This window comes from Palaemon carinicauda, chromosome 7 (assembly GCF_036898095.1).
Source record: "Palaemon carinicauda isolate YSFRI2023 chromosome 7, ASM3689809v2, whole genome shotgun sequence".
Taxonomy (NCBI): domain Eukaryota; kingdom Metazoa; phylum Arthropoda; class Malacostraca; order Decapoda; family Palaemonidae; genus Palaemon; species Palaemon carinicauda.
Window position 1 is genome coordinate 155730530 of NC_090731.1, and position 144179 is coordinate 155874708.

At 43.9% G+C, this 144179-nt stretch overlaps 2 protein-coding genes across 2 annotated transcripts; one reads left to right on the plus strand and one right to left on the minus strand.

The window, feature by feature from the left end:
• The first annotated feature begins 10045 nt into the window (after nucleotides 1-10045).
• On the plus strand, nucleotides 10046-79307 carry Las (lipoyl synthase, mitochondrial). Its single transcript, XM_068377035.1, has 9 exons — nucleotides 10046-10203; nucleotides 15311-15421; nucleotides 15667-15792; nucleotides 24462-24578; nucleotides 48130-48286; nucleotides 50054-50111; nucleotides 53406-53564; nucleotides 61438-61553; nucleotides 78659-79307. Exons 1-9 carry the CDS (start codon nucleotides 10117-10119, stop codon nucleotides 78898-78900), a joined length of 1173 nt encoding a protein of 390 aa, XP_068233136.1. The 5' UTR covers nucleotides 10046-10116; the 3' UTR covers nucleotides 78901-79307.
• A 6038-nt stretch (nucleotides 79308-85345) lies between these two features.
• On the minus strand, nucleotides 85346-143667 carry LOC137644088 (protein phosphatase 1H). The gene is made up of 10 exons (XM_068377034.1): nucleotides 143481-143667; nucleotides 137163-137533; nucleotides 133313-133455; nucleotides 132573-133113; nucleotides 131833-131983; nucleotides 131205-131401; nucleotides 124800-124982; nucleotides 107497-107604; nucleotides 97057-97220; nucleotides 85346-87035 (listed from the first exon to the last, which is right to left on the minus strand). Exons 2-10 carry the CDS (start codon nucleotides 137322-137324, stop codon nucleotides 86642-86644), a joined length of 2043 nt encoding a protein of 680 aa, XP_068233135.1. The 5' UTR covers nucleotides 137325-137533; nucleotides 143481-143667; the 3' UTR covers nucleotides 85346-86641.
• Between the last annotated feature and the right edge of the window lie 512 nt (nucleotides 143668-144179).

Genomic DNA, 144179 nt, shown 5'->3' on the forward strand with positions numbered 1-144179 from the left:
CAGGACAATGCCGTAGAGATTGACCATATATCGTATGATCAAAGCCCAAGCCTCCTCTACACCCAAGCTAGGACCAGGGAGGGCCAGCCGATCAAAGCCCAAGCCTCCTCTACAACCAAGCTAGGACCAGGGAGGGCCAGGCAATGGCTGCTGATGACTCAGCAGATAGACTTATATGCTCCCCCACAACCCGGCCCCCTCCCTACCTCACAAGGATGGTAAGGTTGCGAACACTAAAGGAACCAACGAGTCTGAGCGGGACTCGAACCCCCGTCTGGTGATCACTAGGCAGAGACATTACCAATCATGCCACAACAACCCTTTACTTTACTTTAAGGGCTGCTTTTCTGGTCCTATATTGCAGGGGTATCCTACTCTCTCCAGGACCTTTGCATTCCTTTTATCGTATTCCCAGACATTCAGAATATCATACCGCATATTGCTCGTTTACTGTCAAATCCACATTATCGAAGTACTTGTACTGTTTAAAAAAACTGTAATTTTAATCGGAAATTCTCCGTAAAAATATACTATTCTCAGCCGTATTTCAGTAAAATACAGGCAACCGGAATTTTTACCCTACTTTGTTATCCTCTTTTTACAGGCTGGTGACCGTAATATCACTCCTTTGCGTCAATATATCCATTTCTAAAACGGTAAAAATCCTGGAATAAATGTTGCCAACCATTTATCGTGTTTTAATGCAAATTTTTAACAGTGTAGAAAACCAGTGGAAGGAAGACACGACACTCGACGTGCATTTATAGAATTCTCAATTGAAATACCAACCTCCAATCTCTTCAGGGAAACAAGGCATTTGTGGGAAAGGCCTTGAAGTAGACCATGAAACTCACAGACCAGCAATGCCTTTTTTCCGATTCTTTATTCGTTTGCACTAGGACACTTCACACCCCTGTAGGCAACAATGGTTAGGATGGAGTCCTCCCTCGGAGGAAGAGTTAAAAAAAAACATTCATAAAGGCATCTATGATCTTAAAAACAAAGAAATGCTAATAAATTACAAAAACTAAAATAAGTTGATAAAATCATCCTTATGGTGTTGATATTTTTAACATTTCTGTGCCCTACAAAAACTTAACATTTTTAGTGATTTTAGATATTTTTTTTCAAATTCTGTTAGAATTTTTTTTTTTTTAAATGATAATTTAATTCATATAGTTTCTTTATTGTTGTGTATTATCCTTCTTGCACTGTTAGATATAATTCTAAAGATTTTACCAATTAACGTGTACAAATATGTTAGTGTCATTGATGTTTGACCCTGATAAAAAACATAGTTCCCAAAAGCTTGGTGATCTTGATAAATATAGTTCAAATGCTGAAGTTTCTACTTTCGTTAGCTTAGCTAATAATAATAATAATAATAATAATAATAATAATAATAATAATAATAATAATGTATATATATATATATATATATATATATATATATATATATATATATATATATATATATATATATATAAAGAGAGAGAGAGAGAGAAGAGAGAGAGAGAGAGAGAGAGAGAGAGAGAGAGAGAGAGAGAGAGAGAAAAAAAAAATTGTGCACATACACACAAATATATATATATATATATATATATATATATATATATATATATATATATATATATATATATATATATATAAATATTGTATATATATACAAAGATATATATACTGTATATATATGTATATATATGAATATATATATAAATATATACATACATACATACATACATATACATATATATAAAGGCAACACTCCTGTGTGTTTTGGAAAATCAAGGAAGAGCTATTTCCAGCTATTACCAAACTTGGAGGGACGTGACTGGAGCTCTTATTATGCTTTCAGCGAAAGCGTGTTTGGGCTAAATCGAGCATGCGAGACTTGAAATCCCGAATCACCCAAATGTTATTTTGGGAAATCTTCGTCTCTTCCCTAACCCCCCTTTTTGTAGCACCCCCTTTCTAGCCATTTACTTTTTTTCGTACACTGTTAAAAATTTGCATAAGAAACGGTAAAAATCCTGGAATAAATGTTGCCAGGCATTTACCGTTTTAAAAACAAATATATTGACGTAAAGGAGTGATATTACGGTCACCAACCCGTAAAAGATAATAAAAAAAGTAGGGTAAGATTACGGTCCCCTATATTTTCCTGAAATACGGCTAAGAACAGTATGATTTTACGGAGAATTTCCGATTAAAATTACGGTTTTTTAACAGTGTAAGATTTTTTTTTCTAATTATTAGGATATTTAGAATAATTCACTAAAATCGTAATTATGTAAACTGCCATTACAGATTTTAAGTGGAGCGAAAACAATTCTTCGCAGAGGCAATTGTGTATTCATAGCACATATCATCAGTATATTAACTGACACAATTCCTCCCTATGAGAGTCACTTAGTTGCCCCTGAGAGCAAAATAAACAAATGATATGCATTTAGAGGGTCCAGACAGGACAGAGGTTTCTGCATGAGGTTCCATATCTGTTATGTATTTTGTACTGTAATACTACATGTAATACTAAATACTATACACAAGGAAGCCAGACTGGGGTTTATAATGAAATGCGATCAAGGATTTAATATCCGATACTTATTTAAAACAATTGTTTATAATTTTGTTGGCAGTAGATGAAGTGAAGATAAACAATAACAATTCTAGAGACAGAAAGAATTGAGGATCAAAATCAAAATTGATAAAGAAGATAAAAAAGATATCCGCTAAAGAAAAGGGATGAAAATAGAAGGTAAGAAGAAACCAAGCTAATTTTGTTCTTATCTTTCTTCCTCGCCATCTGAATCATTCCTTAAAGAAGCCAGACCCTTTTTTAAAGCTGGTGAGTTATGAGTCTTTTTATGGCAAGAAATTACTAGATTGATTTAAAGGGGGATGGGCTCTAAGGTGGGCCAAGGCAGTGACACTTCTTGCCCCAATGGAGAGATCCCTGGCGATTGTTTGTACCTTTGGACATCAGGAACATTTCAGAAGGATACTTTATCTTGGAACATTTCAGAAGGATATTTTATCTTGGAACATTTCAGAAGGATACTTTATCTTGGAACATTTCAGAAGGATATTTTATCTTGGAACATTTCAGAAGGATACTTTATCTTGGAACATTTCAGAAGGATACTTTATCTTGGAACATTTCAGAAGGATATTTTATCTTGGAACATTTCAGAAGGATACTTTATCTTGGAACATTTCAGAAGGATACTTTATCTTGGAACATTTCAGAAGGATACTTTATCTTCAAAGCAGTTGTAACTATTTAAGTTTCTCTTAATTTTATTTAATGTTTTAAAGCTTTAAAGGCCGCTCATGAATAGCAGAGGCAAGGGAGAGGGACAATGCCCTAACTAGCAGGAAAAAGCCTTAGAGACTGACCATATACACATATGATCAGTGGCCAAGTCCCCTCTCCAGGGAGAGCCAGGCAATGGCTGCTGATGACTCAGCAGGTAGACCTGTAGGCTCCCCCAAGGCCCCCATCCTTGCCTCACAAGGATGGTGAGGTTGCAGACACTACAAGAAAATGTCGAGCTTGAGCGTGACTCGAACCCCAGTCTGGCTGATCACCAGGCAGGGATAATTTTGTTTTATTCTTTTCGACTTCTGATAGGTACAGAAAAAAAGGATAAATGAAAATAATTATTCGTTCTTAAGCACTCGGTCAATTACCTCGGTAAGGAAATTTAAAAATAAGAAAATCTCGAAACTTATATTCGCATCATGCTCCAAATCATTATTTCCAATAATATTTTACCCTTAATCATTAATATGCAAGTAACACTCCAAGAAAATATCATGAAAACCTGTCTATATTATCTGACATAGCCTGTTTTTAGTTATACTGACAAATAGCAAAAGGAGTTGAAGTGAAAAAAAAAATTATCAATGAGGTGATTAAGCATGGTTAGTGAAGCTTGCCAGTTGTTTTCCCTGTTACAGGTTGTGGTGGCCTATTGGAAACGTCCCTGTATGACATTCTGCTGGACGGGAGGTCGAGTCCCGCTCAAACTCGATAGTTTCTTGTAGTGTCTGAAACCTCACCATCCTTGTGATATCAGCAACCATTTCCTGCCCCTCTCTGGTCCTAGCTTGGGTGGAGAAGGGGCTTGGGCGCTGGTCATATAGTCTGCCTCTACCATTCATGAGCGACCTTTAAACCTTACATTGCCTCTCACCAATACAGTTTTTATGTTAATTATTTCACCTGACGAAAAATGTGAACCATGTTTTTGATGATGCAAAGTTTTGTGGCGATATTGGTAAAAATGTACTTCTTTCTGCCTCTCTTTCAATAGGATTTATGTCAGGATGCCAGAAAACATCAAATCAATCAATCAATCAATAGAATTTTCCCAACATACTTTTGGCATCTAGCTGCACCCAATTTTTATCCATTAACTCCACTTGTGCTCCCGCTGCTCTTCATTTATCTGGCTAACCAACCTCATTTAAGCTATTCTTCAGAGTAAAACAGCGAGGTTTCTCCCCAAATTTCACCTCACCACTGCATGGTCTTCCCATCTCCCACCTGGGGCTCTATGTCCAAAATTGTACAAATGAAATAAAGTCTATAGATCTTGATTTAGATGAACACTCAAACATTCGTTCCATCTTAATGAGTCACTGAAATTTTCGAACCGTTGATTGACATAAGATCGTGTAATGACCCGTCATAGTATTATTATTATTATTATTATTATTATTATTATTATTATTATTATTATTATTATTATTATTATTATTACTGTTGTTGTTATTGTTATTGTTATTATTATTATTATTATTATTATTATTATTATTATTATTATTATTATTATTAGCCAAGCTACAACTCTGGTTGCAAAAGTAGAATACTACAAGTCCAATGGCTCCAACAGGGAAACCAACCCAGTGAAAAAAGGAAATACTGTAAGGGAATAGCAAATAAACTACCGTATAAATAAGTAATAAATAAAATAAGAAGTATTTTAAGATCAGTAACAACGCTAAAATAGGTCAGTCATATATAAAATATAAAACGAGAATTATGTCAACAAGCTTAGATAGTAGCTTTAATAAAATACACACACACACACAAAAAAAAAAAAAACGATAATCATACTTTCTTCGAAAGGTTAACATAAGTATTTTGGCCAATAGTTTTTCGTTAAAATCTGTTAGCTTTCAAACTATTAAAGAAATTCTAGTAAATTTCTCTTGCCCTTGATTTATAAAACCCTTTAGTATATTTCGTTAACCTCAGTCGCAACCTGGAGATAAGAAGAACTATTGTAGCAATAGTTAGGAGTTCGGAACTGGTCCAGGAGTGACTGCAGGAAAAGGTTAAGTGAACTGAAGTAGAGGAAAGTGTAGCAAATCCACTTATTGTTATATATAAAAAAACTTCTATGATTTGTTTGATAACTTTTGTACGACTCACAATGAATAAAAACCTACTAAAAATTAGTAAAATAAGTAAGTCTGCTTGCGATACGTCTCCATTACTTGTGGTGGTCTGTTGGTAACGTTTTTGCCTGGTGATCGCCAGACTGGGATTCGAGGCCCACTCAAACTTGTTAGTTCCTTTGGTCGCTGCAACCTCATCATCCTTGTGAGCTAAGGAGGGAGGGTTTGGGGGAGCCTATAGGTCTACCGACTGAGTCATCAGCAGCCATTGCCTGTCCCTTCCTGGTCCTAGTTTGGGTGTAGGGGAGGCTTGGGCGCTGGTCATATATATGTATGGTCAGTCTCTAGAGCATTGTCCTGCTTGCTAGGGCAATGTCACTATTCCTTGCATCTGCCATTCATGAGTGGCCATTAAACGTTTAAACACGTGTATAGAGAGCTCAGGACAGTTTACGTTTAATCACATGTATAGAGAGCTCGGGACAGTTTACGTTTAAACACAGGTTTTAAACGTTTAGACACATGTGTAGAGAGCTCGGGACAGTTTACCTTTAGTACAGGTGTAAAGAAAAAAAAAAGTGTGTGACTAACGAGCAAGTGACTCTTCCATTTCCCTTTTACAAGTTGAGCACTTGACAGAACTGCGGGATAATTAGGAGTGGTGGGCTTGGGAGTCTCGTCTTCATCAAGACAGGTGAAGCATCAACTTGTCATTTCGTGAGGAGGCAAACGCTCTCTACAATTATTTCTCTCTCCTCTTTCATCTTGAGGTCACACACACACACACACACACACACACACACACACACATATATATATATATATATATATATATATATATATATATATATATATATATATATATATATATATATATGGGGAACAAATTAAAAAAGTCATTTTAAACAATTTTCCGAGTCTGGATTTTAAACTTATTTTTAAGAATCCCCTGACAGTGGGATCCATGTTTAGAATTAAGGATTCTCTCCCCGATCTAATGCGTTCTTCAGTGGTCTATATGTTTACTTGTCCGAGATGTAATCTCGGAAATTATGTGGGTTCCACAAAAAGATTGCTGAAAGTTCGTATAGATGCGCATCGGGGAGTGAGTCATAGAACTGGATGTGGGCTCAAAACCAAAGAATTCTCAACCATCAGAGAACATGCAAGTAAATGCAAGACCAACATTGCATATAAAAACTTTGAAATCATTGCTCAAGCGCCAAATAACTCCTCTCTACTAGTATTAGAGTCTTTAATCATTAAAGAAAAGGCTCCTAAACTAAACAGCCAATTATCCTCTGTCCCCCTCCACATCGCTTAAGCTGGCAAATTTAGAATTTTCTTTCTGAGTACTGTCCTTCAGATAGTCACTCAGTTCTCTAGTCTGTTCCAGACAGGTTGGTCTCCTTAGACAATTTTGATTCTTGTATATTTAATTTTAAGATACTTTTCTCTTAGTTATTTTTTTATCTCCATATTTTACTTGTAACTGTGTTTATAATTTCAATTTTAATTCTGACTGTCTTTTATTGTATTTTATATATTTTTACTGAGTTTTGCTTATAATGTTTTATATGTCCATTTTAGCCTTGATAATGGGATCAGTCCTGAAACGTCGGCACCAATAAATTGAAAGATGTTGTCCAGACTCTTCGTCCTCCTTTTTATTTTATCTATGAAGCTCGCCAGGAGCAACGACCTACCTCAATATATATATATATATATATATATATATATATATATATATATATATATATATATATATATATATGTATATATATATATATATATATATATATATATATATATATATATATATATATATATATGGATACTTTTTGAATACAGCTTTCTAATGTAAAGGCTTACCCCTGAAAACCCAAAGAAGATAAGAAAAAATTAGAATTCTTGTACGAATCACATTGACGCCCCAAAGGCAATCGGCTTTTATGTACATTATATATATATATATATATATATATATATATATGTGTGTGTGTGTGTGTGTGTGTGTGTGTGTGTGTGGGAGTGTGTGTGTGTGTGTGTGTGTGTGGGAGTGTGTGTGTGTGTGTGTGTGTGTGTTAAAAGAAAGAGCGTATGTACGTACATAGAAAAAAGTATCATTTCGTAAAGAAATAATGTAAACATTAACTAGACCAGACACTAATTGTTTACCAGACAATTTTTAAATCAGGAGTAACACTTCGCTCATCAGCAATCTTTGTAGAATATAACATTCAGTTTTCCCTGTTTGAAAATATCAAAACCCACAAAATATACGTATAGAAATCCACACAAAATATATGTTACTTATTTAAATACTAGTGTACCCGAGCGTAAAAAAATTACCTCTAGATATTTGGATATGCACGCTCACGCACACACAGATTCAACCCTTCTTACCACCTCCCATTTTCCTAACTACAACCCACTGGTTCGGCAATTTGTTGGAGAATGTGGATCCCGAGTGTACCTCTCGGGGTACTCCCTCTTATCGGGGTATGACTACTCTCTCACATGAGTGTGACAGGAAATATGTATATTATATATATTCAGACGCGTTGCTCTGTATTATATAGAGGAGATTTATTCATAGCTTCAGTTATTTGTTAACTATGGGTGAGAGTTCATATCGCTTATATGTTTTGCAAAAATAACCTCCTTAATAAATTTCAAAGATAAACCAATTTTATTTCATGGTTCCTTTACGCCCAAAAGTGGGCGGAGTCACTCAGCCTTCTGGACTGGCTCACTGTCAAGTCAAGACCAGTTCTTGACATGAGTATCAGTTTGGGCGCCCCAAAAATGTTAGTGTCTGTGACGATTGCTAACGATGTACTTCGATGGTGATTGATTATTTATTAATACTAGCTAAGCTACAGCCCTAATTGGAAAATCCAGATGCTATACGCCCAAGGGCTCCAACAGGGAAAGATAGCCCAATGAGGCAAGGAAACAAGGAAATAAATAAACCACAAGAGAAGTAATAAATAATCAAAATAATATATTTTAAGAACAGTAACAACATTAAATGAGGTCTTTCATACATAAACTATAAAAACTAAAAAAAAAAAAAAAAAAGGAATAGAAATAAGATGGAACAGCATGCCCGAGTTTAGCTTACAGGCATTTTAGGGAGTTTGTAAAACTATGTGTAGTCAGATCAAAGTCTAGTTAATTTATATATATATATATATATATATATATATATATATATATATATATATATATATATATATACATATATAAATACATATGTATATATATATATATATATATATATATATATATATATATATATATATATATATATATATATATATATATATATAGTGTGTGTGTGTCTACTGCGGCAGCTTACTTTTTTTACCTTTTGCTTAACCTTAACCTTGACCTTTGACGTTAACATGTATTAATAGGCATGTATTTTCATACACTCAAATAGGAACCAAGTTTGAAGTCTCTGTGACAACGATGTCCAAACTTATGGCTGATTACGTAAATTGGACATTTTGCTTGCCCGTGACCTTGACTTTCCAAAATTTAATAATTTCCAGTTTTTTTTTTCTTTTTTTTTTACGAAACAATTAGTCCCAGCAAGTTTCATTACTCTACGGTTAGAATTTTGGTCAGGAAGCTGTTCGGAAACAAACACACACACACAAGCACGCGCACATAAACAAACACACACACACAAGCACGCGCACACAAACAAACACACACAAGCACGCGCACACAAACAAACAGGTGCGAAAACATAATCTCTTTTCAACTTCGTTGGCAGAGGTAACAAACTGAGATGAGACCAGAGTCTTGACTCAGCAGCTGACAGTAGATCAGCCAGGAGAACAATACCAGAAACAAGCTAGAATGAAAAAAGTAAAACGTTTCATTAAAAATTTTAAGAGGCTTTCTAATTAGGCAATTTGTGTACAATTGAAGAAACATATGGAATGTGTTTCTCAAAAGAGAATTTGCAATCAACAGTCACACCTAAAATTTAAAAGGACTATTTTGTATGTATATCACTGGAAATTCTTTTAAAGATATGTAGAGTCTACACAATAATTGTGTCTAAATTACATTTTTTTCTCTCTCTCTTCCTCTTTCGAAAAATTGGTTACAAATTCTGGTCAACACAACTATCTGTCATCACGTTTCTTTTAATCAGTTTGGTTCTACTCCTCCAGACATCCCAATTACAGGCTATTTCAATGAGGTTTTGCATGCCAACGGTACTACAATCACACGCACACACAATCAAAAGAGGTTTCTCTTTAAGTCAAATCCCTTGCAGCATCCAAATTAAACTTATGTTTACTCTCAACTAAATATACATATTTATAAATAACTGCTCGTTAGTTAAACATGAAAATATAACCTGGTTTTCATATATTCGTGTAATTTTCTCTTTGCAGCAAGACGCATACTCTCCTGCATCCGAAATCGTGGATAGATAAACCAAATATAATAAAAAATTATACAATAACTATACAAGGAAACCGGTTATTTTAACCAGTTTGATTAGGAGAAAATACGAAAATATAACCAGGTTTTCATATATTCGTGTATCTTTCTCTTTGCAAGACGCATTCGTCAAATTATCGTGTGAGAGGCAATACTTACTGCGAAATCTACCTTCTGAAATTATGGAATGACTCGAGACTTCTAATTCTATCAAGCTGAACCACGAAAACCAAAACAATGTCGTCTACGCGAATACTTCAGTTTCAATCTAAGTCAAGTTTATATTTTGGTGGTTTGTTAAGGAGTTCGGCACTAACATATAACGTAAGTTTATTAACTCATTACACATATTAGCTAAATTTTAATGGTTATCGGTCGTAACCTGACTTATACATCCCTTTCTATTCCAATCTTGTTACGTATTTCAAGATGACGTAACTGTGACATTGAAGACATATGGTTTCACACCTCATGCTAATATGACCAAATATCCTTATTTACACATTTTTGGGGAGCCTTTGTAGTTGATTGGAAGGCACTGGGTGTAAATTTTAAAAGTTTTAATTGGAAAACATTTATAAGGAAACAAACATATTGACTCTACCTAGCCTAAGGTTCCCCACCGAACCTAAGGGGTAATATTTCGGTAAAATCCCACCTAGCCATTACTGCTAGCTAGTACATACTGGCTTGAAATATCTCTTTCTTCGTGAGCAAAGCAAGCTCAGGGGTGAGCCAAAACCATTAGATTATCAAAATATTACCAAAATCTAATGGTTTTTGCTCTGCTGTTCACTCCCTAAAAAGATAAACAGCAAGCTCCTATGCACTGGCAAATAGTAATTGCTGGGTGGGACTCTACCCGGTAAATGTCCAGGAGAAGGCAAAAAACGACCAGATTGGTGTTGCACATCGCATAGAAACATGAGGAAATGAATAAAAAAGAAACTAAGACTTACTCTTACACACAAAATTTAAGCATAAGCCTCCTACTACAATTATGGGGGACCCCAGTGGGAAGCAGGGTTTTTTGGTGGGGGGAGGAGGAGAAAAGTGATTTTCAGGGCACTACCGAACCTAATACAACCACCTAACCTACCCTAGGGCCCTGTACCCATACCTAGGCCTAGCAGGGGGGGGGGGGGGGGCCTCTGCCCTCTCTGTGACCCCCCATAAGGCCACAGTGATTTTTGGGGCACTACTGAACCTAATAGTACAACCACCTAACCTAGAGCCCTGTACCCCTACCTTGGCCTAGTCTGGGGTGGGGGGGGGCCCTCCGCCCTCATTGCGACACCCCCCCCCCCTCTAAAGCTTACCTTAAACTGTTGGTTGATAAAGATGTTCTGCTGCTTTGAGGAAAACGTGAAGCCGTTGCGAATGTTCCTTGACATGCAACTTAAAGTAGGAAGTGGCCAGATACCCGAGGAAGTGTTGTTTTCTCCTACCAAATTTAGGCACTAAATTCTTCACGTCCCGCCACTTCCTCTCCACAGTATTGGTATGAGCCTGTGTCTGGGGATCAACAAAGTGAAGGCTTTGGTTAACAGTCAAATGCTTGAAACCTTCCTCTGCCAGACAGTCATATGCTCGCCAACAGTCAGAAATCATGGTTGTGCCTGGCTCGATCCTCTCCTTAATCACCGAGAGCAGGGTGTCACGATCCCAGGTTTCCACGGGAACCAGGAAAAACTTGTGATTTGCGGCAAATACCACCAAATACCCACTGGCCGTCTATTACTCGGCCAACGTTATATTTCCGTTTGCCGAATTGTGACTCGTCAATTTCCACTATACAATTGTTGCCGCCAATTTTCTTACTGCGCCGAAATACCCAATTAATTACCACTTCCCTGCAAAATGACGACCAATCGCATACAGTACCCTTATTTAATTTTAATTCAGAAATGGCTACTTCGTAGCAAAACCATTTTGAACCCACAAAACTATAAATTTCAAATTAGTTTCAATGTCCAGTTTCACTTTTGAAAACCAGGTACCCACAAACAAAGACACTTTATAAGAACAACGCTTACGTCTACGTCCTTTCGTAATGTAAGATTTATCACACCTAAAACTATGTTTCTTATAATCTACCCTTCACACTTCATGACAATGTGGACAATTATTATTTTGTAAAATTAAATTGTGTCTCTGGCACAAATCTACTAGTTTTTTAATATTCCCCGAATAAGCTAAAACAAAATCACTGTAACTTAGGAAACAGTCAGGACAAGAAGCTGGAATTTCAACTTCTTGTGCAATATGAGATGACGTGCTTGCTACGCCTCCATGTCTAAGAACGAAATGAAATGCCTGGGTAAGGTAATGTATTGTCGCTCTGGGCTTATAGCATCTTGCTTTTCCAACTAGGGTTGTAGCTTGGATAGTAATAATAATAATAATAATAATAATTGGCCAAACGTGTAAGACGTCATAGTGGACTAGTTTGTCTGCGGATTATAGTAGTTACAGGGCTCATTTGAGTTAAAATCAAGGCACAGTCAACAATAACAACAGACTTAGAAAAATTCTGGGAGGAAGACAAGAGTAGCGTGAGTTTGATCGTCGATATTTCGACTTATTGAATTTCACTAAATTATCTCACTCATATACCACTATTTACATACATTCCTACACATTCTAGTAAAATTACATTGAATATCACTGATATCTTCATGCGGCCCTCTCCTAGACATTATCCCTCTAGGTACCGAAATGATATCACCTAAGGATCCCCATCTAACCTAACCTCACCCAACCTAGGAACTATATCCTATCCTAAGGTTCCCCACCTAACCTCACCCAACCTGGGAAACATATCTAAGCCTAAGGTACCCCACCTAACCTCACCCAACTTTGGAATTATATCCTTACCTAAGGTTCCCCACCTAATCTAACCTCACCCAACGTAGGAACTATATCCTATCCTAAGGTTCCCCACCTAACCTAACCTAATCTTACCCAACCTAGGAACTATATCCTAACATAAATTCCCCACCTAACCTAACCTCACCCTACTTTTAGGAACTATATCTTAACCTAAGGTTCCCCACCTAACCTAATCTCAACCAGCTTAGGAACTATATCCTAACCTAAGGTTCCCCACCTAACCTAACCTAATCTCACCCAACCTAGGAACTATATCCTAACCTAAGGTTCCCCATCTAACCTAACCTAATCTCACCCAACCTAGGAACTATATCTTAACATAAGGTTCTCACCTAACCTCACCTCACTCAACCTAGGAACTATATACTTACCTATCAGGGGCTAGGCCTCGCTGCGACACCCTCCTTAGACCACCTTATAATTAGCATACCCCAAGACTAAGTCTCAACCGTGTGTTTTCTTCCCAACCAGCTTCACTCTTAGTAAGGTAACACAAAATCATAATATCTCATAAATCATAAAACTAGCTTCATAATATTTCATACAGATAAGCAACAATTCCCCCATAACAAATATTGGTTTGACAAGTAATAAGAAAGTTTATGCGTGGCCCAACCAATTACATACACTACGTGTTTTGTTCTTTCCAATCACAGGAATATCAAACTTGTTTAAAACACATGAAGATATATCTATAAAAATACTGTATAGGGATATCAAATATATATTTATTGCCTAGTTACAGTAGCCCGAAGGGTTGAGAGACTTTATGCAAACCACATAGGCCTAATCTTATTCTGTTTCTCATACCCATAGCCTAGTGGTAGTCTGTTAAAGTTTATGAATTGTAGATTTAGTATTTGAGTATGGTATGTCTTTACCTGGGCACCAGTCAAATGTTCCTTTACTATACTATGAGTTACTGTGGGAAAATGAGGGAACGGAGGGGTGAAGATACTCCATGACGAGTAGGGACTTGGTGTCCTATGGTGGGTTAGTTAAGAACATAGGTCTTGATGTTTGTTAATGGCAACACATGGGTAAATATTTACCGTTACTGGCCCTAGATTGCGTAAATATTAACTGTTCAATCAGACAAGGCTAGCCTTGGCTTTTTGCTAGAGCCTGGAAGCTCCCAGAAACTGTTGTTTCTAACTCAAGTTGATCCATGATAGTATAGTCGTTAAGTGTATCAAGTAACATTATATAAGAGCTCCACATTCAGTTTTCTAGACTGTACCTTAAAAATAAAATATGTAGACCAGGCCAAGTGGTAATTTACGTACAGTAGTACGTTTTAACGTATGATGGAAACCCCTTAAAACCACAAATACGATTATTTTAGTTGTTAAAGCACACTCCCCCCAAAGTTCAACCATAATGAGGGACTGCCATAGTGGAAACACCAGGGAGGATTGGGTCATGGCGTACCCTATGAAAAATTAGTGATAGGTTGAGATATGCCATGCCTGACTAGGGCTTTCATAACCTAACCTAATTTAAGGTACCATTAGTTATGATCTCTATTTGCTTGCTCACATACATAGTTGCTCTTAGTGCCTCCCATAATCTTCCCAGACCTTAAATGTTGCTCATAGTTTCCCTCTACTGTATGGTGCTCTATCAATGTTGTATGTGGGTGCTTGCGAGTAATGGTGTATCCAACGATTCCTGATGGATATGAACGTCAAATTTGTCAATTCTAATGTAGAATTATTATAATGTTATTTCTTGCATCAATTTAGATGTCAGGATGCCAGATAACACTAAATTAATCAATCAACCTTACATAAATTCACTCACTCCTTGAGTAGACATGTTAAAGAAATAGCCATATTCAAAGCCATCACACTTGCTTTCATTTTTTCTTGAAGTAGTTTTGAATTATTTCAGAATTAAGTTTGTCACATTCCAAAAAGATTGTAAGTTCTATCACCATGTATATGTAACATTTAAGGGAAAATAATCCCAACAATTTTAAAGCGCTTGCATGGCTGCTTCTAGTTCTTATTAAACCTTCACCTAAATACTGTACAGTCATGTTTGTGATGAAACTTCTAAAATAAGAAAGGAGAGATGCTTGAAATTTGAAAACTCAGTACAGGTCTTTTTGCGCTGTGTTCTTTGGGCCTTACTTTCAAGGGGACGATGATAGTGTGGTTCGTCTACCTTGAGTACGAGTTTTTTTTCTTCTTTTTTCTTTTGTTTTAACCAAAATTTTGTCCATATCCCATGAGGAAAAGTTCTGGCAGGGTTGCCATTGTTGCCATTTGTCCATTGACTTAATTGTGTTCAATTTTGCCATGCCAAAAGATTAAGTTGTTCCTTGTTACCTCATTTTTTTTTTTAATTATACAATAATTGATAATATTGTTTGTATAAACAATCTGACAAGCTTTTTGTTAAAAAATTGAATTTTCAATGTAAAAAGTAATGCTGTTATTTTAAGGTAGTTATTCAACATTATAGTCTTATATATGTAACATCTAGATTTATAACAGTGTTTTCATCTATTGATGCCTTTCTTTTTTTTTTAAAGGTCCCACCTTTATTTAAGAAGTCGCTCTGTAGACATGCAAGTACCATTCATGATGAAAAGAAGAAAAAGATTACAGAAGGTCCTTCTCTTGAAGATTTTATAACAGGAGAGGTAAATGTATTTTGTATTTTAAGTATGCCTGGATCATTCCCTATTTGCTTGATGAATATTTAAAAAGAAATTCAGGAACTTTGACTTGGAAGCAGGTTGAGTGTTTCTTAATAAGATGAACAGTATTTTCTTGTATAAAATGCCATAAGTATATAATATTCTTGTATAAAGTAACTTGGTGATGAGAAGGTAATTATTTAGGACTAGTTGCAGTTAGAAATACAGTATACCAAAAATTTCTGTAGGTAACCAAAGACATGACATGGTCCGACTACGAGGGTAAATTAAAACGTGAAGCTGGTGAAAGGGAACGACTCAGATTACCCCCTTGGCTCAAGCGGGAGATTCCCATAGGCAAAAACTACAGCAAGGTAAGAAGACTATTTTTCTGCATGGAACATATTAGTTTTTTAAGGTATGAAGATACTTAAAATAATGGGTTGTTGATATTACTTTACAATTCTTTCTCTCATGTTTTTTTTAGTGGGAATTATTTAGAAATGTTTGCTATATGTACTGTACTCTATATAGTTTTTAAATAAAATACAAATCTGTTACACTACTAACGTACCTTTCTTCTTTACCTCAGGCAAGTAGGGTTTTACTGAGTCTCAAGGACCTCCTTTCTTTTATAACTTTTGTAGCTGGGAGAGATAATTTCTTTCTTGTCTCCTTTCTTAAGGCCTTTCTGCTTGATTTCATTCTTAATTTTGCTCTTCATCGATGCTATTTAACCCCTAATTTTATGGGACCTTGTACCAGTCCTTGACTTGCTACTTCTATATCTACTTTTCTGAGCAATTGTTTTCCTTTCCTAATCACGTGCTCTAACTATCTTCAACTGTGTTTTTATCCTCTGAACACCATTTGTTTTCACTTCATCAGTTTTAATATGATCATTTTGTTCTCCAGCTGTAGACCTTTGTATTTTGGAGTTACACTTATTCAAAATCTTATTTTGATTTTAAGTGGTCTTTTGTAATGTGTAAAATAGTACACCCCTTATCCACCATAAATTTTTTCTATTTGCGGATGAAACATGTTAACAACAGTTTGGCAATCTCTTTCTACATGACCCAGGCTGTTACTGCTTTTTATTTTGACTGTCATCACAATACCTTCATCATGGTTCAGTACAGTATATCCTTAAGTTAGGAGAAGTGTACTACCTTTTATAAAGCTTTTCCCACCAAAAAAAATAATCCTTATTTTGCTGTCATGAACATAACTTATGACACCACATGTTACACCTCTTCCCAGCATCTGTGCAGCCATTTTGTCTACTGCACTTGTGTATTCTTTTAGACACTGATTGGGAGTGCCTGCAGCTTCTTCCAGAAAGGAGCCCTTATGAGGCACCAAACATGGTGCTTTTAGGAACGATGGCAGTGGGAAGAAAAGTTTTTATGAATAGAACTTACCTGGCAGTTATATATATATAGCTGAGTCTCCGACTGCGGCAGAATTTAATCGAAAATCGCGGCAACCGCCTTGTGGTGGTTGTGTGGTTAGATGGTTAACAACCCTTACAGGGTGGTACTTGGAATCATTGCCGTTTTCTGTTCCTCAGATTATCTCTGCCGGCCGGATCGACAACATCGTTGGTCCGCCTTTCAGAGTTTTTTCGGATCGCTTTCCCTTCATCGCCTTTTTGGACTTCGTTTTTGGTGAAGTACACTGTGTTGGGATTTGGCAATCGTGTTGTTTTTGTTTTTTTGTCTTTTTTCCTTTATTATCATGAGTGAGAAAATTCATTATCGTGTTTGTGCGAATGATATTTGCAAAGTGAGGTTGCCGAAAGTTTCGGTTGACCCTCACACTATCTGTATGAGTTGCAGGGGGTTTGAATGTGCTTTAGATAATAAGTGCAAGGAATGCGAGTTTTTAAGTGATGATAATTGGTTAGCTATGAAGCGCTATGTGCGCAAACTTGAGATTGATAGAGTTAGAAGAGCTAAATCAAAGTCAAAGTCTGCTAGTGAGCCTAGCTTAGATTTATCTATTGACCCTTTGCTTGTAACCCCCTTTGGAAGGTATTCCTTCCCCAAATGTAGTGACTCCTGCCCCTTCTACAGGATCTGTGCCTACGGATGACCCTGGGTATGCTAAATTAGCTGCTGAATTGGAGGCCATTAAAGCACAGTTGGAGGCCTTTAAAGGTAAGGGTGTAGGTGAAATTAGTGCTTGTGAAAGTGCAGTGGAGGTGGCGACTGATCGAATCTGTCATACCCCTAGGTCTAGACCTCTACCAAGCTCCCAGGACCAAGGGAGAAGGTACGTCGAAAGCCGAAAGGGGGTGAGAGGTGCTTATCCTCGGTCAGTCGTCGCCTCAGACAGTCCTGTTGCGATCTCCCAGGCTGCTCTTGACCGCCGTAGGAAAGGCATGTCGGATACATTTGTGTCTTCGCCTGATCGTTCTCCCAGACGTAATTGGCGTTACGAATCAAGACCAATGAAGAGAGGGTGGAACCGGGACGTGCAGTCTCGCTCTCCCTCTCCCGGTTCGAGTAGCCGAGACCCTGATCCTTCGGAAGACGATTTCGATGTTGTTCCTGTTTAAAAGGGCGAAACAGAGAGTCCTTAGCCCAGTTAATCCTGCTAGACTCCCTACTTCTTCTGCCAGCGCTCCCAGTCAAGCCGTACGACAACTGCCGTCTTCGGCACCGCGAGAGCCAGCGGAGGTTGCTAAAGCTTTCATGGTTGTCATGCAGGAACAACTTTCATCGTTAGTTAAAGCTTTCAGCCACCCTTCTCAGTCCGTCAGACGTAAGGACGTCCCTTTGCCTGTTAAGAGATCTTGTTCTAAGAGAGATTTTAGTATCTCTCCCAAGAAACCTCTGCGCACTTCGTCGGCCGTACGACAACGCACACCCTCTTCATCGGCTCGCTGCCAGGAATTTCCTTCCCCCATCTCCCGGCGCCAGGACGATACTGCCTCTCGTTCTCGGCGCCGTGACGATTCCGTTTCTCTTTCGAAACGCCAGGACGTTACTGCCTCGTTTCTTAGGAAACAGGATGAATGCAGTCTGCATTTTCAAGGCGAAGACATCCTGCATCTTGAGGACGCTTCCGTTTCTCGTCATCGTGACAATACTGCCTCTCGTCATCGTGACGATACCGCTTCTCGTCATCGTGATGATACCGCTTCTTGCCGACTGGATGTTAGCGGCGCTCGGCGCCAGGATTCAAACAGCTCTCGCTGCCAGACTGCTGGCAGCCCAACTCTTCGGGATGTTATCCTTGAGCAGGACCTCGAAGATATTTCGGAAGAGGAAGAAAAACCTACCGACTCTTCTAGTGATTACAAGGTTCTTTCTCGCTCTCTTTTGGAACTTTATGGGGAGGAATTTCAACCTTAGGCCCCTCGTTTTCCTCAGTCTCAATTTACCAGGAAGAAAGCTACTAAGTCTTCGGCCTTCATCAAAATGAAACTTTCAATTTCGGCCAGGAAAGCTCTCGCTAAAGTGGATGATTGGATGAAGGAACGGAGACAAGCTGTCAAGACCACCTTTTCTTTTCCACCGTCTCGGCTTGCTTCCAAGGCCGGTATGTGGTATGAGATAGGGGAACCTTTGGGGTTAGGAGTGCCTGCCTCCTCCCAAGGTGACTTCTTGGCTCTTGCGGACTCGGCAAGAAGGCATGCTTTAAACTCTGCCAAGGTGATGTGGTCCATGTTGGAGCTTGATCACCTCGTCAAGGGAATTTTCAGGGTTTTCGAGGTTTTCAGCTTCCTGGACTGGTCTCTCGGGACTCTGGCCAGGAAGTCTGAACTCCTGGAGGACACGAAGGACCTGACGAGTATCATGTCCTGCATGGACAAAGCTCTAAGGGATGGAGCTAATGAATTGGCTTCCCTTTTCTCAGCAGGGGGTCTTAAAGAAGAGGGCCCTTTTGTGCTCCTTCACCTCTAGATCTGTGACTGTTGCCCAGAAGTCGGAGCTACTTTACGCCCCTTTTTCATGTCATCTTTTTCCTGAAGCTCTGGTCAGAGATATCTCCCTTTCTCTGGCTCAGAAGGCTACTCAGGACCTTTTGTCTCGGTCGGCTAGAAAGACCTTACCTGTTGCTCCTGCTCCTCTGAAGAAGGAGGAGAAGAAGTTTCAACAGCCCTTTCGGGGCAGGATCTCCTCGAGAGCGGATTTTAGTGGGAGAAGACAAGAGTCAGGGCCAAGGACCAGCAGGGGTGTGTTTAGGCCCCGGTCCAAAAAATGAGATGGAAGTCCTCCAGACACCAGTAGGGGCAAGACTGTCTCGTTTTTGGCAGTCTTGGAAAAGGAGAGGGGCGGACACCTGGTCCCTCTCAGTCGTCAAGGAAGGTTACAAGATCCCCTTTTTAAAGAAACCACCTCTCTCAGACTCTCCCCTAGCCTTAGTGGCTCAGTACACCGACGCGGGGAAACGAGAGGCTCTTCTGGAGCTAGTCGACCAGATGTTGGTCAAGGGAGCAATAGAGCCAGTTCAAGACCTCGCCTCCCCAGGCTTTTACAATCGCCTGTTTCTGGTTCCCAAGAACTCGGGTGGATGGAGACCAGTCCTAGATGTCAGCTCTCTGAACGCCTTCGTGGAGGAAACAAAGTTCTCCATGGAGACGACTCAGTCAGTGCTGGCTGCAGTTCGTCCAGGAGACTGGATGGTTTCTCTCGACCTGCAGGACGCTTATTTTCTCGTCCCCATTCATCCGTCTTCGAGGAGATATCTGAGGTTTGTGTTCCAGGGCAAGTGCTTCCAGTTCAGGGCACTTTGCTTCGGTCTCAGCACAGCTCCCCAAGTTTTCACCAGACTAATGGTGAATGTGGCAGGCTGGTTACACCAAGAGGGGATAAGGGTCTCCTTCTATCTAGACGACTGGCTGATCCGGTCACAGTCGAAAGAGAAATGTCTGGAGGACCTAATGAAGACTTATACGATGACTCAGGACCTGGGACTCATCGTCAACTGGGGGAAGTCTCAGACCGAGCCGAATCAGACTATTCTCTATTTGGGGATAGTTCTGAATTCAGTTCTTTTTCAGGCTTCTCCCTCCCAGGAGAGGCAGACCAGGTGCCTGGACAAAGTCAAAGACTTTTTGAGGAAGCAGGAATGCTCAGCGAAGGAGTGGATGAGTCTGCTGGGAACTCTATCCTCCCTGGAGCAGTTTGTCCCTATGGGGAGACTGCACCTAAGACCTCTGCAACACTTCCTCGCAAAGGTTTGGAACAGAAAGATCCAGGAGGACACTTTTTCTTTTCCCATTCCGACAGAGATCAAGGATCTTTTAATGTGGTGGCTGGACCCAGCTCTGTTGGGAAAAGGGATCTCCTTGTTCAAGAAGAACCCCGACCTAATGTTATTCTCAGACGCGTCCGAGTCAGGCTGGGGAGCAACACTAGGGAACAAAGAGGTCTCAGGTATTTGGGAAGGGAGTCAGGTCAGTTGGCATATCAACAGGAAGGAATTGATGGCCATTTTGTTAGGGCTCAAGGCCTTCAAAACCTCGGTGTCGGGAAAGACTGTGGAGATCAATTCCGACAACACCACAGCTCTCGCGTACATAAGGAAGCAAGGGGGAACTCACTCCCTCTCTCTGTTCTCAACTGCGAGAGAGCTTCTCCTTTGGGCGAACGAGAACGAGACCCAGCTGTTGACAAGGTTTGTTCAAGGGCAGAGAAACATCAGGGCGGACATGCTCAGCAGGAGGGGACAAGTCCTTCCTACAGAGTGGACTCTCAACCCGCGTGTCTGTCGGAGCCTCTGGAAGTTGTGGGGCAGACCGGTAATAGACCTTTTCGCCTCCGGTCTAAACAAGAGGATCCCCAACTACTGCTCCCTAGTCCCGGACGAGGAAGCTGTTGCAGTGGACGCCTTCTTGATTGATTGGACGGGGCTGGACATGTATGCCTTTCCCCCGTTCAAGATCATCAATCTGGTTGTCAGGAAATTTGCTCTCCTCGATTCGGGACGAATGATCCTAGTGGCTCCATTCTGGCCTGCGAGGGAATGGTTCACCGAAGTGGTAGGGTTACTGATGGACTTTCCAAGAAGACTCCCGGCAAGTCCAGATCTTCTCAGACAACCCCACTTCGAGAGATTTCACCAAAACCCCCTCGCTCTCAATCTGACTGCCTTCAGACTGTTGAGAAGCTCGTTAGATCTCGAGGCTTTTTGGCACAAGCGGCGAAAGCTATTGCCAGGGCAAGGAGGATCTCTTCACAAAGAGTCTACCAGTCAAAGTGGGAGACCTTTAGAGCTTGGTGCAGGAGGCGCAAGGTTTCCTCGTCTTCTACCTCTCTAAGCCAGATTGCAGACTTTCTTTTGTACCTCAGGCAGGATGCTAAGCTGGCTGTATCTACCATTAAAGGATACAGGAGCATGCTCTCAACCGTCTTTAGGCATAGAGGCTTAGAGTTATCTCAGAATAAGGACTTGCAGGACCTCATTAGGTCTTTTGAGACAACGAAGCAGGTGCACTTAAGACCCCCTTCTTGGAACCTGGATGTGGTGCTTAAGTTTTTGTGCTCCAGGAAGTTTGAGCCTATCTTGCAAGCTTCTCTGCGAGATGTGACTAAGAAAACCCTCTTCCTTTTGTCTCTAGCGACTGCCAGGAGGATCAGCGAGGTCCAGGCAATCGAGAAGCGTTTAGGCTTCACCCTAAATGGAGCGGTTTGTGCCTTGAGGTTCAACTTTCTCGCCAAGAATGAGAACCCTTCGAAACCCTGGCCTAGGACTTTAGAAGGCCCTAACCTCACGAATCTAGTGGGTCAGGAACAGGAAAGCCTCCTCTGCCCGGTTAGGGCTCTCAAGGCTTATTTGGCCCACACTAAGAGCGTGAGGGTTGCTTCCAACTCCTTATGGTGTTCAGTGAAGGATCCTCAAAAACCCCTGTCAAAGAACGCTTTGTCCTTTTTCCTGAGGGAAACTATTAGGGAAGCCCACCTCTTTTGTGAGGAAGAAAACTTAGCCCTGTTAAAAGTACGGGCTCACAAAGTAAGGGCCATTGCTGCTTTGCTGGCATACTGGAAAAATATATCAGTTAAGCAGATCATGGACGCAACGTTCTGGAGGAGCAACTCTGTCTTCGCTTCTCATTACCTCAGAGAGGTAAGAGTGGACTATGACAAGTGTTATACCTTGGGCCCATACGTAGCTGCGGCTTCTGTATTAGGCAAAGGAGTTACTACCCCCACTCAACCTTAGTTTATGTACTTGTACAGTATATGGGTTTGTGGTTTTTATGGTTGTCTGAGGTCCTCGTCTTGTGGTACGGTTCCCTCAGTCCAGATAGATAGTTTATATCTATTTCTGCAAGGTTAGATGGTTAGCTTTAGTAAGGTTGCAGGTTTTTATTATATGGGAAGGTAGTTTTCTGAAGTCTAGTCAAGTTGTTGGTCCTACCCCTTTGACAGACTCGATTGAGTTGTTTGCAGCGTAGCAGGTCTACTCCTGGCTGAACACTCCTAAGGGAAAGCGACTCTAGAGGCAGTTACCTTTGAAGTCAGCTACCTTAGCAGGTAAGGAATCAAGGTGTTTGTTCTCCTACAACTCTTTTGTTGTTTCCCCAACTATGTTTTTCTGTCTGTTTCCCTCCTCCAAATGTGTGAATCAGCTATATATATATAACTGCCAGGTAAGTTCTATTCATAAAAATGGAGTTTTTATAATAAAACAAAGTTTTATGAATACTTACCTGGCAGTTATATATATATTTTTAAGCCCCCCCACCTCCCCTCAGGAGACAGGTCGGGGAAAGATAATCTGAGGAACAGAAAACGGGAATGATTCCAAGTACCACCCTGTAAGGGTTGTTAACCATCTAACCACACAACCACCACAAGGAGGTTGCCGCTATTTTCGATTAAATTCTGCCGCAGTCGGAGACTCAGCTATATATATATATATATATATATATATATATATATATATATATATATATATATATATGTATATATATATATATATATATATATACATATATATATATATATATATATATATATATATATATATATATATATATATATAACTGCCAGGTAAGTATTCATAAAACTTTGTTTTATCATAAAAACTCCATTTCTTTACTGGTCACCATTAGGGTTTTTACAAGATTAAGATGATTTTCAGTCCTATGTTCAATATTTTGGTCTTTCATCTTATGAAAAAAAAATTGTACAATATCTTGCTATAACTTTCGTTCGGAATGATGTTTTGTGCCAGTGAAATGGCTTATCCATGAAAGTTGGGCATACTCTCATCCTCAATACAGTTATGACGCCATATAACTTATGATCAATCAATGAGCATTCTCTTGATTTTGAGAGGAGACTCCCTATATTTAACACCTGGTCATCTGTATAAAACAGCTGCCCGAGGGGTTAGCAAATGGGAGCATCTGTTCTCCAGAGCTCATTTTTAGTTAGGTAGTGTCATCTCTACAAGTTTTGTATATAAACAAACTTAATCTGCCTAACTTGTCTTGACATGATATTCTTTAGGTCAGCAGTTTACAGTATAGTATTTGTTTCATATTTAGTGATAAGCATTCTCTATTGGAAAATTCTGGGTTGGAAGATATTCAGAATTCTTTGAATTAACATTGTTTGTATGTGGTGTATGATAAGATAACAATAAATATGTCTGTATTCAATAACAGAATGATACTATAAAAACTTGAAAGTACAGTTTTATTTATGCCACTCCAAAAAAGTATTATTGCAGTACATGTATTTTCCTTTATTTACCTGAAACCTCTTAGAATATGTAGCTTAGAGTACACTCTTCAAAAGAATACTTCAGATTCTGTATACTATATTCTAATTCTGGTGTTTTTGTTTAGATGTATTTTCATTTATTTAAGTTTGGTATTTCTACTTGAATATCTTGAAGGCAAATGAGATGATGGGGCTTTATTGAAAGAAAAAAAATATTTATTAGATTAATGTTATTCCGTTGGTACTGTATTCGTCATTAAAATGTACTGAAATGTATTATGGTACCTGAATATTATATCTACTATATTTTTAGGCCTTGTTAAATTTTATTTTATGAATTTGATCACTTATTTCAGTTGAAGGAGGATCTTCGAGGTCTTAACCTCCATACAGTTTGTGAAGAAGCACGCTGCCCAAACATTGGAGAGTGTTGGGGTGGCAATGAAGACAATGTAGCAACTGCTACAATAATGGTATGTTAAAATTCTTCAATGTAATGTATCAATTATTTTCTATATCTATAAGAGTCATACATACTGTACATTACTGATATAACATATGGATAGTTTATGGTTTACTACTTTGTACACTTAAAAGAAGCCTATTCACTGCACTTTATTTAGAACATAAAAATCCTAAAACTAGCAGAAGTAATACATACATACATTTAAATCTGTCTAGCAAACAAAAGGGCTCTAAATAACAGGAATTTATAAATCGTGCTGACAGGTTGGACCATCTGCTTTTGGAGGATTCAACAAATAGTATGAAGTGTCGCCAAGCCGATATTGTTTACCATAGAGCACCATAGGTTGCATTGCTATTCATATCATATTAGGGGATAAGGCAATATGACTGAGGAAGAGTGGAAATTATTCTAATTCTTTAATGTTAGTGGTCGAAAAGGGAATGCTTCGACAGGGAAGCAAGGTGAACTCCTGGTAAGTATTGAAGTGATAAATCTTATTAATAAAATTCCATTTGTTCCCACATGAATGCAAACCTTCGTCCTATAATAGGAGTATGATTTCAGCAAAACTGGATACGTGTTAAAACGTGATGGCCGTAATTACTGCTGGGTGGTGGGGCTCCCACCCGACTGGCTACTGAGCCATCTGATAGTACGGACATACGACGTACTTCTGGGACCCTCAACTGGCTATTTGAACTTGAGCTTCTTCTTTTAGGTAATTATGTTAGAAGATCATCATCAGTAAGGGATATTTAGAAGGAAGAACGGATTTGCAATGGTTTTCTGATAACTACATGTTTGACAGTTTCTTGTGCAAACTTGCCGATATCCACATTCTTGTCTATATTAGACAGCATTTCTGTTTATTCCTTCGCTTGTGTAGCCTTGTGACGACAACGTATTCCTAAGTAGTTGGTAATCCTTAGAAATTGATGTGAACCATCAGGGGAAAAAGGATTTATGGCCACTGAGTGTGAAGAAGAATTCAATGTCTTCCCATTCCCAGAAAGGGGCTAAGGATTTATCACTTGGCTGTGCCCTCTCTTCATGCAGTTACTGTGAGTTCTTATCTGTTGGAGCATTGTCATCAGCCAAGACGACACTTAGGAGAACTTCAAGTTCCTCCTGCACTTTTACCTTCGGTTTCATGTTGTCAGTCTGAATAGATAGGCTCCATCCATCTTTTTTCCCCTTTAGGGACAAAGAGGTCCAAAGACCGATCGATAAAAGTAGCGTACGTGTGACTCCTACTGTTTCTCTCCCCATGGTCATGGAGAGACAGTACTGCTCCAAGAGTTCCCTTGATGCAATGCAGGAGACTCCTGTGCTAACTTTTTCATCAGTTCGCACTCTCTCCCTCACCTGTTTGCATAACCTTCAGAGAGTGCATCTTTGTAGTCTAGTGAGGCCATAGAATTAAGAGTTCTGATTTCACAAGCATACCACAGAGATACCTAAAGACTTCACTAGATCACCTCGTGGTATCCCCATGGATAGGTTCTGGAAACTTATCATGTGCTGGATACCCATGTATATGTTCTGGGAACATATCGTGCTCTGGATTCATGCATACTAGATCCTCTTTCACTGGTTCCTCAAGAGCGAGAATTCAATACATGCACCAGATCACTACCTGCACATGATATTCTTTATGAGATCATACTACACTCCAAGACTAGACAACAAGGAAGACATCCAGGAAGACCAATTGATAGGAGTCCCCCTCCTGGATGATATTTCTCACTTTCAGGTGAGAAAGAGAGAAGCAGTGCATGCTAAGAATTGTCCCATTGTGAACAAACATTGGTACACAGCACTTTTTCAACAATATGTTCTTGCTTCGTTTACAAGGTGATAGGGTACGTATTCTCCCCTGTATGTAGATAACCCATTTTTCATAATTTCCATACATACCTGCCACAGATATAGGTTTTCCTTGATTGTCGACCAGTTTCTGCTCGTAATCTAGCCTAACACCGGTCGCATCTTCATGCCCAGGTCGTTAGAAGGTTGACGGGAGTCATCACTTTTGCTTCTGTACAGGATGCAAGTGCTTTGATATTTCATGGGATAATAAACCAGCCAGATTGGTTATAGGGATTTCCTCTCTCCTAAGGATACATCTCCTATAAAAGGAAGGTGGTTTGTATTCATGTAGGAACAAATCACAGATTTTTAAAGTAATTTGTATTTTCATATCTATACAAACCTTGGTCTTTAAAGTAACGCTTCTTGAATCAACCACCCCGCAAATCATACATTAAGGTTAAAAGTGGCTGCTCAATTTTCTGTTCGGTGGACGAGGCTTATCTGCCACCCGGCAGTAACTACCACACCTTGTTATAAATTCAACACTCGTATCTAGCTTTGCTGATAGCACATTCTTATTAGAAAGACACAGGTTTGTACATTATAGTTAGGAAAAATACAAATTACAATACGTTGAAAATTATATATCCTGTATTTGTGGTAGATTGCCTTTGATTAAAGATCTTAATGCAGAATATTCAAACAAACTGTCAAAAACCATGCCAAAATACTGTATAAGATGTCTAAAACAACTAAATGAGACCACAATTAGTATGAGGAACTAATTGAAGGTCGAACATAACAAAGAGATCAGAAGGTAGCGACACCAAAATGGCCGCCAATATACCCGTAAGGGAAGGCATCATGCAAAGCGGCTGAGACTAAAAACAAACAGGATTATAAAATTAACGTGTGTCGCTACCCAGATTAATCAAAACAGGCAATTATAATATTGAACTTGGGAGCAGGGATCTCCAAAACGTCCTACATCTTTAAAAACACCGAAACACAAAGCTACGAAAACAACACGTCTGAATCCCACTGGTGCTAGATAAGGAATGAGGGTAGAAGTGTGTTAGTCGTAGTAGAGGGCAGTAGTTGGATGTAGAACGGCACCTCGTAGTATCGGGGGATATTGAGGAAGAAGAGGACTAATTGGTAAGGGACCTCTGGTAGTGGTTCTAACACGCCCCAGTTACTATACCGACACTCTTTTAGAGTGAGCGAGCTGGGTTTATTCCTGGCATTCCATGCAACTTTTTCTCTGGTATTTTTAGCAGTATTTGTACATTAGAAATGGTGCTTTAAGGAGCATTTCGCGGAGCGACACAGATCAAGCCCAGAAATAGATTTTTCCTTCGTCAAAATCACTTTTATATCAATGACTTATAAGCTTTCACCTTTGCACTATGTATTCAATTCAATGCAGTGGCAAATGTAAGTTCATGGAAGGCTACTGTATACATTTTTTGCATTGAAGGCTTAAGGTGCAGCAATTTATGTATTCATGTTCTCTTTTCTAATCTTGCATGTATACTATCAGACTATACTTAGTCCTTTAATGTTTAAGTAAGTACTTTTTCTGTAAATCAAAACAGTATTTATTAGTAGATGTAAAAAGAAAACTAACAACTACAGTACATGTATCTGGATTTTGGATGGGGCTCTTTTGAGATTATAGGGGCTCCAGCTCAAATCCAGATTTGTTCCGTAACCGAAATACAAACCACGCTATTTACAAAGGGTTACCTTTTAGCATAGCTGAAATGGCGAGCCATTAGAATTTAACGAGGGTGTATTACCCCCGCGCTAGTTAGCGGGGGGGTAGGGGAGTGGTAGCTAGCTACCCCTCCTCCCCCTCACACACAGGTGAATACTCACTTTCACTTTTGGCTCGGACTGTGACAGACGTCTCTGTCTTGGTCCTCTCTTGGCAGCCATTGTTTGTTTGTCTTTACTTAATCGCTTACTTTTCATTTACTCAATATGTATGTAAACATGTTTTCATGTTTGTATATATATTTGAGTATAGAAATAAGTAAGTTTCCTTTTCAGATTTGTGTGTGTAGTGTACGATATCTACGTGGAGTCCTGCGGCAGTTAGGCCACCACGGCGTAATTTTATGGGTGGCGATCGAGTTTGACTTATGTCTTTCTCTCTCTCTCTCTCTTGAGGTCGTTCACCCTTTTACTACGTTTTACTACGCCCTTGTAGCTTCCTTTCCGTGTGGGGGGTTGCTACGCCGTACGTTTGTCTCAATTAGTTATGAATCTAATTGTAGTTGTTTTTTGTAGAACGATTCCTTTCGGGGTTTTCGTTCTTTCTTTAGTGTTCATTCTTTTTTTTAAATTACATTATTACATAGTTACATAATTATAATTGTTATAATTCTGTTTTGGTTACAGCTCTCCTTCCGTGAGTGTAAGTGGTTGTGAGGGCACGTGCCTGTTGTGTAATTCTTGTTCCTTTCCCTCGGGATTCCTCTTCGGAGCCTTCCCGGGGGAATGAATGTGTACTAATATTATTTGTTTTATTTTTTTACAGTTACCGATCTAGTTCGTTTCTGTAATATGGCAACGGTATGAGCTGTCTGGTTGAGTCCTGGGGATTCGGCTGTTGCTGCCTCCCCCCTTGTTTTTTCGTCAGGGGCGTGTCTCCTTCTACTGGAAGTACTCCCGTGTCGACGGACAGCTCTCCAGTTCATTTTAGAACTCTCAGGAGGCTTGCCTCCTTGGGCGGGTAACTTTCCTTCCGAGGGAAGTTTTTCCTGTCCAGGCTTGAGATTTTCCCCTTTTGGGGGGTTCTTCTCTTGCCTTTTTTTTCGTGCGACCATGCTCTTGGTGCTGAGCGGTCGCACCTGCAGTTTCGCTCAAGGGGCTGGGCAACTGCAGGAGCTCCTCTTCGGAGGATTGCTCCTTTTAGGTCACTGGCTGACCAGTCTCTTCCACGTAGTGTTTCTCTTTCGTTCGCGAGAGAGTACACTCATAGAGACTCCTCTTCGGAGGTTTCTTCTGTTGCGGTTGCTGTTGGCCTCCCTCGCCGTAGGCCCACCGTCTGCCTCGTCGTAAGGGCCTCTCATCTCCCTATAAGGGTGCTTGAGGCGCCTTTTTGGATCTCCGTTTGCAGCCTACAACTCCTTTTTCTCGATCTTCCGCCTTGGTGCAGATGGACAGCAGTCTGATCTCGTCTTCCGACGGGCAACGGTCTTCCCGACGGACAACGGTCTTCCCGACGGACAGCGGTCTTCCGACGGACATCAGTCTCCCGGCGGACAACGATCCCTTCGGGGCAAAGGGTTGCCCCCACGGGGATTCTTCCCTTGCGTGTCAGGGTTTCCCTGCGCGCCCTTCTGCTGTGTTCTCTCCTGCTCCTGCTCAGTGTTAACACACAGGCGCTCTTCTGCTCATCAGCGCTCTCCTGTTTGTCAGCGCTTTCAAGATGATCATCCCTGCTGTTCCTGTTGGTTCCTGTTACGCGCCCACGTTCGCCCTCACGATCTAGAACTTCGGTTCAGGTCGGGGTCAAGGACTCTTCTTCTATGCACAGGCTTCCATGCGTAGCCTTCTGCTCGTCAGCGATCATCAGCTCGCCAGCGATCACCTGTCTCTCGGCGATCTCCGGATCGCCCGCGTGTGTTACAGCCGGCACGCCAACGTTCTCCAACACTTCTGAAGGAACATGGTTCGCCAGCTACTAGCTCACCTGCGCATGCTGATCGCCATCGCGCGACCCTCAACTGCGGATGCTGATCGCCATCGCGCGACCCTCAACTGCGGATGCTGATCGCCATCGCGCAACCCTCAACTGCGGATGCTGATCGCCATCGCGCGACCCTCAACTGCGGATGCTGATCGCCATCGCGCGACCCTCAACTGCGGATGCTGATCGCCATCGCGCGACCCTCAACTGCGGATGCTGATCGCCATCGCGCGACCCTCAACTGCGGATGCTGATCGCCATCGCGCGACCCTCAACTGCGGATGCTGATCGCCATCGCGCGACCCTCAACTGCGGATGCTGATCGCCATCGCGCGACCCTCAACTGCGGATGCTGATCGCCATCGCGCGACCCTCAACTGCGGATGCTGATCGCCATCGCGCGACCCTCAACTGCGGATGCTGATCGCCATCGCGCGACCCTCAACTGCGGATGCTGATCGCCATCGCGCGACCCTCAACTGCGGATGCTGATCGCCATCGCGCGACCCTCAACTGTATGTAGATAACCCATTTTTCATAATTTCCATACATACCTGCCACAGATATAGGTTTTCCTTGATTGTCGACCAGTTTCTGCTCGTAATCTAGCCTAACACCTGTCGCATCTTCATGCCCAGGTCGTTAGAAGGTTGACGGGAGTCATCACTTTTGCTTCTGTACAGGATGCAAGTGCTTTGATATTTCATGGGATAATAAACCAGCCAGATTGGTTATAGGGATTTCCTCTCTCCTAAGGATACATCTCCTATAAAAGGAAGGTGGTTTGTATTCATGTAGGAACAAATCACAGATTTTTAAAGTAATTTGTATTTTCATATCTATACAAACCTTGGTCTTTAAAGTAACGCTTCTTGAATCAACCACCCCGCAAATCATACATTAAGGTTAAAAGTGGCTGCTCAATTTTCTGTTCGGTGGATGAGGCTTATCTGCCACCCGGCAGTAACTACCACACCTTGTTATAAATTCAACACTCGTATCTAGCTTTGCTGATAGCACATTCTTATTAGAAAGACACAGGTTTGTACATTATAGTTAGGAAAAATACAAATTACAATACGTTGAAAATTATATATCCTGTATTTGTGGTAGATTGCCTTTGATTAAAGATCTTAATGCAGAATATTCAAACAAACTGTCAAAAACCATGCCAAAATACTGTATAAGATGTCTAAAACAACTAAATGAGACCACAATTAGTATGAGGAACTAATTGAAGGTCGAACATAACAAAGAGATCAGAAGGTAGCGACACCAAAATGGCCGCCAATATACCCGTAAGGGAAGGCATCATGCAAAGCGGCTGAGACTAAAAACAAACAGGATTATAAAATTAACGTGTGTCGCTACCCAGATTAATCAAAACAGGCAATTATAATATTCAACTTGGGAGCAGGGATCTCCAAAACGTCCTACATCTTTAAAAACACCGAAACACAAAGCTACGAAAACAACACGTCCGAATCCCACTGGTGCTAGATAAGGAATGAGGGTAGAAGTGTGTTAGTCGTAGTAGAGGGCAGTAGTTGGATGTAGAATGGCACCTCGTAGTATCGGGGGATATTGAGGAAGAAGAGGACTAATTGGTAAGGGACCTCTGGTAGTGGTTCTAACACGCCCCAGTTACTATACCGACACTCTTTTAGAGTGAGCGAGCTGGGTTTATTCCTGGCATTCCATGCAACTTTTTCTCTGGTATTTTTAGCAGTATTTGTACCTTAGAAATGGTGCTTTAAGGAGCATTTCGCGGAGCGACACAGATCAAGCCCAGAAATAGATTTTTCCTTCGTCAAAATCACTTTTATATCAATGACTTATAAGCTTTCACCTTTGCACTATGTATTCAATTCAATGCAGTGGCAAATGTAAGTTCATGGAAGGCTACTGTATACATTTTTTGCATTGAAGGCTTAAGGTGCAGCAATTTATGTATTCATGTTCTCTTTTCTAATCTTGCATGTATACTATCAGACTATACTTAGTCCTTTAATGTTTAAGTAAGGGATTTTGACGTAGGAAAAATCTATTTCTGGGCGAGGGACCTGTGCCGCCCAGTGAATAAGCTCCATTTAGCACTTATTCTTAGGTAATTTACTGCTAAATATACCAGAGAAAAAATGTAAAGGAGTGCTAGGTTAACTAGCTCGCTCACCTATTGGTGTCGGTATAAAATTGGGCGTATAATCCAGAGGTCCCGCACTATTTAGATTCATCCACGACAGAAACCCCAATAGAGGAGAGCTGTTCAACCTCACTCAGTACTACTAACAATGCATCCGCTCAGAACCCAACTCCTTAGCACCCAAAGTTTGGGGACTCCAAGGGAGAGGAGCTGGGAGGGTTCACTGGGCGGCACAGGTCCCTCGCCCAGAAATAGATTTTTCCTACGTCAAAATCCCTTTTCTGGGCTCGAACCTGTGCCGCCCAGTGAATCTATACAAGAGAAAATGTCACCAAACTTGCAAAATAAAGGAAAAAACATAAGCGTAAGGGAAATACAGGATGCTTTTAATCAGAGATGAGTACCAAAAAACAATTATAAGGGTATCTTAAATATGAACATAAATCCAATAAGGTAGGTATAATAATGCCGTGAGTGATAATATATACAGATACTCAGGAGTATAACAATTTACAAATATAATAACAGTATTCAGGTGCGAGACCAACGAATACAATAGGGTATAAATGAGGCAGGTAAGAGGGAGAGATAAAGAGACAAGGCATTAACCTGTGAGTTACCTGGGAGTAACTACGCTCCCTGCGGCTACTGTAGAAAATTTTAGGGCTTCCAAATGTTTAAGGTAGTGTTTCTTGAACACTGACAGTGATTTCCACCCTGTATACCTGGAAAGGTCTGTAAAATTCATGTGGTGAAAGAAGTTCACCGAGGTAGCAACCGCCCTGATATCATGTGCAAGAGGAAAAGAGTCAGGGTTAGCTTGTTTAATAAAATACAAAATTTGTTGCCTGATCCCTTTAATAGTAATGGTACCGCCTTGTTCTCTAACGAATAGAGGCCCCGAGGAGTTAGAGGAGGTCCGGGATAAATAAGACCTAAGAGTAGTAACAGGGCACAGAGACGGATCTTGCGTGAGGGGAACAATTTTCCAGGAGGACCATCTGTTTTGAGGGTCTTCGTTCTTAGCCAAAAAGAATTTGTTAGGAGAAAGAAGGACCTCTCCCGAAGGCAGGAAGTCAATATGACCCGGGTCTCTCGACAAGGCTGCCAATTCAGAAATTCTTGCCCCGGAAGCCAAGCTCACCAGGAAAAGTGTTTTCCTGAGAAGGGGAATGTAATCACAAGAACTGTTAATGGTATCAGAAGCCAATTTGAGTACGTCATTAAGGAACCAGGTCACCGGGGTAGGACGAGTAACCGGTTTCAGTCTGGCACAAGCTTTCGGAATTGAAGCTAACAAAGAGTCGGTTAAGTCTATGTTAAAACCCACTAGGAAGATCTTTTTCAGAGCCGATTTAATAGTGGTGATAGTATTGGCTGCCAGACCTGATTCTAATAAAGATCTAAAGAAAGTGACTGTAAGGTTCAAGTTCATACAGTTCACGTCTGAGTCTATTAAAAATTTTGCCAACTTTTTAACTGCAGAGTCATACTGGCGGATGGTGGAATCCCGTTTATCCGATTCTAGGAACAAGGTGTTTTGAGGATCAATATTGGCACCATGCATAGCCGCAAACTTCATAAAGTCCATAAAGTTAGGGCGCTCTGAATGTTTGAGAAAGCGTACACAACGCGTGTTTGTACTATCTGAGACAGAACCGGATTGGGTATCGGGTGAGGGTATAGTCTCAACTCTCGCAGGAGAGGATACCAGTTGCTCTTGGGCCAGTTGGGTGCGACCAAGGCTACTTGTCCCTTGAAGGATCTCAGTTTGTCTAGAACTTTCAGCAAAAGATTCACCGGGGGAAAGAGATAAATCTTTTCCCAGGTGTCCCAATTCTGTGACATGGCGTCTGTGGCGTAAGCCTGAGGGTCTAGATTGGGAGCCACATATACTCTCAATTTGTGGTTGGATTCCGTGGCGAAGAGGTCCACTTGGAGACCGGGAACCTGAGAGAGAATCCACCGAAATGACTTTAGATCGAGTGACCATTCCGATTCTAGAGGGGAGGTCCGGGACAGGGCGTCTGCCACTACATTCCGGACTCCCGCCAGGTGGACAGCTGAAAGATGCCAACGGTTCAAGGCTGCTAGGGAGAATATGGCTACTAGAACATGGTTCAGAGGCCCTGACTTTGACCCGCCTCTGTTGAGGCAGCGGACCACCACTTCGCTGTCGAGGACCAGACGAAGGTGTTGTTTCTTGGGAAGAGCGAGACGTTTCAGGGTTAGAAGAACTGCCATGGCCTCTAGCACATTGATGTGAAATTGGCGGAACAAGGGAGTCCAAAGACCTTGAACTTTCTTGAGCTGAGAATAGCCGCCCCAACCTGATAAGGATGCGTCCGTGTGAATGATTAATTTCGGAGGCGGAAATCGAAGGGGAACTGACTTTGACAGACTGTTTGCTCTTGTCCAAGGAAGAAGTCTTTCCCGTAGAATGGGAGGAAGGCGGTCTTTCCTGTCCCGGAGCTTCCGGTTCGCCCTCGAACGCCAGACACGATTGATATCTTTCAATTTTGCCTTCAGAAGAAGATCCGTCACTGAGGCAAACTGAAGGGACCCCAGAATCTTCTCTTGGAGTCGTCTGGAACTTACTTTGTCTTTGAGAAAGCGTTTGTTGTTCCTTGCAATCTCTAACCTCTTGGGTCTGGGAAGACACAGAGTATGAGATATAAGATCCCATTGCAGGCCGAGCCATTGGAACTTCGATTTTGGAAGAAGACGGGACTTCTTGAAGTTGATCTGGAAGCCTAGAGATTGAAGATAATGGATGACTTTGTGAGTGGCTTTTAGGCAATTTTGGGAGGTGTCTGACCAAATGAGCCAGTCGTCCAGATAGGCTACTACTTGAATCCCTTGATTCCTGAGTTCCTGAACAGCTACTTCTGCTAACTTTGTGAAGATCCTTGGGGCGATGTTGAGCCCGAAAGGCATCACCTTGAAGGAGTAACTTTTGTCCCCTAAGCGAAAGCCTAGGTACGGACGGAAGTGTCTCGCTATCGGGACGTGATAATAGGCGTCTGTAAGATCGATAGAGGTGGTGACGGCCCCACGGGGAAGTAAGGTCCACACCTGCGAGACGGTAAGCATTCGAAACTTGTCGCATTGAATGGACAAGTTGAGAAGGGATAGGTCTAGAATCACTCTTCTCTTGTCCGAATCCTTCTTCGGGACACTGAACAGCCGACCTTGAAACTTCAGGTGTTTCGTTTCTTGTATGGCGTTCTTTTGTAAAAGATCCTGGACAAATTCGACCAGGTCCGGAGTGGAATGTTGACGAAATTTGTTCGGAGGAGGAGGTCCTTGAATCCAACTCCACCCCAGTCCCTTGGAGATGATACTGAACGCCCAGGGACTGAACCTCCATTTGTTGCGGAAGGCATAGAGCCTCCCCCCTACCTGCTGCACCTCAGTATTGGTTTGAGGAGTTGCCTCCACGTCCGCCTCGGAAATTCTTTCCTCTGCGAAAGGCTCTTCCCCTGCCTTTGTTCTGGTTAGAACCACGGTGGTAGCCTCTACCTCTACCATAACTCTGGGAAGAGCTACGAGCCTCGTAAGACTGGTTAAAGGCAGGAGAAGTGGAGGAGGCACCAGAAAGCTGGCTCTTAGGGAGCAGAACGGTGACATAGTCATCCGAAGGAGCCTGAGAGGTGGAAGGCTGTGCAGGGACAACAGGAGATGGGGGAAGAGGCAGCCGGAAGTTGGACGAACCCCTCTGCTGTTGCCTGAACTGGGTGGAGGTATATGGACGAAGCTTCTTCCTACCCCGGGCTTGATAATTTGCGGGGTCATATTTGCGTTTCGGGGTCAAACCCCAACGGGCTTTAAGGCTCTGATTAACTCTAGTGGCCTCCACCAAGACTTCCTCTACGAGATCCTCGGGGAAGAGATTTGAACCCCAACAGGAGGACCGGATGAGCTTATTAGGTTCATGCCTAATCGTCGCCTCAGCTAGGACATGCTTGCGACATCTGCGTTTAGCAGTAGCGAAGTCATACAGGTCATAATATAAAGACTGTAATGTAGCCTTGTTGAGAGACTTAAAAATACTCTCCGTATCGTAAGTCAAGGCTATCGACTCCGTGGATGTGGCCAAGTTTAGAGTACGGCCCACACGTAGGCGGGAATCATAATCCTGTTTAATGAGGGATTCCGGGAGACGGGGAAGCCTCTCACTAAACAAAACTGAGGCACAGTCTGCTGCTAGCTTGCCAGAGGTAAAGGTGGTATGGACGTTGTCCCAACACTCAATGCCTGAAGGAAGAAGGAGGGAGATTGGATCCACCTCTCGGATGGGAGGCAAGGGCTTCTCCTCCAGAGCATATTGGAAGGCAAGCTCTGCCACCTTATTGACGCATGGAGTCAAGGTGTTCTTGTCCATTAAGAACATCGTAAAAGAGCTTTTATAAGGCGTCAGTATGGTGTTAGTGCAGCCGATGTCGTTCAAAAATCTGGCCCAAACAGATTGGGCTTGCTCTTTAGGGAAGATGACCGTCTCTTTGGGGACCTTGTCTAACCGAACTAAAGCTTCCTCGGTAAGCCTGGCATAACCATGAAATGGAAATGCCAGACCAGGAGGAAAGAATTCAAAGTCCTCTAGAGGACGAGTGCCAAGGCCCTCCAAAGTCAACATTCCGTCTGAGAACGGGGAATGAAGAGCCATACGCCAAGGGTTGTTCTTGGCAAACGGCGGGAGCTTAGAGGCATCCGGGATGAGAGAGCTTTGGACTCTCTCCGGAGCTCCTTGCTCTAAAGCCCCAAGTCTCTGACCGATGTTAGAGAACATCGTGTCCATCTTAGAGTGCATCTCCGAAACCAACTTTGCCTGCATCTCCGACACGATGCGAAGCATGGCTGATTCGGAAAGGCCCGGGCTAGCAGCAGGAGGGGCGGAATGAACTCCCGGGTCATGAGACTTAGAGGAGGAACCAGAGGCCTTTGATGACAGGTCTGTACCTTGTTTAGAGCTATGGGAAGTCTTGTGGGGCTTGCGAGCTTTGGGTAAGGTTCTTGATGTAGACTTATCCTTAGGGGGGACCGGGTATGATCGTTGAGACGAATCACGGTCCCCAGAAAATCCATGAAAAGAAGAGCGATCAGAAGAAGAAGAAAGAGCGGGGCTGAGGATAGGAATCTCAGCGCCGGAAACACTTGCCTCACTTACCACCCTACCTGTATCCGGCTCGTCTAGTAACATTGGTTCGACGTCCAGGTTCATGGAGGCAATATTGTCCTCCAGACCTCCGGGGGCGTCCGATGGATCTTGCTCTGGGTCGATGAGACCCGTTATGGTGGCATCAATGTGGGCAATGATGGGAGCTGCCACATGCCTAGCCACAGCGGCTGAAGACTTAGCGTTGGGGTAAACCATGGAGCAGTAGTCCTCAGATAGGACGTACGGCCGCTTAGACTTCGCATTCCTGGCAAAACCACCAACCCACACCTTCAGTGTGGCCCGAGCCGCAGACTTTTGCTCCGGGGATGCCTGAAATAATAGTGGGAATTATAAAAGGGAAGACTCCCAATGGTCCTTCAAGACCATAGAGATCTTACTAATAGTAAAATAAGAAGGCAACATAGCCAACGGGACTCACCGAGTCAGATCCAAGGGTAGTGATGAGGTCGAAGCAAATCACACAGTTATCCGGGTGCCATACCACAACGTCTTCCAGTTGAACCCCACAAGGGGCATGAGATCGGCAGACGGAGTGGCCACAAGGCTGGTGCATAACAGCTGCACAGGCCGGCGTCAGACAATGCACCATCTATAAAAAGAATAGTATATGAGAAACTGTAATTCCCTTAAGTAGGGGCGGGTCCGGAGGACCCGGGCCTAACAAAGGTCTAACACAAGATTAGAGCTTAACTGTAATATTCTTAAGTAGGGGCGGGTCCGGAGGACCCGGGCCTAACATAGATCTAATACAAGACTAGAGCTTAACTGTAATATTCTTAAGTAGGGGCGGGTCCGAAGGACCCGGGCCTAACAAAGGTCTAACACAAGGTTAGAGCTTAACTGTAATATTCTTAAGTAGGGGCGGGTCCGGAGGACCCGGGCCTAACATAGATCTAATACAAGATTAGAGCTTAACTGTAATATTCTTAAGTAGGGGCGGGTCCGGAGGACCCGGGCCTAACATAGATCTAATACAAGATTAGAGCTTAACTGTAATATTCTTAAGTAGGGGCGAGTCCGGAGGACCCGGGCCTAACATAGGTCTAACACAAGATTAGAGCTTAACTGTAATATTCTTAAGTAGGGGCGGGTCCGGAGGACCCGGGCCTAAACATAAGTCTAACTTAAACTAAAGTATAGCAATCCATTCCGGTCGAGCCGGGAGCATAAAAAAGGATGCAATAACAAGGAATTAAGACACATGGTGTCTGATTTCCTGGGGCGGGGTAGGCCCCGGGCCGGGAAATAAAAGTATATCCAAAACCATTTCATATAGGGACTCCGGGGTAGTGATCTGTCATATATAATCATCATATATAATCATAGGAAATGTTATAAAATAATAGGGGGGGCGGAACTGTAGCTAAGAACCGCCAACCGAACCCAGAGGGTTTCGTATAACATAAGCCAGAATGAAAAGTGAATATAAAATAGGATGCCCCGGGATCCAACTCTGTTGACCGGTGGCCAACCAGACTAGACAGAGACGAACCCGCCGGGACACCCGGAGGACAAAGTCCATAAACACTGAACTACCCCCTCTAAAAGGAGGGAAGGCAACGGTCCCCTAGTGGAGGGGGAAGAAGCCTAGCCGCCCACCTAGCGAGAGGGGGAGCGTGGGGGAGGATCACGTGATACGAGGCAGCAGGGCTACCAACTGACGATCCCCAACCAGACAGATCAAACGGAGTAATAGCACAAATATTCATTATAATAATAATAGCGTTAAAAATTATATAAATAAACACATAGAAATTTTTTGGGCAAGGCATGCAACATAATAATTAAATCACAAAAGACACACCTGATGGCTTAAAAATAACATTGCCGCCTAGCAACGAAGGTTGGCAGCCATAACGATACGTAAATGATATCGGCCCTAAAATTGAACCACGAGGATTCTAAACGCTAAATAATGAATATTCACAATAACAAATAATATTTAATAATACACATAGTAACAACGCGAGTGAAACTAAAAGCTCTCAAAAACAGGAGTACCAACTGTAGTGAAATCAAGCAAGATCGATATGACGAAGAGAATAAACTCCTATAATATAAATATTAAACGATCTAGGTTGCTCAAAACACAGTAAAACCAAGCTTGGTACTTAACTTAGACGGTGTCTCCTGAGAAACCGACGAAGATGCCATAATCCAATGGAAAATAATCCAAAACGAGAGCACAACAAAAATGCGGGTTACTGCACAAGGCGTGCTAAAAGGAGTTGAGTTCTGAGCGGATGCATTGTTAGTAGTACCGAGTGAGGTTGAACGGCTCTCCTCTATTGGGGTTTCTGTCGTGGATGAATCTAAATAGTGCGGGACCTCTGGATTATACGCCCAATTTTATACCGACACCAATAGGTGAGCGAGCTAGTTAACCTAGCACTCCTTTACATTTTTTCTCTGGTATATTTAGCAGTAAATTACCTAAGAATAAGTGCTAAATGGAGCTTATTCACTGGGCGGCACAGGTTCGAGCCCAGAAAAGTACTTTTTTCTGTAAATCAAAACAGTATTTATTAGTAGATGTAAAAAGAAAACTAACAACTACAGTACATGTACTGTATCTGGATTTTGGATGGGGCTCTTTTGAGATTATAGGGGCTCCAGCTCAAATCCAGATTTGTTCCGTAACCGAAATACAAACCACGCTATTTACAAAGGGTTACCTTTTAGCATAGCTGAAATGGCGAGCCATTAGAATTTAACGAGGGTGTATTACCCCCGCGCTAGTTAGCGGGGGGGGTAGGGGAGTGGTAGCTAGCTACCCCTCCTCCCCCTCACACACAGGTGAATACTCACTTTCACTTTTGGCTCGGACTGTGACAGACGTCTCTGTCTTGGTCCTCTCTTGGCAGCCATTGTTTGTTTGTCTTTACTTAATCGCTTACTTTTCATTTACTCAATATGTATGTAAACATGTTTTCATGTTTGTATATATATTTGAGTATAGAAATAAGTAAGTTTCCTTTTCAGATTTGTGTGTGTAGTGTACGATATCTACGTGGAGTCCTGCGGCAGTTAGGCCACCACGGCGTAATTTTATGGGTGGCGATCGAGTTTGACTTATGTCTTTCTCTCTCTCTCTCTCTTGAGGTCGTTCACCCTTTTACTACGTTTTACTACGCCCTTGTAGCTTCCTTTCCGTGTGGGGGGTTGCTACGCCGTACGTTTGTCTCAATTAGTTATGAATCTAATTGTAGTTGTTTTTTGTAGAACGATTCCTTTCGGGGTTTTCGTTCTTTCTTTAGTGTTCATTCTTTTTTTTAAATTACATTATTACATAGTTACATAATTATAATTGTTATAATTCTGTTTTGGTTACAGCTCTCCTTCCGTGAGTGTAAGTGGTTGTGAGGGCACGTGCCTGTTGTGTAATTCTTGTTCCTTTCCCTCGGGATTCCTCTTCGGAGCCTTCCCGGGGGAATGAATGTGTACTAATATTATTTGTTTTATTTTTTTACAGTTACCGATCTAGTTCGTTTCTGTAATATGGCAACGGTATGAGCTGTCTGGTTGAGTCCTGGGGATTCGGCTGTTGCTGCCTCCCCCCTTGTTTTTTCGTCAGGGGCGTGTCTCCTTCTACTCGAAGTACTCCCGTGTCGACGGACAGCTCTCCAGTTCATTTTAGAACTCTCAGGAGGCTTGCCTCCTTGGGCGGGTAACTTTCCTTCTGAGGGAAGTTTTTCCTGTCCAGGCTTGAGTTTTTCCCCTTTTGGGGGGTTCTTCTCTTGCCTTTTTTTTCGTGCGACCATGCTCTTGGTGCTGAGCGGTCGCACCTGCAGTTTCGCTCAAGGGGCTGGGCAACTGCAGGAGCTCCTCTTCGGAGGATTGCTCCTTTTAGGTCACTGGCTGACCAGTCTCTTCCACGTAGTGTTTCTCTTTCGTTCGCGAGAGAGTACACTCATAGAGACTCCTCTTCGGAGGTTTCTTCTGTTGCGGTTGCTGTTGGCCTCCCTCGCCGTAGGCCCACCGTCTGCCTCGTCGTAAGGGCCTCTCATCTCCCTATAAGGGTGCTTGAGGCGCCTTTTTGGATCTCCGTTTGCAGCCTACAACTCCTTTTTCTCGATCTTCCGCCTTGGTGCAGATGGACAGCAGTCTGATCTCGTCTTCCGACGGGCAACGGTCTTCCCGACGGACAACGGTCTTCCCGACGGACAGCGGTCTTCCGACGGACATCAGTCTCCCGGCGGACAACGATCCCTTCGGGGCAAAGGGTTGCCCCCACGGGGGTTCTTCCCTTGCGTGTCAGGGTTTCCCTGCGCGCCCTTCTGCTGTGTTCTCTCCTGCTCCTGCTCAGTGTTAACACACAGGCGCTCTTCTGCTCATCAGCGCTCTCCTGTTTGTCAGCGCTTTCAAGATGATCATCCCTGCTGTTCCTGTTGGTTCCTGTTACGCGCCCACGTTCGCCCTCACGATATAGAACTTCGGTTCAGGTCGGGGTCAAGGACTCTTCTTCTATGCACAGGCTTCCATGCGTAGCCTTCTGCTCGTCAGCGATCATCAGCTCGCCAGCGATCACCTGTCTCTCGGCAATCTCCGGATCGCCCGCGTGTTACAGCCGGCACGCCAACGTTCTCCAACACTTCTGAAGGAACATGGTTCGCCAGCTACTAGCTCACCTGCGCATGCTGATCGCCATCGCGCGACCCTCAACTGCGGATGCTGATTGCCATCGCGCGACCCTCAACTGCGGATGCTGATCGCCATCGCGCGACCCTCAACTGCGGATGCTGATCGCCATCGCGCGACCCTCAACTGCGGATGCTGATCGCCATCGCGCGACCCTCAACTGCGGATGCTGATCGCCATCGCGCGACCCTCAACTGCGGATGCTGATCGCCATCGCGCGACCCTCAACTGCGGATGCTGATCGCCATCGCGCGACCCTCAACTGCGGATGCTGATCGCCATCGCGCGACCCTCAACTGCGGATGCTGATCGCCATCGCAGATGCTGCTCGCCATCGCGGGACCGCCCACCTGCGCATGCTGATCGCCATCGCGCGACCCTGGCATGCTGATCACCATCGCGCGACCCTGGCATGCTGATCACCATCGCGCGACCCTGGCATGCTGATCACCATCGCGCGACCCTGGCATGCTGATCACCATCGCGCGACCCTGCGCATACTGATCACCAGGCGCATGCTGATCACCATCGCACGATCGCCCTCCTGCACATGCTGCTCGCGATCGCTCACCTTCGCATACTGCTCGCCAACGCACGATCGCTCACCTGCGCATGCTGCTCGACCATCGCGTCGGCATAACACAACGTGCCATCGCCAACCTGCACGTTAGCGCTCACCAGCTCACCACCGATCGCTTGTTGATCCATATCGCCAGCGGTCTTCCTCGCCCACGCGGCAGCGCGTTTCCTCGCCATCGCGCTAACGCTTGCGTTCGCCGCCTCGGACTCGCTCTCATCCACCTGCCCACCCTCACGACCGCTCGCCCGCGCGACCGCTCGCCCGCGCGACCGCTCGCCCGCGCGACCGCTCGCCCGCGCGACCGCTCGCCCGCGCGACCGCTCGCCCGCGCGACCGCTCGCCCACACGCCCACGTGCCTGCACGTCTACGCTCATGCGCGTCCGCGCCCATGCTCTCCAATGTTCGCCCACGCGCGAACCAACGGTTTTTCCATCGCGCGGACAGATGGTGTTCCGTCGCGCGAACCTACAGTGTTTCTTCGCACAAACGTCGGCTTATTTCTTGCAGTATCCATTGCTCGCCCTTCCTACCACGCTCGCCCTCCTTCTGCGCTCCTTCGCTCACCTTCGTTTGCGTTACCAAGCATGGGCGCTTCCACGTTCGCCCACGCGAAAATCTTTGAATTTCCGTCGCGCGAGCTCCAGGGCAATTGCAACCACGATTCCCAATGGGGTTTTTCGCAGCCTGGCGAGTTCTTCTGGAGCGTATTTCCAGAACACGGCCTCACCCCGTAAACGCAGAGCATGGCACTTGCAAGAATAGGAGAAACTTAAGGGAGATCTGAGCAACACTCCTCTTTCCTGAACCTGGGTTAGCCCTTCCCCGTCATTCCCTGGAAGGATTTTTGGCGGGGGGGCTTTCCGTTCGAGATTTCTCCATCGGACAAGGGGTGACTGCTTACCTCTTCCTCTGGGAGCTTACCAGGTTCTTTCCCTCCTCGGTTACAGCCCGAGGTTTGGTTCAAGGAAGATCAGGGGTACTTTCCTCCTCTCGAGCTCAGGCACCTTGGCCTTTCGTCGTTAAGTATCTAACTTGTGGACAAGCTCGATGTTGTACCATCTGGACGCGCTGACTGAGGGCTTCCTTCGGGTGTCTCATCTGTGGAGGTCGACGACCTCAGACACCCTTCCATCCTTGAGAAGAGTTTGTTTGTGCCCAAGGACAGAAACTTAGACAGCTGCTGTGCGGAGGAAATCGACTTCCGGTTTCACTCCTCCAAGGTGCTTTCTTCCAGACTCTGCAGGGCTCCAGCGCCCTTTTCTTTCAACCACGTCGGCCTAAGTTATCGGCTACGACAACTGGGACAAGGTGTCCAATTGCAGTTTCCTCCTGTCAGGAACAGATGGCACGGGAGACTCCCCCGGGGGGCCATAGTCCTAAAAGGAGTTCACGAACTCTAGGATTGCAGGTTTTTCGCGGGAAGGATGCTTAAGGTTACTCATCCGAATGACAGCTTCCCGATGCCCATTCCCGCACAATCTCTGTGATTAGCCAAGGATATCGCGCCTGCCGTCTCTGTCAGCGAATTCAGTGTCTCTGAACCTCTATGCCATAGCGTCAGCAGAGTTGCCCGGTTGGGCAGAATGATCTATACCTTAGGCGAAGGTCTTCCTTAGGATCATCGACGGCTTCACCCCCGGCCCCCACAGTCGATCCTTTCTTGTAAGGAAGGATCTGAGAGGGGATGTCCGTAGTCGACCTCTCAGCCCTGATCAAGTTTGTCGAACAAACTTCGGCCAGCGTAGACCAGCAGAATCGATCAGACTGGTAACGAGGCGACAGGACTCCTTAAACCCTGGATCGGAAGGACGGGTACTTTCAGTTTCCATTCCATCCATCTTCCAGGGTGCTCGTCGAATTCAGCCTAGACTGCAAGTATTCCTGCTTATGATGCAGTGTGGCTATCCCGCCGTGGCATAGCAGGTTTGTTTCCCCAGAGAACTCTCCCTGCCCTCCTCTTGGCCGCTCAGGTGCAGGCTTCCGCCTCCTCTGCTGTTTGGAGGGCCGGTCAACTCCGGTAGGCTCGGGTTCGACCTTCTTCAGCACCGGGACAAGCTTCCGGATGCTTACCATGAGTGTGGGCTCATGGTATTTTGCTTGGAGCCTTCTCTTCCTCTGCCTCAACATCTGGAGTATCTGGCCATGATATTGAGTCAACGGCCTTACCACGTTGGAAACCGCGCTTCTCGTCCGTCCAGCGAGGTTATGCAACGTCGATACTTGGATGGGTGACCACCTGGGGACGCCAGATTCTGTTACCACATCCTCCGAGCCTTCCTTTCGGTTGACTGTGGCAAAACTGAGGAGAGTCGCAGTACCTGTTCTCAGTCAAGCAGAGCTTTCAGCCCTACCTTGGAACGTTTCCTAGTTCTCCTTTCTTCATTGACCCGTCTATAGTCCGAACGGTCGCCTCAGGATAAGTTCCATGTGGGGCGATCCAAGTTCCGGTGGCTTCAGGCAATGTTTAACCGGACTCCCTGGCCCTATGGGACCAGCGGAACTATTAGACCTGCAATGGGTGTTGACCTATGGAGCCTCTTGATGGTAGTGGATATTCTCGTCCTTTCCCCACATTCTTGATGCGGTTCTCGGACTCGTCAAAGGAATGGGGGGGGGGGGGGCATGTTCCGGTCCAGGCCTATGGTCAAGACCTGAAGGATACCTCTCCATCATTCAGGCAGGCTTAGGGGCCTTAGTCTGGCCCCTCTACAGATCCTACAGCTCCTGCCGAGTCGCCCCGTGCCCGTCGACTTCATGATTCTGGCGTATTCTAACCAGCAGGGGACGCATTTTCACACCTTCACATCTTGCAGTAGAGATACCGGGATGATTGAGATTCTCTCAATACCACCATCGGCTCTCTCGTTCCAGGCAGGGGAATGTTCTCTCAGACTATCCGAGCAGAGCCTCGTAGAGAGAGTGTACCTGAGGGTCTTTGACCTTGGGTAACCAGCAAGTGCTGGTCTGGGGGACCTGATCGCGACAGCTTGGACCCTCAAGCTTCCGCTATTTTTCCCCCCAGTCTCAGACCCCGAGACTCTGGCAAGATGCATTCCGGTGATGGTGGGACAACTTCGACGCCTGCGTCTTCCCTCCTTTTTGTCTGTGGACAATGGGTCTCAACAAGACCAGGTTGTCTGTTAACCTTTCAATGGGAGAGCTCCACTGGGACTATGCGCAGAACGGTTTCTGGACCCTCTGCTTCCCCTGACGGAACTCCCGGGAGAGCTTCTCCCACGGCGCAAACTACTCAAGCATCCACACTGCGACATCTCTCCCGAACCGGGGCGTCGCTTCGGCTTCATGCCTGGAGACACTACGCTTCCTCCTCAAGAGGAGACAACCCGCTACAGTCGCGGTACGGAGGTCGCGTCATCTGCGATAGTCATCCACAGGGGTCTCCCAGGCAAAGTGAAGAGTCTAAGGTGGTTGGTGCCGTGGGAGATATACCTCTTCCCTTGAGGCCTCTTCTCCAGCAATAACGGTCTTATTGCCTTTCGGCGGGAGGAAACTCCTTTCCGCTCTCGGCAATGAAGCCTGTCGCTCAGCCTTTCCCTGACCTTCAGGCTTAAAGGAATAACTTTTTCCTGCCCGCTGGATCTATCCTCGCTCATGCGAAGCTACGATCGTCCCTGCCCTAGTCGGAGGAAGACCTCCAACTTGGAGCATGGCTCGGACTTTTAGTCCTTTAAGAGATCTTCTCAAGACCCTTTACGACAGGCCTCGGATTGTATTCCGCCTTGGGTCTCCTGCTCACTCTGGCCACGGCCAGTGTGTAAGCAATCTTCTTGGTCTCTTACGACTCCCCCCTTTCTAAGGAAGAGGGGAAGGCAACATTCAGGCTCGCTCCTGAGTTGTTGGCTAGACTCAGAATCTGGGGGTCCCGGCCCTTCGGTCCGATTCATTCAAGATTTCGAGTCTCCATTCTGTATCTGATGTCCCAAGACCTTCTCTTTCTAGCCAGTAAAGGAATCGAGAGGTTAGCGCTGGGAACAGCTGCAGTTTGTCCTCAGTTGCAGCCGATTTGGGAGCACAAGGAGGACATGGGGGGAGAGTCACCAGTATACCTCTTCAGCCCAGACTCAAGGACATTCATCTCGACCTGTCTCCAGACCCTCCCCCGTCACGTCACCCTACAGCACGATGTTGGATACATCGCAACGTCCCTCGCCTTCGAGTAATACTACTCTGTGACGCAGGTGCTACAAGCTGGAGTCTGGAAGCGTCTAATGACCTTATCAGCCCGCTTCCTGCAGGGCGTGACCCACAGGAGTCTCGATACGTTTTCTATCGCTCTGTGGTGGCTACACAACAGCTGGTCTAACCTCAGGCTCCTTTTTGGACAGGTAGCAGAAGGTTGAGGGCATTGTTATCAGGTTTTAGTCTGCATGAATGAAAGAAGTATGTCTGGCCCTTACTTCTTTCTTCATCATCCCCTCTACGGGGAAGCAGCATCCTGGTCTCTGCATAGCTGACCTCGAACCTCTGCAGGTAAACCATGCTTCCTTGTGTTCCGAGTATTGAGTCAATACTGTCGCGTCCCCCATACCCTGACGAGGTGGTATTGGGAACGTCCTAACCCAGAGTTCCTTCTGGAACTCCAGGTCAACTGCCTAGGACGGGTCACACTTCTTCCTTCACACACAAGCTTACGTAGGCCACATGGTTCCTTGCGGAGCAAGGAACTTGTGAGGTGCAGGGACTCCTTTTCTCGAGTGCGACTCACTCGGATTCCGAGTCCCCGGGTAAAGCCAAAGCCAGTATGGCTGGGGACTTTCCACCCTTCCTAAGGGGTAAGTCACCCTTTGTAAATAGCGTGGTTTGTATTTCGGTTACGGAACAAATGACAAATTCGAAGATAATTTGTATTTTTCCTAACCATACAAACCTTAGCTATTTACACATATTTGCCCGCCAGCCCTGTCCCCCAAGACAAGTCCTACCTCTAAGTGAAAGTGAGTATTCACCTGTGTGTGAGGGGGAGGAGGGGTAGCTAGCTACCACTCCCCTACCCCCCCGCTAACTAGCGCGGGGGTAATACACCCTCGTTAAATTCTAATGGCTCGCCATTTCAGCTACGCTAAAAGGTAACCCTTTGTAAATAGCTAAGGTTTGTATGGTTAGGAAAAATACAAATTATCTTCGAATTTGTCATATTTTTGTTGCTAATTTTCTGTTTTATATCCAAATAAGTTATCAAGATACTATGTACTCTTGCTTCACATCATTTATCAGTTACATGAAATGTAAATACCACATCCTCTGGTAATACAAAGGTTACCGAATTAGACCACTCTCTACTTTAGCATAAACCATATCTTTAAATGTAGAATTCAAGTACTGCATAATGTTTACCTAGCTGTATGCTGAACCATGTTTAGGATGCTTGGGGTTTTATTTTTCAGAAGGAAAAGAAAAATTGAAATGAATATGTAATTACTATAAGTCTATAAAATTTCCAAAATATTTTGGTTATTGATTGATGACAAATTATTCTAACAGCTGATGGGGGACACTTGCACCCGAGGATGTCGTTTCTGCTCTGTGAAAACTTCTCGAGCACCCCCACCTCTTGATCCTGATGAGCCGATTAATACTGCTACAGCTATTGCCAGATGGGGTGTTACTTACATCGTTCTTACTTCAGTGGACCGTGATGGTAAAATTGTCTTTGCTGTGTATTAGATTCAAGTTAGTGATAATGATGGTCTAGATTTCTCATTAAATAATTTTACCCATAGAATACCAATTATTGTGGTCACATAGCCCAAAAGTATTGTAAATTTCACAAGATATTTTAAGGTACTGATTAGTAATGTTAGATAGTTTAATGTCCAATTATAGCACAGATCTAAATGAATAAGATTGAAAAAGTTTGGAAGAAAATGTTTAGGGCCCAGAAAAGGAGCTTAATTTCACATATGAGGAAAAATTTAGAGAAAAGTCCAAATTTTAGTGACATCAAGGGAAGGAGTCATTAAACCAAGTCATTTTAAAATTTTTCTTGATGTAGTAAATGATGTAAAGTATATGATGACATGTGTGATTAGGCCATTCAAGAGGAAAGACTTCTCAGTTCTGCTCCAGAGGTGGTGAAAGCTTTCTTTTAGAAAATATAAAGTTACATTAAGAAAAAGAATCATACAGAGTAGTAGTAATGATAGACATTGTTACCATGTGCTTTTCATTTTGGTTATTTGAAAGGTAGATGTTCATATCAAATAGGTTAATCATAAAAAGCCCCCATTTGTTCCTATGTGGATACAAACTGTCATCCTTTAGATAAGGAATGTTTTAGTGTGAAGGAATGTTTTAGTGTGAAAACTTTATGACCGTTTAATGATGGCGAGGAGCCCCACCCCCTAACCTGTCTGTCAAAGTTTCTCACTTATGTTTTCAACCACCTTCGAGTATGGATGTAAGGGTGCGCCCTCTAACAGAATTTCCATGTTCTGTTTCTTTCAGGAAGTGAATACTGTACTAGCTGTTGATTATGTTGTTAAGCAAGACATTCGATTGTGGGAGGATGGACTTTACATCCCGTGTGTCTTGTTAAACTGTCTGTAGATCCACACTAGCTCTGTGCTCTTTCTAGGGGCATGAGTGTTCTCAATCATCCTCGTGTGCAGAGTGTAGGTTGTAGTCTCCTTGCGGGGGAGGAAAAGAGCTTTGCTTTATAGTAGATGAGTTAAATGCAGTTTATTGGATATAGGTGTTTCAAAGATTTACTAGTCCATTCAAGATGCCTTCTTGTAGGGGGTTAATGCTTTCAGTGCTCATCTAATAGTGTACTGTGTGTAATACTATAGAAAGTCTTTGCAGCATACCTTCAGGGCTAGATCATATGATCCAAATTCTTGTAAATCAATCAAAACAATAGATGGCTTTATAAAAAGTAGATCACCTGAATATGGTAATAATTTACTTAGATCTCCTCTTCTTATAATGCCTGGGAGTGCTACTGCTCACAATCTTAGATGGTAGTTCATTTAGAGTTGAGGTTATCTGGTATTTCTAACCATCAGAATTAGATGAATACTTGATTAAACAATTAACATGGACCAAGCAAACCCAAAATCAGTTTGAGAAAAAGGAAACAGAAAAGACAATAGCACCAAGCATGAATGACTTTTGCTTGCAGAAGCAGCAGTGGCAATTTTTGACTTGGGGAATAATGTGATTCCTGTATTAAAAAAACTCACGACATCTTTCACCCCAGGTGTTGTAGCATAAGTAAAGAGGTTATATTTATGAAACTGAATTTACTTAATATTCAAACTTTGGATTTTTTATCAGTGTTAAAAATTATACTGTACAGTAGTACTGCATATACTATATGATAAAGTTCTAGCATACCCTCCAAAGTCTCATGTCCATTCTTCCAATGGAGATAGGACTTCTTATTGATTTTTTTATATTTTTGCAGATATACCTGATGGTGGGGCTGCACATTTTGCGGAAACGGTTAAAGAACTGAAGAGACAGTAAGTACTGTAAACGTTTTAATAAGATATGACCAAATAAGTAACGAATACTAAAGCAGTGACAAGTACCAGTTTCATATAAATCTTGCTAATCTGTCTCTCTTCAGGTAGGTTGATTTGATACAACTATAATTTATTGTAACTCCTTTATCAGAGAAAGGGTCAGACTTTGAGTTGTACAGTATGTCATACATGTCATACAGTCTCTTTAGTACAAACAGTACTCAGATATAGTCATAGATTTTTGGTGTAATAACTTCATAAACCCATTTCATAAAAATGCCCAGGATGTTGAAATAATTTATGGCAAAGCAGTAGTGCTAATGGCGTTTAATGATAAAGAGATGCACTGACTCATTATGATGTAAGATTAGGTTGTGAGCATCATGGTTACATGGATTAGCTTCAATTATTGTATGAACCTCCCCTGATGTTTATATTGTTTCTCTGGAAGTTCAGTTTTATCATCATTTACCCTTAAAACAAGAAAATTATTTTTTTTTCTTTTCAATGGACAATGAGACAATCTATTGTTTAATGGCTTGAGAAACCCATACAGTCCTCTCTTTGTTTGCAGTCTTCGCATTGCTCCTGGCTTGTCGACAAGCCCCTAACTCCAGATTATTTAGGTTTAGGGATTTTTGAGCCTTTAGAGATGTCTTCTGGATTTATTAGTAACTAAGTAGACTGTAAATGTTTCTGGGCTATAATGATCTGCATTTTCTTTGTCTCATGTCAAGGACAATATTGGGATTTTGATAGCCATTGTGAGAAGTACAAAGGCTTTGCTGTTCCTCTTATGGAAAAGTATATTTCTGTGGTTGCAGACCCAATTAAAAGTTAAGTGCTAAGGAAACGTGCTTTTAGTTCTATGAAAAATCCAGAGAAGACTAGGGTCGTTGATTATAGTAGGGATAATGATGAAAATGTTGTGTCATCACTGAACTCCCAATACAGCACATAACGAGTCTAGCATTGATAGTGATGAGCTTCAAAAGCTCTTAACTTCTTTAGCTCCTTTTGTGAAATCTAAGAAGCCCAGTGAGACTTTTATGAAATGCAGTAATTTTTAGCTAACCTGCCTTATTTTGAACTCCAGCCTGACTTCTCAAGTTGTGTCTAGAGGTTTTAATGCTTCATTCTTCTCATAAAGCCTCAAATTCTTTATTTACTCTGGACCCTTCTGCTACAAAATCCATGCCTTTCTGCAATCTTAGTTGTTGTTTTAGACAACTAGATTGCAAGGTAGAAGGCTGAGTTGGTAGCCTGGATCCCAATAACCTTCCACTCACAGAAGTAAGTGCTCTAAGCAGCCTCTTATTTCATATATGGATGGCATGGCATGTTGTATGATTCCTTTGGAACAAAGTGTATCTTAAAAGTTTCAGAAAAATGTAATTGGTTGCATCATGTTTTGGATGACAGTGCGCATCATTAGCTTGTAAGCTTGGCCACTAACTTACCACAGGTTAACTCTAACGGTGTAAATTTAGGCACCTTAACTGCCATAACAAAGTCCCTTGGTGAAGAAATGAGTAACAGTTCCCATACAAAGATGTAGATAAATTGGAAAATAATTAAGTAGTCTATATCTCAACCCCCCTGGGGCACCAAACAGTTGCAGTATTGAACACATATAGCTTGATATAAACTGCACTCGGTTTACCACGAAACCACTTAATCTCCCTAAGTAATTTTACCAAATTTGTTAGAGACTTTCTCAAATACAGTAGAGACAAAACAATTTATTGAGCTTTTAAGTTTATGAAATAGTTTTCCTTTACAGAAATCTTCAGAGGTAAATAAGATATGAGTTTTTTTTTTCTCTCCCTCCACATCACAAATTTTCATGTCTAAGCTGCACTTAACCAAATTAACCAAATTCAGAAAATTTATCTATGCTCCTTATTTTGCTTATATCATGATGTCATATTCAATTATAGCTCATATTCTTGCCCTTCCAATTAGTCGTCCGTTGGTATTGACCGGAGTAGCATGTGTTGCTACTCCGGTAGCATGTGTTGCACATGCAGTAGTCCGTGATGTTTGCATAATATTCTTTTTTAACTTCTTACATAACCTTCTTTGTTCTTTGTTTGCATTACAGTATCAACTTGTTAGAGGAATTTTTGTTGACATTCCAAATTAGTATGATTAACTTTATTATGAGTGAACATTTGGTATAAACCCATAAACAACATTATGCAGTTCTTGATTGTACGTACACTTAGATGTGCGGCACATGTAATTGAAATAAGATCACATTAGATATGTAAAAAGCTATACAGATTACTTTAAAGATGTTGCCCTGATTTATAATAGTGGGTGAAAATCATTATCCTGTTAATGACCTGATTAGGTAACTCTGCTCTTATGAAATTTATTTAGCCTTTTATTGTCAATATCATATTCCTCTGCCCTATGGTTCTTTTTGTGCTGATAACATAGCATTTATAAATCCAGAATATTTTTGATAATTCCTGTTGTATGTGACACCAGTTAGCTTTTTCACAGAACTTACAGAAAATTAGATCTTGTTTGTAAGGCTTCCTGTTTGTAGAGGTATTTATTCCACAGGCTTCAGAATTTTATTGTAACAGTATTAAGAAATGATGTAATATTCTTGACGGAAAGTTAGCACTGCACTGAAGTATCCTCTGCTCTTTGTCTTTTAGACGGTTATGGTTTTTGGTTTAGACAAGATTGTTCAGAGCGGTAGTTATATTTCCCAACAATAGTAAATTTGATTCAGACCATCTTAGAGGATATCCTGTTTGCCCATCATCCATGAGATCTATTTCATAAGAATAATGTCAGGATGCCAGAAAACTTCAAATCAATCAATCAACCAATCATGAGAGTAAAGCGGTAGGCATCTTAAGTATTTCCAACCCAAGAACTGGTTTGTGTTACTTGCTTTGCCAGAGACAAGTTTCATACTATGATGAGTCATATGAACATTGCGTGGTAACAGAAGTTAATTTTTTACATTAAAATTGTTGACTAGTTTTGTGGCTGTATTAATGATGCTGATACTTCAAAGCTCAAGAACAGGTGTGGTTTGGCTGTGTACACACATATACTATTTGCACTACAAATCATTTCCTGATTTTTTTAACCTGTATTGCTGCTGTGTTTATATTAACATCAATTTTCTATCACTCTTTACATGTTTTTTCTCTGTACTTATGAGAATTGATTAGTGGAACATTTATTTTCATGTCTGTTGACTAATTGGTAATAAAAATCATTTTGAAACATTAGTCCATATATTTGTTATGATTTCTCTTTCAGACTTTCAACAATTTTGGTTGAATGCCTAGTTCCAGACTTTGGAGGTAAAACATCTTCCGTAGCAACGATTGCATCATCAGGTTTAGACGTTTTTGCGCACAACATTGAAACAGTGGAAAAGTTGACACCATTTGTGAGGGACCCTAGAGCAAAGTATAGGTTAGTTTTAATGTTAATTTTTCATTATATTTACTATAGTAAAAACAATTTTTTCAATATTAATCTTACCCGATGATCATGTAGCTGTCAACTCTGTTGCCCGACAGAAATCTACGGTCGGGATACGCCAGCGATCGCTATACAGGTGGGGGTGTACACAACAGCGCCATCTGTGAGTAGGTACTCAAGTACTTCTTGTCAACAAGAACTCAATTTTTCCTCTGTCGTGCCTCCGGCAAGACCTACTAATACGCCGTCCCTAACTGGATTTGTTTTCACAACTTTTTGGTGAAGTACACTATTCCAGTTTTGAGCTTTCGCTATGCAGGGGTTTTATCTTCATTTCAAAACTTGAACTCGTTTTGGATAGATTTTTTATGGTGACGAAGAGAGTATGGACTCTCTTTCACTTTTAAATGGCCGACCCTTCCCTTAGACGGAAGTGTTGGTGTCGAAGAGAGTATAGACTCTCTTTCACTTTTTATGACCCACCCTTCCCTTAGACGGAAGTGTGTTTAGGTTTTTGGTAATTTTGCTTAACAAAATTATAGATTTATTTTATATCTCTCCGCCATTTATAGGCCTCTTCGATTAACTTTCCATTTATTATAAACTTATAAAAATTCATTTTTATGTTTGTTTATATGCGACCTTTCCTAATAGTAGGCGGTCCTTACTTGGAACCGAAGTTAATTAACATTGAGCCCGTCATATCGTTTTTCCTGTTCAGAATTTATGCTATTTTAATTTTAATGTTTTTGAAAGAATTTCTTTGATAGTCTCGTACTGTTTTCAAGTTGAACTAACGTTTTGTTTAGTCTCCGCAGTTGTTGACGTTCAGAACGTTCAACTTGCGCTCTATTGTTACGATAGAGAGAGAGTATTTCACGGTTTCACGTTGCAGTAAGAGTAAACCGATTCTAGCGTTTCGTTCATTCTTTCTTAGCTTAAATGGTTTTAATTCTAATAAAGGAACTTTTTATTTGGGAAACCTTTCAGTTTTTTTCCTTTAACAAATAATATGTTTTAACGATATATATAATTGGGCTCATCTCTCAGGTTCTAAGTCAAGAGAGAGAGAGAGAGAGAGAGAGAGATAGAGACGGAGGGAGAGAGAGGAGGATAAACGTTTCGTTCAAGCGGGTAACGTTGTTCTCGTTTTTTTGCTCCTCTCCCTAGTCGCTATAGGGGAAGAAGGTAAAACGTTTCTAGAGTTTTATTCTTGTTCCCAGGCTTTATGTGGTGAGAGATTTTAAACGTAGTTTATTTGATCTAGTGTTTAGTCTCTTTTCCAGCCACTGAATTCTTTATCTTTCATTATGTTTTTCTGTTACATTGTAATACTGTTTTCGCAATTACTACCTTTTAATGAAGGATAGGATTGCGTGTTTCAGGTACAAACCACTTAAAGTTTCGAGTTCAGTGAAATAAGTGCAAACAGAAAATCAAAAGTGATAAAGTGATATGCGCAAAGTGTTACAGTGTTGCGTTCGAGGGTTCGTCTGTTCGTGCCAGTTGTTCACCTAGTCCGATACCTCTTACAAGCTCCCAAGCCCAGGGGAGAAGTAATGTCGAAGGACTTATGGGTTCCACAGGCCTTGATCGACGAACAGACGTTTCCCTCCGTGGTTTCGGGTGTATCTACACACGTTGCCGACGTGATCACCCCACCCACACAAAGACGAGAGAGCCCATTTATTCCTCGTCTGCGGAAGAGGTTTCTCGCAGAAACCATGGACCAAATCTTGCAGCTTTTAAGTGCAAGTCGGTCCCTTCCGCGCAAGTCCAACGGCCTAGGTGTAGCCACTGGGTCAGTTCGGACTCGCTGCAGTACGACAACTGCACACCTCCCAAGAGAGGCAATGTGGTACCGCAACAGGCAGTAACTCCGTCTGTTGCCGCACCAGCTGTTTTAGACCCTCAGTCACAACGGACAGTAGCTCCGTTTGTTGTTGTCTTTCATAGACCCTAGTGGTCCATGCTGCAGACTATACAGTCTCAGCTTGCTCCTTCATGCAGGAATATCGTGCTGGAAGGTTGACAATGCACCTGTTAACCTACAACCCGCCGAGGTTGTGCGCTCAGCAGATACTGCGGCTGCCTGCTCCCACCCTCCACCTGTGAGAGCTCCACCACCGATGCGCAGTCCACCCTGCCAGACGCATGTTCTTGCTGCACCATCTGCTAACATGCGTGAGCTACCGCATCAGCAGTGGGAAGGTTCTGTAGAGCTGCCGGGTTCCAGCACTATGCGGCATTCTCCGCAGCCCATGCAGCATGCTCTGCATACCTTACAGCATGCTCCGCATACCATGCAGCATGCTCCGCATACCATGCAGCATGAGCCGCATACCTTACAGCATGCTCCGCATACCATACCGCATGCTCCTCAACCCACCGCAGCCCCTCCCACGCACCAGCACTCTGCTTTTGTTGTTGCCAGCTCCCACACTCCGACTGCGGAGAAGGTTGACGATGCACCCGTGGGCCTACACCTCCCACGGTTGTGCGCCCGGCATGGCTTCCTGCTCTCACACTCTTGTTGTGAGAGCTCCTCCACCCATGCACAGTCAACCCTGCCAGATGTATGATGACTCCCACACACAGAGCACTCCGTTGCCGTGCGTGAGCTACCACAAGCTGCCGTGTTTTGACACGGTGTGTCAGCCTCCGCAACACACTGTGGTTACCGCCACTCGCCAGCAGCAAACTAGTCAGTCAGGAGTTGAGGCTTCCCCACACAACTTTGGTTGTTGCCAACTCACAGACTGTCATACAGTTACATGACGTTACCTTCTGGTCTGCTACTTATACACCAGTGCTGTATGTCCTCACGCTCCTGTTGTGGTCGACAGTTCAGTTTTTGACAGTTCACAAACTGTCAAGCAGTTTCATAACGTTGCCTTCTGGTCTGCTGCTTTTGCACCAGTGAAACCCTCACTGAGAGAACCTAGCTTTTCTCGGATATGGTTCCTGTAGATGAGAAAGTGCTGTTCTCCCTCCTTCTGATATTCCCTTGAGGACTCTGTCATTTGGAGAGGAGCCTTAAGCTGCTTAGCCTCCTATGGACTTTTATTTAAGCATAACATGCTTCCAGGGAGGGTAAATGGTTCCGCTTCAGTCGCTAACCCCGTCTGTTGCCACACCTGCTCCCATAGACCTTGGGCTTTGTTGCAAGACATGCAGTCCAAGCTTAGTCCTTGATAGAGGATTTTTTACGGAGAAGACCCTTCTTGCCAACGACCTTCCTACCGGTTGGTTGTACGCCCTGTTGACGCTGAGGTATCCTACTCACGTCCGCCAGTTGAGATGGTTCCTCCACCGGTGCGACCCAGTGTGGGTTGCCAGTCGCACGTTGATGTTATGCTACTCTCGGAGGTGGTTGTGGACGTTCAGTGTGTCACTGGGAAGACGTTCAACAACCAACAGAGGTGACTTGTTGTGACGCAGTGCGGCAACCTCAGCAACCTGATAAGGGGTTGTCTGTACTACCCAGACAGTCTAGACAGTTTCGGGTTGTCGCTGTACTTCCTCGCTTCCCCATGGTTGACAGTTCACAGACTGTGCAGCAGTACCATGATCTTGTGTCCGGCTCCGTCACGCATCCACCAGTGCGACCGGATTCAGCGAGTCAGACGTTGCCCACTCCGTTGCCGTTTCCTCATCAGTTTCGGATGAGGAACCCTCTGATGAGGACATGGCTGAACAAGAAGATCAATCCCCAGCCCTGCTATCCATCCAGAAGATGCTGAAGAAGGAATACGGCCCTGTCAGGCTGTGGATGAGTCTGGTTAGGACACTGTCATCCGTGGTGCATTTGGTGTCACTTGGAAGACTACACCTCCGTCCTCTTCGGTTTCATCTAGCTCTTCACTGGAAAAGGACAAGACGCTAGAAGCGGTCTCGATCCCGGTTTCCGGAAGATAAGTCTGGTCTAACCTGAGGAAAGGACTTTATCAACCTTTTATAGGGTCTTCCCCTGACTGTTCAGACTCCCAACCACGTTCTCTTCTCAGACGCATCGGACGTAGGCTGGGGTGCGACCTTAGGCGGTAGGGAATGCTCGGGATTATGGAACTCGCGTCAAAGGACAATGCATTTTAACTGCAAGAAGCTTCTGGCAGTAAGTCTGACCTGGAAAAGCTTCAGGTCTCTCCTTCAAGACAAAGTAATGGAGGTCAACACGGACAACTCCCTGCTTTGATGTTCATCTCCTAGCAAGGAGGGACCTACTCTCTGACATGGTGCGAGTTCGCTAGTGACCTCCTCTCCTGTTCAACAGTTCTAGACTTTTCACTAGTAACAAATTTCTTCCAAGGCAACTTGAATGTCTTAGCAGTTTGTCTCAGTAGGAAGGGACAATAATTCCAACATATTGGACCCTCCACAGAGATGTATGCAAGAGACTTTGGGTCACCTGGGGCCATCCAACCATAGATCTCTTCGCAACCTCGATGTCCAAGAGGCTCTCAACAGACCCAGCAGTGGTTCTTTTAGATGCCTTTCTACTAGATTAGTCTCATCTAGATCTATATGCATTCCCTCCGTTCTAGTTTGTCAACAAGGTACTGCAGAAGTTCGCCTCTCACGTTGGGACAAAGTTGACACTAGTTGCTTCCCTCTGGCCCGCGAGAGAATAACTTACCGAGGTACTTCGATGGCTAGTAGACGTTCCCAGAACTCTTCCCCTAAGGGTGGACCTGCTACGTCTGCCACGCGTAAGAAGGTACTCCAAGGCCTCCACGCTCTTCGTCTCACTGCCTTCAGAGTATCGAAAGACTCTCGAGAACTAGAGGTTTTTCGAAGGAGGCAACCAGAGCGATTGTTAGAGCAAGGAGAACATCCACCCTTAGAGTCTACCAATCGAAGTGGGGAATCTTCCTAAACTGGTGCAAGTCAGTATCCGTATCCTCGACCAGTACCTCTGTAACTCAAATAGCTGACTTCCTCTTATATCTGAGAAAAGAGCGATCTCTTTCAGCTCCCACTTTCAAGGGTTACAGAAGCATGTTGGCATCAGTCTTCCGTCACAGAGGCTTAGATCTTTTTAACAATAAAGATCTACAGGACCTCCTTAAGTCTTTTGAGACCACGAAGGAGCGTCATTTGGTTACACCTGGTTGGAATTTAGACGTGGTTCTAAGATTCCTTATGTTAGACAGGTTCGAACCACTTCAATCAGCCTCCCTGAAAGATCTCACCTTTAAGACTCTTTTCCTGATATGCTTTACCAGCTAAAAGAGTCAGTGAGATTCATGCCTTCAGCAAGAACATCGGATTTTCATCCGAAACGGCTACATGTTCTACATCTTGGTTTTCAAGCCAATCACGAGCTGCCTTCTCGGCCTTGACCAATATCGTTCGTTATTCCAAACTTATCGATATGGTTGGAAATGAACTAGAAAGAGTATTATGTCCTGTAGAGCTCTTAAGTTCTATTTTAAAAACCTTTATGAGGCCCGTCTGAAGCTTTATGGTGTTCAGTTAAGAATTCATCTTTGCCTATGTCAGAGAATTCTTTATCCTATTATTTTCAGACTGTTAATACGAGAAGCTCATTCCCTTCTGAATGAGGAAGACCAAGCTTGGCTGAAGGTAAGGACACACGAAGTTAGAGCTATCACAACTTCCGTGACCTTTTAATAAAATAGATCTCTGCAAAATATTTTCGACGCAACCTTTTGGAAAAGCTAATCAGTGTTCGCGTCTTTTATCTTAAGAATGTCCAGTCTCTTTACGAGAACTGCTACACTCTGGGACCATTCGTAGCAACGAGTGCAGTAGTGGTGGGGGCTCCACCACTACAATTCCCTAATTCCAGAACCTTTTTAATCTTTCTCTTGAAATATTTCTGGGTTGTCCGGAAGGCTAAGAAGCCTTCCGCATCCTGGTTGATTTGGCGGGTGGTCAAATTCTTTCTTGAGAAGCGCCTAGATTAGAGGTTGTGATGAGGTCCTTTAGTATGGGTTGCAGCCCTTAATACTTCAGCACCTAGGAGTCGCTCAGCATCCTAAGAGGATCGCTAGGCTCAGTAAGGAAGACGTACTTAAAAAGGCAGAGTAATGGTTCAAGTCGACTTCCTTACCAGGTACTTATTTATTTTATGTTTGTTATTTTGAATAATGGCTAAAATAAGATACGGGATACTTAGCTTCTTTGTTAACATGTATGCTGGTCTCCACCCACCACCCTGGGTGTGAATCAGCTACATGATCATCGGGTAAGATTAATATTGAAAAATGTTATTTTCATTAGTAAAATAAATTTTTGAATATACTTACCCGATGATCATGAATTTAAGGACCCGCCCTTCCTCCCCATAGAGAACCAGTGGACCGAGGAGAAAATTGAGTTCTTGTTGACAAGAAGTACTTGAGTACCTACTCACAGATGGCGCTGTTGTGTACACCCCCACCTGTATAGCGATCGCTGGCGTATCCCGACCGTAGATTTCTGTCGGGCAACAGAGTTGACAGCTACATGATCATCGGGTAAGTATATTCAAAAATTTATTTTACTAATGAAAATAACATATTTGAAATCCTGAGAAATTTTTAGTTTTCAGTGTCAAATGCTAGTGTACCATTTGTAAATATTCATTTGAGCTTAGTTCATTCATGTTGACCAAATTTTTCCTTTGATTTTGGATCACAAAGAGTAACATTGCCAAGATTTTCTCTACACCTGTAATTGCTCCTATACTGTAATTGATAAATGGTTCTTGTATTCTGCATAATTTAGTGTTAATTATAGGCACAATAGATTTGACTATTTTTATTAGGTACTGTATTAGGTAATATAACCAAACTACTGTATAGAGTAAAAATGCAGATACAAGTCATTTGGTAGGCCCTAGGATATAAGATTTATAAAACTAACCTGAAAGATTGCATACTTTGAAGTTTCATGCAGATGATGAGAACGGAATATGCAATGACAGATGAAATATCATTGGAAGGAGAAAGGATTAATGAGGTAGAATCATTAAAATATTTAGTAACTATGATCTCTAATACAGGGTCTTTAGTATTGGAGTTTAATGAAAGATTGCAAAAAGCAAATCAGTCAGTGGCTTGATTGGATGTGGTTTGAAAGTTAAATTGCCTGAAATAACATATAGGAGTTGGGGTGTTTGTCAGATCAGTGAGATCAGTGTTTCTGTGTGAACATGAGTCATGGTATGACAATGAAACAATATCCAACAGATTTTGTAGATTTTAGTACAAAGCCCTCTGAAGAATATTGGGAGTTAAATGGCAAGACAGGATTAGAAATGAAACTATGAGAGATTACTTTAGTGTCATATGTGGATGAGATCATGGTGAGGAGTAGATGGAGATGGTTTGAGCATCCTCTTCGCAGTTCCCCAAAAGAGATTAGTTCACCGAACTTTTAACTGGGCTCCACAAGGCACTAGAATTGTTGGAAGACCCAAGCCTACATGGCTGAGGACAATGAAGCATGAAGTAGGAGATGAGTGGAAAAATATTGATTTAAAAGCTCAAGATAGAGATGACTGGTGAAATCTAACCGAGGCCTTTTGCATCAATAGGCGTAGGAGCAGATGATGATGATGATGGAGAAAACAAAACACAAGTCAAGGAAAAATGTAGAGATGAAAATTAAGGTCATGTGGGAATTCAGGCAAAAAGTGCACAAGATTAGAGATGGTAAAGAGTACCAAAATGTTAAAAAAGGTTATAACATGTATTAAGTTCTTGTTACGTATGTACTGTTCATTATATACCCTGTACATTTCGGTATATAAAAATGTGGTGTGTCCCAAGTATCGTTAACGTGTCTCATCACGTGTGTTGTTAATTTATTGAGTACTTTACAATATTAAAAGTTAATTATGATTCATTTTCTACAGGCAATCTTTAAAAGTCTTAGCAGATGCAAAGGCAGCTGTACCAGATCTCTTAACAAAGTCCTCAATTATGCTGGGTCTGGGGGAGACAGATGAACAAGTCATGCAAACTATGAAAGGTAGCTATCAATTTATTTTATTTTAACAAATACAAAGTGTCATTATATTTGCTATGAAATTGTCCTTGACAAACCCTTTCTGAAGGAAAAAAGTCAACAGTTTTCTGACATTTGTGTAATGCACTTGCCATAAGGCCCTGTTAGTCTTGAAAGAAGTTTTTTCCAGGATTATTCTTTTTCTATTTTTACTAAATGGCATATTTAAACTTTTTAATCATGATCCATTTCCATGAACTTTAATTTTTTAAATATTTAACTTAGCCGGTGAATATATAATAGCTGCTACTCAGCGGCTCGACAGAAAACACACTCAAAAAACTCGCGAGCGATCGCTATGAAGGTTGCGGGTGTGCCCACCAGCGCCAACTATCGGCCAGATACCACTCTTGCATGTAAACAAACCCTTCAATTCTTCTCTGTCGACCTTGACGACAAGACGTATCATTACTCGCTGTAGAACCTGGAGTTTTCTCAACATATTTGGTGAAGTACTTCCTTTTGGTTTGAGCTTTCGCAGTGCAGGTGTTTTATCTTCAACTTAAATCTTGAACTCGTTTTTGGATAGATTTAATTTTTGATGACTTTGGATTGTTTTTTGGACTTTCTTTGACTTTTAAATGGCCGACCCTTCCCTTAGTACGGAAGTGTGTTTTAGGCTTTTAGCAATTATCTTATCACGTTATAAATTAATTATAGATTTTCCTCTATATATTTTATATCTCAACCGCCTTTATTAGGCCTCTTCGATTAGCTTTCCATTTATAATAAACATCAAGATAAATTTTAATGATTTGTTTATATGCGACCTTTCCTGAGAGTAGGCAGTCCTAACTTGGAAACCTAAGTTAAACAACGTTGAGCCCTTTCAATCGTAAATAACTTTTACAGAGCTAATGATTTAAAACTTATTAAATGAATATTTTTTAGTAGATATTTTATGAAAGATTTTCTTTGAATAGTCTTCGTACTGTTTCAAAGATGAACTAACGTTTAGTTTATTTATGCTACGCAGTTTGCGCTCTATCGTTACGAGAGAGAGAGAGAGTATCACGGTTTCACTTTGCAGAAAGAGTAAATCGATTCTGACGTTTTGTTCATTCTTCTTTCAAAGCTTAAATGTTTTAAATTCTATTTTAAAGGAACTTTTTAATTGAAAAACCTTTCAGTTTTTTCCTTTGGTCAAATAACCTGTTTATTGACAAAACGTAAGTGGGCTCTTCTCTTCGGTGCGAAATCAAGAGAGAGAGAGAGAGAGAGATAGAGACGGAGAGAGAGAGAGGAGAGAGAACGTTCCGATCTTTATTCTCGTCCCAAGCAAGTAACGTTGTTCTTGAGTTACTCTCGTCCCTAGTCTCTGTACGGGGAGAAAGGATAAAACGTTTTTAGTTTTTATTCTCGTCCCAAGGCACTGTACGGTGAGAGATTGAAAACGTAGTTTTGAATGAACTAGTGTTTAGTCTCTTTCCCAGCCACTGATCTTTTTATCTTAAAATATGTTTACTGTTTTTTGCTTGTATTAATGTGCTTACATTATACGACTGATTTCGCAATTATAACCTTTTGATGAGGGTAGAATTGCGTGCTTCAGGTAGAAATCAGTTTTATTCATACCTAATGTGAATTGTTAATAAATTCGATTTCAGTGAGATAAGTGCAAAACAGAAAATCGTAGTGATAAAGTGATATTGCGCAAAGTGTTATCAGTGTTGCGACCGAGGGTTCGTCTGTTCGTGCCTGTCGTTCGCCTAGTCCGAGACCTCTTGCAAGCTCCCAAGCCCAGGGGAGAAGTAATGTCGTACGACTTATGGGTTCGAGAGGCCTTGATCAGCGAACAGACGTTCCCTCTATGGTATCAGGCGTATCTCACCAAGATCACCCCTACCATAAGGCGAGAGAGACGATTTTCTCCTCGTCATCCGAAGGCTTTTCGCATAAGAAACCGTGGAACAAGGTTTCGAGGCCCTTTAAGCGAAAGTCAGTCCTTTCAGGACAGGTCCAGCGTCCTGGTTTTAACTATTAGGACAGCTCTGACCCTATGCAGTCATCGGAAGACTGCTCGCCGCCTAAACAAAAGCGTAACACAGGCTCCGAGAGTCTTTTCGTAGGCAAGGTTTTGCAGTCACAGACGTTACCCTCGTCTCTTACCGCAACCATTCCCGTTGATCCTAAATGGGTTGTACGGCAAGACATGCAGAATAAGCTTGCCTCTCTTATGGAAGACTATTCTGCCGATAAGGTTCACGTTGATCCTAGCCGTTTATCTCATCGAGATCCTGGCCTTCAGCCGCCCAAACGAACCTTTGTGCGTCCTGTTGACGTTGGCGTAGCTAAGTCACGTCAGTCACGATATGTAGAGCCTCACTCGATGCGGTCACGTGTTGATTTTCAGCCGCATTTGGACGTTAGGCCGCTTCCTAATGCTCCTGTTGACGTTCAGGACATTCGCCAACCAGCGGAGTTGACTTATTTTGACGCTGAGCGTCAACTACCGCAGTCTAGAGTTGTTTTGACTGCTCAGACTAGGCAGTCAAAACAGTCTCGAGTGGACGCCGAGCGTCCTCCCGCACCTGTTGTTGTTGACAGTTCACAGACTGTTAAGCAGTTACATGACGTTGCGTCCTGGTCCGCTACTAATGCACCAGTGCGTGTGGACTCTGCTTGTAAAGCATTGCCACCACGGTAGGTCTCTCCCTTGCTTGAGACTCGGCTATTGTCAGACAAGGTTCCTTCAGATGAGGAAGTTGCTGTTCCCCCTCCTACTGATATTCCCTTGAGGACTCTGTCAGACGGAGAGGAGCCTAAAGCTGCTTAGCCCTCTATGGACTTTAAATAAATCATGCTGATTTTTAAGGATCTTTCTCCGGATCTTTTTGTAACTGCTGCTCCTCGTTCGCCTAAACGTCAGAGTTTACACTAGGCCTAGCTACTTCGAAGCCGTTGTTTTATAAGCTAGTGCTCTCTCGCTCTTCTAAGAGAGCTTTACGTTTGCTAGGCTACTGGTTTATCACCAGGAGGAGTTTGGGGGAGACAGCCTTTGCTTTCCCTACTTTTAAGCTGGCTTATAGAGCGAGAGTCTGATATGACACGAGAGAAGTTCTCGGCTTGGGAGTTCCTGCCTCTGCCCAGATAGACTTCTCAAACCTCATAGACTCTCCCTGGCGCCTGGCCATGAGACGCTCCAAGATTTTATGGTCGACTTCAGAGCTATTTTCGAGCGTTTGAAGTTTTGCTGTACAATTATGTCATGCATAAACAAGGCTTTCAGGGATGGCTCCAATGATCTGACAGCCACGTTCTCTGCAGGAACAAGTCCCTCAGGGATGGCTCCAATGTTCTGGCAGCCATGTTCACTGCAGGAGTACGTAAGAGGCAAGTGCGCTCAATGTGTTCATTGTCAAGGCAAACTTCACGATGAAGTCTACCAGGCTGTCTTGACAGCATTTATGGAAGGCGACTGGATGGTCTCTCTCGACCTTCAGGAGGCATACTTCCACATTCCTATACACCCGGATTCCCAACCGTTTCTGAGGTTTGTTTACAGGAATGTGGGGTACCAGTTTCGAGCCCTGTGCTTTGGCCTCAGTCCTGCTCCTCTCGTGTTTACGAGGCTCACGAGGAATGTGGCAAAATCCCTCCATCTATCGGGGATCCGAGCCTCCCTGTACTTGGACGACTGGCTTCTCAGAGCATCGTCCAGTCTTCGCTGTCTGCAGGATCTACATTGGACGTTGAGTCTGGCCAGGGAGTTGGGACTTTTGGTCAACCTAAAAGTCCCAACTGATCCCATCCCAGATTATTCTATATTTGGGGATGGAGATTCGCAGTCCAGTTTTTTTTCGGGCTTTTCCGTCAACCACCGGATAGAACAAGCCCTGCTCGAAGTCCAACTAATGCTGAAAAGAAAACGTTTGTTCAGTCAGGAGTTGGAACAGTCTCGTAGGGACTCTCTCATCCCTGGAGCAGTTTGTCTCACTAGGGAGACTACACCTTCTGCCTCTCCGGTTCCATCTAGCCTCTCACTGGAACTAGGACAAGACGTTAGAGACGGTATCATTCCCAGTCTCCGAACCAGTAAAGGCATGCCTGAAATGGTGGGACAGCAATATCAGTCTGAGAGAGGGACTATCCCTAGCAGTCAAGAACCCAAACCATGTGTTGTTCTCAGACGCGTCGGATTTGGGTTGGGGTGCGACCCTGGACGGTCGGGAATGCTCGGGTCTGTGGACCTCAAGTCAGAAAAGCATGCACATCAACGGCAAGGAGCTATTAGCAGTCCACTTGGTCTTGATGATATTCGAAAGCTTCTTCGAAACTAAGTGGTAGAGGTCAACTCAGACAACACCACAACTTTGGCGTACATCTCCAAGCAAGGAGGCACACACTCCTTCACGCTGCTCGAGATCGCAAGGGACCTTCTCTTATGGTCAAGAAATCGAGGCATCTCCCTGTTGACGAGATTCATCCAGGGGGACTTGAACGTCTTGGCAGACTGTCTCAGTCGGAGGGGTCAGGTGATACCCACGGAATGGACCCTCCACAAGGACGTGGGCAAGAGTCTTTGGGCTACTTGGGGTCAACCCACCATAGACCTCTTTGCCTCCTCGTTGACCAAAAGGTTACCAATCTATTGCTCTCCAGTCCTAGATACAGAAGCAATCCACATAGACGCGTTTCTACTGAATTGGTCTCTTCTGGACTTATATGCATTCCCACCATTCAAGATAGTCAACAAGTTACTGCAGAAGTTCGCCTCTCACGAAGGGACAAGGTTGACGTTGGTTGCTACCCTCTGGCCCGCGAGAGAGTGGTTCACCGAGGTACTTCAATGGCTGGTAGACTTTCCAAGAAGTCTTCCTCTAAGGGTAGATCTGTTACGTCAGCCCCACGTAAAGAATGTCCATCAAAGCCTCCCCGCTCTTCGTCTGACTTCCTTCAGACTATCGAAAGACTCTCAAGAGCTCGAGGCTTTTTGAAGGAGGCAGCCAGTGCGATTGCAAGAGCGAGGAGAGCTTCTACCATTAGAGTATACCAGTCGAAGTGGGAAGTCTTTTGAGACTGGTGCAAGTCAGCATCTGTGTCCTCGTCCAGTACCTCTGTAGCCCAAATCGCAGATTTTCTTTTACATCTGAGAAAGGTTCGCTCCCTTTCAGCTCCCACGATTAAGGGCTACAGGAGCATGTTGGCTTCGGTCTTTCGACATAGAAGCTTAGATCTTTCCAACAATAAAGATCTCCAAGATCTCCTTAAGTCTTTCGAGACCTCTAAGGAACGTCGTTTGGCAACTCCTGGATGGAACTTAGACGTGGTCATAAGGTTCCTCATGTCAGACAGGTTTGAGCCATTACATTCAGCCTCCCTGAAGGATCTCACCCTCAAGACACTTTTCCTAGTGTGCTTGGCTTCGGCTAAAAGGGTCAGTGAACTTCATGCCTTCAGTAAGAACATTGGTTTTTTCTACAGAAAAAGCCACTTGTTCACTTCAACTTGGTTTCCTGGGCAAAAAATGAACTGCCTTCTCGTCCTTGGCCTAAATCTTTTGATATTCCTTGCTTATCAGAGATCGTAGGCAACGAACTGGAAAGAGTATTATGTCCTGTTAGAGCTCTTAAGTTCTATTTAGCTCGTACTAAGTCATTACGAGGTAAATCTGAGGCATTATGGTGCTCAGTTAAGAAACCATCATTGCCTATGTCAAAGAATGCTTTGTCATATTTTATCAGATTTTTTAATACGAGAAGCTCATTCTCACTTGAATGAGAAAGACCGATGTTTGCTTAAGGTTAAGACGCACAAAGTTAGAGCTATAGCAACCTCCGTGGCCTTCAAGCAAAATAAATCTCTGCAAAGTATTATGGACGCGACTTTTTGGAGAAGCAAGTCAGTGTTCACGTCATTTTACTTAAAAGATGTCCAGACTCTTTAAGAGGACTGCTACACACTGGGTCCATTCGTTGCAGCGAGTGCAGTAGTGGGTGAGGGTTCTACCACTACATTACCCTAATTCCAATATCCTTTTTAATCTGTCTCTTGAAATGTTTTTTAATTTTGTTTTTTGGGCTGTACGGAAGGCTAAGAAGCCTTTCGCATCCTTGTTGATTTGGCGGGTGGTCAAAGTCATTTCTTGAGAGCGCCCAGATTAGGGGTTTGATGAGGTCCTGTTAGTATGGGTTGCAACCCTTTATACTTCAGCTCCTGGGAGTCTGTCAGCATCCTAAGAGGATCGCTGGGCTTCGTGAGGAAGACAGACTTACAAGGCAGAGTAATCGTCTAAGTCAACTTCCTTACCAGGTACCTATATATTTTGGTTTTGTTATTTTTCAATATTAAACTTACCCGATAATCATGTAGCTGTCAACTCCGTTGCCCGACAGAATTCTACGGGAGGGATACGCCAGCTATCACTATACTAGAAGGGGGTGTACTCACAAGCGCCACCTGTGGCCAGGTACTACAGTACTTGTTGTTGACGCCACCTCACTTTTTCCTCTGTCGTGCTTCCGGCAAGACGTTCTTGGATACGCTTATGATTTTGGAGTATTGTTCACGGTTTGGTGAAGTATTTCTCTAAAATTTGCAGCTATTCGCTATACTAGAAACTTCTATATTAGCTTAGTTAGCTTTTGGAATTAATTTAATTATGGTGACGAAGAGAGTATGAACTCTCTTTCACCTTTAAATGGCCGACCCTTCCCTTAGACGGAAGTGTTGGTGTCTAAGAGAGTATAGACTCTCTTTCTTAATTTTGCTTAACAAAAGTGATAGATTTATTTTATATCTCTCCGCCTTTTATAGGCCTCTTCGATTAACTTCCTTTTATTATAAAATTATTAAAATTAATTTTTAGATATTCGACCTTTCCTAATGGTAGGCGGTCTTTTCTTGTACCGAAGTTAATTAACATTGAGCCCGTCATTTCGGTTTTACCTGTTAACATATTATGCTATTTTAATGTTTTTGAAAGAATTTCTTTGATAGTCTCGTACTGTTTTCAAAGTTGAACTAACGTTTTGTTTTGTCTCTGCAGTTGTTGACGTTTCAGAACGTTCAACTTGCGCTCTATCGTTACGATAGAGAGAGAATTTTCACGGTGTCACGTTGCAGTAAGAGTAACCGTGTCTAGCGTTTTGTTCATTCTTTCTTAACTTAATGGTTTTAATTCTACAAAGGAACTTTTCATTTTGGGAAATATTTTCCTTTAACAATAATATGTGTTAACGATATATATGATTGGGCTCTTCTCTCAGGTTCTAAGTCAAGAAAGAGAGAGAGAGAGAGAGAGATAGAGACGGAGGGAGAAAGAGGAGGATAAACGTTTCGTTCAAGCGAGTAACGTTGTTATCGTTTTTGCTCTTCTCCCTAGTCTCTTTAGGGGAAGAAGGTAAACGTTTCTAGAGTTTTTCTTGTTCTCAAGCTTTATGCGGTGAGAGATTTTAAACGTAGTTTATTTGATCTAGTGTTTAGTCTCTTTCCAGCCACTGAATTATTTATCTTTGATTAGATTTTTCTGTTACATTGTAATTCTGTTTTCGCAATTACTAACTTTTGAGAAAGGATAGAATTGCGTGTTTCAGGTACAAACCACTTAAAGTTTCGAGTTCAGTGAAATAAGTGCAAACAGAAAATCAAAAGTGATAAGTGATTAGCGCAAAGTGTGTCAGTGTTGTGCGTGAGGGTACTTCTGTGCGTGCCAGTCGTCCTCCCAGTCCGGGACCTCTTGCAAGCTCCCAAGCCCAGGGGAGAAGCAATGTCGAAGGGCAAAAGGGTTCGGCAGGCCTTGATCGGCGCACAGAAGTATCCTCGGTGGTTGCGGGCGTGTCTTAAGAGACCGTCACTCCCACCCGCAGACGATTGAGCCCTTATTTTGCTCGTCTGCAGAAGAAATTTCGGGGAGAAAACGCTGGTCTCAGGTCTCAAGACCTCTTAAACGTAAAGTCCAGACCTATGCCAGACGTACGAAGTTAGAGTTCAACAACCCGGATGCAGTCATTGGGTTAGCTCTGACTCTCCTTAGTCTCAGGTGACTGCACACCTCCTAAGAGAGGTAAGGCGATGCCACAACAGACCTTATCGTCTGTTGATCCCAAGACGACTTTGCTGCAGTCCATGCAGTCGCAGCTTGGGGTCTTAATGCGTGAGTTTCAGGCTGAGAAGGTTACACCTCCTCCTGCGAACGCTCCGCCTCTCTGCAGTCCAGTCTGCCAGGCGTACGAAGTTGAGGTTCCTCAGGCTACCTTACCGCGTTCTGAGTTGCCAGTTACCAGCGGTGTGCAGCAACCTCCGCCTCCTCCTGCGAGAGCTCCGCCTCACCGCAGTCCAGTCTGCCAGGCGTACGAAGTTGAGGTTCCTCAGGCTACCTTACCGCGTTCTGAGTTGCCAGTTACCAGCGTTGTGCAGCAACCTTAACCTTCCTTAAGGCAACCTCAGCAATGGGAGCAGGAGTCTTATGCCTTACTTCTTCCGCTTCCGCTTGCGGTTCCACCAGCGAGGCAACAATCTCTTGAGGTACGACAACCTCTTCCATCAATGAGGCAGCCACCTCAGCACTCGCTGCACCTTAGGCTAGCTCCTCAGGAACCTCAACTCGCGAGACAAGAACTGCGTTCTGCGCAGCCGCTATCTCAACTCTCGCAGCTCACACCTCAGGAACCTTAACTCGTTCCTCAGGAACCTGCTACTGCGCATCCGCAACCCTTACAGCAAGCGCAACTCTTGAGGCAGCAACCTCATGCTATGAGTCAGCCACCTCAACGCATGCATCTGCCACTTGCTCCTCAACTTGAGAAATAACAAATGACAATAATAACACCTCATTACTTTCATAACTTGCATTTGTAATCATATACATGTATGCCTACACAAACATTATGATAATGGAGGTTATTTGTCTTACTTATATAAAAATATATATGTATTCCTTGCAGTATATTTTTAACAATATCGCAAAATATGGCAAAAATATCTTCAAAACAAAAAATGAATCATGAGTTATGAATGTAAGGTAAATATTATGTTGATATTAAAACCCCATGCAAGCATGCATGAAGCACTCTAGCACTGGTCATGGAATTTCTGAGAAATGTTAAACGCCATGCAACACGCTCTGCTTACCTTACAGCATGCTCTACATACAGCATGCTCTGCATACAGCATGCTCTGCATACAACATGCTCTGCATACAGCATGCTCTGCATTCAGCATGCTCTGCATACAACATGCTCTACATACAGCATGCTCTGCATACAACATGCTCTGCATACAGCATGCTCTGCATTCAGCATGCTCTGCATACAACATGCTCTGCATACAGCATGCTCTGCATACAACATGCTCTACATACAGCATGCTCTGCATACAGCATGCTCTGCATACCTTACCGCATGCTTCTCAGTCATACATCTTTGGTTGTTGCCAACTCACTAGACTGTCAAGCAGTTTCATAATGTTGCCTTCTAGTCTGCTGCTTTGGCACCATTGAAACCCTCACTGAGAGAACTTAACTTTTCTCGGATATGGTCCCTGTAGATGAGAAAGTGCTTTTCTCCCTCCTTCTGATATTCCCTTGAGGACTCTGTCATTTGGAGAGGAGCCTTTAGCTGCGTAGCCTCCTATGGACTTTTATTTAAGCATAACATGCTTCCAGGGAAGGTAATGGTTCCACTTCAGTCACTAACCCCGTCTGTTACCACACCTGCTCCCATAGACCTTGAGCTGTGTTGCAAGACATGCAGTCCAAGCTTAGTCCTTGTTAAAGGATTTTTTGTTTACGGAGTCAGTGTGTCACTGGGAAGACGTTCAACAACCAGCAGAAGTGACTTGTTGTGACGCAGTGCGGCAACCTCAGCAACCCGATAAGGAGTTGTCTGTACGACCCAGACAGTCTAGACAGCTTCGGGTTGTCACTGTACTTCCTCGCTTCCCCATGGTTGACAGTTCACAGACTGTGCAGCAGTACCATGATCTTGTGTCCGGCTCCGTCAGACGACTGGCTTTTAAGAGCTCCCACAAGTCGTCGCTGTCTGGAGATTCTCAGATGGACTATGGATCTGACCAAGGAACTGGGCCTCCTGGTCAATTTTGAGGAGTCTCAGCTCATCCCATCCCAGACCATTGTCTCCCTGGGTATGGATCTTCAGAGTCGAGCTTTTCGGGCTTTTCCGTCGGCCCCAAGGATCTTCCAAGCCCTAGAATGCATCCAGAGCATGCTGAGAAGGAACCGATGCTCAGTCAGGTAGTGGATGAGTCTAACAGGGACACTTTCATCGCTGGCCCTGTTCATCGTGTTAGGGAGAATCCACCTCCCCCCCTTCAGTATCATCTAGCTGCTCACTGGATAAAGGACATGACGCTAGAGACGGTCTCAGTTCCTGTTTCCGAAGAGAGGAGGTCTTCTCTCGCGTGGTGTAAGAACAGCTTTCTTCTCAAGGAAGTCTACCTTTGGCTGTTCAGAAACCCGACCGCCGTCTCCTCTCGGACACATCAGACACGGGCTGGGGTGCGACTTTGGACGGACAGGAATGATCGAGAACATGGAATCAGGAGCAAAGGACACTTCACATCAATTGCAGGAGTTGTTGGCTGTTCTTCTGGCCTTGATAAACTTCAAGTCCCTCCAGCTTAACAAAGTGGTGGAGGTGGACTCTGACAACACCACAGCCCTGGCTTACACCTTCAAGCAGGGAGGGACTCTTTCGTGAAGTTGTTCTAGATCGCAAGGGACCTCCTCATCTGGTCTAAAGATCGAAAGCTCACGCTGGTAACGAGGTTCATTCAGGGCGGTATGAATGTCATGGCAGATCACCTCAGCCGGAAGGGTCAGGTCATCCCCACAGAGTGGACCCTTCACAAGAATGTTTGCAGCAGACTTTGGGCCCTGTGGGGTCAGCCAACCATAGATCTGTTCGCTACCTCGATAACCTAGAGACTCCTATTGTATTGTTCTCCGATTCCAGACCCAGCAGCAGTTCACGTGGATGCTTTTCTGCTGGATTGGTTCCATCTCGACCTGTATGCATTCCCGCCGTTCAAGATTGTCAACAGGGTACTTCAGAAGTTCTCCTCTCGCAAAGGGACACGGCTGACGTTGGTTGGCTCCGCTCTGGCCCGCGAGAGAATGGTTCTTAGAGGTACTGCAATGGCTGGTCGACATTCCCAGGACTCTTCCTCTAGGAGTGAACCTTCTACGTCTACCTCACGTAAAGAAGGTACACCCGAACCTCCACGCTCTTCGTCTGACTGCCTTCAGACTTTCGAAAGACTCTCAAGAGCTAGGGGCTTTTCGAAGGAGGCAGCCAGAGCGATTGCCAAAGCAAGGAGAACATCCACTCTCAGAATCTATCAGTCTCTAGGGGAAGTCTTCCGTAGCTGGTACAAGACCAATGCAGTTTCCTCAACCAGTACCACTGTAACCCAGATTGCTGACTTCCTGTTATATCTAAGGAAAGTAAGATCCCTTTCAGCTCCTACGATCAAGGGTTACAGAAGTATGTTGGCAGCGGTTTTCCGCCACAGAGGCTTGGATCTTTCCACCAACAAAGATCTACAGGACCTCCCTAGGTCTTTTGAGACCTCAAAGGAACGTCGGTTGTCCACTCCAGGCTGGAATCTAGACGTGGTCCTAAGGTTCCTTATGTCATCAAGATTTGAACCTCTCCAATCAGCCTCTTTTTAGGACCTCACATTAAAAACTCTTTTCCTCGTGTGCTTGACAACAGCTAAAAGAGTAAGTGAGATCCACGCCTTCAGCAGGATCATTGTTTTCACATCTGAAACGGCTACATGTTCCTTGCAGCTCGGTTTTTGCTAAACGAGCTTCCTTCACGTCCTTGGCCTAAGTCGTTCGAGATCCCAAGCCTGTCCAACTTGGTGGGGAATGAACTGGAGAGAGTACTTTGCCCAGTTAGAGCTCTTAGGTACTATCTAAAAAGGTCTTAACCTTTACAAGGACAATCAGAAGCCTTATAGTGTGCTATCAAGAAACCTTCTTTTCCAAGTTCTAAGAACTCAGTTTCTTACTATTCAGGCTTCTGATTAGAGAAACACATTCTCATCTGAAGGAAGAAGACCTTGCTTTGCTGAAGGTAAGGACACATGAGGTGGGAGCTGTGGCTACTTCAGTGGCCTTCAAACAGAGCCATTCTCTGCAGAGTGTTATGGATGCAACCTATTGGAGAAGCAAGTCAGTGTTCGCATCATTCTATCTCAAAGATGTCCAGTCTCTTTATGAGTACTGCTACACCCTGGGACCATTCGTAGCAACGAATGCAGTAGTAGGCGAGGGCTCAGCCACTACATTCCCATAATCCCATAACCTTTTAACCTTTCTCTTGAATACTTTTTATGGGTTGTACGGTCGGCTAAGAAGCCTTCCACATCCTTGTTGATTTGGCGGGTGGTCAATTCTTTCTTGAGAAGCGCCGAGGTTAAAGGTTGTGATGAGGTCCTTTAGTATGGGTTGCAGCCCTGTATACTTTAGCACCTTTGAGTTGATTCAGCCTTCCAAGAGGAACGCTGCGCTCAGTAAGGAAGACGATCTTATTAAAGGCAGAGTAACGGTTCAAGTCGACTTCCTTACCAGGTACTTATTATTTCATTGTTATTGTGGATAACTGATTATATGAAATACGGGATACTTAGCTATCCTTTAGTCTTGTACACTGGTTTTTCACCCACCCCCCTGGGTGTGAATCAGCTACATGATTATCGGGTAAGTTTAATATTGAAAAATGTTATTTTCATTAGTAAAATAAATTTTTGAATATACTTACCCGATAATCATGATTTAATTGACCCACCCTTCCTCCCCATAGAGAACCAGTGGACCGAGGAAAAAGTGAGGTGGCGTCAACAACAAGTACTGTAGTACCTGGCCACAGGTGGCGCTTGTGAGTACACCCCCTTCTAGTATAGTGATAGCTGGCGTATCCCTCCCGTAGAATTCTGTCGGGCAACGGAGTTGACAGCTACATGATTATCGGGTAAGTATATTCAAAAATTTATTTTACTAATGAAAATAACATATTGATAACTGTCAAAAACTCTTAGCTTATACGCTGTAAACTTAATTAACTCTGGTCTCTACCCACCGCCTTGGGTGTGAATCAGCTATTATATATTCACCGGCTAAGTTAAATATTTAAAAATGATATTTTAATTATAAAATAAATTTTTGAATATACTTACCCGGTGAATATATAAATTAAAGGCCCTCCCTTCCTCCCCAATAGAGACGCAGCGGGACGAGAAGAATTGAAGGGTTTGTTTACATGCAAGAGTGGTAACTGGCCGATAGTTGGCGCTGGTGGGCACACCCGCAACCTTCATAGCGATCGCTCGCGAGTTTTTTTATTGTGTTTTCTGTCGAGCCGCTGAGTAGCAGCTATTATATATTCACCGGGTAAGTATATTCAAAAATTTATTTTATAATTAAAATATCATATTTTTAACTGATTAGTGTGCTCTAGTGTCTACTACTCACCAGTGACCCAGGATTTTGATGCAGTGGAGGCTTGCATTGTGTAATGAAGAATTGAAATGATGATGCTAGAGTAGGTTTTCTTACTCTTGGCATTAAGGCCAGTTTAGAGCTCCCAAACTAAGACTTTCCTTTTTCATCCTCTGTGTTTTCAAGTCTCCTCATCCCCTATCGGAGTGAATCGGTAGATGATCACTCCCGCTACTTCCTACTGGATCCACCTGTTCTTGTTTTCTTGATATTTACCCTAATTTTACTTCTCCCATCTTTTTCTTCCTGTTCAGGAAGTTTCAGGTCACTGGCTGTTTTTATAGTTATTTGAATACAATTCAGTTGTATATTAGACCGTGAGGGCCCTACTCACTGTGAAACGCTAAAGCTGATAATGGAAAATGTATAATTTGTGGTATGTACTGAATCACTAACCTTATAAAACGGTAGAGAAAACATTACTTTGGGTTGTCAGGCCTTTCACTATATGTAAATTATTATATTCTAGAAATATCTGGTCTTTTGGAGAGTTTCCCTATTTATCTAAACTTAGCATTAGGATGTTATAGCAGCTTTTATTTCTCTGCAATTTTTTGGTTTCATCCGAGTTGTGGCAACAACCTAAGAAAATATTGCTTTGGCTAAATTAACTGTTAATCTTTTTTAATCTATCTTTCCATTTCTCCTGCAATCCACCACATCATGAACAGTCTCCTTCCTTTGCACTTGTGCAAGAATTCTGAAATTCTGAATGTTTTACCTGTATGAACAATTTACTCACAATGCAGTGCTGTGTTAGTAAATCTATAAACATTGAAAATTCAAGAATACTACTTGTAGAGCAGACCTATCACTTCAACAGTACGTCATAACTGATGACTAGTTTGGATGTTTCTCGGTAGATAATGAATGTAACCGAAACCATTTCAACCATTTTAGACATATTTGGAGCCTTATAAGCCAAAAAATATCTAGAATTTAGCAAAAGTGGGAAGTATGGGTCTAGAATTTAGCAAAAGGGGGAAGTATGGGTCTAGAATTTAGCAAAAGGGGGAAGTATGGATAACCTTTGAAGATGCGGTAGTGACAACTGTCTATCCTGAGGAAATGTTTTGATTCTTTTATATTCCTGAATTTTTAATATTGTCCTCCTGTCTGATTTTGAGTAACTGATTCATCTAAGATTACTGGACAAAAACTTATCTCTGATCTGGATATTTATTTCTGGCTCAGTCATTCAGTGAGCTCATTGCTCATGCTGTTTAAGATTTTTCGTAATATTCTGACTATTTTTACATTCAGGTCTTCCCCAATTATACCATCCACCATGTAGCTTTAGGTATGCTGCCAATTTCAACATTCATCCATTTTCTTTTGGGAAGCTCAATACGAAATGGTATTCTTGAAGGTTTTTCCAATCTGTGACCAAATGGGGGAATAATCTTTGTAGTAAACTTATTGCAAGCCCTTTTTTTGTGGGGTAAGTTGACTGAAGTATTTTTACATAGTTTCTTAATTTGTTTCAGTTTCTTTTCTGTGTTGGGCTGATTTCCCTGTGAAGGCACTTAGGCTTTTAGAAATTTACTTTTAACCTGAAAAATACCCATTCATAGCCTTAGAAGTTGGTGTCCTTCATTGATGATAGAATCCGTTACCTATGCTGTAGTTGGAATTTTTCGAAGAGGTATACCAGTCCCTTTGTGGATATTTTGATAGTTTTGATATGCTTGGTCAAGGCCAGTATATATTCATTTACTGCACCACAATGTTGAAAGATGAGATGTAATGGAGTTGAGGATGTCGTCCCATCTTCCCCAGTTAAGGGTGCTTCCTTAAGCATTCAGTTATTTGAGTGACTCATGGCAGTTTTATTTGAAAATATAATCACAAACAACTGTACAGAAGAAACATACAGTACATGTAAACCCAACTTTTGGCCAGTTGGCCATCTGTTTTTATGGCGTGAACAGAAGTGTGCAAGATTGACAAGGATCTGCATGGGTTTTTGACATGCCTATGGCATGCCCGTTGTATTTTATTGTTTGGCAAAATTTAACTACAAACTTTCCTGGTATTGTTCACCTGAGTAATACCTAAAAGACAGAAGTTAAGAATGCTACTATGTCCTTGGATTAAGTGGAATGTTTTCTCCCCTTATCCTTACTGTGTTTCATGAGGCTAGTAAATAAACTACGCCTCCACCTGTGCATCATTTTACATTTCACAAACTGTAATGAACATCCCACTGCCACACAGCATACCATAATTTATATAAATTATGAAAATCCTTCCAAATAACTAATGAGAATGTTTACGCTGTCCGTCAGCCGACAGATGCAATATGGAGCCTTTACCTCACACGACCGAATCTGACCAATCACGTTCGACCTCACTGGTGAGAGTATGGCCAAACTTTATACACAGCTTTGCATCAGGGGTGTGTTCTTGGCTCATTACTTTTCATATAACACTATATACACATAATGTGTGGTTTGGCCTCGATAAGAAGCTTGATGCATATGAAGTTGATTCTACCCTTTTTGCATCAATTCCATCTCCTGAATGTAGATCTGAGGTTGCTGAATCTGTTAACCTTAATAGAGATCTAGCTAAAATGTATGGTGCAACTTATGGGGCATAAGTTGAACCCTAACAAAAATCAAAGTATGATTGTAAGTAGGTATAGGACATTGGATCTCAATATCCAGTTTTTTGTATTGATATTTTTTACTATATATAATTTTTTTTTATATTTTAGGTGTGATTCTTTATTGCAAATTTATGTTTGAGAAACACATTCCACCTGTTTCTTCTTGAATTGCACAAAAAATTGGCTCTATGAGAAAGTCTTAAGATGTTTGGTGGTAAATTTATTCTGAAGAAATGTTCGAGTTCTTTGATTCTGCATTGTTCTGTCTGGTCTTCCTCTTAATTTGTTGGACAAATATTTGCGGTCCAATAAATTTCTTATTCCTGATCTGAATATTAATCTTTGTCACTGTTTTTCAGTTGGTTCTTTATGCACATTGCATAAGATTTTTCATAATTCAGACCATCCTTTGCATTTGAATCTCTCCTGACTGTACTATCCTGTACATAGTACCAGATATGCAGTTAGTTCTGACAGTCTTGCCTTCTCCATCATAAGGCTCAATACTACACAGTATTCTAGAAGTTTTATTCCAGCTGTGACCAGATTATGGAATGAACTTCCTAATCAGGCAGATTAATCAGTTGAACTTCAGAAGTACAAACTTGCAGGGAATGGTTTTAAGTTGAGCAAGCTGTCATAAATCTCTTCTTAGTTTAAATATGACATTTATTTTAACATTGTTACTGATCTGAAGATATTTCATATTGTTTATCAATTATTTTCCATATAGTTTCTTTCCTTTCCTCGCTGGGCTATTTTTCGCTGATGGCTTACAGCATCCTGCTTTTACAACTAGGGTTAAAGCTTAGCTAGTAAAAATAATAATAATAATGTTAGGCCTCCTGATAAGTAACAAAGGTATGCCACTGCTAACAGTAAATCCATATCACTTGTAGCTAAAATTAAATAAACTGCATTTTGCATTTTTCATTCAATTAAAAGAAAAAAAAAAAAAAAAGAGGAAAATGTATCGACAATCATCTTTTTCAGATTTGCGAAGTGCTGGAGTAGACTGTCTAACCTTAGGACAGTACATGCAGCCTACAAAGAGACATCTGAAAGTAGTAGAATATGTTACACCAGATAAGTATAAATATTGGGAAGAAGTCGGTAATAGCTTAGGGTTTCTCTATACTGCAAGTGGACCATTAGTTAGATCCTCGTACAGGGCTGGTGAATTTTTCCTCAAAAATCATCTTCTTGCCAAGAGAGAAAAAATAAATGTTGAATAAGATGCCCATAAAGATTCCTGAACGCTTTGATTCCTGAACGCTTTCAGTTATATTGCAGGTCAGTTTTATATTCTTAACATTGTTAATGCAAAGAAAGTGTACTAAATTTGTTTATAACAAGTTAGGTATTCAGAAAAATGCTTGAAAAACTTAGCTGAAGTAAATATGGCAATATTTTCCTCTTAATTTTATTTAACATATGCGGATGAACTATTTTCTTTAAAAATAATGTGGATTGTTCTCCATACCCTGCCTGATCTTTTTAATATACAGTATTCATATCTGTGATATAACCATTACTTCCCTTATATGTAGTTTGACTCCACTACAACTTGCATAAAAGTGTGATGGAATATATTTTACTATGTAAACTGACATGTACAGTTCAATATACATATTGTAAATGACAAATTTTTTCCTATATTAATGCAAATCCTGGAATTTCTCTTCTGCTATTGTTGTTAGAAGCAGAGAAAATACATCATTCAAAATATAAACTAATGGTGGATACTTGCAGTGATTACAGAGTAATGATAAGGGACTGCAAAGGGGTTCACTTCATTCCTTTTAATCTGTTTGGGCATCATAATGGTATAATCATGACGCAGATTTTCTTGGATTTGTACCATAATGATTATATTTTTTTCTTGACATTTTGATCTTTTATTATTATGAATGGCTATGGATTAATTAAATTGTATGTCCATATTAGGGGAAGTTGTCTTCATTCTTTGATTTTGGTTCCAAGAGATTTAAGTTTTGATATAATGTTTCCTTGCCTTTCAACTGTGTTTGTTCCAGCACTAAATACAAACCTTACTCTTTACATAGGAGCATTATTTTGATGCTAGCTGAAAACCAGCCGTTAAGATTTGTGTAGTGTAACTACCCTCCACTAGTTAAGAGGGGGTAACCCACCGTCCTGCTCACACCAGCACTAGTAAACACTGACACTTTATTTTGGCTCTGTGGAGTGTAGACGTGTCTTGACTCATAACAACCTAAAATAAAGATTCCCTTTATTTTAAGAACAATTGGCCTAAAAATTGAAAACATTTTCTCTTTTCATTTCTTTTTCTTTGACAGCTTTGAATACTGGGTTTGTACTGGTATTGAAGGATGCTGTTACAGTACCTTCATGTCCGTTAAGGAGACAGATCCTCATGGTCTCTGTCCTGCGTGTAGAGGTCACACTTGTATGTAGGAATCTCCTTGTTTGGTGTGTAGGGAGTGTTCGGCCTCCCAGTGGAAGAGATTTTGTAGGCGACATTAGAAGTAGGCAAAGACGGTTAGCCTCGGAAGGGAAGAACCATCGCCGTCATTCTCTTACAACTCGATCTCTTCTCGATGACTGCTCCATCTACTGTCCCTGGGAGTAGAGCGAATACGAGTGGTGCCCATGTAAGTCCGGGACAACCGTGCGTGTCGGAGGCCTCCGTCGTTTCCTCTAGACAAGCAGTGCCGGCTGCTGCCATAGAGTTTCAGACGAAGCAGTTCATGTTTAAACTTTTGTGGCCTTCCTTGGGGCTCACAGGTTCCCCGTGCAAGGAGAAGTTACAAGAGGTTTTGTGGTTTGGCACGTGAAGGGACCAGACATCCTCCCTAGGGGTAGAATTATCCCCTTGAGGCTCCGAAGGGCAACCTAAAGAGCCTCTCGCCCGCTCAACCGGTTTGGCCTCAGCGTCTGCTCACCCTGATGCTCGCTCTGTTTCGGCGTGTGTGAGCAGTTGCGGACAACTACTCCTTGGAGTTACTTGTTGGGGGATCCCTTCAAGGGGAAACCAGTGTCTAGCTTCGGCTATGTCCCAAAGGCAGTTCACGAAATCAATCTTTTGGCTGGGTTTGCCCAGCCGGAGAAGACGATGTGAGCTGTCAGGAGGTCCGCCTCGAGGTGTTGAGCAACCTTCCCTTCCGAGGGAGAGTAGTTCTTCACCAGATGTTAGGCAATCTCCCTTCCAAGGGAAAGGTCTCCTTCACCAGCTCCTGTTCTGCAAGCTTCTCGCCTGCAAGAAGTTTTGCCATTGGAAGCAAAAGGGATTGATCGTCCCTCCCACCTACGGAAGAGACAGCCTTCTTCTGAAGGGTCTCCCAGTCCCCCGGAGATTCCTTCGAAAGGCATGGACTTGTCCATACCCTGCTCTAGCCCATCGGAGTTGAACAATCACAATATAAAGCTACACACTATGCGAGGACAAGCTCTCTTGAGCTTGCCCCCTTAGTTTCTCCTTCTCCCTTATGGGAAAGGAAAACAATGTGCATTTCTCTTGCCATAGAAAAGGCGATTAGGAGATTCTCTCATAGATGTGTTAACGGACGAATCTTGCGTACTCTACCATCTACCAAGATGGAAGGGCGAGCTCCTCCACTGGAAGAATGCGAGCATACTATTACTACACGCATTGCTCCTTCTAGCAAGTTTCTTCATCCAGACGTGTATGAACTAAGCGTGTGCTAGTGCATCGCATATTGCTCATTCCAAGAAGTCTCTTTCAACTAAAAGCGCACGTGTTAAACACTATGTCTATAGCAAAGGCGAGCGCTACCTCGCCAACGCGCATTGCGCGCAGCGTGCAGGTAAAGCAACGCACACAGGTAGAATTCAACTTATCTGTCCAAACTGACGAGACCGTGTACATGTTTGTGTTCTATCAGTACTCTCTTCGCCAATACTAGATCTATTTTGCGAGAGGAACAGCGGGTTCCCTCACAAAAGAGAGTAGTTTTCCCTCTCATTTTGATCTCCCAAGTAGACAAGTTGACAGTGGTCATTTCCACAGGGAAGACGAGCATAGACAGGTGTGTGACCTACCATCTTCTCGTCCCATTACTTTTGATGGCACTCCTCCAAAACCAAGGAAACAAGCATAAGGGGCTAAGGTGGAAACAATTCCATTTTCGAAGGCTGCCCCTTGGTTCTTCGACCTTGTAAAGGTTTTGAAACAGGTGGTTTAAGGATCAACCACCAGTCCCCTGAAAGTTCCTTCACCTGGCATTCCTTTCATACTGCTGGAATCCTGCCTATGGGAGTAAAGGCCCATCTGACCCTAGATGCAGTAGTGATGCTAAGCAACCCCCTCCCAAGCTACAAGTTTCTTCCAGGTATCAAGAATACCTAAAGACCAAGGCTCTTGCCGACCAAGACCCAGTCTGGGAGAGGCTAGGATTGATTCTAATCATTCCCAAACACAAGAGAAGACAGCAGAAGGTAAGCACTATTCCTCGGGGAGGATACCTTATATCTGCGTTTGAGTAGGGGTTCGAGATCGAGGGAGATCACCTACACAGCCCACTATAGGCTTTCACCTATAAAACTGAGCCGGCCAGACTTAGTCAGGGGTCGGTGCACCTATTGAGAAAAGATAGAGAGGTTGCTAGGTGGTCTCCTTGGGTCTACTGGTGCCCTGTCATATAGAGGGTGGTTAATTGGTCAAGGATTGTTCTTCTTCCTCTTTGCTGGAGACGGATGTTCTGCAGAGAACCTAATTGGTGAGAGCTGATAATTCTCCACCAAAGATCTCTCTCTTGGAGAATGTGAACCTCTGTGGGTTCTAACCCAAATGTCCCCTCTGGGGAAGAGAGAGGAATCCTGACCGTTACACCTTTTAGCATTCAGTTTAACGCAAACAATGCCGGATGAAGAGAAAGGAGAAGCGGGATCCTCCATCCTTGGAACCCCCCAACTTGCTTGGGAGAATAACTGCTACTCTTCCTCTGAAAGACAAAAGTACCTGAGGGGAAGGCTGACCTATATTCCTTGCGGAAATAGGTCGGTCACTTCTGGAGAAACTAGGATGTCTAGACCACATTGTAGCCACACGTTCTGCTTGTTCAGAATATGACTTCAATGGTTCGTCAGGAGGATGATTAGGAGGAGCTCTTTTTACCTCAACTTACTTCAACTTACTTCTACCAAGGAGGAGCGCCTGTGGCAAACAGATGACAAGCACTCATGATGATCTGCAGGAAAACGTCTTGAAGAATTATACTCACTGATGGTGACGGCTGAGTGCATAGAATGAACCAGTAAAATGTGAGGATCTTTTTCTACCAGAAAAGGATTGTTGTGATTGAACAAGGTTATTGCCTACAATCGCTAGGTGAGCGAGCGTTATCCTTTTACGAAGAAAGATTATAAGATCGCTTTAGTGCTGAGCTCACCTTGTCCTTTAACAAAGAACAATTGTAAGATCAGTTGAGCACAAGCATAGGGAGTGCTTAAAAGGAGGCAAATGCATAGAAACAATTTGCTTGCCCCAAAAGAAGCAAGTAGACAAGTAATTAGAAAACACATGGTGAGGAGCTTGTAGGAGCACTTTTGACACCGACAGGTGATGACCGACGAGATAAATCCTGGCAATCAGAAGTTTAGCGAGGTGATGGCGAGCATATCAAACGCATCTAAGAGAAGATAGCTCACAGCAAGGGTGGGGAGGAGAAAGAGATCTTTGTGTGCCTTAGTAGACATGCCAGAAGACAAAGTCAATCTGGGTTAGAGCGCTGGAAAAAGCATGTCTTGGGTTGCATCTTGGACGCGAGTGTCCAAAGGACATGCTAGAAGTGAAGGCAAATCTAAGGCAGAGCGTCTGGGAACTGCCTCCCTAGGAGACATGTGCCTGGGAGGAGTGCATCTAGAAACGCGTGCATCTAGAGATACGAGCTTTTGGAGCTTTTGGGAGATATGGGTTTGGCAAGACTCGTCGAAGGCAAATGCTTCTAGCTGAATCCTCTGCAGGTAAGACTCCTAGATGAGGAGCATCTGCAAGTGTGTGCTGGCAAGTTGTCTTCTGAAGAACTGGAGAAAAGTAGACAGTCAACGAAGTGCGTGTAAAATTCGACTCTGAGGACGGATCGTCCATGATGAGAAATAATCTTGTAAGCATGCTCTTAAGAGCAACACTCCGATGGACATCTCCTAAGATGGAGACGAGGGTCAAGCACTTTCACTTTGAACCTCCCAACTGGAAAAGCAGGAACTGAAGGGCACTTCCCTTGGGAAGGAGTCCAGAGGACCTCCCCTACGAAGGCAGACTGAAGACACTTAGTGGATGCTGGAGGAACTAATAGTTATAAGGCAGACTGGAGAGACAGGAACTGAAGGGCATCCCTTGAGAAAGGTACATGGAAGACTCCCACCTCCCCACTCCCAAAGGAAGATTGGAGAAGCAGCTTCCTCGTGGACACCAGAGGCGTCTGTAGGAAGGTTTAGAAGTTCCATGACTATTGGAGAAGCAGCAACTGAAGGGCGCCTGAGAGAATAACTTTACCTACAGAACCTCCGAAGGAAGACGAGAACACTGCAGCTTACTCCAAAAACTGGAGGGGTCTGTAGAAAGGTCTAGAAAATCCACAATGGTCTGGAGAACCAGTAACTAAAGGGTGCTTCCTTACTTCCCAAAGGAAAGAGTGCCTAGTAGAAAACTCCCCCTCCGAAACCTCTGAAGGAAGACTGGAGGCAACGAGGCTTCTCCGAAGACCTCGGGCAGAAGAAGGGTCTTGAAGTTCCATGAAGATTCTGAGAAACTGGAACTGAAGGGGGCTTCTTTCGGAAGGCACCTAGGGTTTCCGAAGACACTCCCAGTGAGAAAACGCAGCTACTCCAACATCAGCTAGGCGTCTGAGATTCCCCTCCAAAGAGGCAGGATCTGGTAAGGTTAAGGAACCTTTCAGCTTGCTCTGCAGAGCTAATGCTCTTGAGGAGACCTCTGGAAAGGGCAAGGCCCTAGGGTCGAAGTTGAAGAAGATGCCCGTAGTCGCCCACAGGCCCTTGCAAGGGGCAAGAATCTCCGAAGAGGGTACAAGTCTTCCCTGAAGGTCCTTGGACAGAAAAATCCCAAGAGCTACTGCTTTCACGAAAGGGATACTCCTGCAGGGGGCTGATCTCCACGAGAACATCCACCCCCAAAATCTTAGGGCTCCCATTCAAGCTGAAATGAAGACAGCTGGGAAGGCCTCCTTACTAGTGGATTGTCAAGCGAGAGGTAATGGTTGAAAACCACCTCAAGGATAACTCCGAGGGCACTGATGACTGCTTCCCCAAGAACAGCAACCACAGGAGAACAAAGTCCAAGTTCCTTGATGCTAATCAGGGATAAAACTAAAAGGCTATAAACACCACAAACTCCCAAGAAGCCCTTGGATATTGACAAAGCCTCTGCAGGAGCCCAAGGGAAGAAACACTTCTATACCAAGAAGGCACTGAACATAGGCCAAAAATCCTTCCACAAACACGCTGGAAAAGAAACAAAACAAAATTAAATATGCTGAAACTCCAGTCATTGTTCTCACTAAATGAGCTGATGGGGCCAGTTGCCTAGTTTTAACAGTCGTATTCCAACTCCACTGTTATCCTATTGTTTGTGCATGTGTCGGAACAAATAAGTTTTCACTTCCTGTCGACATTCTATAACCCCCATTAAAATTACAACTGGATAAATTATACATAACAGATTTTAAAAGAATTTTTTTCCTTTAAGTACAAGTTATTTCAGTCTATCCATATGAAAATGCCTCATTGAAAAGAACAGACTTATCGTCTAAAAACATTTCAGGACTTTCTTTTTTTTATGTAAAAAACCTACATTACTTATATCTAAATCTTCCTGTCTCATTAATTTGCAAATATACAGCTAATTATCACTCACTCTTCCTTACAGAAGGAATAGCACACGGTCCTTTATAAAACTACTATTGTCGACGTCTTTAATATTCTTTCAAATTAAATCTAAACAATTACTTAAACATTTACCATAACATAGGAAGCAAACAAAAGTAGAGTAACTGAAATAGCCATTTACCTTGCAGATATTTCCAATACACTGCAAGTTGGAGGAACACTCTTATATGGAACCTTTCTTTATGTACAAAAATCTCCGTTCAAATTACAGCACAGTATTATACACAGCTTAAAATTTTATGCTCATTAGACCTTTTTCTAAATGTATCTGGAATGTATAAATCTTTCCTAAAATTAATGAGGCCCATCATATACAATGTAAAGGAAACTGCAATTCAGGTAATAGTATTGGAATAAGCTTTCTATAAAATAATGGCTAATATGAACTGAAAGGAAACTTTGAGCACACACTTCTCCTTTTCCTTCATGTGGTATCACAGTAAAACACAAAAAGGCTATAATACATGAATAGCAAATATTTGACTAAATGAGGACAGGTAATACCATCACAATTACTTAACTGATCACCCTGTATTCAAGATTTTATCTAAAGACCTATATTAGTTTTGCATAGCACAGTGAAGCAGCAGAAAAAGTGTTAGATTTCCTTTCAAAACTATCATTACCTTCTCTGGCCATGATTAATTATGAAAGAAATGGAGATTGATAAACAGCCTAAGCTCTCTTGTGTAGAACTGTGACACCTTTTGAAGTTGTGAATAAATATATTAAATATATTAACAATGCTTTGGTAAAATGAGGTTGAAAAAATAACAGTTTCAGGTCCTTTGCCTTCAAGCCTGTCAACAAATATTTATTACAGTATAAACAATTTGTGTATCCTGCTATAAATGCACAATTAGGTATACTGGCACCACCTCAAGTGCATTTAGAATACTTTTCTGTATGGGACTGGAAAGCCAGCATTGCTCAGCATGTATACATTCAAGTACACTATAAATATTACAGTCAACTTAAGCAATACCCAGCATCATACAGAAAATGCTTTAAATAAATGTCATATGCATTGCAAAATACAGGTTTGACACTTCTCTTTGTACTTCAGATTTAAGCTTCATCCTTGAAATGGTCTTCATGGGGCTCAATATCTGGTGAATCTTTTTGGCAAGTACTTGTTTCATCCATCTGACTAGAAGGTGCGAGTGTCACTGCCTTGAGAGAATTATTGATATCACTATGAGAGGTTAAATCACTCTCTCTCACATCAGCGTCTAATAACCGAGGTTCTTTGGTAAGATTTTCTGAGGAACTTTTGTCACAAGCTAAATTGGTTTGCTGGTGTAATTTCCATTCTTGATACTCATCCTTGTAAGGCTTAAGAGGAATAACAAAGACTGATATGTCATCAATAGTGGCATGTTTATCATCGCTAGTTCGCCAGTTACGTTCTTTGAGCTTCCCACGAGCACTCATAACCAAGTCTTGAGCTGCGCTAGTATACCTGTAAGTGGAATCATTCGTTAATGAGTTACTATTTTAATATATCTGACTTGCCTTGGTAAGGAGTTACAATGAACAATGTACAGTTCTTCCCTATATATAGGAGGAATTAACCGCAACCCTTGACATATATGTATAAATTCACTTGTAATATTAAAAAATTTATGTATAGAATGTAATATCACAAATTTTAAGTAATTTGTATTTTTCCTAACAGTACTTACCTCGAACTACTTTCTTAGGAGTATCTGGGATCTCCTCCCAACCGACCAGAATTTTGTGTAGTTTACCCTACTCCCGTTTTCTATGCGGGGTCACCTCTGGCGGAGTGATACGTGCCCAGATACGACCCGGGGTCAGAGAGCATGCTTGCTCAGGTCTCGATCTCCAGTAAGTTTTTGACAGATAGGTTTCTACCAAGTCCTGTAAGGCACTCGGGGGTAGGATGGGCGGGCCATAACCCGAAAGTAGTTCGAGGTAAGTACTGTTAGGAAAAATCCAAATTACTTAAAATTTTTGATTTGTTCCAACACGGAGAACTTACCTCGAACTACGAACTACTTTCTTAGGAGACTTATACCTTAGTAGGCGGGAGTGTCCCACAGGACCCAGAGACTGTGATGAGGAGAGAAAAGGGGAACCTATATTGGAGGCTAGGTTCTGCTGACCCCCCAAGAGAAAACAAGAGAAATAGGGAAAAATACCCAAAAAACTATCTTAGTGTCTAAGTAACTCACCTCAGTAAAAATCCTTGGAGACGTCTTCATTCACTGACGATGTATCCCATGGCAGTTGAAGGATTTTAGGGTCATTTCAGTGAGGGGGTAAGGAAGGAACCTGTGTCTCTTGGACTTACTGGCCGTGGTTTTCCCTGGGGCTACACCTTTAAATCTTTTGAAGCGCGGAAATGACGAGACCGAGAGAGAATCCGTCCAGGGATCTCCTCAAACAGTCCTTCAAGTAATGAGCTGTGAAGGTTGACTGGCTAGCCCATGTACCTGCCCTCAGGATTTGGCTGACTGCCATGTTCTTCTCAAAGGCCAACGAAGTACTAAGCCCTCTGATGTCGTGGGGTCTAGGCTTCCCCGGAAGAGGAACCCCTGCGCTACTGTAGGCTCTCATGATCACCTACCGTAGCCAGAAGGAGATCATATTCTTGGAGATTGGCTTCTTTACTAATCCTGAGGAGATGAACAGACTCTTGATTTCGGGTCGAAGTCTGGCTGTCCTCTCTAAGTACTTCCGTACCGCTCTGACAGGGCACAGAAGCAAGTCCCTCGGGTTGTCCAAACGAGGGATTGCCGGCACCGAGAATCCTTCAAACTTGGGGTCCCAGACTGCTGGATTCTGGGTCTTGGCCATGAAGGATGGTACGAACCTGAGGTAGCTTCACGCCAACCCTTCGTGTGACACCTCGTACGACAGTCCATGAATCTCCCCTACCCGTTTTGCTGATGCCATCGCTAACAGAAAAACTGTCTTGAGGGTGAGCTCTCTGTCCAAGATGTCTTTTAGAGGAAGGGAGGTTCTGACAGCATCTTCAGGACTCTAGCCACGTCCCACTGGGGCACCCTAACGGCCTGAGGGGGTCACGATTGCTCGAAGCTCTTGATGAGCATCGAGATGTGTCTGGAGGTACCCAGGTCAATGCCCTTCTGGAGGAAGACTTGTCCCAGGACAGCCCGGACTCCTTTAACGGCTGGGATGGACATGTTCACCTCGTCCCTGAGATAGACTAGGAAGTCGGCTATCTCCGGGATGGAGACCTGCAACGGCTTGATGTTCTTCGAGACGCACCACTTCATAAAGGTAGCCCATTTTGCCTGGTATACTGCGGCTGACGAACGTCTCAGGTACCCTGACATCCTTGTTGCCGTCTTCGCCGAATACCCTTCCTTCCTCAGGAGACGCTGGATAACCTCCACGCGTGAAGGCAGAGGGACCGAGGGTTTTCGTGGAACCTTTGAAAGTGCGGTTGCCGGAGAAGGTCTGGTCTGTCTGGAAGGGGCCCAGCTGGAAGGCGCGCCAGTTCCTTTAGATCCGCGAACCACTCTCTCTCCGGCCACCAGGGCACTACCAAAGTCATCCACAGGTTGTCCGCTCGCCTCACCCTGTTGAGGACTTACCTGAGCATTCCGAAGGGAGGGAAGGTGTAAACATCGAGGTTGTCCCAAGAGTGTTGGAAGGCGTCCTCGAATGCCGCCCCCGGATCTGGCGCAGGAGAACAAAACACGGGAAGCTGTGCGTTCAGTCTCGTGGCGAAGAGGTCTATCACTGGCGAGCCCCACTTCTGAATGAGAGTTTTGGCCACTTCCGGGTGCAAGGACCACTCGGACCCTACCACTTGACCCATTCTGCTGAGGCCGTCGGCCAGGACGTTTCTCTTCCCTGGGATGAATCTGGCCGAGATCTTGATCTGCTCCATTTCGGCCCATTCCAGAAACTCTGTGAGGTCACACAGCTCCTTTGATTTCAGTCCTCCTTGCTTCTTTATGTAGGCCACCACCATGGCGTTATCGCACATCAGTGCCACGGTGTTTCCCCAAAGCCGATGAACGAACTCTAGGCACGCTCTTCGCACTGCCATCATTTCTAGTACGTTTATGCGGCTAACCATCTTCCTCTTGCTGTGCTGTCGAGGAGATGAGCACCCCAACCCTCCTTGGATGCGTCCGTGAACAGGAGCATCTCTGAAGGGTCGGCTGCGAAGGGCATCCCCTTGAGGGTGTTCGATCTGTCGTGCCACCACTCTAGGACTTCCTTCATCTCCGGGGACATCGGGACCACCTTGTGCGGGGAGTCTCTCTGGTTCCAGGTCTCCTTCAGGTTCCATTGTACTCCCCTGAGTTTGAGTCTCCCCTGTGGGACTAGCTTCTCTAACGACACGAGGGGGCCTATCAGTCTCTGCCAGTCCTTGGCTCTCCTGGGCTGGTCCGACAGGAAGGGCCGTAGGATCTGGTCCAAGTTGTCCAGTCTCTCTGCGGAAGGGAAGGCTCTCGCCAACCGGGAGTCCAGGACCATCCCGAGGTAGGTCATCCTGGTGGAGGGTATCAGTTGAGACTTCTCCAGGTTGATGATGATACCCAGGACATTGCAGATCTGCAGGAGCTTCACGCCTTACTCCCTTAGTACGTCCCCTGAGGCTGAAAGCAACAACCAGCCGTCCAGGTACCGAATCAGGCGGATACCCTGTTCATGTGCCCAGGTTGAGACTGTTGCAAAGACCCTTGTGAAGACCCGAGAGGCTGTGGACAGACCGAAGCAGAGGGTCTTGAACTGCAACGTTTGGGTACCCCATTTTACCCTTAGGTACTTCCTGCTGGAGAGGTGAACAGGGATCTGGAAGTATGCGCCCTTGAGGTCTATGGACATCTTGAAGTCTCCCTCCCTCAAGGCCGCTAGGACCGACTTCGGAGTGTCCATCTTGCACACGAACCTGTTGAGGGCTGAGAGGTCTATGACTGGTCTCCACCCCCCTGTCGCTTTCTCCACCAGGAAGAGTCTGCTGTAGGAACCTGGACATGGGTTCTTGACTGGTTCTATTGCCCCTTTCGCCAGCATCGCAGAGACCTCTTCTTGTAGGGCCGTCCTTCTCAAGGGGTCTTTCAGTGCCAACCATTCCGCCGGCAGATCTGGTATCCGCCAGGAAGGGCAACCTGTACCTTTCTTTCAGAACTGTTACGGTCCACGGATCCGATCCATGGTCTCGCCATGCTTGCCAAGAATGTTTGAGGCATCGCCCCACCTGAGGCTTCAGCAGGAGTAGGGGGCCTCTCTCCCTATCTCCTTCGAGAGGCGCGGCCTGAACGACGTCTTCTGGCGGCCGAATAGGAAGTCCTGAAGGCTGACTGCGCAGCCGGCGTTCCTCTGCGAAGGTTGCTGCCAGGACGTAGTAGGGGCGTCTCTCCTGGGCTGGCTGGGTGAGGCGCGAGGAGGGAGAGAGATGTCGGAGGGTGTCCTCCTATGGGCAGTTCTTCTCGCTGGAGGGGGTCTGGGTTCTCCCGCATCCTTTAGCTTCCTAACCCTCTCTACCGTGTCCTCCACCACCTTCAGGGGGGAACACTGAGTCGTCCCACAGTGGCAGGCTCCTCAGGGACCTCGCTTCTCTGTCAGGGAGCCTCCTGACGAGCTTAAGCACAGTGTCCCTCTTCCGCAGTATCCAATTGGCGGCCTGCGCGATGGATTGATAGGAGAGGAACTTCAGGGCCTTACCTCCCGAGCTTGATTCTCCGGGATTGCGAGGATTGGAACCCCACCAGCGTGGAGACACACCAATACAGCCACGATGACACGTGCACCAGGTCCTTGGCCAGCTCCTCCATCATGGACATTTCCGCAGGGGAGAAACAAACCGGGGCAGTGGTAGCTCTCTCCTCTTCCGCTCCTTGTCCCAGGATGGCGACTGCTGGCTCCACCGTACAGGGACCCGCGCGGTGTCCTTCAGGAAGGTAGAACCGGCTCTGTGTCTTCAGGCCCTGGAGAAGTTTGGAGGCGCTCTGGCTCTTGGGAGCTTCCGCGTGGTTGGCCACGATCTTGTCAACGTGCGCCATACCAAGCCTAACATCCCTAGCCAAAGGGAGGGCTAGCGAGGGCCTCTGTTGCACAGGTGCATCCACCAGCCTGCTGAGGCTCGAGAGCCAGACTTCGCCAGTAGAGGGCTCAGGTTCGTTCAGCCTGAGGTGACGCCTAATGAGGCCTTTCACCCTCCTGTACCCTCCTGTAGGCCGAAACTTCCGCTGCCGAACCTTTTACACCGTCCTCTACAATCTCCGTCGGGCGCTCCAGAGATCGTGACAGAGGGCCTCCGACGGGGGGAGCCGTACGGAGAGGAGGCATCTTCCTGGAGTGGTCCAGTCTCTGCGGTTCAGGGTGTAAGACGCGGCATAGCCGCAGGGACGGAGGCCTCCGTCTTGGATTTTTCCTTTCTTCCGGCGGACCAGGGGTCTCGAGGGAAGGAGTCTCTCTCGTTCCGCACGATTCGTCGTAGATTTTGAGGCCGGGACGCGGCTGCCAGACTGAAGGGGCGACTCTCTCCGCTGGGCAGATGAAGTCGGAACCTTCGCGGACTTATGCCTGTCCCTTGGGGCCTGAAGAGACGACTCCCTCCGTCGATCATATCTGCTGCTGGAGACAAATCCTACTGGTGAGCGGGACCTAGGGAGCCATCCCGAAGTGCTCGGGACTGCTGAAGCCCCCAGGAGTTGGCTACGGGGGATGGCGACCCGCACCTATTCTTCCTCCGGCGAGGCGGTTCTACTATACTTCCTCCTAGGGGATCTAGAGCGCCTACCCACGTGGGGGGATCTGGAACAGGAACGTGAGCGCGAACGTCTCCTGCGGGACCTATCTCGCCGTCTCCTATGGTCCCTCGGGGCTCCGTCTTCCGATGAGTAAGAGTAGGCCTCGACCGAGGAGCCCGAAGACTCCGTCTTCCGATGAGTAAGAGTAGGCCTCGACCGAGGAGCCCGAAGACCTGTAGGACCTCACTGAAGGGCCTGGGTCACGCCTCGTGGTCCACATGGTGTCCGGTCGGCGACGAAGGCTCCAGGAAGACGGACGGGAATGTAGCTGGAGGGGAGCGGGGGAGCTCCTCACTGGGGAACCAGGTCTCAAACTCCTCTTCCATCCTCAGGGGAGATCTGAAGGGCGTCTTCGGAGGCGCCCACACAAGGGAGTCTGACAACGGCGAGTCTTCCTTCTCGGGGGCACCCTCGGCTGCTGACGCACCTGAAAAACCTGCCCAAGAGGTGGGAGAAGAGGCTGCAGCAGTTTTACCCCACATAGGATTGTCCGACGAGACGGGCCCTGTGTTCACCAGGGCTCCATCCCCCGAACACACGCCCGTCCCTCCCTCAGGCCCCCCACTTGCCTGGATCGAAGACACAATCCCACCGTTAGGTAAATCAGACTCCTGGGGAAGGGCCACAAGCCTCTTCCCCGCAACAGACTTACCTCGACCCCTAAACTGGGTAGGGGAAGGCAGCAGAGAGACTCTGTCCGAAGAAACGGCGGGCGAAGCGAGAGGCGAAGAGACGCTCGGTTTCCTAGGTGAACGTCTAGAGGTCTTCTTCTTCTTGGTGCCGTAGCGCACCCACTGCACCTCGCTCCAGGACTCTCACTCCGGACACGTGGCTGTAGGGGAACACACACTGCCCCTACACGAAGAACATAAGGAGTGCAGGTCAACTTCAGGCTTAGAGAGGAAGGCGCCACACGATTTACCGGCCATAGGCCCAGGGCAACGACGAGGATGCTCCATAATGCACTAGCAAGGAAGAGCACAAAGGGACCACGTGGGAACCACGAGACACAAAGGGTCGCACTGGGTAAGAGAGAGCATCGGGATGTTATCCGCGATGCGACCAGAAACTTACTGGAGATCGAGACCTGAGCAAGCATGCTCTGTGAACCCGGGTCATCTATGGGCGCGTATCACTCCGCCAGAGGTGACCCCGCATAGAAAACTGGAGTAGGGTAAACTACACAAAATTCTGGTCGGTTGGGAGGAGATCCCAGATACTCCTAAGAAAGTAGTTCGAGGTAAGTACTCTGTGTTGGAACAAACTGGTGTTTTTAGTTGGCGCTACACACAAGATATAAAATTTAGAATGCTCTAAAGTGGTGGCCAATTCTAAACATCCTGATGATTGGTTCAAACATTAAATCTATCATTACTGTATTTATTTACTGTCCATAACAGTACACTTATAATCCTTAATGATGTCTTATATCATTAATACACATTATTACATGTAGCCTTTCATGGTATCATTTAATGTTTCCTAGATACAAAGCATTTAAAGAGATGCCATGAGCATGGAGATTTTCCACACCAATATGAAAATTCAGGGATAGTTTTCATTCAGGAGGTGCTGTGTACAAACATTACTGTTGCTGGGAACTAATAAACGAGGCAACCAATCTGAAATGAACCTTCTGTCTTGTGAATTTAATAATAAATAAGATTGTGATGTTATTTGTTTATAAAAAATTTTCTTCCTTCATCCTATAATTTACAAGTTAACTATAACCGAAGCTGACATTTAGTAAAGATGAAGTCCTGCAGATTTTGCAACATAGCCGAATATGTTACAGGACTAACACTTAACTCATTCTTTGTCTGTACAGCCTAGCAATTTCTTAAAGCAGAAACACAAAACGAGTTTTCAACTCCCATTGACTGACTATCATCTTCTGGCCCTGGTTCAGAATCCCTATTATCATTCTTCATGAAACTGTTCTTGAGCACCAAATCTTATATCAGGGCTAGTGTCCTTTTGAGATAATTTGCATTTCAAAATTTCTAACAATTGCAAACAGTTAAAATCCCTCATCTGGATAGTACCTGATGAGGTACTACTGTAGTTCCCAGATTTGCTCAATGTAACAGGTTTTCAGACTTACTATGAGGGTCAATAACAGCAAATACTGTGACTTAAGTCGCCAACTGGAAGTATAATCATACTTGAGAAATCTTTTTTGCTCCCCTTCCCTTTACCAAAGTGGTGAATTCTTGATGGAATCTGCTGCTATGTCCACATCAGAAAAATTGAGTTGACATGAAAGAATCATCAGAGACAATTTTAATAAATTTGTATAGAAAATAAATTGGCCATCCTCCACATACAGGACCAGGGGATATTAATTTGTTGGCCGACCTGGTATCGAGACTTGGAGTCCAATGTGATGGAACAGAATAAAACCTCTTTTTATGTGGAGGGATGGGATATAAATTTCTTTTAGTCTAAAAACAATAGAAAGGGGTCTTGTCCACTACAGCCCTCCTCCCCAAACCCCTTACAGCCAAATCTAATAATGCTGAGCAGATGAGATCCCGGGGTTCTTTATTGGGTAAATACTCAGCAGAACCGGTGATTTTAGAAAAAACCTTTCACCCACATTGATAGGATAAGTAGCATTTTCTCTCAAAATTGCTGCAAATAGATTCTTATTTTGTTTGGAATGGATCCACTGTGAGAAGATAGGACAGTTGACAGGGTCTCTATCTCTGCCCCAGGAAGCAAAACAGTCACTATAGACACTTCTTGTGACTCCACTTAGGATTATCCAGATTATCCCGTCAGTCCTGGGTACATTTTACCTTTTAAAGCATTCATCCGCAATAAATAAATTAATTTTAAACCTCAATTATTTCAATATTGCCAAGGAGATGGGTGGTATATCCTCTTTCCTCCCCCTTATTACACAGTTCACATATACAGAAGAGAAAAATGCTCAGAAAATGATTAGTCCTTTCCCTTAAATATCTTAGATAGCCAACAACGAATTAAGGGAAAAGAAAGGGAATCATGCTATTTTTTCCCAATAACCATGTAGTTGACCTATAGTTTAACAAGCTCATAGCTATGAAAAGGATAATCCATCTTAATGTGAGCCTTACAAGTCTTTCAAATCGATAAATTTTTTCGGAAGAAACTACTAGATTAAAATTTCTCTTCAAAACCCATACGACAACCCCTTCCCCTATCAACAAAGAATGTAGACTTTACAATTAATCGAGAGTAGGTAAAGAAAGGGGGGTCAAAACTAGGTTAGCAGTTCTCCCTAACTACATTGCAGTTGATCCCGTGGCTTAAAATTTGAGTTGCCCTCTCCTTCATCCAATATTAATTCTAAATAAATACAGGAGGATCCATTCATTGGGGAGGCGGGAGGTAGCGAAACCAAGCATGGCTGCCGTGAATCGGGACTCTCAACACTCTCAACCCGAAAAACTTGTTAACACTAAAAACAAAGAAAATAAAGGAATCGCTACCTCCAGACACTCAAAATCCATAGTTCTAGCACTTAACTTGGATGAGGAAGCTTGAACGTCCGACATCTCATACCAAAAAGCACCAAAACAAACAAAAATCACAAGCAAGGGAACGCACGGGTAAACACCGAAGATGCTATGAAAGGAGTGACGTAGTTGGCGTGGGTGGAGATAGAGGTAGTAGCAATCAGTAGTGGATGTAGAACGGCACCTCGTAGTAACGGGGATATTTGAAGAGGAGATATCTAAATGGCACGAGACCTCTGGTAGTAGTTTTTCATGCCCCAGTTACTATATACCGACACCTATTTAGGTGAGCGAGCTGGGTTCATCCCTGGCATTCCTATGCAACTTTTTTCTCTTGTAATACATAGCAGTTATATACCTTAGAAATGATGCTATAGGAGCATTTCACGGAGCGGCACAGGTTGAGCCCAGAAATACTTCATAGTTGTCCTATAAAAAAATCTTATTGCTAAAAATCCAATATCATCATTTCACTGCTAAAAATAAAAAGGATATTAAACTGCTATATGGGCTATTGAACTGAGAGCTTAACCAACTAAGGTTAGATACTTAAAGTGAATCTATGCATAACTCACAATTCAAGTAAGTTGGGAAATAACTTTTGTTAATTGTTATTAGAAGTTAACTACTCAAAAGCTACCAATAAAACAAATTTTATCAATATGATAAATACTGATCATACAATTGGTTAAAATATGTTAGCTTAGGTTATGCTAGACTACCCATAAATATGGGGCAGCAATAGGGCAACACTAAGCCCTCATATAATTTCAATACTATTACTGTACATAGATACCCGGAAGCAAATCATGTTAACCAGGGTGAAATGACAAAATAAACCAGCTGTGGTAGCCTATTGGCAATGTCCCTGTCTTGCTATCCATTAGACAAGAATTTGAGCCTCACTGCAAGACTGATAGTTTCTAGTACAGAAGTGCGTGCTACCTCATCCCCCTTGTGAGCTAGAGGGAATGATGTTTAGGACACCATTTAGGTCTACCGCGGAGTAATCAACTGTTACTGCCTGCCTATAAGCTTGATGAAGAGGGGGCTTGGGTGCCAATCGTATGTAAATATAGTTAGTCTCTAGGTTATGTAAAATTAATATTTTACAGCATGGGATTGTAAAATTATAAAAAATAGGAGAGGGTCATCAGACTATACCACTGAAAAAGCTGATACCAAATTGTACTTTAACAAATTCTCCAATAAAACTGACCTGTATTTAAATTTATCCTGCTCTTCAACAGGAAATACGGACAAAGATCTAACTACTATTTCTGCTGCTTTCTCATTTGTTGTGATATCCCACAGACCATCTGTTGCCAGGATCAAGACGTCTCCATCCGTGACTACTGCAGACTCTAGTTCAAATATTTTCACCTGAAATACATTTTATGGTTTAGTATCAACTCACCAAATGGAAAATACATAGAAGTATCACAAAAAATATTAATCCTAGAAAATACTAAACTGTTATAAAAATTATATGTATTTTAATACTGTATACTGTATGATTTAAATAGTTTTATTTGCCCAAAAACCTAACAACATGGGAAAGATTAATTCAGATTTTTATAGGCTACATGACTTTCCATAAAATAACACTAATTCACAAATAAACTGCAAAAATAACATGCAATTGAATCAGTAGACTTTCAAAAGTTCAAACTTGCAGCAAATGTTTTAATGTTGAACAGGCTTACATAAGTCTTTTTATAGTTTATATATGAAAAATCTGTTTTAATGTTGTTAATATTTTTTTTAAAAATTATTTTAATTGTTCATTACTTCTTATATTGTTTATTTATTTCCTTATTTCCTTTCCTAACTGGGCTATTTTTTCCTGTTGAAGGCATTGGGCTTATAGCATCTTGCTTTTCCAACTAGGGTTGTAGCTTAGCTAGTAACAATAATTGAGATATGTTGTTTTTCACATTATTTTTATCCAATTCATCTTCCTAAGTATCCTTATTGTTATTATAGATTTTATTTATTAAAATCTTATCAAAGTCCAATGCATTATTCTTTATATTGTCCATTGCATTATTAGTTATAAAACATAAACTTACAACAACAAAAAGTTATAAACTATAATTTTTTCCTAATGTAGATTGTCATCTCCCTCAATCCCTGTGACAGCATATTATATTTGCTGCTTAAAAAGGTTAGATATAGCTTTAAGCACTTTTAGAAGGGAGGAGGAAGGAAGGTAAGCCAAACGTCATAACATGACAACTCTTATCAATTGATAACAGCATTAGAACACTATATATGCCCAACCATTTTTAACCATCATGAATTCATTTTAAATGTAAAATTTTTTAATTTATGCTTATGCAACCAAATGACATGGTAGTGGGGTAGAGTAGCATGAAATCTAACTGCTCCCAGTTTAAAAGGAAACTCTTAATATCTAACAATATTAGAAACCTAGATATGTACATCTTTCTTTATCCATCATGAAAATATAATTTTAAGCAACACATACGAAACAAAGTAAAAATGGATAGTGGATGTAGGACCATGACACCACTCGATTTTCCTTACAATATGAGATAAAATTTTTTTTATCAAAATTTAACTTTTGGAACACTTTATATAGCAATTCTCTAAACCCTAACAAAAAAATTATATACTATCAAAATAAGAAAGATTTACAGTACTAAGGAATGTGGAAATAATGAAACTAAAGACCCTTCTTCCAACATCAATGCTGTACTGTTGTATCTTTAAAATTGAGTTAAATGCTTTCCTTCCTATATTAACATTTAGAGAACCAACAGAAAACAAAATAAAATTGGTAAACTGACTACAGCAAACCATGACATTACAAAAAACCCTAATCACTCAATCTCTAGATTTCCCTAATTGAGAAAATATGCTCTGTAAGCTTAACCAACAATTTAGGCTCTGCCTACTGAATAGCAATAAAATCATTCAACTAGTTGTAACCAAAAGAATAAATTTAAATGAAACTAATTGAAATTATAATTACAGCACCGTAATTCATCGTAGTTCTATATTGCTTATATTAGTCAAAGCTTTAAATCAAAGAATGACTAACACATGAATTCAAAGTTTCACTGAAATAATGTAAATACTCAAAAGTAGCAATACCCAAAAGTTGATGATCTAAAAGTATAAACAAGCGAATGAACATTACATGTTAGGGTGTTCCCAATGCACTTACATTATCTTTTGCCAAGAGAAATATGACAAATTCGGAGATAATTTGTATTTTTCCTAACCATACAAACCATAGCTACAGTATTTACATTGGGTTTACCTTTCGGCGTAGCTGAAATGACGGGCCAATAGTTTTTAACAAGGGTTAACTACCCCCGCGCTAGTTAGCGGGGGGTAGGGGAAGGGGTAGCTTGCTACCCCTCCCCCCCCCCACACCGGTGATTTGCTTCACTTCACTTAGAGGTAGGACTTGACTTGGGGGCCAGGGCTGGCGGGCAAATATGTGTAAATAGCTAAGGTTTGTATGGTTAGGAAAAATACAAATTATCTCCGAATTTGTCATTTGTTCCGTAACCGAAATACTGTACAAACCACGCTATTTACATTGGGCGACTTACCCCTTAGGAAGGGTGGAAAGTCCCCAGCCTTACTGACTTTGGCTTTGCCCGGGGGCTCCGCCTCCCAGTGAGTAGCACTTGAGAAAAGGAGCCCCTGCACCTCACAAGTTCCTTGCTTCGCTAGGAACGAGTGGCCTACATAAGTTGTGTGTGGAGGAAAGCGTGACTCGTCCTATGAAGTTGACCTTGAGACCTTAGATAGGAATCTAGGATAGGACGTTCCCAATACCACCTCGTCAGGGTATGGGGGACGCGACAGTATTAAACTTAATACTAGGAGCACAAGGAAGCATGGGTTACCTGCAGAGGTAGAGGTCAGCTATGCGAAGACCAGGATGCTGCTTCCCCAAGAGAGGGGAGAATGAAGAAAGAAGTAAGGGTCAGACATCCTCTTTCATTCACGCAGACTAAAACCGGGTAACAACGCCCTCAACCTACTGCTACTTGTTCATAAAGGAGCCTGAGGTTAGACCAGCTGTTGTGCAGCCACCACAGGGCCGATAGAAAACGTATCGAGGCTCCTGTGGGTCACGTCCTGCAGGTAGTGGGCTGTGAAGGTCGTTTGACGCTTCCAGACCCCAGCTTGAAGCACCTGCGTCACAGAGAAGTTTCTCTTGAAGGCCAGGGATGTAGCAACGCCCCTGACGTCATGTGCCCTAGGACGACGTGACGGAGGAGGGTCTGGATTCAAGGCGTGGTAGATAACCCTACGAATCCAAGCCGAGATGGTATTCTTGGTGACCCTCCTCTTCGTCCTGCCTGTGCTTACAAACAATGCCCGCACTTGGGGACGAACTGCAGCTGTTCTCTTCAAGTAATACCTCAGACACCTCACTGGACATAGTAGCAGCTGGTCTGGGTTGCTTGTTACAGAACGGAGACTCGCGATCCTGAAAGAATTGAATTGAATTGAATATGGGATTTAGGCATTAAGCCAAGCACTGGGGCATCAAAGGCCATTCAGCGCGCGATCCTGAAAGAGTTAAACCGTGGATCCGGCACTCCAGGATTCTGAGTCTTGGCAACAAACTCAGGGACGAACCTGAACGTTACCTCCCCCATCCCCTTGAAAGGGCAATGTCGTACGAGAGACCATGAAGTTCACTAACTCGCTTGGCCGAAGCCAAAGCGAGCAGGAAAGCCGTCTTCCAAGACAGATGGCGATCAGAGGCCTGGCGTAATGGTTCGAAGGGAGGTCTCTTAAGAGCCCTGAGAACCCGAACCACGTTCCAAGGAGGAGGTCTCGCTTCCGACTGGGGGCAGGTAAGCTCATAGCTACGTATGAGTAGAGAGAGTTCTAGCGAGGAAGAAATGTCCACACCTTTCAGCCTGAAAGCCAAGCTTAAGGCTGAGCGATAGCCTTTCACTGCCGAGACAGAAAGGCGCATTTCCTCCCGCATATATACGAGGAACTCCGCTATTGCTGGAATAGTGGCATCGAGTGGAGAGATACCCCTCCCACGACACCAACCACAAAAGACTCTCCACTTCGCCTGGTAGACTCCCTCAGAGGACTTTCGCAGGTGCCGAGACATTCTCTCCGCAACCTGTTGCGAAAAGCCTCTCTCCATGAGGAGAGGCTGGACAGTCTCCAGGCGTGAAGCCGAAGCGAGGCCACGGCCTTGTGAGGGATGTTGGAGTGGGGTTGTCTGAGTAGCTCGCGTCGTGGGGGAAGTTCTCTCGGGAGCTCCGTCAGGAGCTGCAGAAGGTCCGGGAACCATTCCGTGTGATGCCATAGCGGAGCTAACAGAGTCATCGAACAGTTGACCGGTAGTCTGGTCCTGTTGAGCACCCTTCTCATCAGACAGAACGGTGGGAAGGCGTACACGTCGATGTTGTCCCACCATTGCTGGAAAGCATCTTGCCAGAGAGCCTTGGTGTCCGGGACTGGAGAGCAGTACAGAGGCAGCTTGAAATACAATGCTGTCGCAAACAGGTCCACGGTCGGAGAACCCCACAAAGTCAAGACTTTGTTGGCTATCCGAGGATCCAAAGACCACTCAGTATTCACTATCTGCGAAGCCCTGCTCAGACTGTCGGCAAGCACATTCCTCTTGCCAGGAATGAAGCGAGCTGATAGTGTTATCGAGTGGACTTCGGTCCACCTCAGAATCTCTACTGCAAGATGGGATAGCTGCGGCGAAAAAGTACCTCCCTGCTTGTTGATATAAGCCACCACCGTGGTGTTGTCGCTCATCACCACCACGGAGTGACCCGCCAGGGTCCGTTGGAACTGTTGAAGAGCCAGAAAGACGGCCTTCAACTCTAGCAGGTTGATGTGCAGGTACTTTTCTGATTCTGACCAAAGGCCTGAGGTCCTCTGATTCAGAACGTGCGCCCCCCACCCTTCTTTTGACGCGTCCGAAAACAGTGTCAATTCCGGGGGAGGACGAGAAGATCCACTCCCTTTCGCAGGTTCTCGTCGACCAGCCACCACCGCAGGTCCGTCCGTTCCAAAGATCCAATCGGGACCTGTACGTCCGGGGAATCGGATCCTTGATTCCACCGGGACTTGAGCCGCCATTGCAGAGATCTCATCCTGAGGTGGCCGTTTGGAACCAGACGAGCCAGGGAGGACAGGTGACCTAAGAGACGCAACCACGATTGGGCGGGAAGCTCTTCTTGCCTGAGGAAGGGTTCCGCCACCCTCCTCAGCCTTGCTATCCTGTCGTCTGATGGAAAGGCTTTGTGGAGATTGGTGTCTAACAACATGCCTAGATAAACCAGTCGTTGGGACGGCTGCAGAGAGGACTTCTTGAGGTTTACCACGATCCCCAGATCCTAGCAAAGACTCAGAAGCCTGTCTCGGTGTCGAAGAAGGGTCGACTCCGAGTCTGCTCGGATCAGCCAGTCGTCCAGATAACGAAGGAGACGGATGCCGTTCCTGTGCGCCCAAGATGAAATCAGGGTGAACACTCGGGTGAACACCTGAGGTGCTGTGGAGAGACCGAAACACAGCACCTTGAACTGGTAGGTCTTGTCGTCTAGGCTGAATCTCAAGTACTTCCTGGAAGACGGATGGATTGGGATCTGGAAGTACGCGTCCTTTAGATCCAGTGTGCACATGAAGTTTAGAGGTCTCACCGCAAGTCTGACCGTGTCCGCTGTCTCCATGCTGAACCGAGTTTGCTTGACAAACTCGTTCAGAGCCGAGAGGTCGATGACAGGTCTCCAGCCTCCGGACGCCTTCTTTACAAGAAAGAGTCGACTGAAGAAGCATGGGGAGCCGTCGACGACCTCCTGGAGAGCATCCTTCTCGAGCATGGTCTCAACTTCTGCCCGAAGGGCTAGCCCCTTTACCGATCCCATGGCATAGGAGCTCAACGACACTGGATTCGCTGTCAGGGAAGGTATAGATGTTATGAACGGGGCGCGATAGCTTTGGCCGATCACAGAAATCGTCCAAGCATCGGCCCCATGTTGCTGCCACCTGTGCACGCAACGTCGAAAGCATCCCCCCACAGGTGGACACGCGGGGGGACTGCCCCTCCGAGTGCTTGCGGCCGCTCCCTCTAGGAGTCTTGCCTCCCCTGGAGGACTTACCGCCCCTTTTGACCTTGGCTGGAAAGGGCTGGGGCTTAGACACCACTTTCTTAGCTGCCGGTGCCTGCTTTGGTGTCTTGCGAGGCTGCTGCTGCTGTTGCTGCGGAGCTGAAGGCTTATAGGGCCGAGCTGTAAGGGCCCTATGGAGGAGGGAGTCCTGGCTAGACTTCCTCCACCTCTCAGCCGTTCGTTCCATATCCTGGGGCTCCCACAGATTCTCCCCAAGGAGGGAAGCATGTCTGAGCCTACAGACATCCACGGCGGGGACCTTCGGGTGGATCTTCTTGGTCACCGCATCACGCCGCTTCAATACCGAGTTGGCCCACAGGATGGTAACCTGGTGTGCCAGGAACTCGATGGAGCGGGTGCCCGAGAGTAGGAAGGTCTCCAGGGTCTTCCTATTGGTCTCCTTAGACAAGTCCTCGGAGCGCAATAGGATGCCCAGAGACCCTAGCCATATATCCAGCCACGAAGTGGCCTGCATGGCTTAGGATCTCCGACGCCGAGAACGTCACCTGCCGGGCGGAGAGCTTCTCGAGAGGAACTCCCTTAGCAAGCTCTTCTACGGAATGATGGAGAGGAAGAGCGAGACTAGACTCCCCAAAGATCTCAAAATACCTCCTCTGCTGGAGACGAGGAGGTGGGAGGAGTTTGTTCCCGGCAGAGGAACGACTGGAGGAAGCAAGAGTTGCGAGTTGGGCATTGCCCTGGCTCTGGCACTCTTCAACCCCTGAGACCAGGGCAGAGCCGCACTGGTCTTAGGGGGCTTCTGAGTACCGAACACCTGGTCCAGCACTGTGTCCTTGCCTTCTCGGGGGGCGATCACGGGGTCCATGAACCCGTTGAGTTACCTCATCAGGCTCAGGACCTGCCAGAAGGCATGCTCAGACTCCTGCTGGCCTCCTCCTTGCGGACTGGCAGCTAAGTCTCCCGTCCCCGGAATCTCTTCCTGGGGAGATGCGTGGACATTCTCCCGGGGCGCAGCTGGTTCCTGACGAATCCTAGAAGACGACTTCGGGATTGTCTTGGGAGTCCTTGGGTTCCCTCCTGGGCGGGATACACGACCCCAACAAAGAGGTTCGGAAAGCGCCCTCCGCGCGAGACGACTCCCCCCTTGGTGCCGAGGGGGAGACTATCACCTCACTGGATTCACTCGAGGACGGAAAAGCCTCGTCCTCGGGAGAAGAAGAAAGCGCCTGCGAAGGGGAAGTCACCACGAAGTCCTCTCCTCTCCTTCTCTTCAGCAGGGGCGAGGCAGCCGTTGGCTTGAGTCCTTGATCGGCGAGTGCCGGCTTCATAGCCTTCACTAACGACCGCATCAGAGGACCAAACCAAGTCTGCTGAGACACGGACACAGAGTCCGAAATTCCCGCTGGAGGGAAGGGGATCGGGCGATTCTTCAGATTGGACACCACTGGACCTGTCTGAAAAGAAAGGGGGGAAGGAAGTTGTACTGACCTCTCTGATGTGTCTTCCCTATCCTGCACAAGAGTCCTGCGCTTCGACGGAGGCGATCCTGAGTGCGGTCTGGCGACACGCGTCCCTGCTGCTGTCGCGGGCTGCGAAACCCGACACGAACGGCGATCGCGCACAGGCGAGCGGTCGCGAGGGCGCGCAGGCGGGCGCGCAGGCGAGTGGGCGCGAGGGTGAACAGGCAAACGAGCGCGTGGGCGAGCTGGCGATCAAGCACGTTGGCGCGTCGGCGAGGGAGCGCGTTGACGCGTCGGCGAACGAGATTGCTCCGATGACCGCTGACGATGTTGTTCAGGAGACCTGTAACGCGTGGGAGAGCCATGGCGAGCAGGCGATCGGCGGCGCGGTGGTGAACGCTGGAGCGTAGGCGAGCGATGGCGCACTGGCGCATGGTGGCGCGTTGGCGAGCGATTGCGTGTAGACCGCGTAGGCGAACGAACGCGTGAGGGCGAGCCGACAGAAGGCGACCCATGACCCTCCAGATCCTCTGGGCGACGGCGGGTTGGAGAACGCTTGCACGCAGGCAATAGGTCACGCGGGCTGTCTGGAGATCGCCGATGTTCAGGTGATCGCTGACGCGCTGGGGACCGTAGACGCGCTGGAGATCGCTGACGAGCAGGCGAATGTTGATGCATCTGTGATCGCTGGCGAGCAGGAGGGCGACGCGTGGAATCCTGTGAGGGAATTGCCGGCGCGGGGCGCAGAGGCGAACGCTCACGAACGGGCTCAGGAACAGGAGGCGCGTGGGCGTACAGGCATTTTGGAAGTACACGCTGGAGACCACGAGCGTTGTTGCGGTGGAACAGGCCGACGAGCAGGATCTGGAAGTGCAGGTGCGCTCTGACGGGCAGGAGAACTAGAGCGCTCAGAAGATCGATGGCGCGCAGGGCGCACAACAGGAACAGCAGGATGTTCGGAGTCCTCAGGAGAGCGCTGGCGAGCAATGGGGCGATGATCATCAGAAGCGCGCTGACGATCAGGAGAGCGCTGACAAGCAGGGGAGCGCCTGTGCGCTAACACTGCAGAAGGGCGCGCAGGGGAACGCTGGCGCACTGGGCGCTCAACAGGAACAACAGGCTGAAGGATATCCTTAGGAGAGCGCTGGCGAGAAGAGGGGCGATCATCAGGAGAGCGCTGCCGAACAGGAGAACGCTGACGATCAGGAGAGCGCTGACGAGCAGGGGAGCGCCTGTGCGCGAACACTGCTGAAGGGCGCGCAAGGGAAGAATCCCTTTGCCCCGAAGGGACCGTTGCCCGTCGGGTGACGAGGTCAGGCTGCTGGATATCTGCACCAGAAGCTGAAGGTCTGGAAGGCGTAGGAGACCGATCCCCAGAGAGGTCAAAGGAAGCTGGAGCTGCAGGCTGCTTACGGCGAGGAGAGTCCCCCTCGGAGGAAGGAGGCGAAGATTCAAAAAGCCACCTCTTAGCACCCTTATAGGGAGACGGGAGGCCCTTGCGGCGCAGCGGACGGTGAGCCTTACGGCGAAGGCAGCCACGAGGAAGATAGTCAGGACCATCAGTCCTCCGAAGGGGAGTCTCGGTCAAAGCACTCCCCCTAGAGGGAGGCTTGGCAGCAGAAGAGCCTGCGGGACTCCCTTTCCCCTTCGAAGGATGTACGGAAGGGGGAGGAGAGCCTTCAGCACCATCATCCACAACAGTACCTGCAGAGGATTGACCCGACCCGTCGGAAGCCTCTGCCACCACGACGTCGACGATAGACAGAGGATCTACCTCTGCTATCACCGGCGACTGCTTAACAGCGGCCCCCAACTGGACAAGGAACCCCAAATCTGAAAAAGATCATCATTAGACAAGGAGTCATTAGCAACAACCTCCCCCGGAGGAGGAGGAGGAGGAACCGCCCCGCTATGGGAGGCGACGCCCTCTTCCCCAACCCAAGGTCGGGAAACAGAACTAGGGCCTGCGGTCCCACTCGGCGGTCTCTCCTTAGGAGCCGAACGAGGGGGCGCTTCGGAGGAGGTTTGGGCGGCGCAAGGAGAGTCCCGAGAGCCTTCTTCCTTCAAGGCAACCCCGGAAGGAGAACGGTCTCTCTTGGACTTCTTCTTACGCCGGCGGCCAAACCTCTCCCACTGGGAGGCAGACCACTCCCTGCACTCAATACACGTGTTCTCTTTGTCACACCGTCGGCCTCGACACTGCGGGCAAAGGGTGTGAGGATCTGTGTCCACCGCAGACATAAAAGTACCACAAGGGTGACCGGCAATACCAGGGCACTTGCACATGGTGAACAATAAAGGGTGAGGCCAACTTCAAAACGCACACACACAAACTGGAAGAAAAAGCAAAAAAAGATTAAGGCTATCAACGAGGACGATGGACAGACACGTCTGTTCATCGCTGGAGCCAAAAGTGAAGTGAAGCAAATCACCGGTGTGTGGGGGGGGAAGGGGTAGCAAGCTACCCCTTCCCCTACCCCCGCTAACTAGCGCGGGGGTAGTTAACCCTCGTTAAAAACTATTGGCTCGTCATTTCAGCTACGCCGAAAGGTAAACCCAATGTAAATAGCGTGGTTTGTATTTCGGTTACGGAACAAATTAAGAATTAGTAAATGAATAATGGAAAATTGTTAGAATAACATTAATTTTTCATAACCCAATGGAGATGATCATTTTCAGAACTCTGGAAATAAGTTAATAGTGTTGCACTAGTAAAATATGAGATGAAGTGATACATATTAGAGTCCAGATGGTGCAGTGCATTCATCCATTAGACTAATGTACTTCTGTGACAAATTTGAGAGTGCAAATGTGAGCAAAACTGTGATGGAGAGTATAATATGATGGATGGCATTGTAACAAACTGCAATTATGAATAATTTGAAATATGAATTTGGGCCATGAGACCCGGGGTGGGCATTCAGCACCGAGGTGTAACCATGCAAAATCTCCACAGTGGACCGTTCAGGTAACGTTAAAATGTTAAACACCAGAATGAAAATATAAACAGCAGGAACAATATTAAAGTAGTCGTCTACAACTAGGATGTAGCCGAGGCCAAAAGTCAATAACAGAAATATGAGATAAATTGCATCTTACCTCTGGTTCTGGGGTAAGGAAAGGTTTTATAGGTATAGCGGAACATTGAGCCTTTAGGTCATGATCACCAAATCCTCTGGTGACTCCAATGGTGCCTAAAACACGACTCTGAAGAAAAATTGAAAAAAGAAAATTAAAACCAAAGAAAATATTTTGCATAGTAAATTTAAAAACAATTGTATTTATGCTCTCATGCTTAATTCCCAATTGAAGTGGAAACTAAGAAAGCTGCATGGTAATTTTTGCTGAATCTTTGAAAAATATGAATGACTGAACTGTATTCTTTAAAAATCACTACATGCATATCATAAGGCAATATCATCCCCAAAAATACAGTACTTTGAATAATTTCAAATAAGAACATAACATGAGAAGGAAATCTTCACTGGAATGAATCTGGAAAAGCATTATGTTGAAGCATGCTAAACCTTATGGAAATACAAAATTATTTAGCAAGTGCATTTGATTAAGTTAAAATACCATAGTAAATAACTAAGGTATTCTTCACAGGGTGATACCACTATGCTTAAACTTTACCCAATCATTTAGAGAAAAAGTAGTCATATGAGAAAATAATGCCATACACTAAAATGCCCAATTCGTAGATAATTCTTATTTTTCCTAGCTATACAAACCTTAGCTATTTAATACAAGTATTACTTTCGGCGTAGCTGAAATGACGAGCCATTAATTTTTAATAAGGGTTAACTAAACACACCGCTAGTTAGCGGGGGTAGGGAGGGTAGCTTGCTACCGCTCCCCCTCAGACCTGTGATTGAGGTCACTTTGCTTAGAGGTAGGACTTCAAGGGGGATAGGGCTAACAGGCAAGTTTGGTTAAATAGCTAAGGTTTGTATAGTTAGGAAAAATACAATTATCTATGAATTTGTCATTTGTTCTATAACTGGAATACAAACGACGCTATTTAATAGGGGTGACTCACCCATTAGGAAGGGTGGACGTCCCACTCCCCAATCTGGCTTTTTGGCTTTACCCGGGGGCTCCTTATCTGAGAGTATTAGCACTCAAGAAATAGGGAGCCCTGCACCTCGCTAAAACCTTGCTACACAGGTTTGCAGCCTACACAAGCTGTGTGTGAAGGTACGTAGAAATGTGACTCGTCCTAGAAAGTTGTTCTGAAGTTCTTTAGATGGAAAACTGTGCACTAGGACTTTCCCAATACCACTTTGTTCGTCAGGGTATGGGGACAAAACAGTACTAATCTTAATACTAGGTACATAAGGGAGCATGGTTTACCTGCAGTGGTTTGAGGTCAGCTATGCAGAGAACCCAGGATGCTGCTTTCCCCAAGAGTGGAGAGGATGAAGAAAAGAATAAGGGCCAGTCAAACCTTTTCATTCATGCAGACTGAAACCGGGTAACAATGCTCTCAATCTTCTGTTACTTGTCCAATAAGGAGCTTGAGGTTTTAAACCAGCTGTTGTGCAGCCACCACAGGACCGATAGAAAACGTATCGAGTCTCCTGTGGGTCACGTCTTGCAGGTAGTGGGATGTGAACGTGTTTTGACGTTTCCACACACCACCTTGAAGAACCTGCGTCACTGAATTCTTTTCAAGGCCAGGGACGTAGCTATGCCCCTGACATCATGTGCTCTGGGGCGACGTGACGGAGGAGGGTCTGGATTCAGTGCAAGGTCAATGACCCTGCGAATTCATGCTGAGATGGTGTTCTTGGTGACCCTCCTCTTGGTCCTTCTGCTGACGAATAGTGCCGGCACACGAGGACGGGCTGCGGCTGTTCTCTTGAGGTACAGCCTCAAACTTCTTACTGGGCATATTATTATTATTATTATTAAATGCTAAGCTACAACCCTAGTTGGAAAAGCAGGATGCTATAAGCCCAGGGGACCCAACAGGGAAAATAGCCCAGTGAGGAAAGGAAATAAGGAAATAAGGAAAAATAGAACATTTTAGGAATAGTAACAATATTAAAATAAATATTTCCTATTTAAACTATAAAAACTTTAACAGAACAGGAGGAAGAGAAACTAGATAGAAAAGTGTGCCCAAGTGTACCCTCAAGCAAGAGAACTCTAACCCAAGGCAGTGTAAGACCATGGTACAGAGGCTATGGCACTACCCAAGAATAGAGAACAATGGTTTGATTTTGGAGTGTCTTTCTCCTAGAAGAGCTGCTTACCATAGCTAAAGAGTCTCTTCTACCCTTACCAAGAGGAAAGTAGCCACTGAACAATTACAGTGCAGTAGTTAACCCCTTGGGTGAAGAAGAATTGTCTAGTAAACACATTGTCAGGTGTATGAGGACAGAGGAGAATCTGTAAAGGATAGGCCAGACTATTCGGTGTCTGTGTAGGCAAAGGGAAAGAACCGTAACCAGAGAGAAGAGTCCTATGTAGTACTGTCTGGCCAGTGAAAGGACCCCATAACTCTCTAGCGGTAGTAAGAGATGGTCTGGGTCATCTGTTACAGTGCGGAGACTAGAATTCTGGAAGGAGTCGAATCGAGGATTCGCTACTCCCGGGTTCTGAGTCTTAGCAATAAACTCAGGGACGAAGCTGAACGTTACCCCTCCCCATCCCCTTGAATGGGCGATGTAGTATGAGAGACCATGAAGTTCGCTGACTCGCTTGGCCCTGGCCAAAGCTAGCAGGAACACCGTCTTCCAAGTCAGGTGGCGATCTGTTGCCTGGCGTAATGGTTCATAGGGAGGTCTCTTAAGAGATCTGAGAACTTGAACCACGTTCCATGGGGGAGGTCTTACTTCTGACTGGGGGCAGGTAGGTTCATAACTCTGTATGAGTAGAGAAAGTTCTAGCGATGAAGAAATGTCCATTCCATTCAGTCTGAAGGCGAGGCTTAAGGCAGAGCGATAGCCTTTCACTGCCGTGACTGATGGCGCATTTCTTCACGCAAATACACAAGGAACTCCACTATTGCTGGAATAGTGGCATCGAGTGGAAAGATACTCCTTCCATGACACCAATCACGGAAGAATTTCAACTTTGCCTGGTAGACTGCTGCTGATGATTTTTGCAGATGTCCAGACATCCTAATCGCAACTTGTTGCGAAAATCCTCTCAGAGAGGAGATGCTGGATGGTCTCCGGGCGTGAAGTCGTAGAGAAGCTACAGCTTCGTGGAAGATGTTGGCGTGTGGTTGATTGAGTAGATTGTGTCGTGGAGGGAGTTCTCTTGGTTGCTCCATTAGGAGTTGCAGAAAGTCCAGGAACCATTCTGCGTGATGCCATAGCGGAGCTATGAGGGTCATTGAAAGATTGACCGATGTTCTGATCTTGTTGAGTACCCTCCTCATCAGACAGAACGGGGGAAAGGCGTAAACGTCGATGTTGTCCCACCATTGTTGGAAAGCATCTTGCCAGAGAGCCTTAGGGTCTGGGACTGGGGAACAGTACAGCGGGAGCCTGAAGTTCAGGGCCATTGCGAAGAGGTCCACAGTCGGAGAGCCCCACAAAGTCAGGATTTTCTTGGCTACTAGATGATCCAAAGACCACTCAGTACTCGCTATCTGAGATGCTCTGCTCAGGTTGTCAGCGAGCACATTTCTTTTGCCTGGAATGAAGTGTGCCGATAGTGGTATCGAGTGGATTTCAGCCCATCTCAGTATCTCTACTGCTAGATGGGGTAGTTGCTGCAAAAAAGGACCTCCTTGTTTGTTGATGTAGGCCACTACTGTGGTGTTGTCGCTCATCACCACCACAGAGTGACTTGCCAAGAACTGTTGGAACTGTTGGAGGGCCAGAAAGACGGCCTTCATCTCTAGGAGATTTATGTGGAGGTACTTTTCTGACTCTGACCAGAGGCCTAAGGTCGTGTGGTGCAGCACGTGCCCCCCCCCCCCCCCACACTTTTTTTGAAGCATCTGAAAACAGCATCAAATCCGGGGGGAGGAAGAGAAGATCCACTCCCTTTCATAGATTCTCGTCTGTCACCCACCACTGGAGGTCTGTTAGTTCTGCAGGTCCCATGGAGATCTGGATGTCCAGGGAGTCATGTGCTTGATTCCACCGGGATTTGAGTCGCCACTGGAGGGATCTCATCCTGAGGCGACCATTGGGAACTAGACGGGCCATTGATGAAAGGTGACCGAGGAGACGTAGCCATGATTGAGCTGGAAGTTCTTCTCGTCTGAGAAAAAGTTTTGCGACCTTTCTCATCCTTGCTATCCTGTCGTCTGATGGGAAGGCTTTGTAGAAAATGGTGTCTATAATCATGCCTAGATATACCAGTCTTTGAGTGGGGAGCAGAGAGGACTTCTCGAGATTTACCATGATCCCCAGATCCTGGCAAAATCTCAGAAGTTTGTCCCGGTGTTGAAGAAGGGATGACACGGATACCGATCCTGTGTGCCCACGAAGATATTAGGGTGAACACTCTGGTGAAAACCTGTGGTGCTGTGGAGAGACCGAAACACAGCACCTTGAAATGGTACTCTTTGTTGTCTAGGCTGAATCTTAAGTAATTCCTTGAAGACGAATGGACTGGGATCTGGAAGTACGCGTCCTTTAGATCCAGTGTACACATGAAGTCCTGCGGTCTCACTGCTAGTCTGAGCGTGTCTACAGTCTTCATGCTGAACGGAGTTTGTTTGACAAACTTGTTCAGGGCCGAGAGCTCGATGACTGGTCTCCAGCCTCCAGACACCTTCTTTACAAGAAAGAGTCGACTGAAGAAGCCTGGGGACCCGTTGAGGACCTCTTGGAGAGCGCCCTTCTTCAATAGGGTCTGGACTTCTGCCCAAAACGGCTTGCCCCCTTGCTGATCCCATAGCAAGGGAGCTCAATGACACTGGATCCGTCGTCTGGGGAGGTAGAGATGTTGTGAACGGGACGCGATATCCCTGACTGATTACGGAAATCGTCCTGGAATTGGCCCCGAGTTGCTGCCACCTGTCTGCGCAACTTTGTAGGCATCCCCCCACTGGTGGACATGCAGGGGGACTGCCAATCCTAGCGTTTGTGGCCTCGGCTGCTCCCTCTAGGATTCCTACCTCCTCTGGAGGACTTTTTGCCTTTCCTATCCTTGACAGGAAAGGGCTTAGACACCACTGTCTTCGCTCCAGCCGTCAGTTTCGTGGTCTTGGTCGGCCGGGACTGCTGGGGTGCTAAAGGCTTATAGGGCTTAGATGTCAAAGCCCTATGAAGGAGGGTCTTGGTGGGACTTTTTCCACCTCTCAGCGGCCTGTTCCACATCCTTGGGCTCAAACAGGTTCGTTCCTTCTAAGGAAGAATGCCTGAGCCTATTGATCTCAGTGCTAGGGACCTTCTGATGGAACCTATCAGCCACCGCATCCCGACGTTTCAGGATGGTGTTTGCCCACAAGTTCGAGACTTGGTGTGCCAGAAACTCTATCGTGCGAGTGCCTGAGAGGAGGAACGTCTCCATAGCTTTCCTGGTACGTTCTTTGGAGAAATTCTCAAGAGCGTATCAGGATACCTAAGGTCCCTAACCAGTGCATAGCACACTTCGCAACCTTCTCCTGGTTAAGGATCTCGGTTGCCGAGAACGAGACCTACCGGTTGGAGTCTCTCTCATGAGGGACTCCCCTGTTAAGCTCTTCCAACGAATGGTGGAAAGGAAGAGCTAAACAAGGCTACTCCAAGATCTCGAAGTACCTCCTTTGCTGTACCCGAGGAGGTGGGAGAGGCTTGTTGCCGGTACTGTAACGGTTGGAGGAGGACAACTCGAAGAGCTGTACAGCGATCTTGTCCCTGGTACTCTTAACCCCCTGAGACCAAAGCAGAGCCGCACTAGCCTTGGAAGGTTTTTGAGTGCCAAATATGCGGTCCAAAACCGTGTCCTTGCCCTCTCGAGGAGGGATCTCTGGGTCGGCAAACCCATTGAGAGCCCTCATTAGAGTCAGAACTTTCCAAAATGCATGCTCCGACTCTTGTAGTTCTCCTCCTGACGTCGGACTTGCAGCGAAGTCTCCTGTCCCCAAAGGCTCTTCTTGGGGAGATTCGCGGACGTTCTCCGAGTGTCTAGTTGGCTCCGTCCTAGGTCTTGTAGAGGACTTTGGTACCGTCTTCGAGTACTTCGACTCCTTCCTGGGAAGGATGATGGACTCCAACATAGACGGTGGCAAGTTCTTTTCAGCCCCTACCCGGGAAGAGTTCTCAGTGCGAGGTGGGGTTTCCCCCATTGGTGCGATGGGGGAACGTCTCACCTCACGTGATAGGGAGTGGTTGAGTTCTATCTCTCCTACCGATCGCCATGGCTTAAGAGCTTTAGACTTTGCCTCGGAATCAGGCTGTGAGCAAATCATAAATGAAGCTACTCACAGGTCTGGTAATTGCTTGGACCTCGTATACACTGACTCCCCTGGCGTTATAACTAGTAAGGTTGGTTCTCCAGTCGGGACTTCTGATCATGCCTTGATTTCATTATTAGTGAAGACTGAGCAGCCTGTCCCTGATATATCATATTCTTGTAAAATTTATATGAAATCCCAAGCAGACTGGAATGGGATTTTGCATGATCTTTTGTGCTTGAATTGGTCACAATTATATAATAGTGTAGATCCTGTTGTCCCTTTGAATGAGAATCTAGTCAACATAATTGATAGGCGTATCCCTTCTCGTGTGCTAAGGTACCGAGTGAAGGACAAACCGTGGTTCAATGATGATTGTAGACGTGCTTATTTGGAGAAGCAGGAGGCCTATCACCTTTGGAAGGGTAACAGATCAGATTTAACCTGGAACAACTATACTCAGCTTCGAGCTTTTGCTCAGAGAGTTTATGCCTCAACTGAAAAGGAGTACAATTTAATCATAAAAGAAACCCTCTCTGGTACAACTCAGGAACATAAATGGTGGTCTACCCTTAAATCTGCACTCTTTGGTGTAGATGCAACAGTTCCTCCTTTACTTAAACCAGATGGCTCAGTCACTCACTGTCCAAAGGAAAAGGCAACCCTTTTGGCTGATGTTTTTGACAGTAAACAGAGTAATGAAAAACTTGAACTTCCTCATTCCTGTTTTCCTGAGGCTAAACTAACTAGTTTAGCTTTTCGATCTCGTGAGATTAAAGCTCTGTTGATGGACCTTGATGCTTATGGAGGTGTAGACCCTAATGGTATTTTTCCTTTGTTTTTTATAAAGACAGCAGATTTTTTAGCTCCAAAGTTATCTGTTATTTTACGCAAGTTAGCAAGAAGAGGAGCTTTTAGCACTTGTTGGAGAATTGGTAATGTTACTCCTCTATGTAAATGTGTTTGTGGTAGCTCAAGTCCCACTGATTACCGCCCAATTTCCATAACTCCCATATTATCTAAAGTTTTTGAACGTCTTCTGGCAAAACGTCTTAATAGGTTTGCTGAAGGTAATCATCTATTCCCTAGTTTGCAATTTGGTTTTCGGAAAGGCCTTGGAGCATGTGATGCCCTTCTTACAATCTCCAATGCAGTACAGAAATCCCTTGATTGTGGTCGGGAAGTTCGTATGATTGGCCTTGATTTTAGTGCTGCCTTTGACCGTGTTAATCATGAGGCCCTTGTTTTCAAACTGAAACAGTTGGGAGTGGGTGGGTCGTTTCTTAGCATTATTATTGATTTTTTAAGTAGTAGATCTCAAAGAGTTGTTGTTGATGGGCACCATAGTGAGTATAGGAATGTGATATCCGGTGTTCCACAGGGTAGTGTTCTTGGCCCATTACTTTTCATACTATATACACATGACATGTGGTTTGGCCTAGAAAATAAGCTTGTTGCATATGCAGATGATGCTACTCTCTTTGCATCAATTCCATCCCCTGAATGTAGATCTGGGGTTGGTGAATCCCTTAATAGAGATTTAGCTAAAATTAGTGCATGGTGCAAATTATGGGGTATGAAGTTGAATCCTAACAAAACTCAAAGTATGATTGTAAGTAGGTCAAGGACGGTGGCTCCTCAACATCCGGATCTCAGTATTGATAATGTTTATTTAAATTTGTATGACTCTTTCAAAATTTTAGGCGTGATTCTTGACAGCAAATTTACTTTTGAGAAACATATAAGGTCTGTGTCTTCTTCAATTGCACAAAAAATTGGCTTATTGAGAAAGTCTTTTAAGATATTCGGTGATCAATCTATTCTGAGAAAGTGTTTTAATTCTTTTATTCTACCTTGTTTTGAGTATTGTTCTCCTGTCTGGTCTTCAGCTGCTGATTCTCATCTTAATTTGTTGGACAGAAACTTACGGTCTATTAAATTTCTTATTCCTGATCTAGATATTAATCTCTGGCACCGTCGATCAATTAGTTCATTATGCATGTTGCATAAGATTTTTCATAACTCTGACCATCCTTTACATTCAGATCTCCCTGGACAATTCTATCCTGTTCGTAATACTAGGCAGGCAGTTAATTCTAATAGCCAGGCCTTCTCCATCATAAGACTCAATACTACGCAGTACTCTAGAAGTTTTATTCCAGCTGTTACCAAGTTGTGGAATGATCTTCCTAATCGGGTTGTTGAATCAGTAGAACTTCAAAAGTTCAAAGTTGGAGCAAATGCTTTTTTGTTGACCAGGCGGACATGAGTCTTTTTATAGTTTATATATGACATATTTGTTGTTGACGTTGTTAATAGTTTACATATGATATATCTCTTTTGACATTACTTTTTTTTAGAATGATTTATTGTTAATTTGTTCTCTTCAGTTATTTATTTCCTTATTTCCTTTCCTCACTGGGCTATTTTTCCCTATTGGAGCCCCTGGGCTTATAGCATCTTGCTTTTCCAATTGGGGTTGTAGCTTGGATAGTAATAATAATAATAATAATTCCCGAGGACGGGAAGTACTCGTCCAACAGGGAAGGAGAAAAAGTCTGGGGGGGTGAAGGAACCTGCCTCGAAGGCTTGCGTGGAGTCAACTTAGCTCTCGGAGAAGCTACCACGTCCGGAACTCCTCTTTTTCTCTTCAGAGGAGTAGAAACAGCCAAGGATCTTTGACCCAATTCAGAGAGAACAGGCTTGAAAGCCTGCGTAACCGCACTGATTAGAGCATCGAACCATGGTTGTTGGCTGACAGTGAACCATGGTTGTTGGCTGACAGTCGCGCTGTCAGACACTCCCTCTGGAGGGACAGGGATCGACAGATCCCTGGGAGGAGTTCCCAAAGGTGGGTTCGCCTGAAAAGAAGAAGTGATCCTGAACCTTTCTGGAAGTTTCCCTTCCGCCGCAATGCGCACTGTTATGCGTTTGCGGGGAGGGGAATGCGGCGATGGCGACCTTGCCGTGCTTTTTCCCGCATCCTCGCGCGCGGGAGGGTATTGACGCTCGCGCGGGGGCGCGTAATAGTGCTCGCGCGAGTAAGAATACCTGGGGTTGCGCACGGGAGACTGCTGATGCGCGTGCGTGCGGGCTATTGCGAGGGCGAGCAGGAGAATGATGGCTCATAGGAGCGCGCGCGGGAGACTGTGGGCGCACGCAGGAGACTGATGCGCTCGCAGGATCAGGGCGTTGAACACGCGGGTGCGCGGGCGAGAGTTCGCGCCCCAGCAAATGTTGTGGGGCGCGCGCGCGCAGGAGAGATACCCCTGTCGCGCGCGCAGGAGAGATACCCCTGTCGCGCGCGCAGGAGAGATACCCCTGTCGCGCGCGCAGGAGAGATACCCGTCGTGCGGGCGCCTAGGAGAGATACCCGTTACGCGGGCGCGCAGTTGAAGCCTGTGCGCGTGGGCACGCATCTTGTGGGCGCACAACTGCAGGAGAGAATGGGCGCGTATCCTCGTGGGCGCGAGTAGGAGACTGCACGTGTTGGCGCACTGGAGACAGCTGTTGGCGCGTTTGTGAGCGCTGGCGCGTAGAAGTCACCTTATACTTCCCAACATCGCCCAGATCCGAAGATCGTGGGCGCGCAGGAGGGATGATCGCTGTGCGTGGGCGCTGGCGCGCGGGAGAGCGCTGGCGTGCAGGAGATCGCTGTCGCGTTGGAGAGTGCTGGCGCGCAGGAGGTTACTGGTGCACAGGAGGTTGATGGCGCGCAGGTGGGCATGGGCACGCTAGCTCAGGCAAAGCCTGGCGCGAAGGAGAACGTTGGCGCGTATGCCTATCATCGGCATGGCGCATGAGGGAAGTGTGCACGCAATGGCGCATACTCCCTTGATGCCCCGTATTAGGGTTCAATGCCTGACGAGCATGAAAGTCGGGGTTTGTTGGCGCGTAGCGCGCATTAGCCCTCAGGAACAGAGACGGCAGGTCAGCAGGTCTGACGGGCGGAAGGTCGACGTGTCCTTTAAAAGGACGACCTTCCACCGAAGAGGATCGCGAACAATCCGCTGAGAGGTCCAGGACCAGAGCAGGAACAGTCGGTGATCGCTGAAGAGGCTCCTCTGCGGTGGACTGCAACGAAGATGACGAACCAAAGAGGCGCCTCCTCACCGCAGGTGAAGGAAGGCATCTCTGGCGAGCTTTAAGGCGGATGTGCCTTCTGGGGGCCGTTGGATCAGCAAGCTGAACTTCTGCAGTCCTCCGAAGAGGAGTCTCTGTAAGTGAACTCCCCCGAGGGGTAGAAACACCAGCAGGAGAGACTGTTGGACTTAGTTTCTCCCTCGTAGGTTGAGCAGGAACGGGAGAAACTAAGCCTTCAGCTACTGCGGGATTTGAAGAGGCAGAGGTATTAGGAAATACCGCATTGGATACCTCTGACACCACAACGTCGACAATCGACAGAGGATCAACCTCTGCCGCGGTCGGCGATTGCTTGACAGCGGCACCCAATCGGATGTAGTCAAGTAATGCTTCCTTGGAGGGCGAACCCTCGAGCCCCAAGGAAGACCATAGCTGCAAAAGATGGGTTAGTGACACATCCTCCCCCGGGGGGAGAGGTGGAGCTGCCTCGCTAGGGTCTTGGTGGGACTTTTTCCACCTCTCAGCGGCCTGTTCCACATCCTTGGGCTCAAACAGGTTCGTTCCTTCTAAGGAAGAATGCCTGAGCCTATTGATCTCAGTGCTAGGGACCTTCTGATGGAACCTATCAGCCACCGCATCCCGACGTTTCAGGATGGTGTTTGCCCACAAGTTCGAGACTTGGTGTGCCAGAAACTCTATCGTGCGAGTGCCTGAGAGGAGGAACGTCTCCATAGCTTTCCTGGTACGTTCTTTGGAGAAATTCTCAAGAGCGTATCAGGATACCTAAGGTCCCTAACCAGTGCATAGCACACTTCGCAACCTTCTCCTGGTTAAGGATCTCGGTTGCCGAGAACGAGACCTACCGGTTGGAGTCTCTCTCATGAGGGACTCCCCTGTTAAGCTCTTCCAACGAATGGTGGAAAGGAAGAGCTAAACAAGGCTACTCCAAGATCTCGAAGTACCTCCTTTGCTGTACCCGAGGAGGTGGGAGAGGCTTGTTGCCGGTACTGTAACGGTTGGAGGAGGACAACTCGAAGAGCTGTACAGCGATCTTGTCCCTGGTACTCTTAACCCCCTGAGACCAAAGCAGAGCCGCACTAGCCTTGGAAGGTTTTTGAGTGCCAAATATGCGGTCCAAAACCGTGTCCTTGCCCTCTCGAGGAGGGATCTCTGGGTCGGCAAACCCATTGAGAGCCCTCATTAGAGTCAGAACTTTCCAAAATGCATGCTCCGACTCTTGTAGTTCTCCTCCTGACGTCGGACTTGCAGCGAAGTCTCCTGTCCCCAAAGGCTCTTCTTGGGGAGATTCGCGGACGTTCTCCGAGTGTCTAGTTGGCTCCGTCCTAGGTCTTGTAGAGGACTTTGGTACCGTCTTCGAGTACTTCGACTCCTTCCTGGGAAGGATGATGGACTCCAACATAGACGGTGGCAAGTTCTTTTCAGCCCCTACCCGGGAAGAGTTCTCAGTGCGAGGTGGGGTTTCCCCCATTGGTGCGATGGGGGAACGTCTCACCTCACGTGATAGGGAGTGGTTGAGTTCTATCTCTCCTACCGATCGCCATGGCTTAAGAGCTTTAGACTTTGCCTCGGAATCAGGCTGTGAGCAAATCATAAATGAAGCTACTCACAGGTCTGGTAATTGCTTGGACCTCGTATACACTGACTCCCCTGGCGTTATAACTAGTAAGGTTGGTTCTCCAGTCGGGACTTCTGATCATGCCTTGATTTCATTATTAGTGAAGACTGAGCAGCCTGTCCCTGATATATCATATTCTTGTAAAATTTATATGAAATCCCAAGCAGACTGGAATGGGATTTTGCATGATCTTTTGTGCTTGAATTGGTCACAATTATATAATAGTGTAGATCCTGTTGTCCCTTTGAATGAGAATCTAGTCAACATAATTGATAGGCGTATCCCTTCTCGTGTGCTAAGGTACCGAGTGAAGGACAAACCGTGGTTCAATGATGATTGTAGACGTGCTTATTTGGAGAAGCAGGAGGCCTATCACCTTTGGAAGGGTAACAGATCAGATTTAACCTGGAACAACTATACTCAGCTTCGAGCTTTTGCTCAGAGAGTTTATGCCTCAACTGAAAAGGAGTACAATTTAATCATAAAAGAAACCCTCTCTGGTACAACTCAGGAACATAAATGGTGGTCTACCCTTAAATCTGCACTCTTTGGTGTAGATGCAACAGTTCCTCCTTTACTTAAACCAGATGGCTCAGTCACTCACTGTCCAAAGGAAAAGGCAACCCTTTTGGCTGATGTTTTTGACAGTAAACAGAGTAATGAAAAACTTGAACTTCCTCATTCCTGTTTTCCTGAGGCTAAACTAACTAGTTTAGCTTTTCGATCTCGTGAGATTAAAGCTCTGTTGATGGACCTTGATGCTTATGGAGGTGTAGACCCTAATGGTATTTTTCCTTTGTTTTTTATAAAGACAGCAGATTTTTTAGCTCCAAAGTTATCTGTTATTTTACGCAAGTTAGCAAGAAGAGGAGCTTTTAGCACTTGTTGGAGAATTGGTAATGTTACTCCTCTATGTAAATGTGTTTGTGGTAGCTCAAGTCCCACTGATTACCGCCCAATTTCCATAACTCCCATATTATCTAAAGTTTTTGAACGTCTTCTGGCAAAACGTCTTAATAGGTTTGCTGAAGGTAATCATCTATTCCCTAGTTTGCAATTTGGTTTTCGGAAAGGCCTTGGAGCATGTGATGCCCTTCTTACAATCTCCAATGCAGTACAGAAATCCCTTGATTGTGGTCGGGAAGTTCGTATGATTGGCCTTGATTTTAGTGCTGCCTTTGACCGTGTTAATCATGAGGCCCTTGTTTTCAAACTGAAACAGTTGGGAGTGGGTGGGTCGTTTCTTAGCATTATTATTGATTTTTTAAGTAGTAGATCTCAAAGAGTTGTTGTTGATGGGCACCATAGTGAGTATAGGAATGTGATATCCGGTGTTCCACAGGGTAGTGTTCTTGGCCCATTACTTTTCATACTATATACACATGACATGTGGTTTGGCCTAGAAAATAAGCTTGTTGCATATGCAGATGATGCTACTCTCTTTGCATCAATTCCATCCCCTGAATGTAGATCTGGGGTTGGTGAATCCCTTAATAGAGATTTAGCTAAAATTAGTGCATGGTGCAAATTATGGGGTATGAAGTTGAATCCTAACAAAACTCAAAGTATGATTGTAAGTAGGTCAAGGACGGTGGCTCCTCAACATCCGGATCTCAGTATTGATAATGTTTATTCAAATTTGTATGACTCTTTCAAAATTTTAGGCGTGATTCTTGACAGCAAATTTACTTTTGAGAAACATATAAGGTCTGTGTCTTCTTCAATTGCACAAAAAATTGGCTTATTGAGAAAGTCTTTTAAGATATTCGGTGATCAATCTATTCTGAAAAAGTGTTTTAATTCTTTTATTCTACCTTGTTTTGAGTATTGTTCTCCTGTCTGGTCTTCAGCTGCTGATTCTCATCTTAATTTGTTGGACAGAAACTTACGGTCTATTAAATTTCTTATTCCTGATCTAGATATTAATCTCTGGCACCGTCGATCAATTAGTTCATTATGCATGTTGCATAAGATTTTTCATAACTCTGACCATCCTTTACATTCAGATCTCCCTGGACAATTCTATCCTGTTCGTAATACTAGGCAGGCAGTTAATTCTAATAGCCAGGCCTTCTCCATCATAAGACTCAATACTACGCAGTACTCTAGAAGTTTTATTCCAGCTGTTACCAAGTTGTGGAATGATCTTCCTAATCGGGTTGTTGAATCAGTAGAACTTCAAAAGTTCAAAGTTGGAGCAAATGCTTTTTTGTTGACCAGGCGGACATGAGTCTTTTTATAGTTTATATATGACATATTTGTTGTTGACGTTGTTAATAGTTTACATATGATATATCTCTTTTGACATTACTTTTTTTTAGAATGATTTATTGTTAATTTGTTCTCTTCAGTTATTTATTTCCTTATTTCCTTTCCTCACTGGGCTATTTTTCCCTATTGGAGCCCCTGGGCTTATAGCATCTTGCTTTTCCAATTGGGGTTGTAGCTTGGATAGTAATAATAATAATAATAATTCCCGAGGACGGGAAGTACTCGTCCAACAGGGAAGGAGAAAAAGTCTGGGGGGGTGAAGGAACCTGCCTCGAAGGCTTGCGTGGAGTCAACTTAGCTCTCGGAGAAGCTACCACGTCCGGAACTCCTCTTTTTCTCTTCAGAGGAGTAGAAACAGCCAAGGATCTTTGACCCAATTCAGAGAGAACAGGCTTGAAAGCCTGCGTAACCGCACTGATTAGAGCATCGAACCATGGTTGTTGGCTGACAGTGAACCATGGTTGTTGGCTGACAGTCGCGCTGTCAGACACTCCCTCTGGAGGGACAGGGATCGACAGATCCCTGGGAGGAGTTCCCAAAGGTGGGTTCGCCTGAAAAGAAGAAGTGATCCTGAACCTTTCTGGAAGTTTCCCTTCCGCCGCAATGCGCACTGTTATGCGTTTGCGGGGAGGGGAATGCGGCGATGGCGACCTTGCCGTGCTTTTTCCCGCATCCTCGCGCGCGGGAGGGTATTGACGCTCGCGCGGGGGCGCGTAATAGTGCTCGCGCGAGTAAGAATACCTGGGGTTGCGCACGGGAGACTGCTGATGCGCGTGCGTGCGGGCTATTGCGAGGGCGCGCAGGAGAATGATGGCTCATAGGAGCGCGCGCGGGAGACTGTGGGCGCACGCAGGAGACTGATGCGCGCGCAGGATCAGGGCGTTGAACACGCGGGTGCGCGGGCGAGAGTTCGCGCCCCAGCAAATGTTGTGGGGCGCGCGCGCAGGAGAGATACCCCTGTCGCGCGCGCAGGAGAGATACCCCTGTCGCGCGCGCAGGAGAGATACCCCTGTCGCGCGCGCAGGAGAGATACCCGTCGTGCGGGCGCCTAGGAGAGATACCCGTTACGCGGGCGCGCAGTTGAAGCCTGTGCGCGTGGGCACGCATCTTGTGGGCGCACAACTGCAGGAGAGAATGGGCGCGTATCCTCGTGGGCGCGAGTAGGAGACTGCACGTGTTGGCGCACTGGAGACAGCTGTTGGCGCGTTTGTGAGCGCTGGCGCGTAGAAGTCACCTTATACTTCCCAACATCGCCCAGATCCGAAGATCGTGGGCGCGCAGGAGGGATGATCGCTGTGCGTGGGCGCTGGCGCGCGGGAGAGCGCTGGCGCGCGGGAGAGCGCTGGCGTGCAGGAGATCGCTGTCGCGTTGGAGAGTGCTGGCGCGCAGGAGGTTACTGGTGCACAGGAGGTTGATGGCGCGCAGGTGGGCATGGGCACGCTAGCTCAGGCAAAGCCTGGCGCGAAGGAGAACGTTGGCGCGTATGCCTATCATCGGCATGGCGCATGAGGGAAGTGTGCACGCAATGGCGCATACTCCCTTGATGCCCCGTATTAGGGTTCAATGCCTGACGAGCATGAAAGTCGGGGTTTGTTGGCGCGTAGCGCGCATTAGCCCTCAGGAACAGAGACGGCAGGTCAGCAGGTCTGACGGGCGGAAGGTCGACGTGTCCTTTAAAAGGACGACCTTCCACCGAAGAGGATCGCGAACAATCCGCTGAGAGGTCCAGGACCAGAGCAGGAACAGTCGGTGATCGCTGAAGAGGCTCCTCTGCGGTGGACTGCAACGAAGATGACGAACCAAAGAGGCGCCTCCTCACCGCAGGTGAAGGAAGGCATCTCTGGCGAGCTTTAAGGCGGATGTGCCTTCTGGGGGCCGTTGGATCAGCAAGCTGAACTTCTGCAGTCCTCCGAAGAGGAGTCTCTGTAAGTGAACTCCCCCGAGGGGTAGAAACACCAGCAGGAGAGACTGTTGGACTTAGTTTCTCCCTCGTAGGTTGAGCAGGAACGGGAGAAACTAAGCCTTCAGCTACTGCGGGATTTGAAGAGGCAGAGGTATTAGGAAATACCGCATTGGATACCTCTGACACCACAACGTCGACAATCGACAGAGGATCAACCTCTGCCGCGGTCGGCGATTGCTTGACAGCGGCACCCAATCGGATGTAGTCAAGTAATGCTTCCTTGGAGGGCGAACCCTCGAGCCCCAAGGAAGACCATAGCTGCAAAAGATGGGTTAGTGACACATCCTCCCCCGGGGGGAGAGGTGGAGCTGCCTCGCTAGGGGAGGCAACGCCATCTCTCGAACCCCGAGCTTGGAAAACAGTACAATGGTCTACGCTACCACTCGCCGGTCTCTCGAAAGAGACTGACCGAGTGGGAGCTTCGGAGGAGGTTTGAGCATCGGAAGAAGAGTTCTTGGGTTTTTCTCCTTTCAAAGAACCCTTTGAAGGAGAAATATCACGCCTGGAATCCTTCTTACGTCGCAGAGAAAACCTCTCCCACTGGGAGGTAGACCACTCCCTACCCTCATCACACTTGTTATCACTATCACACTGTTGACCTCTACAGTAAGGGCAAAGGGTGTGAAGGTCTGTCTCGACCGCCGACATGAATGTTCCGCAGGGCCGGTCGGGTAATCCAGGGCAGGTGCGCATAATTGCAGAGGCCAACTTCACGCACAAACCTGTCACGAAGAAAAAGCAAAAAAAAAGCATCAATGGCTGCCAATGAGTGGCGAGGATGAAAGCGGACACGTCCGACTACCATCCGAGCCGAGAGCAAAGTGAACTCAAGCACAGGTGTGTGTGGAGGGGGGGGGGGAAGCAAGCTACCCTCCCCTACCCCCGCTAACTAGCGGTGTAGGTAGTAAACCCTCGTTAAAATTTTAATGGCTCGTCATTTCAGCTACGCCGCAAGTAATACCCGTATAAAATAACGTGGTTTGTATTTCAGTTACGGAACAATTTCCATTTATCTTTAAAATTCAAATATTTTTAAATATCTAAGATGTCCAAAAACTATAATCAAATGTTAACATAAACAGATTCTCAATGTAACTTACTCTTTTCCCTTCTCCACATACTAATGGATATTTTATGTCATCTGGAGTTAGTGTTTTGTATGCCCATCCACTCATGTAATGATCACGGTACAAAACTCTTTTGCCTACATCACGTCGCAGAGGCCGCCTTAAGAAGTCTAAGTGGGTGTATTCTCCGCCCAATAATTCAGGATGCATGGCCCCCTATAAATAAAAATAAATTGTCATATTATAATGCTAAACTGAGAATAGGTACATGGCGCATTCAAAATATTTTGAGGTTCCTAGTTTCATGTAAATGCAGAAATTCATATCCTTAGCAGTTTTCCTAAGAGAGAAAACAAACTCCTATAGCAGTGAATCAAGGATAAGTTTCAGGTTGAAGAAAAGAAATGACATCTAACCAAAACATTATCATTGTTGACTGGAACTAAGTGCTGCATTATTGAAAACCGTCAAGGATTCAAAAGTTATCATGTTGCATCAAAGCAAACGAAAATCTTTATTTGTCTTACGTAACCTAACCTAACCTATCCTACCTTATACCATCCTTCCCTACCCTATGCAATGAGTAGTCAATTAGCCACTATTGAACTTTTGCACACTGGCATTGATAATTATACCATGAAATCTATTACACCAATCTAAAATAAAAGGCATGACAGATTTGTAACACTTGCTATTGTGGCAGTGTGACACCTTAACAGATACTGTTGCCTTGTTAATTGAGTTTCCTACACTTAATTTTGGCCGAGCCGCGAAAGGCATTACAATACTTTCCTGTAAAATCACAATTTATGAAACATGTTGAAATAAGATACCTTCAACAGATTTTACATGTGTCCAACCTTCAAAAGATGGTCTAGGTAATCTTTAGATATTTAATAATAGGAACTACATACCCTCTCCACAAGAAAAATTTTTCACTCGCTTGAAAATTGTAGACAAACCTTCCCTTGCTCATTCTTCCAAGGAGTCTAAAAACCATCTGAAAAATCTTGTTTTCTAATACTATGGAGACAATTCACCTTATTCCCAATTTGCAAAATTGAGCCAAGAGCTACAAAGAGATATGTTCAAGATGTGAATATTAATAAAACATTATAATCCTTCTAATAGGATGGGCAACTTTTACGTTAGAATTTCATATATTTTCACTACTACATATTTTTTCTTTTAGTGCTTGGGGTGCTAACAGTCAGAATGGGGTTCCACAGCTCACTCCCCAGCTAGATGCTTTTTCAACTAGGAGGTTCATGGGGGCATGCATGTAGTTGGTATAATACTGTATAAAATTAATATATATTTAATTTTAATAGGGAGATTCTGCCCACTACCTACCATCCTTCTAATAATATTTAATTCATAATTTTTTTTTCTAACAGCTGATTGTGACCACAAATATTTTAAATTTCCTATTAATATTCTCCTGCAAAATTTTCTATCAAAACCCAATCCTCACTGTTAATACCTCACTTTGAACATAGGTTTAGTTTTTAAGTATTTTCTTCACAATAAATATAATATACTGTAATATGATATTTTAATTATAAAATAAATTTTTGAATATACTTACCCGGTGAATATATAATAGCTGCTGCTCCGGCGGCTCGACAGAAAACACACAAAAACTCGCGAGCGATCGCTATGAAGGTTGCGGGTGTGCCCACCAGCGCCAACTATCGGCCAGATACCGCATATGCATGTAAACAAGCCTCAATTCTTCTCATCCCGCTGCGTCTCTATTGAGGAGGAAGGGAGGGCCTTTAATTTATATATTCACCGGGTAAGTATATTCAAAAATTTATTTTATAATTAAAATATCATTTTTAAATATTTAACTTAGCCGGTGAATATATAATAGCTGATTCACACCCATGGTGGTGGGTAGAGACCAGAGTTAATTAAGTTTACAGCGTATATGCTTAGAGTTTTTGACAGTTATAACATAACAAAACCCAAATATATAGGTACCTGGTAAGGAAGCTGACTTAGACGATTACTCTGCCTTGTTAATCTGTCTTCCTCACGAAGCCCAGCGATCCTCTTAGGATGCTGAAAGACTCCCAGGAGCTGAAGTATCAAGGGCTGCAACCCATACAACAGGACCTCATCAAACCCCTAATCTGGGCGCTCTCAAGAAATGACTTTGACCACCCGCCAAATCAACCAGGATGCGAAAGGCTTCTTAGCCTTCCGTACAACCCAAAAACAAGATTAAAAACATTTCAAGAGACAGATTAAAAGGATATTGGAATTAGGGTAATGTAGTGGTAGAACCCTCACCCACTACTGCACTCGCTGCAACGAATGGACCCAGTGTGTAGCAGTCCTCGTAAAGAGTCTGGACATCTTTTAAGTAAAATGACGCGAATACCGACTTGCTTCTCCAAAAGGTCGCGTCCATAATACTTTGCAGAGATCTATTTTGCTTAAAGGCCACGGAAGTTGCTATAGCTCTTACTTCGTGCGTCTTAACCTTAAGCAAACATCGGTCTTTCTCATTCAAGTGAGAATGAACCTCTCGTATTAAAAATCTGATAAAATATGACAAAGCATTCTTTGACATAGGCAATGATGGTTTCTTAACTGAGCACCATAATGCCTCAGATCCACCTCGTAAGGACTTAGTACGGGCTAAGTAGAACTTAAGAGCTCTAACTGGACATAGCACTCTTTCAAGTTCGTTGCCTATGATCTCTGATAAGCAAGGTATATCAAAAGATTTAGGCCAAGGACGAGAAGGCAGTTCATTTTTGGCCAGGAAACCAAGTTGAAGTGAACATGTGGCTTTTTCTGTAGAAAAGCCGATGTTCTTACTGAAGGCATGAAGTTCACTGACCCTTTTAGCCGAAGCCAAGCACACTAGGAAAAGCGTCTTGAGATCCTTCAGGGAGGCTGAATGTAATGGCTCAAACCTGTCTGACATGAGGAACCTTAGGACCACGTCTAAGTTCCATCCAGGAGTCGCCAAACGACGTTCCTTAGAGGTCTCGAAAGACTTAAGGAGATCTTGGAGATCTTTATTGTTGGAAAGATCTAAGCCTCTATGACGAAAGACCGAAGCCAACATGCTCCTGTAGCCCTTAATCGTGGGAGCTGAGAGGGAGCGAACATTTCTCAGATGTAAAAGAAAATCTGCGATTTGGGCTACAGAGGTACTGGACGAGGACACAGATGCTGACTTGCACCAGTCTCGAAAGACTTCCCACTTCGACTGGTATACTCTAATGGTAGAAGCTCTCCTCGCTCTTGCAATCGCACTGGCTGCCTCCTTCGAAAAGCCTCGTGCTCTTGAGAGTCTCTCGATAGTCTGAAGGCAGTCAGACGAAGAGCGGGGAGGCTTTGATGAACATTCTTTACGTGGGGCTGACGTAATAGATCTACCCTTAGAGGAAGACTTCTTGGAATGTCTACCAGCCATTGAAGTACCTCGGTGAACCACTCTCTCGCGGGCCAGAGGGGAGCAACCAACGTCAACCTTGTCCCTTCGTGAGAGGCGAACTTCTGCAGTACCTTGTTGACAATCTTGAATGGTGGGAATGCATATAAGTCCAGATGAGACCAATCCAGTAGAAATGCGTCTATGTGTATTGCTTCTGGATCTGGGACTGGTGAGCAATAGATTGGAAGCCTCTTGGTCATCGAGGTGGCAAAGAGGTCTATGGTGGGTTGACCCCAAGTCGCCCAAAGACTCTTGCACACGTCCTTGTGGAGGGTCCATTCCGTGGGAATCACCTGACCCCTCCGACTGAGACAGTCTGCCAAGACGTTCAAGCCCCCCTGGATAAAGCTCGTTAACAGGGAGATGCCTCGATTTCTTGACCAAATGAGCAGGTCCCTTGCGATCTCGTACAGCGTGAGGGAGTGTGTGCCTCCTTGCTTGGAGATGTACGCCAAAGCTGTGGTATTGTCGGAGTTGACCTCTACCACTTTGTTTCGAAGGAGACTTTCGAATTTCATCAAGGCCAAGTGGACTGCCAATAGCTCCTTGCCGTTGATGTGCATGCTCTTCTGACTTGAGGTCCACAGACCTGAGCATTCCCGACCGTCCAGGGTCGCACCCCAACCCAAATCCGACGCGTCTGAGAACAACACGTGGTTTGGGTTCTTGACTGCTAGGGATAGTCCCTCTCTCAGACTGATATTGCTGTTCCACCATTTCAGGCATGCCTTTACTGGTTCGGAGACCGGGATTGATACCGTCTCTAACGTCTTGTCCTTGTTCCAGTGAAAGGCTAGATGGAACTGGAGAGGCCGAAGGTGTAGTCTTCCTAGCGAGACAAACTGCTCCAGGGATGATAGAGTCCCTAGGAGACTCATCCAAATCCTTACTGAACACCGTTCTCTCTTCAGCATTAGTTGGACTTTGAGCAGGGTTTGTTCTATTCGGGTGGCAGACGGAAAAGCCCGAAAAACTGGACTGCGAATCTCCATCCCTAAATATAGAATAGTCTGGGATGGGATCAGTTGGGACTTTTCTAGGTTGACCAAAAGTCCCAATTCCTTGGTCAGACCCAACGTCCAATGAAGATCCTGCAGACAGCGATGACTGGACGATGCCCTGAGAAGCCAGTCGTCCAAGTACAGGGAGGCTCGGATTCCCGATAAATGGAGGGATTTTGCCACATTCCTCATGAGCCTCGTAAATACGAGAGGAGCAGGACTGAGGCCAAAGCACAGGGCCCGAAACTGGTATACCACATTCCTGAAAACAAACCTCAGAAACGGTTGGGAATCCGGGTGTAAAGGAATGTGGAAGTACGCATCTCGTAGGTCGAGAGAGACCATCCAGTCTCCCTTTCTGACCGCTGCTAAGACGGACTTCGTGGTCTCCATAGTGAACTTTGTTTTCATAACAAAAACGTTGAGCGCACTGACGTCTAGCACCGGTCTCCAACCTCCTGTATTCTTTGGGACTAGGAAGAGACGGTTGTAAAACCCCGGTGATTGAAGGTCCGAGACTTTCACCACCGCTCCCTTCTCTAGCAACAGAGACATTTCTTGGTTTAGGGCTTGTCTCTTTGACTCCTCTCGGTACCTGGGAGAGAGGTCTATGGGAGTTGTCACTAGAGGAGGTTTGCGTACAAACGGAATTTTGTACCCCTCTCTGAGCAACCGAACAGACTCTTGGTCTGCGCCCCTCTTCTCCCAGGCCTGCCAGAAGCTCTTCAATCTGGCTCCTACCGCTGTCTGAGGCTGTGGGCAGTCAGACTCTGCCACGTGAGGACTTGGCTCCTCTCTTCTTACCTCTCTTTCCCTCGGCACGAGTGCTTCCCCTGCTGGGAGCTCTGCCACGAAAGGGCGGGATAAATCTGGATGCCGGAGTCTCGATCCTGGGTCTTATAGCAACCTAGAGGAACTTCTCCTCACCCTATCTCTCTCTAGCTTACGAGAATACTTGTCATATTCAAGCCAATCGAATTCCGAAAGGCCCACGCACTCCTCACACCAATCTCCTAATTGACAGGTTTTACCCCGACAATTAGAACACACAGTATGTGGGTCGAGAGAGGCCTTTGGAAGACGCCTATTGCAATCCCTAGCATTACACTTACGAAATCTAGGAATTTGAGAAGGGTCAGCCATTTTGAAAAAGTCAAAGAAAGTCCAAAAAACAATCCAAAGTCATCAACAATTAAATCTGTCCAAAAAAGAGTTCAAGAGTTTAAGTTGAAGATAAAAAACCTGCACTGCGAAAGCTCAAACCAAAATGAAGTACTTCACCAAGTCTGTTGAAAAACTCCAGGCTAACAGCGAGTAATGGTACGTCTTGTCGATCAGACCGACAGAGAAGAATTGAGGCTTGTTTACATGCATATGCGGTATCTGGCCGATAGTTGGCGCTGGTGGGCACACCCGCAACCTTCATAGCGATCGCTCGCGAGTTTTTGTGTGTTTTCTGTCGAGCCGCCGGAGCAGCAGCTATTATATATTCACCGGCTAAGTTAAATATTTAAAACTAAATTGTTTTACACTTTATACCATAAAAGTGAAACCATGTCATAGATAGACTATATGCAAGAAAAGTTCACTAGTGAATTTTCTCTATTTTTAGTAAAAAAAATTTTGATGAAGGAAAAACTTAATTTTGGGGAGGTGGTGGGTGGTCTCCAGGGACTTTAGCAATACAATTCATGGTTATCTCAGTTATTTGGTTGTATTACAACAGTTTTATAACCTAAGTAACCATGTATTGTTCTGAGGTTTTTTTTTTTGTGATGAGATAGCGAATGGAAATAGTTTACCACTTTAACAATCACCTACATGGTTATATAGGTTATAAAACCATTGTAAAATAGCTGAATAACTAAAAGATCAATGTAGTTGACTGCAAAAGTCCATTGTGACCACTCAGCACTTTAACCCAAAAAATCTATAATGAACAAGCGGCAAAGTCAACTCAAGTAACACAAGCCATCTTACCAACTTTCTGATTCGGTGTGTTTCAGTCTCTGGAGTAAAATCAAAAGACATTGGGTGAGGTTTCCCACCAAAGGAAATGATACCACGTGAGTCACCAGCATTAGCCACGAACAACTTGCCATGGATAAAAAGTGCAACACACGCTGTGCAGCCACCTGATAACTGATACTTGAGCCTGTCTTCAGCAATCACATTGTCCTGTTAATATATTAAAAACCAAAATAATTCTGCAGTCTCAATATCCATTGACATTAAATAAAATAATTGTGCTATACTTATTTTTGGATAAAGAGTGTCTCAGAACAATTCGTGACAAGCAAATGACACTAAAAGTTATGAGGTAATTAACATGATATAATTAATAGGGACCACTCAAAATATCCAAACAATATTTTAAAAATTTCCAAAAGTCTTTCATCTTGTACCCGGATGAAATTGTACAATTGGCAATAAGGATGTCCTGCATCAAGATATTAATGGGACAGCATTTGCATTTCATGGCTATAGCAACTCTTTCTCATTCACTCGCAATATCATGAAAATAAATTATTACTTAAATCATGATCATATATTTCAAGATAATCTGAATTTCTTTGTCAAGAAGTGGTACATCCATTACTCATACTCCCCATCTGCCAAAATGCTCCTTCTAATGCCCCTGTCACAGCAGTTTCAATGGTAACCTCTCTGTCCGAGGCCCAAAGAGGACCTTGCTGCTTTGCACCTTTATCTTCATTAGGATCTGGGAGAAGTATATCTATTACATCACAGAGTTTCTCCTGAAAGAGATAAAAACAAACTGTAACTATCAAGATCATTGGATTTTAATATTCAATTGTGACCAAAATTATGATATACAGTAATGTACATATCTCGGCTAATTCTTTTACAAATCAAAGACTTTCACCATGGAAAAAAAAAACAACGTATTAATGGTAAGGTCAAAGGGGTCATACACTCAAAGTCCATAAACTAAAACAAAACCACTTAAGTGTAATCATAATTCACATCCACATCAAAAACAAGACTTTATGACAAATTTGATAGAGGAAGTTTTATTTAGTAATACACACAAGCTCTAGTTTCTACTAAAGGAAGAATAAAATCATTATCTTTGTTTGCAAGAGTACAAAATTTTAAAATGGTCCTTAGAGGTTGCTATTGCCTAACTTGATAAATATTTATGGCTTCAAAAACTTCCAGGACATGAGAAAAGACAATCAAAATACTGTACATGTTTTTTTAAATATAAATTTTTTTCAATACAAGCCCCTTACTTTAACACAGCCTATTTCATGTACTGTATAGTAAAACTACCTTATCCACTGATTTGACAATCCACAAGATATTGAATAAATGTGAACTTACATGAATGAAGTGATGAAGCTGGTTGGAAGCTGATATGGCTGCACCCCATCCAGCATGTCCATCAAACACACCAAATATGTAATATGTTAATGACACAGAAGTTTGTGAGCTCCTATGAATAGATAAGGAGTGACTTGTTGATGATTCATAAGCCTGGCTAGGAGTTGTCTCTCCAAGAGGTTGTTGACTTATACAAAATGGTTCAACATTTGCATTAGTTTTATTTTGCTCTTCATTTCTACCATTACTAAAACTATCATTACTAGCTGAACCAGCACTAGTCTGGTTATAATCTTCTTTCAGCTCCGTCGCAGGACTTGCGGACAACGATGCGGACTGCGGTTGCAGCCTTACAGTTTTTATGGCTTGGGTTTCTTCAGAATGACCGTTCATCACAGTTCCAGGTTTGCTGGAGTTTTGTTCCTGGGATGCACTACTGGACTGGGACCCACTACTTTCCAGCTTCATAGGCCGTGTGATGAGACCTACGTGCACCACAGCTTGATCCTCATTCCTTTTGGACTTCCCAGCATTAATGGTCCTAAATAAACCAACAAAAATTACTTATTTACACTAACTTAATTACCATAATAAATAGAAAACACAGTAACAATTTTACATTAACCATTTCATTTTATTGCTCTATCATTTCATCTGACTCTTAGACTGACAAATTTCAATTGCAAAGCAAATTGAATATCAAATGTGAAATCTAAAGAGAATTTTAAAAAGATACTTACTCGGCATATCCAGTTTTCCATGGTAATCTGGATATGTCACGTGGACATATGATAGGTCGAATAGCATGATCTGCCGATACTTGAATTTCATCCTCGGTGCTCAATTGAAGGAAATGTGGACGAGTGTATGGAAACCTTGCTGTCTGAAAGTTGTGTATATAAAAAAAACACACTCTAAATTTGAGCTATACAGCATTCAAAAATTTGTAAAATGTTAACATAACATAACACCAGTAAATTATAATATAACAATAATGTACTGAATAAAGCACAGTTCTTTCTATTTCATAAAGTTAACTAAAATGTTGTGCTTAAGAAACAATGGCAAGTTTTAGAAGGATTTTGGTTAAAGAGATTGTAGCCTAAATGTTATATGCCTAACCCAGCGTTTCTCAACCGGGGGCCCGGGGCCCCCCAAGGGGCCCCCGGGCCTTCGACCGGTGGGGCCACGAGCGGACACCGAAAAATGCAATTCAGAATGCAGAAGCTTGGAGTGTATAATTAAGGTGCCGAGACTCCGGTCATAGGGGAAGAGTTTTTTTTTTAAACAATTTGCCTGATTTTTTTACACAGTGTTTAGTTCCTGGAGCGGTGAAAAAAATTCATCACCGCTCGTAACCGTTCACCATCGTTAAACAGAAGTTGGCCCCCGTTAAGGCAACGCCGTATATGCTCGGCCACCGCTGATGGTCCTTCCTACCGCTCCGAAAGTTTTGAGCTGCACAAAATATTGCGAGTGGTGAAGAGCGGTCAATTTTCCGCTCCGGCAAAGTTCACCACCGCTACAACAACGTCCAGTCAAAGTGTGGCACAGCTAGACGCAAGTTCGTGGACGCTTGGGTCCGCTAGGCCAACGCAGAAATCTCACACTGTCTGTTGTGCGCATGCGCTATCACTCCCGTGGTGCTGGCACGCTCCTTGGCGCCAGTATCCCACTGGACTGGACAGAGGAAAGAAAAGTGCGTGTTCTCATGGCATATTGGTTTTCCGTATATTTCGTTAAGTTTTTGAGATCAAATATTTTTACACTAATTATACATGTTCACTTTACATTTATATTGTCATATGACCGTAGTGGCCTTGACGGGCATGGGTTGAGGCGTGCATGGGTGGTGTAGGGTTGATACCTACACCACCCATGCAGGCCTCAGTGTACCACGAGTGCACCACAGCAAGTAAAATCGTAACAAGTTAATTTCGTGCTACGATTTTTATTTTTGTTTTGTTTTGAAAGAGCACTTTTTAAACCAAATTTTTTACCGTGTTATTGTTGTTGTTGTTTTTCAGATGTCGAAGGTTCGAAAATGGACAGACAGCTACGTCAAGTTTGGATTCACGAAGGTCATTCGAGATGGCGTGGACTGCGCGCAATGTCTGCACTGCTCAGTGGTGATGGCAAATGCATCACTACGTCCTTCCAAACTTTCAAACCATCGCGACAAGGTGCATCCCCAAAGGAAAGATGATAATATTGATGCTCTGTCTACGAAACGAGCACGGTACGACCGTGAAGCGACACTTCCAAAATTTGGATTCCGGCCAGAAGAAAAACCTGCTCTTCAATCCAGCTACGAAGTGGCATACCGAATTGTGAAGTGCAAGAAGCCGCACACTATTGCTGAGGAACTTATCAAGCCATGTACAGAGAAAATGGTGGAACTGATGATCGGACCAGAGGCAAAAAAGAAAATCCAGCAAGTTTCGCTCTCTAATGACACGATCCGCCGACGGATTGATGACATGGCCGCTGATGTGTGCCGTCAAGTTGGCTGTGAAATCAAGCAAAGCACGCTCCAGGCTAGCCTTCAACTTGATGAGTCTACCGACACCGCTCTGGAGAGCCAGTTGATCGCCTTCGCTCGCTACGAGAAAGAAAGAAAGATGAAGGAAGAGTTCTTATTCTGCAATACCCTGCCAACCACAACGACAGCAAAAGATGTCAAAGCCATCGTGGACTCTTTTTGAAGTGAATAGACTCAGCTAGCAGAATTTCAAGCACATTTGTACTGATGGTGCCCCAGCGATGATTGGCGTTAAAGGAGGGTTCGTCACGCTTGTGAAGAATGAATGGCCCCACGTGACGTTTTCCCACTGTTCACTACACCGATATGCTCTTGCGTCAAAAACTCTACCTCCGCGTTTGTTGGAAGTCATGGACGTTGCGGTCAAAGTGATCAACTTCATTCGTGCGAAGGCCAAAAATCATCGGCTCTTCCAACTTCTGGCCAACGAAATGGGAGCGCAACATGTGGGACTTCTGTTTTACACCAAAGTTCGTTGGCTATCGAGGGGGAAATGCCTCTCTCGGTTGTATGAACTCCGATTGGAGACAGAAATTTTCCTGCGAGAGAACGAAAACAACCTCCATGTCCACTTCGACAATGAAGAGTTCGTCATGATGCTCGCCTACCTGGCCGATATATTCGGCCGACTCAACGAAATGAACCAGTCTTTGCTAGGCCATGATGTGACAGTCAGTGACGTTCAAGACAAGCTTGCCGGACTGTCTGCTCGAATGGGAGTCTGGCAGGCACGAATCGAGGCCGGATCCACAGCCTCGTTTCCTTTCTTGGACGAGCATCTGCAGACGCAGAGGATTGAACTTCCCATCGGCATCAAAGATTGCATCATTGGACATCTCGACATTCTCTCCGCTGAGTTCAAATCTTATTTCGACGATGCTCCATTGGATGTTCCATGGCACAGAGACCCATTCAACACCGAAATTGAACCTACCGAAGACGAAGCAGAGGAGCTCGCAGAGTTGAAGGTTTCAAAAGCAATGAAGCTGGCCTTCAGTAACAGAGAAGACCTCTCCAGCTTCTGGTTGTCTGTTCAGGATGCATATCCACTACTCAGCAAGAAGGCATCCGAAAAGCACGTTCAATTCGCCACAATATACCTTTGCGAATCTGGATTTTCTGACCTGGCGACCATTAAAACGAAGTCCAGAAACCGTCTTGATGTTGGGAACGATATTCGCCTTGCTGTGTCCAAGACGGAGCCGGACATAAGAGGCCTCGTCACACGAGCCCAACAGCAAGTGTCTCATTGATTATATTGTTCAGCAAAAATTTTTACTTTGATTTATAATTTTAGTGACTGAATAAACAACATAAAACAAAATCTGCATTTTTTTTATTGAAGGGCAGGGGGCCACGAGTGTTAGCCACTCGGTGAGGGGGGCCATGGGCTATCAAAGGTTGAGAAACGCTGGCCTAACCTGTGCTGAGTCTTCAACTACTGGTTTATAATAAGAATTGAAGGATGGATTAGTTTAAAAAATATCATGATATATAACCCTAACAGCACTAGTAAATCACCCTTCTACTGTGAAAATCTAAACTAAATGGTTATCTATTGCAGACATTTTGGACTCTTCTCGTACAAATACCAATCTTTGGCCAACAGAGTACGAACATTGGCATCATCTCGTCTACCAACACCATTAAGTTGTTTGAGTGAACTCTGGCATCAAGACATCAGAAAATAAGATCATGTGATAACACCTCAAGTAAAGAAGTTAATGTAAACCAAAATGCAATAATCTTCAAGGTTCCATAAAGCTTTTTCATGGTTTCATCAAAAATCTACCCTCTTGTAATACACATACACAAAGAATGGGGACCTCCTCCCAAATTTGTTTTCTTATTAGATATCACATGAAAATTAAGGAACACAATGCAGAGATTATTGTAACTGATTCACAATACTCAAAAATACAGCAAAGGAAGATAATTGGTTTGTACATTGCATGAAAATTATACTAAAAGACAATAAAATGTATTTAGTGAGTGCACAAAGATACTGGCTTTTTGGACATGCAGTCAAAAGGCAAAGGGTAGCTTACCTTTTCTCTTAGGCTGTTTTGAAGAGCCTGGGCAGTTCTGACAACACCGGCAGTGCTTGGCAAACCTGCAGTCACCCCGGGTGCAAGACTTCCAAGAGACCCTTCCCCAGGATCAAAACTTCCAACCACATTATAAAGGGCAGTTTTGAATCTGCTCAACATGAGTTCCTCCTAGCTACGTTACTCCTGCTATGACAGTGGACTTGTCAAATAAGTTCTTCTGAAAACCTAAAGCAACGTAACATGGGTCTGCCCTTGCATTGGATCATCTAATGCCGAGTTTTTTCCAACAGTTACATTGATAGTAAACAAAACTCTTCAGTCAACCTCTCATGCTGTTCTGATGTACACGTCTTGATTAAACCTCCAGCCTGAAAAGAAAATTGAAAATCATGATTATATATTGTACAGGTATTTGCTTATACTGTAATGAAACTGTACTTAAATTTTATGCCCATAATACACAACATCACTGCATTGCACAGTACAATAATGAATAATATAATTGAGTACATCATAATTTTATACCAGCATTCCTTTCTCGTCTAAAAGCCTATCGGGTAAGTGCAGTGTTATATACATACTGTATAGGTATTTGTAGGATAACATTAAACTGTTGTATAACAAAATTACTATACTATACTGTACTTAACAGTGCTGTAGTAATAAAATAACGCCCTCAGTATATCTATAATAATGGTAATAATAGCACAGTCATACAGAAAAATAGATCCCAATAACATACTGCATCATTAAACTCTCATTGCTAATGCTGTAATATTTTTCATAACTTTCTTATTTGCAAACAAAATTATGCCCTTTTATCAAATGAAGCTCTATATATACAGTATATGATAAAGTGATATCATAAGATATGCTCAAACCGACCCAAATGTAATGAACTATGAAGATTCTTGTCAATTTTATAACAAGGCTTTTCGATTAGTTGAAAGGAATCTCTCACTTCAGGAAGGAACTGGGAAGACCGACTGCCCACCCAACACCTGCTAACTTATGAACTTCGACACTAACTGCATCATATCGTACAGTATAAAGACATTACTAATAAAAATAATCGACAGAAACTTACAGTCTATTAAATTTCTTATTCCTGATCTAGATATTATTCTTTGGCACTGTCGTTCATTATGCATGTTGCATGAGATTTTCTTAAAATTCTGACCATCCTTTACATTTTGATCCTGCACAATTCCATCCTGTTCGTAATACTAGGCAGGCAGTTAATTCTAATAGCCAGGTCTTCTCCATCATGAGGCTCAGTACTACACAGTATTCTAGAAGTTTTATACCAGCTGTGACCAAGCTGTGGAATGATCTTCCAAATCGGGTAGTTGAATCAGTAGAAGTTCAGGAAGTTCAAAGTTGCACCAAATGCTTTTATATTGAACAGGCTGACATAAGTCTTTTTATAGTTTATATATGACATCTGTTTTGATGTTACTGTTTGTAGAATGATTTGTATTGTTAATTTGTTCTCATCATTTATTTATTTCCTTGTTTCCTTTCCTCACTGGGCTATTTTTCCCTGTTGGAGCCTTTGGACTTATAGCATCTTGCTTTTCCAACTAGGGTTGTAGCTTGGCTAGTAATAATAATAATAACGCAGGTCAATATATTTATGCAACATTTGATAACGTAAAACGCATGATTGAAAATATTGTAATATGTAATAAATTACTGTATAGTATATAAATACTCTCTCAAAAAGAAATTCAAGTACTGTACAGTAATGGAATTTAACTGTTTTTAGTACAGTATATCATAAGTTTGAGCAGGTTTCTTTAAAAACAAATATTTCATGCTATAAAATAATTAGGTTAAAACATATAATATTTCTAATAATCTGATATCTCTTTTATTAGCTAACATAAAATTGTGTACTCTTGTCTTTAAAGATACACATATCTTTAAAAGGTGAGATAAAATTAGATATGCTCCCCTCTATGTACTCATACCCTAACCTGACCATTCACAGGTTTTCTATTTGCAAATTTGATTACAGTAGAGTACAGAGTGTATACAAAGTACAGACAGTAATATCTCAGGTTAGCTTTGAATAAGAACATACAATTTTGAACTGGATTACGAGTGTTGTACTGACTGGGCACTATAATATAATTACAATACAATATATTTACTTAAATAATTCACTAATAGAAAGAGAGGTATAAAGGTATACCTGCTTTTAAACATGTACTGTCTCTATGAGGTTTCATCTCGCATTGAAGGGTGTTACGACTCATGGAATCTCTACAGATACCATAGCTCATGATTTGTGATATTAAAATGTAATTGTTATCAAAATTTACACTATACAGAAAAAATACTGCATTTCTTGTACTGATCAATGTTCTTGGCTTATTGAGTTACAGGTACTATGAAAGAGAAATTCTGATGAAATATTTCATATACGCATTCTGCATAGCCACATGAAGCTCCATGAATTTTTTTCAGGATTTTGCATTTTTTGCCCAATACCCCCATATATTAGCTTACCTCTTAAGAAAGAGGATTTTGCATATTTAGGAGAAAATATTTCTTTGTTAACTCAGAGAATGAGCATGTATACTCAGCTAAATGACAATAAAGTGCTAAAATTATGACCACTATGGTGATAGTGTTGAGATTTTAACAATATATTTATAATACAGTACATACAATAGATGTGAATACACATTACTGTATATCAGAACATGTTTACCATAAAGAGAAATTTGCAAAGAAGAACATTAGGTTATAGAGCAGAAACAAAGACCCTTACAACTGATTAGACAAAAGATTAGATAACTATAAACTGATAAAAATAATGGCTTAGGAACTAATGTTCACTGTTCGGTCAAAAACATATCTGTTCACTGGTGCAAGAAAATAGATTATAATTACATTTTGTAATATTAATAGAAACATCAAAGAATAAATATACTGTAGTCAATACAGTACATACTGATTAAACAATTTAAAATAAATCTAAAACATTAAAGGGGTTTTCCATTCCATGTTATATTTATCAATAAAACAACTTATCTTGAAAATTTTGACAGCTAGGAGATATACTGCAAATCAGACCTACTCCACTTTGCTTACTAAATTAATTACAGATGTCGGCTATCCATGGAATGTCTGGATTCTATCCCTATTCATGTTGATCAAAACTACACTTAAGAGGTTGTTCTGACCTACAGTAAGCTGTAACCTTTACTTAAGAAAGGACAGGCTAGCAAACTCACTACCGTACTCTGAAAGTATCACTTTCTGGTAAATGTCAAATTCATAAAGGGGTACTAAACTCTGTACAAGTACTATTAATTACTAAAAGGAAACTATGTCAGATTTTGTTTCTATGAAGAGAAGCGTTACTGTAAATGGTTATTCAATGGTTCACATTAAGATCAGCTTTCAGACTCAACCAGATATGCTTCCCAGGAAGAATTGAAAGTTTTAAAAGTAATTTGTATCTTTCCAAAACATACAAATCTGAGACCTTCAATAGGAGTATGACTTTCAGCAAAGCTGGAACACCCAGTTAAACTCTTAACATGGTAATAGTAGTAGTAGTAGTAGCTGGAGGGTGGCATTTAAGCCACTGAGAAGCTCTAACATGTCTAGCCTCACTAGAGGGTGACTGTATACTCCCAGGTGTGTGAAAGAAATGAAGGAGACCTTATACATAAAGACGTATAAAGCTGACGAGACGAACGTGCATGCGTAGAGCTATCCTCTGAAGAGGTTTCTTCCCACTATGGGACAACTATCGGCTCTCACTCCTTCCGTATTAGTGAGACCCAAGCTGTAATCAGTGTGAAGACTTGCAAGAACACCTGAAAAGCAGTGCACAGTTTAAAATACAGGGGCTTGAATTGGTGCAACTCTCAATTAAGGAAGAAGTAGAGGTACTTAAGAGACAGCTGATGAGTGAGTATGGTACAGTACTTGGAAGTACAGTACACATTTTTCAGATTCATTATAAGCATGAAGTATCCTTCTCTGGTGAAATCAATACAGTTCATATTGTTTCCATCCTGAACATGCTTCCGTTCAATGATCGATCTCCAGGCCAAAGATGACTTTATCAGGAAAAGTAAACAGTAGAAGCCTGGACAATCAATTTATTTTGTCAACTGACATTCTCAATTTAGGCCAGAGAATATTCTACCATAGACAGTATAATCTTCATTAATATACATTGCATTCATGTTGCAAATTATGCTAAATATAAATCAACAATATTAAGCAGATTATCATGTAGGCTAACTTTTATGGAACTGTTTTATGAAATGAGCTAGGATTATTCTGTAAGGATGGGTCACTAATAATCATAATAACAAAAACTATAATAACTAGAATACGAAAAACAATAAAAAAAACTGCTAGAAACAATATAGGTCTGCTAGAAACAATATAGGTCTATGCCCATAATCCAAAATCCATAAACTGGATGCACGATAGAAAAATATACAATATATAGAGAACATGACTTGGCTATCTGTTGTCAAACCGAATGGGCCAACGACTTCAATTAACTTTATTTTTTGAAGGCTTCAGTATTTGGTACAGTTTCTGATCAACAGAAAGTATAATCATCATAGGCTACTTCTAAATTTGTCTTTGTTTTTTAATCAAAAATAAACAGGACAATGTCAATCGGTAATTACCATTATCCCGTACGTAAAAAGTACACCGCATCAAACGCAGGCATTTGCAGAGTCACCGACGTGATCAAGAGCACCTGATTTATAGGAGCCACTCTAGAGCAAGGCTCAACTCCTTACATATAGAAGGTCTAAGGGCAAGTCGCACTACGTAAGTAGGCAAGGATGCGGCTCCTTGGATAGGTTAGGCGGGTAACTTTATGTTATGTAGTGTCCTTGTTTTGCTTTTTTTTATATTTTAAGGTCAAAAATTCATAAAATGCAGACTTACCGCAATTATTTGCATCAGAATAGTTCAAGGTACCAATAAAGAGATCCAAGAAAAATTTTTTTTTCTCTTCATTAGGAATATTTTGCTACCGTAATCGTTTATTATTATTGCTGGGTAAGCTACAACCCTAGTTGGAAAAGTAAGATGCTATAAGCCAAAGGGCTCCAACAGAGAAAAATAGCCTAGTGTGGAAAGGAAATAAAGTATATGAGAAGTAATCAACAATTAAAATATTCTAAAAACAGTAATAACACTAAAATAATCTTTCATTTATTTACCAATAAAACGACCATAAAGCTTTTGGGTTTGATCGAGGGTCGGGAGAGGTGAAGCCCTTTTTTATAAAGTAGAGTAATTATTTGGTAAAACTATTATATATTTTTACTTATTTTGGCAGATATTCTGTGACTGGTGGATGAGGTACTTCAGCATTCAATTGGAGGTGCTATAAAATGCTTTTGGTTAGAGAAGTTATTGTTAACGATGCTGTGGCCCTTTGTGTTCAAGGAGTTGGACGTCCATAAAAATGTCCAACAGAGCCAACTGGAGTCTGGTGATTTTGGTGTTTATTCAGTTAGTGCCTTCATCGTGTACGGTTGGACAGGTAAGGTCAGAAACTGTCGAGCCGTTTTTTTCTTGACAGCAACCTTTGATTTGTCCTGCTTAATTTGGGACAAAAATGTTTCCTATTTTAGGTCATTGGTTAAGGATTTGTGTGTGCTTTTGACAGGTGAATTCAACCCCATTTGGGATTTATAGTTTATAAGATTAATTTATGAAGGCTAAAGAATATATTAAGGGTTTAAAGGTCCAAAATAGGCATTTAGGAACTCCATATATATAAAGCAAGGGCCTGACCTAACCTGGGCTCTATGATGGGCAGAGGTTAACGGGCCAAATCGAACATAAATGGTCTACTGAAGGATATGTTGAAGGCTATCTCATTTAATGTCCTAATTAATATTCTAATCTTTTATACTCAAACTGAAATGTTTTTAAAGCGGTAAATATATGATTACTTGATTTTGGCACTGATCATATGTATGTATATGGTCAGTCTCTAGGGCATTGTCCTGCTTGATAGGGCAATGTCACTATCCCTTGCCTCTGCCATTCATGAACGGTGTATATGGTGCAACCAGAGCACCACCCACATCCAAATAACAAAGGAACGAGACAAAACACCAATAAAGATAAATGACCAGCGTTTACCGGAAAGAAATCCCTGACAATACCTTTATTCCGATGCACTGAGAAGTTGTCTAGTCATTAATCGCCAGCCAAAAAGCGTAGTCACTAAACAGTAATCCCTCAAGGAATATGTATGACGTGTTAGACAAGTACCTCTTATAAACGTCTACGAATTTCACACCTTACCAATATAAATAGCCGTCGCCCTTCATGTCAGTCGTGCTCTTCCCGTCTTCATAGTCACTTCAGGACACATTAAAATGAGGCTTTCCTTATCATTGTGGTAAAACTGGGGATAACAACAATTCAGGAAAATCTGTTCTTCACTAGAGTCAAAGTTTATGATGGTTCGGTCGCTTATGATACTGATACGTAACACCTCCCCAACTGACACTTCATCAAAGAAAATGGGTTTACTGGTATCAATTTTCTGGGTGACTTGTCTAATTTTCAATAAGTTCCTTTCACTTATATCTTATATAAGAATAATACTATCAGTCTATAATTTACCCAACGTTTTTAAATATACGGCCCTGTGACCTTCCTAACTGACACTCCATCAAAGAAAATGGATTTACAGTTATCAGGAGTTTTATGGGGCACTTGTCTAGAATTAAATGTGTTTTCATTGAAATTTTACAGTATAAGAATAAAACAATTGATCTATAACTCACCCGATGTTTTCAGATATACGGCTTAGAGACTAAATAACAAACTAGAACTAGATTAGAAACCCTGAAGATATTAAGGCTTTCAAAAAGCTAAATTGGTTACTTATCTAAAATGGAGCAAGTGCTTTTCATTGAAATTTTATCATTTAAGAAAACTATAATTCACCCAGTGGCCCCCAACTGACACTTCATAAAATATATGGATTTACAGTTA

Bases quoted from the DNA above. Each gene is read 5' to 3' on its own strand.
- Las (XM_068377035.1), top strand. From the start codon at position 10,117: ATGTCGTCTACGCGAATACTTCAGTTTCAATCTAAGTCAAGTTTATAT. The intron at 10,204-15,310 runs GTAAGTTTATTA...TTTTTTTTAAAG, and splicing joins GTTCGGCACTAACATATAAC to GTCCCACCTTTATTTAAGAA. The intron at 61,554-78,658 runs GTAGCTATCAAT...CATCTTTTTCAG, and splicing joins AGTCATGCAAACTATGAAAG to ATTTGCGAAGTGCTGGAGTA.
- LOC137644088 (XM_068377034.1), bottom strand. From the start codon at position 137,324: ATGTTGAGCAGATTCAAAACTGCCCTTTATAATGTGGTTGGAAGTTTT. The intron at 131,984-132,572 runs GTAAGTTCACAT...TATCTCTTTCAG, and splicing joins AGCTTCATCACTTCATTCAT to GAGAAACTCTGTGATGTAAT. The intron at 97,221-107,496 runs GTAAGATGCAAT...AATGTATTTCAG, and splicing joins TCCTTACCCCAGAACCAGAG to GTGAAAATATTTGAACTAGA.